The sequence below is a fragment of the Panthera pardus genome, unplaced genomic scaffold (assembly GCF_024362965.1).
Source record: "Panthera pardus isolate Hobbes unplaced genomic scaffold, ASM2436296v1 HiC_scaffold_16, whole genome shotgun sequence".
Taxonomy (NCBI): domain Eukaryota; kingdom Metazoa; phylum Chordata; class Mammalia; order Carnivora; family Felidae; genus Panthera; species Panthera pardus.
Genome location: NW_026526721.1, coordinates 75,976,264 through 76,105,273, shown reverse-complemented (window position 1 = coordinate 76,105,273; position 129,010 = coordinate 75,976,264). Strand labels below are relative to the sequence as shown.

Sequence of the window (129,010 nt, the reverse complement as noted above, 5' to 3'; positions counted from 1 at the left end):
TCAATCTTGGTATTACTAAGATTTGGGGTTAGAGAATTCCCTAATTGTGAGGGGGCTTTCCTGTGCTTGGTAGGATGTTTAGTTGCTTCCTTTGCCTCTACCCACATCTGTTGTCACCCTGGCTTCAGCCCTGGTTTATGGCCCATTTAATGCAACCCTCTCTCACCGATTTTTGAATACCAAAAAATGTCTCCAGACATTGCCAAATGTCTTTTGAAGGCAAAATCATTCCCAGTTAATACTCATTGCTTTTAGGCATGACTTAGTATGCCCCAGATCACCAGACCCTAAGAATATTACCCCTAAATTTTTGTGGGTTTTCTTTCCATTCTCTGACATATATGTCTTACCAGAGTATTGAGCACACTCATCACCTCTTGCTTATCAAACCAATCAGAATGATGCCATCTATAGAATTGACCACCGGGAAATTCTGCAGAATGTGAGAATGATCACCATGGTCAGGATACCTGAGAATTGAGGTACAGCCGAGGGCGATATTGCAAAAAAAAGTAGGACAGTAAACATAGCCATGAAAAGGCAAGCTGTATTTGATCCTCTCTGGTAAATGGATCACTAATTTTTAATAACACACCAAATGTCAGTGGCTGGTTAATGTGCTTCAATAAAGATAATGCATCTGCTATTGAGAGTCAATTCTCAGTGGGCATCCCACATTTTTGCATATTGTGTGAGCAGAGGCACTGATTTTCTTCATTCTAGACTACCTTTCAAGGTATGTTTCATACCAAATAGCTTTGGAGGAGGAGGACAGAAAAAGCATCTCCTTTCAGAACAAATGGTAGGTCCTAGTATAAGAAAAATAATATTTTCCATCAAGGTAAATAAAGGATAGTCTCACTTCCCACTATAAAAGATTCAAGATTACTAGGGTGCCTGGGTGGCTCAGTCGGTTAGGCGTCCAACTTCGGCTCAGGTCATGATCTCAGAGTTTGTGAGTTCGAGCCCCGCACTGGGCTCTGTGCTGGAAGCTTAGAGCCTGGAGCCTGCTTCAAATTCTATGTCTCCCTCTCTCTCTGCTCCTCCCCTGCTCATGCTGTCCTTCAAAAATAAGTAAAAACATTATAAATTTTTTTTTTTAAATAAAAGATTCAAGATCAGAAAGCTTGAGAGTCCTCTCTTGTAACACACCCCACTGAGTGTGAAAAAACCACCCGGCCCTCTGTGCACCACCCTATGTGAGTTAGGGCCTAAGGAACTGATGTTAAGTGCTGATGTTCTGCCTACTGCTATTTCTGTGAGTAATAAACTTCATTAGTCTCCAACTCAGGAATCTCATGTTTTCTGCGGCAGGCTAACTTATTAGCTTGCTAGTGGAGTAAAATCTCAGTTCTTGACATCCAGAAAAAAGTAGTGTTTGGAGTTATAATTTGGTTAAGGTTACAGTAGTCTCCATCATCCACTATGATCCAAGTGGGTTTTACAGAGGTCAGAGATAAATTGATGAGGAACATTCTGGTAACTAACTTTGCAGCTTAAGTCTTTGATGGTGGCTCCAATCCCTTCAATTACTTTTGAATGTTCTATTGCTTCTTATTTTCCATTTTGAGGTAGGGGGAGGGCAGTTGCAAACGCTTCCAGTTGGCACCTCCAGTTGGCTCTTATTCCAAAGGTCAGAGAATCAATGTAAGAGTTCTGTCACCTGTTAAGTGTATCCATCCTTAGTATACATTTGTTGACTCTGGAAATAACCATAGGGTTAGCCTATAGACCCAGTTGGTCAGCTGAGAGACAGACTTGTATCAGAACTGTACTTAAAATTAAATGTTTAAGTAAAGTTAAAAAAACAAAAAGCTGCACTTAACACCTGTCCTCTATAAAATCCCTCTCTCATTAGGGGTCTAATATGGCATTTCAGGCTTCCTACCAGTCAGTTCAAATTGCATATATGTCTTTTAAAAATCACCCGGGACAAAGTGCCTGGGTGGCTCAGTCAGGGAAGCATCTGACTCTTGATTTCCATTCAGGTCATGATCTCATGGTTTGTGAGATCGAGCTCTGCATTGGGCTCTGTGCTGACAGTGTGGAGCTTGCTTGGAATTCTCTCTCTCCCTCTCTCTGCTTCTCTCTCTCTCTCTCTCTCTCTCTAAAGATAAATAAATAAACATTAAAAAAAATCACCCATGACAAGTTGTCTTGTCAAATAGCTGCAAGTCCCTATGGAGAAGATTGGAGGACATTTACCATATATGGTTACAGGGTTCCAGACTCTCTTTCACTCGATAGGACCTAGCTCTGTGAGTAGACTTAGATATGGAAACTGAAAGAAGGACTGTAATTCTCCAATGTGGCACTGGATGTCAGACATCCCCCACCCACTTTATATCTCTCCATTATGTATACAAAACAACTGTCTATCTTTGTTAACCCTAGGAAAACCATAAACTATTAGTCATCACCATCCTTCTTTGATGGTCAAACTCCTCTTACCACCACTCCAGAATTTCTGCATATTTACTTTGCATTTGGCCATTCCAGAATCCCATTCTCTTCATGTGTATTTAATTAGACTAATTTCATAGCATCCTCTCCTACTGACAAAGGAAGTTACCACTGAGCTTTTCAAAGATGCCAATACCTTTCTCAACTGTGCATTTAATATTACCTTAGCAAAGGTAGCATTCTTTGGGCTTTACGTGGTAATTCTCAAGTGTTGTCATTCCAACATCTCCACTTCCCTGAGCTTTCTGAGAAATTCCTCAGTAATAAAGCATGGACATTTTGGCATCTTGACTTCATTTAACCTAGGCATTATCATTGGCAGGCTTCAAGAAACCACACCAGCAAACTCTCATGCTTTTACTTCCCTACTCAGGTTGTACTAAAGGCTGATTCTGGGTTTCATTCCTGGAGACCATGAGGAATGGTAAGGCATGAATTCTGAGGACACCAGTGGTCATATTACCCAGTCACTTTTTTGCATAGTTTATTACATGGTCTTTAGATAATGCTGTTTTCCTCTGGAAACAGAGGACTGTTTCTGCTAGCCCTGAGAGATCAGAGAATTTAGGAGGTTCAGAGTCCCAAATATCCTAATTTCTGGCCTCAGGGATCCCCATTTTTTACATTTGTCTTAAGAGACCTATCAAGTCTGCATTTACTTCTTTTTTGCAGCTCTTGCAACTTTATAATTAGAAATGCCTCTGTACCAATGAAGTGTAATAGCCACTTGACCTCTTAATGCCTTTTCTTATAACTACACTTCATTCCACTTAACCAAAGGTGAAAGCTTGAATAATTGTAATTCCATTGTAGGCCAGAAAGTTTTGCCACTCCACTTAACAATAGCAAGGGAATAAGTTGCTTTGGTTCCAGAACATGAGTTATCTAACCCCAAAATCTCATCTTGAGGATTGGCTTTTCTTTTATTGTTTGTTTGTTTGTTTGTTTAGAAAGAGAGAGGGAGAGAGAGAATCCCAAGCAGGTTCAATGCTGTCATCATAGAGCCTGATGCCGGGCCTGATCTCAGGAACGGTGAGATCATGACCTGAGCTGAAATCAAGTCTGATGCTCAACTGACTGAGCCACTGAGGTATCCCAGAGGATTGGCTTTTGAAGGCCACTTTTTCTATCCATTATGTTTGCCTGGGGCCATTAGGAAACAGAACTTTTGACAAAACTTACTATACAACACTTTTTCAGGAAGTGTGAGGGCATCAAGAGTAAAGAGAAAAGGAAAATGAAGCAGAAATAAGATAAAACAAATACAAGGTGTTTTCTTTGCATGTCACATTTTAATAGAAAGTGAAGGGTCATAGGTTACCTGTGTATTTAACATTAAAAACTGTCAGTATTCTAAAATGCTTATAAAATTTCATACAGAACTAATGTATGAGTTCCAGATCCTTCAGTTGTTGAGAAGACTGAACTATTTTTATAGAAAAATCAATTAAATGCATATACAGTATATATGTTTCTTCCTGTAGTCTCTATTCCATTGAATTATTTCCTTATGCCAATACTACATTGTCTTGATTACTGCAGTTTTATACTAAGAGTTTGAAAGTGTGAGTCCACAAATGTTGCTCAGTTTCAAAACTGTTTTCACTAGTGTAACCATTTTCATTTCTATATGAGATTTAGAAACACAGCTTGTCAATTTCTATGAAAAAAAAGTTGGGATTTCAGATAGAATTTCATGACATCTGTACATCAATTTTGAGAAAAATGGCCTCTTAATATATTAATTCTTCTAATCCATGAACACGGAACCATTCTCTACTATAGATCATCCTCCATTTCTATGAGCAATGGTTTCTGCTATTCAGACTGGAAGTCTCACATATAGTTGTTAAACTCATTTCTAAGAATTTTATATATCTTGATGCTATAGTAAATGGATTTTAAAAATTTGTATTCTCCAATTGTTGCTAATATATAGAAATGCAATAGATTTTTATGTATTGACCTTATACTCTGTACCTTTGCTAATTTTATAATTTCAAATAGTTGCTTTGAATATCTTAGGGTTTTCTATTTAGACAATCATATAACATATAAAATTACTTCTTTTCCAGCCTAAGTACACTTAGGCTTCTTATTGTCTTGTGGAATTTTCCTTCTTATTGCCTTGTGGAATATTGCACAGTAAGATGTTGAATAAAAGTAAAGAGAGCTCATATCCTATCATTGTTCCCAATCTTGGAAGGAAACAGTACAATATTTCACCAATCTGCGTGTTTTTTGTGATACATTTTATGATATTGAGGAATACTCCTTCAATTTCTGGTCTTCTGAGAGTTGTTTTTTTTTTATTATAAATCAATGCTGCATTTTGTCAAAACTCTTTTTGATATCTATTGAGATGATTAAGATGTTGAATCCATTGACTGTTGAATGCTAAGTTGATTTTGCATTCACAGTCTTAGGAATAACTTCAATTGGTGTTCATGTGTTATTCCTTTTGTATATTTCTGATTTTGATTTACTAATATCTTGTGTAGGATTTTTGCATCCATTTTCATAAGGGATGTTGGTCTATACTGTTCTTTTCATATCTCTGTCAGGTTTTGTATTTGGGGCTGCACTGTACACATAAATAAATTGGGTCATGTTCTTTCTTAATTTATCTGTGTCTTTCACATGTCAACTTTACAGCGATTTAATTTCATTTATCTACCCATTTGTACTTTTGTTGTCATGAATTTTACTTCTGCATACTTTCTAAACACTAACTTACAATTTTACTTTTTATTTTAAACAAATTATCTTTTAGGAAAATAAAGTGAAAAGATAAAAAGCTAGACATTTGAAAACTTATCCTTATATTTAGACTTTTCTGTCTTTAAGTCTGAAATTCCATTTGCTACCCTTTCCTTCAGCCTCTTGAACTTCCTTTCGTATTTCTCATAATTTAGGTTTGGTGGTTACAAATTTTCTGAGTGTTCATTTATTAGAAAATAACTTTGTTTTATTTTTATTTTTGCAGGACTATTTTGTTACATATTGAATACTGATTTGATTGATTATTCTCTCAAGTATTTCCTTCTCATTCTCCCTCTGCTGCATCTCTAAGTCCATGTATTATAAACAGAATGATATACCCAAAGTACCTGAGGATCTTCTTCTAAAAATCTATTTTTTGGGGCACCTGGGTGGCTCAGTCAGTTGAGCGTCTGACTTTGGCTTATCATGATCTCACAGTTCACGGTTCATGAGTTCAAGCCCCTTGTTGGGCTCTGTGCTGACAGCTCAGAGCCTAGAGCCTGCTTCGGATTCTGTGTCTCCCTCTCTCTCTGCCCCCTCTCCATCTTGTACTCTGTCTCTGTCTCTGTCTCTCTCTCTCTCAAAAATAAATATTTAAAAACATTTTTTTAAAATAAAAATCTATTTTCTGGGGGCAATTAAGCATCATTAAAATTAAGCTCAATTAAGCATCCGACTCTTGATATCAGCTCAGGTCATGGTCTCATGAACTGTGAGATGGAGCCCCGAATGGGTCTCTGCACTGACAGCATGGAGCTAGCTTGGAATTTTCTTTGTCCCTCTCTCTCTCTGCCCCTCCCCAGTTCGTGCTCTCTCTGGCTCTCAAAATAAATCCATAAACTTAAAAATAATCTATTTTCTGGGTTTTTTTTCCAGATTAAATCATTTCTATTGATCAGTCCTCAAGTTCAGAGTCTTTATTCTACCATCTTCATTCTATTAGTAAGCCTATCCAGTGTTTTCTTTTTCACTTCAGATATTATATATTTTACTTTTAGAATTTTGACTTATTTTCAGGTCTTACCTGCTAAATTTCTACATTTTTTCACTGATTTTTGTACAGTTTCTACTATCTCCTGAGATTCTTCAGCTATTCATCCTTATGACCATACATTTTGCTTTAAATCCTTGAAAACACTTATAATGATTGATACTAAGAGCTTCATTGTATCCTGGCCTATTCCAATATCTGGGCCATTTTGGTGTCTGTGACCACTGATGGCTTTTGTTCTTAATTATTCACCACATTTTCCTACTCTTTTTCAGGTCTAGTAACTTAAAAAATGTTTATTTTTTTAATGTTTATTTTTGAGAAACAGAGTGCAAGCGGGGAAGGAACAGAGAGAGAGGGAGACACAGAATCTGAAGCAGTCTCCAGGCTATGAGCTGTCAGCACAAAGCCTGACGTGGAGCTCGAACTCACCAACGGTGGGATCATGACCTGAGCCGAAGTCAGATGTTTAACTGACTGAGACACCCAGGTGCCCCTCAGGTCTAGTCATTTTTGGTAGATAATTTTTTTCTGGACACTTTTAAAGACACATTTTACATTTATTTATTTTTGAGAAATAGAGTGAGACAAAGCGTGAGCGGGAGAGGGGCAGAGAGAGAAGGAGACACAGAATCCGAAGCAGTCTCCAGGCTCTGACCTGTCAGCACAGAGCCCAACATGGGGCTCAAACCCACAAACCGTGAGATCGTGACCTGAGCCAAAGTCGGATGCTCAACCGACTGAGCCACCAAGGTACCCCTAAAGACATATTTTAAATCTAATTTGGTTAGATTGCTTTTTTTTTTTTTCTATCAATTGTTAACTTTTGCCCTGGCAGACAGTTATTTACTAGAAACTCTGTTTCCTTCTGTCAAGGGTTGGTTTCAGACTTTGTTAGATAAGCTAAAGAGTAGCCTTTCCAAGTAGGCTATCCTTTTAACTTATGGCCTCTTCAGTATCTTATCCGAACAGTAGAGGTGTTAATGAGGTCTCAAGCTAAGTGGGTCTTTAATCAGACATTTCCAGGATCTAGTGACCTCTTGACTTGCCATTCCATTCTCTATTCTATGAATGCTGCTCTCTGTTAGGTCTCATAGAGTTTCATCTTGCATATGTGCAGGCTTTGGCCAAGCGCTTGGGAACTCGTATGTGAAGCGACCTCTTCAGTACCCTCCCCCACACGTTTTAACTATGTCAGCAGCCCTGTGCTCAATTCCGTGCCTCCCCAGAGAGACTCTGCTTGGATTATACCTCCTTTATAAATGTTAGAAAATTGTACCAAAATACAGAGTTGGCTAGAGACTGGGAGCCTCACTTCATGTGTCTATCTTTCCTTAGGGATCATACTACCTACTGCCCAGTATTTGACAAGTTGCCACATAGGTTTTCTTTAGCTGTATAGTTGTTTATGGAAGGAGATGTGTTTAGAACTGTTCATTCTATCCTAACCAGAAATGCAAGCCTAAATAGGTTTTTAAATTTTGAGTTATGAAATACATATTTCTTATATAAAGAAAAAAAGGGGGCAAATAAGAATACAGTCACCAATGTACCATACCCAGATCCAAGGTCAAATTTTTCCATATTTGTCTCAGATATATGGCCTTTTCTCAAAGTATTGAATCTTCACAGATATAGTTGAAGCACACTCTTTTGGCTATCTTTGAATACATAATATACCACACTATAGCTTATTAGCTTTAACCAAGAAGATTCATTTTTTTTAATATCCTTTTTTTTTAATGTTTATTTTGAGGGAGAGAGGCAGAGAATGAGTGGGGATGGGCAGAGACAGAGAGAGCTGAGCTGTCAGCACAGAGCCCAACGCAGGGCTCAAACTCCTGAACTGTGAGATCATGACCTGAGCCGAAGTCAGATACTTAACTGACTGAGCCACCCAGCTGCCCCACATTTGTTTAATATTCTAAAAACTGGGCAAGATCAGTGAGGACGTGGTCCACATGCCTTTAACTCAAATGTCTCAACTGGGTTTTGAAGAAGATGCTTGGCTATCATCTTGGTGTTGGCTGTCAGTTGGGAGCTCCACTTGAGATGTTGGCTGAGAGTCTCTGTTCCCTTTCACATAGTAACTAGTGAGCTTCTCACAACATGGAGATATTAAGACAGTCAGATTTCTTACAAGTCTGCTGGCCTCTTTCAGAGAATAAAAGCAGAAGTTGCCTAGTCTATTTAGTGCCAGGGCTTACAAGTCTCAGAATGTTACTTCTGTTGCATTTTATTATTGATCAATGTCATGACAAATCCAGCCCAGATTCAATAGGAGGAGAATTAGACTCCACACTCTGATGGTGGATTACAATGTCATTTTGCAGGAAGGTGTATGTGGTAGGAAAGGATGTTGTGGTCAGTCTTGCAGATATAACATATGGCACATTTTCCTGACATCCCCTAGTTCTTTCCCTCAGGGGTAGTCACTGTAATTGATATGTATTCTTCTCATTCGTATTTTTATACTGTTTGTACAGCTCTCTGAAGCACTGAACGCCTTTCATACATCAAGCATTCTCCACATAGAGCCAAGCAAAATATTGAGGAATTTTCACAAATGTGTATAGGACAGGGATTCCCTAGATTTCTTTACCTAAGAATCTACTAAGGCCATCACATTGTCGACAGCTTGAGCTGGACAGATTCATTTTTTTTTTTTCCTTCTCGCAATTAGAATTTATGGTCCTGCCCTTCTGGTTACAGGTATCATAGGAAGAATCAAATGTAGAAAAAGTTTCCTAAATTTTGGGTCTCCTACAGGAAAACTGACAGTATGGGTCATCCTATTAAGGTAGATTCCAGTTCTTTCCAGGTTGCAGCTCTCCTTTTAATTAAGACTTTTTTCCATACGTAATCTTTGTTGTTGTTGTTGTTAACCTTTGGTTAAAAAAAAAATACCCAGTCAAAAAAAGTTATATTAGTGATTACTTTGTTAACCTTAAAAATAAAATAGCCAGTTATTTTATCAGCAAAATGGGTTTACTCAGGAATGCAGAGAATTACAACTTAGGACACGCAAGCTATGGTAAAGCCATAGGCAAATCCCACATACAAAAGAGGGACGTTGTTTTATGGAGAAGCAAGAAATTGGGAGGGGTTGTTTTAAATGAAAGCCTATTGCAGAAAAGCAAAAGAGTTTAGGGTTATGATGGTTTCTCATTGGCTGAGTTCCAAGGGTAGTTAATTTCTTGTGGGAAATGCAATGCACATCTTTCTCTGTCAGGCCTATAACTGATGATTCTTTCTTGTTGACTATGCTTCTGTTGGGGTCTGTAATTGACAATTCTTCCTATAATTGACATTTGAATGATGGGGCTCCCCTTTTTGTGTTCCCCCTTCTGACTTTCCCACTGCATTTTAGTGAGGTTTCTCTTTATTAATTTTCACAATTTGTAAATGCATTTACACAACTGTACTTGTGTTCATTAAAAAACTAGAAATATACTTTATAAGAGAGTTATAGTTTATGCAGTTTGTACTTAATTGATGATGTATATGAGTTTGTACTTCAGTATACTAAGCCCAGAGGTTAGGTACCTTTTACCACAGCCCATACTACTGAATTTTGCTTTCTTGCTGTTGGCTCATGCTTCTCCTTATGCTATGCATTCATCAGTACTTGGGGCAATATGCTTAATATCCCTGCATGTGAAAACTGTCAACATCCTACCCTAGTCCCTGCCAAGTCTTCTGGGTGAGATTCTGTTGCCCTGGCTCCATATAGACTCACTGTCATCATTGTTGCTTGCCTGCACTCTCATGGAAGTCATGGAGACATCTCCTAAATGACAGTCCATAGTTGTTTTTTTTTTCTTTTTTTTTCCATCTTAGAAATATATTTATCTTTAATAAATAAATTACCTTTTAAAAATAGGCTTCAGGACATGATAGTATAAGCTAAAGCTTCCTCTTGGCAAAGCAAGATTAGTTCTGGTTGTTTCTCTAACAAATTTTTAATTATGTCTACAATGTATTAAGGTCTAGGTTTTTTCTTAAAGTTCATTTCTGAAAAACACATTTTTTCTTAAAAATTTTACTTTTTAAAAGATATTGCTTGATCAGCATAGTCATGATCTGCATTAATAATTCTTTACCAATTGCTTTATCCAAAAATTTATTCAATACACATTTTATGAGCAGACACTGTGTGCCAACACTCTTCTATGTACGAAGGATACAGTAATGATTTATATAGACAAAGTTCCAATTCTCTTGGTAGATTGGACTGACAAAATAAACAAACATTTAAACATATAATATCTGCAGAAATTACTGACTTGGAGAGAGAAAAAGAAAAGAGTGGGCAACATATGGAATGGCAGGGATTAGATGACTATTTTAGATAAAGTCAGGGAAGTCTCTCTGAGAAAATGGCACTTGAGCAGATACCTGAATAAAAATGGAGGAGCACATCATGCAGTTATTTGTCAGGGGGTGGGGCAAGGGTAGGGGGCTTTCCAGGAAAAGAGATCAGTTAAGTGAAAAGGCCCGTGGGAGATAATGAAATAAGCAAAAAACAAAAACGAAAAGAAAAACAAAACAAAACAAAAAAACAACCCCCAAAACAAAACAGAACAAAAACATTTCAAGAAGGAAGGTACAATCATATCTATTAAACAGGAACAACTGGTTTATCGTGAAGGGCTGAAAACTGAATTGAGGATTTGGCAACATGAATGTCATTGTTAACGTGATAAAAAAAATTTTTTTTTTTTTGGAGTGACGGGCCTAAAAAGTATGGTTGGAATGGGTTCAAGAAAGTATGGGAAGCAGCAAGAGGAGATCATTGGAATAGATAAGTATTTCAAAGAGGTTTGTTGTGAACAGGTAAGGGAAAACAGTATATAATAGTTGGAATTTTAGGTCAAAGTGTATGGGGTTGTTTTGATAATGTCCATCTTTTGATAAATTCCATCTTTTAAAAAAATTGTTATTTATTTTGAGAGAGAGAGAGTATGTGTGAGCGAGGGAGGGGCAGAGAGAGAGAGAGAGAGAGAGAGAGAGAATCCCAAATAGGCTCTGCACTGTCAGCGCAGAGCCGGACATGGGGCTTGAACCCAGGAACCGTGAGATCACAACCTGAGCCAAAATCAAGAGTTGGACATATAACTGAGCCACCCAGGCACCCTTCCTTTAGCCTTCCTTTAACTTAGGATTCTTATTGACAATACAATTGGATAACTATATTCATTATTTATTTAACAAATATCTATTGAGTGCCTCTTATGTTCCAGGCACTATTCTAGGCATTAGGGAAAGTAGTGAATAAAACAGGTGAAAAATCCCTGCTCTCGTAAAGTTCATCAACTAGTGCCACTTGAGGTTGTCTTTTGAATGTTTTAGTTTTCTGACACGACCAAACTCTCCCCAGTCCAATCCACCTGTTCTGTTATTCCCAAGTCAATGCTCTTCACATAGAAAATGTATCATATAACTCTCCATTTACAACAATCTACTCAATTTGTGGTTTGATACTATCTTATAAGTAAATCCTTATTTCTCCTTTCGGCATTTGAGTTGCAATTCAGCCCTGAATTGCTTGTTTGAGATATTCTTAAAATTAGGGATTTGTACCTCCTCTGGGAAGCCTATCTTTTGGTTCTTTTTACTGCAAAATTGACATTTCAGGACATTAAAATACATCAACTAGCTACACAAACTCACTCTACATTCATTTCCTTTTAAATAGTTAAAAGATATTTAGACATTTCAGTCCTGTGTTGGAAGGTGCTGATCCTGTAACCCTGAGCTCTAACTGCTCAGGTTGGGGGTAGATACAGAATAAGGGTGGAGCTGGGGAAGGATAGCCTAACTCTTGGGGGATTTGCAAGGTCATCCGGTCCAGCACCTAAAAGGGGTTTCTGGTCCATTTCTTTGTTGAAAAATCAGGCAGCTGATTTCCTAAACAATAGGCACGACTTTGTATATATGTGTATGTTTTTCTCTATGGCAGAAATATGGATGTTTTCAAGGAAAACAAAGCAGTGACACTTTGGCATATCTTACCATATTATATGGAGTTTAGGCAGAAAACAGAAGCCCCACTCAAAATGGTTTAACTGAAAAGAATATAATGAAGGGACTATGACAGAGTTGTGGGTATGGTTAAGAGGACTAGTAATATGGGAAGCCTTTACAACCCTAGGCAGTTGAAGAAAATGGTATTATTAGAGACCCATGAGAGCTGGAGCCATGGAAAAGAGGCTTTGAGACAGGCATTGTAGACAGAAGGACAGGGTATGGCCAAAACTTTGGCCTAGTACAAGGGGGAGGGGTGTGTAATTCATATGCTGGTATTTTTCTCTTCCCTTCTTTTGATCTTCTGCCAGTGCTTCTCCCATTGGTCCAACTCAACAGGAAGCACAAGGCAAGGAGGTCCTGGTAGTGTATTCAAAAATGTCAGCTCCCAGGGCAGAGCATATCAAAGAAGTAGAGACAATGGATTTGGAGAGGGAAACCAAAAATATCTACTGTAAATATTTTCTATGACCACAAGAATTAAAAAAAAAAGTCAGTAGAAGGCAGGGAACTTAAAAATCACCATAAAAGTAACTTTCTAATATTATCTCCTTCCTATTCAAACATTTAACTTACTAAGTGTTCTTTCTGCCTAGTACCCGATCAGCAAATGTTTCCTGGAAAGGGTCCAATAATAGTAAATATTTTAGACTTTGAGACCTAAGGGGCAAAATTTAAAGTATTACATTGTATTTATGTAACCACTTAAAATATAATCATTTACGGATCTAAATTGCAGTCATTAAAATCCAGTGGGCTGGATTTCTCTTGTAAGCCATAGTTTCCCACTCTCTGGCCTGAAAAGTCTTCTAAATTTTTGCTAGCCTAAATCTGCCTATTTTTTAAATGTCAATTCCAAATAAAACCTCCATATGGCCTGTAATACTGGGACTCTTTGAGTTATGAATGACAGGAAGTCAATTTTTACAAGCTGAAGAGAGTAAAATTACTAGCTTAAATTTGAGAGGATGTTGGAGGTAGATCCCAGAATCCAGGAACTGCCTGAACCCCAGCTACTCCAGGGACCTGGTTTGCTATTGTAGTTATCAGAACAAGCCCGTTTTATCTCTCTTTTATCTTTGCTCAGTCTACAGTTTGGTTTCATTGTTTATTAGTGAGGGCAAGGCTTCCCCATAGGAAACGGAAAGCACCTGTGCCTCTTCAGGCAATAATCCCAGGCAAGTATTCTTGACCTGTATTGGTCACACACCCATCCTTAGAAGAACGTGTGTGGGTGGGTGGGGGGGGAAGGGTGGTGGTGGTAGAGAGGTTCTATGATTGCACAAGCTCAGGAGAGGAGCCCACTGCGGAGGAGGGTTTCCCAAAGGGAGGGAGAATTCTGTTGCCAGGAGATACAGATTTCTATTTTTGGGAGATAAAAATGTCACAATTATAGTACAATATGTGACATGCCATAAGAGAGATAATGTTTGAAACACACTTCATCACCCCCAGTACTTAACATCACATTTGGTAGACATTCATGCGTTTTTGATGAATGGATGACTCAGTTCCCCCAGCTGGTTGTGAACGCCCTCGCCTCTAAACTGGCCTAGATATCAGCTGTTGTCTAGTTCTGTAGGTTGTATTAGAGGTTTTCCGTCTCCGTATGTTATTTTTCGTCTAATCCGGAGGCAAAGCATGCCTGAGACAGAGCCAGGCAACAGGAAATCTCAGCCCAGGAACCAGAGCACAGAATGCTGTGTATGCCGGTGACAATACAGATTACGTTCTGGGTGACCCATGTGGCCTTTTTGGTGAGGCCTTCAGAAGGACACAAAGGCCCCACCGACAGACGCGACCCTCCGTGGGGAGGGAGGCAGGGCCCCGGGGGCGGGGGCACAGCGGGGGCCCCAGCCTCGGGGGCGTCACAAGGCACAAAGGAGACAGCAGGGAGGCGGCCGCGGGCGCCTATCTTCTCTCGCCAGCCACTAGCAGTTGCGGTTACAGACCTGCAGCTCCCCCTCCCCCACCCCCTCCCCACCCAGGCCCGCCCGCCTTTCTGTCTCCTCTCTCCCTCCGTACTGGACGGCCCGGGTCCATTTCCGGGCTCCGGATATTTGGTATTGATCGGGGCCGGGGGCGCGGGAGCAGGTGGCTGCGGCGGGGCAGCTGGGCCGCCAGCCTGGGGCGCCGCGACCGGTCTCCCGCCGCCTTTGTCGCCAGCCCTTCCGAGGCGGCCGCTCCTCCCCCAGGTCGGCGCGCGCTGCCGGCCGGACTTTGCGCCGCGTCGGGCGCTGCTGCTGCGCGCGGGGCCGCGCTCGGGGCCGGCGGCGGCGGCGGGGAAGCGGGCGGCGAGGGGCGGCCGGGACCCCGGCCCAACATGGCTGAAGTTGGCATCGACCAGTCCAAGCTGCCGGGAGTCAAGGAAGGTAGGGGCCGGGGTGCGAGTCGCGTGGGGCCCCTCCCCTCTCCCAGCCCCGCTCTCTCCGGGCGGGGACGTCGTCCTTTCGGTCCCCGCGGCCCTCGTCCCTCCTCCCACCGCGGTGCCCTGGCCCTGGTGTCCTGGTAGGGGACAGAATTGAGTTGAGGCTCTACTGTGGTACCTTGGGCAAGTCCTTACGTTCTGAGCCCTCTTTCTCCTCTGCGAGACGGGGGGGAAAGAGGATAGCACCACCCTCAGCAAGTGGTTGTGCAAATTGGTGAACGCTCAAGAGCTGGGTAAATCTGACTTATTTGTGTCCTTAAAAATCAAGGCCCAGCCTAGCTGGCGTGAAGGCTAGGAAGTGGGGAGGGGTTGACATTCAGTTCCTTGTGGAGCCTTTGTTTTGAAACTTGAGTCTTTCCCTCCTTCTGTCTCTCCACTTTTCCTAGTCCAGCGTCTGGCTGGCTGACTTTCCCACCTCCCTCAAGGTTTGAAAGTTTAGTCTTGGCACTGCCCTGCGCGGGCGGACGGATGGGAAGGTCCTATAAGCATTTTCTTACAAAAAGCAGGGGACGAGGAGGAATAGGGGACCAACTAGTGACCTTGATTTTTAAAGGCTCTTTATACTGATGCCCTGAAAAATTATGGCTGATTAGTACTGGACTGGTTTGGTTAGCAGTAGGTAGCCCTTTGACTTCCCTCCCCTGCTCTTGATCGGCTGCTCCAAGATCTAGCATTTTTTGTTGAAATTTTGGGTGCTGGATCACCTTAACCTTTAGTTATCTTTGGCTATTCTTTGGCCCTAGGAAGCATGGAAATCCCAGAGTGTTATCTGAGCTTGCAAAGGTTATCTTTGTTGTGAATGTCATCTCATCTGAGCATTGTGACTTGTGGTGTCTTGGGAATGTGGAATTGAAAATAAGAATTTTTGTTTTCTTGGAACTGCATGTTTCATTGACAACTTGATTTGACTCTGATGGTCTTGTGATTGTCCAGGCCCACCAAGTAAGCTTGACTGCTTTCTTTCCCGGAGAGTTCCAAACACAGAGAGATTCGCTGGTTTTATAAAGAATTTTTAATGAGGCCTAGCCTGTCCTATTGTTCCTGAAGGGTATTAGAGTTTAGGCTGGAGATTTTTCAACCTTTCAGTTTCCTGCAAAGCTTTGGTAAAGATTTAGGCATTCACATGTAAATGTAATCTTCACTGCACTGTCCTGACTGGTGCCTGAGTGATAGGAAAGGCAGAGCTATACTTTGAAAGTCCTAGTCTCTGAGATTGTCTGGTTGTCTTTAGTCTTTTGAGTATGAGTTTTGTGGGTGTGTATGTGTATATATGTCTGTGTGTTGGATGTTTCTAAAGAAAAAGTGACCCTGTGTAGTGTATAGTGCTTCCTTGGGGTGGGTGATGAGTAGAGTGAGCATTGGAGTTCAAACACAACTCCATGTAAAGTGTTAATCCTACTGTGCTGTGATTTTACCCAGCCCGTTGTATATGTTGATGACCTGGGACAAACTTGAAACTCACTTTCTGTATATGCATTTGTATGACTCTTAGGTCTTCTGGTTTCTAACCAAGACATGAATGATTTATTTTAATACATTCTTTCTCAGGGGGTTCAACAAACACTTTCCATCTAAAAATGCAAGATGTTTCCATTCCTACCCCCTGGAATTTTAACGCATTTGAATTGACTTTCATTTTGCATAGTGTGGTGTTTGGCAATCCAGTTTACATTTCATGGGAAAGTGGTAAAGAAATTTGGTGTGGCTCTTTGATTAAGTTAGAATTAAATATTGATTGATTTTGAAGGTGGTTAGAAATTGTTGAGAAGATCGTTGTCTTTGTAAGCATCTGACTTTTCTGGTTCCAAGATTCTCAAAGGAAATGATGTGTTAGGCTAGGAACGTCCTAAATAGTTCTGTACTTTTTGCTCTGGGAAGTATTCAAATATAATAAAGTATATCTCTCTCTAATGTAACTCTTCATTATGGCCTAATAACTCCTTAACAATGTCTTTGAACCCTAATTTAAAGAGAATAAAGCTGGTGCCCATGTTTTGGTAAAGCATACACATTGAGATTGTTCTTAGTACTGAAACTTCCAACTCAGTTTGAAAAGTAAATTTAGTGGTAAATTGTTTAATACTCTGGCATAGGTTTTTAACCTTTGTTTTGAAAAACCTGTCTCTTCCACTTTGTTTCTCATTCTAAATTCTGGTAGGTTTATATGCAATTACAATTTGGGTCATGGACTTGATTTCCAATGTTGTGGGTGCCTGTTGCTTCCCACTGCCTTTTCTTTTGGAGGGGTTCGGGAACCCTGTGACCTTTGTCCTGAACATCTCAACAGAGGTCATGGGTAACAGCTGACATCAGGGAATATTTTAATATTAAAATTTTTTCTTTTCTAGGTTAAAATCCAATGCTTGTTAAAGATATCCATCATTGGACAGACCTTTAAAAAAATAAAACAAACAAACAAACAAGACTACAGCAGTGTTTTTACCTTGGGAATCTCTTAAAATAGGGACAAAGGGACACATCTGAGTTCATATGTAGGGGAAAAGAATTAAGTCTAGCTAAATGTCAACACACATTATTTCTGGTTTAAAAGCATATTTGTAACATATGTACACTTTTTGTAATGGAAATACTGTTGCCAGTGTTTAGGAATAGTCCTTTATTTCTTCTGAAATATTTGAACTTCTACCCAACAATATTTGGAAATAATTCCCAGCCATTGTTTTTTAAATCAGATGTGTAACTCAAATACATCATGCAATTTGTGGATATTAGACATAGGTTTAGTCAGGTTCCAACAGTATTCTGTAGGTCTCTTAGTTTATATCACAGCTGGGAGTTTGTTTTTCTGAAAAGGAAAGTTGTTCATCAGTTGACAAACTTTGATTTTTGGTCAATTTTAGCTTCTTTGCTGAATTTTCTTTCTGAAACAACAGTCCAGACCCCTCACTTTCTTTTTGCTCTCTCCAGTTAGTTTCCCATACCACTACTTAATTGGAGTTGCTCATTTACCATCATAATCTTGTCCTTTCTCCTATCTAACAAACTTTTGACACATAAAGTGTTGGTTTAAGAGCTAATATTCAAAACCATTTCTAGTCCCTTTTAAACTTTTACCAACTCCTTTGTAATTTTATAGCCTTTAGAGTTTTCCCATTTTTAGCCATTTAGCACTATACACCAACTTCCCATCAATTCCCAGTGCCAACCTTCTTTTTTCTTCTCTTACAGCAGTAAGAAATGTATTATGTGTTATGTGTTTGTACTAGTCTTCAGATGGAAATGGAAAGTTGTACGATCTCCAAAGTTGGTTAACTGTGTGTGCGCGCACATCTGAAAATCAGTGCATCTAGCGAATTACTCCTTGAAGTAAGGTAGCTGCCTATTCTGAGAGAAAATCTTCTTTTGTGAAAGATAAAATTCGGTACATTTTCAGAAATATGTCTGGAAAGCACTGATTCATTTTAGGTCCAGGACATCCCAGTGGCATAATGAGGTGAATCAGAGAAATGGCACAAATCCAGAGTTTTAAGGGGAAAAACACAAAATTAGGTCTGGTGCAATAAGTTAGCCAAATTTTCTCCGGGATCTAAAGCATATCACATGCACACTAGGCAATAACGTGAAGGCAGTGTCTGTGAGATGTACAGCATATGGCTTCAGGGCAAACTGATTTTCTCTTTTCTTCAAAATGCTACAGCACATTTTTTTGTTACTGTTTTTTAATGAGACAATGGCTGGATCTCCTTGAGTTGGGAGGTTTGTGTGGTATTTATCTTTTTTTCCCTTTTTTGGCTTCCGGTCTTTGGCATAGCCAGCAAATATGCAGCACATATTTGCATATGTGAGCGAATGAGTGCATGTATTATTAAATACTCCCTGTTGGTTCAGGAGTCATATCTCTGGCGTAATAATTCTTTCATATTCCTTCCCATAGTATAAGCACTGAAAGGGCAGGGATCATGCCTTTTAACAACGAGGATCACAGATTACAATGCCAGAATTAAATTTTTTTTAATTTTTTTTTAACATTTATTCATTTTTGAGAGACAGACAGAGCATGAGTGGGGGAGGGGTAGAGAAAGAGGGACACACACAATCCAAAGCAGGCTCCAGGCTCTGAGCAGGCGGTCAGCACAGAGCCTGACGCGGGGCTCGAACCCACAGACCATGAGATCATGACCTGGGCCGAAGTCAGATGCTCAACTGACTGAGCCACCCAGGTGCTCCTCTTTTTTAAGTTTATTTATTTTGAGAGAGAGAGAGAGAGAGAGAGAGAGAGAGCGCGCGCGCAGCGCGCACACACACGCGCGCACACACACACACGGGTTAGGGGCAGAGAGAGGGGGAGACTGAGAATCCCCAGCAGCCTCTTTGCTGTCAGCACAGAGCCCAATGAGGGGCTTGAACTTACCAATTACGAGACCGTGACCTAAGGTGAAATCAGGAGTTGAACACTTACTCTACTGAGCCACCCAGGTACCCCTAATCTTTATTTTTGTAACGTTTATTTTTTCATAGGTGCATCTTAAAAATAGAATTCATCCCCAAAAGATATGTATAACCTAAAAAGAAAAAAAAAAGAAAAAAGGAATTCTGTGCACTTCTATCCTTGGAGATAATCATTATTAAGAATAAAATTTCAGTGAAAACACCTCTAACAAATGCTCTTTTGTGGGTTTGATTTTTATTTGAGTAATAGTTTTAATTTTTTCCTTACGTGCAAAGCAACATTTCACAATTTGTAAGCTGGAAAGAATCTTTGACACATATTTAAAAAAAATGTTTACTATGTACTACCTATTGTGCAAGGGTAGTTTCACAATAAAACATGCCCTGTAGTGATGCACGTGGTCTTCACTGTGGTGAACAAGCAGTTGTGTAGAGTTTACGGTGTTGTTGTAAAGAACCCTCTAAATGCATATTGCACCCAAAATGCCTCTCACATAAAGGGAAAAAAAGAATCTTCCAGTTAGTTGCTGTATGCAAAAATGCAATCCTTTCTTAAATGAATGATTTTTTTTAAATGGATATAGCTGTCATTTGTAAAATAAAGAGTTTTTTCATAAGCAGTTTTTAAGCACTAATTTTTTTTTTTTTTAAGTATCAGTTCTTAAAGGACAACTTCTTCCATGTGTGACACTGTAAAGTTAATTGATATTTAATCAAAGGATCTCAGAGTAGAAAGCATTAAAAACCACTGATCTAAGCCAGCCTTCTCATTTTCCAGATGAAAATCTGAGGGCCAGGACAGGGAAATGAATTGTACCCAAGTGCTGAGGTTAGGTAGGAATTGGCACACTGGGGACTAGAATTTGAAACATTTAAAACTGAACATTTTCTCCTTTCCCACCCTCTCCTTCCTCTCCCATTTTCTCCCTGACTTTCTCTTTGTTTTCCCCTCCCCATTGTCATCTTTTTCTTTTATTCTGTAGATACATAAGATTATTTTCTAATGTGTTCCTTAATACTGTCTTATATTTAAAACAGAATGAAAACAATGACAAAAATTTCAGAGATGTTTTGAAATTATTTTAGGGATAATGTTTGATGTGAATGTTAATGAGCTAACATAGGCTTTATTGTTTTAGTTAAAACTTTTTTTTTTGGTTTTATTTTTTATTTGTTAAATGAATTACTGAGGGAACTGTAGGAGGTCACAGTCCTGCCTCAATATTCTATCAAAAAATTGCATGTCTTCTCTGCTATCATCAGCCCAACAGGGCTATAACATTTAGAGGCTTGGACACTTTAAACTTATTAGGGAAATAAACTCAAAGAAAGCCACAGGCCACGTTGTTTCCACAGTCCTTGTCAGGGGTTCAGGAGTTTTTATTGAGATAAATGAATTTTCCTCTGTGACAAAAAGCTATGTGATATTCTGTTCATAAAGAAAGCATTTATAGATACCACAAAACCTTATTAACCTCTGTTTGAAATCCTAGTTTTCTAAGTACAGGAGCATATTTCTAAAATGAACCACTGTGACCTTTGGGGGGAAAAACAAACCTGTCACAGCTGTATTTGCAGTTTCAGAAGTAGCTAGTGGATGGTCAATTGAATTAATATTTTTAACTGATGACCGAGTTAAAGGTGTCCTGTGCTTCAAAATGTAAAATTAGGATACCCTAGATCTTGCATAAGACCTACAAAGGATAATTGGTTTTTATATTCAGGAGGACCTTGGGGGATTAGTTACACCATTTATTCCCAGATGTTTGAATTTAGAAACCAGTGCATAAGGGTTCCCAGATATTATGTTTAGAAGACACGATGGATGGGTGCCTGGGTGGCTCAGTCGGTTAAGTGTCTGACTCTTGATTTCTGCTCAGGTCATGAGCTCACGGTTTGTGAGTTTGAGCCCCTCATCAGGCTCTGCACTAACGGTGTGGAGCCTGCTTGGAATTCTCTCTCCCTCTCTGTCCCTCCCCTGCTTGCACTCTCTCTCTCTCTCTCAAAATAAATAAGTAAACTTAAGAATAAAAAGAAAAAGGACAAATGCACACACACAAAAACAACCATTTATTTTCCTATCATTTCATTTACAAAAAACCCCCACATACATTCATGTATGTATGTATACGTATGGTAGTTGGTAAACATACACTGATATAAAAACAGTGAAAAGTTTCTTATAAACCAGAACTAGGTGTAATCTGTTATTTATATATCAGTATTTTTTTCTTTTTAGTCAAATTCATTGAGGTATAATTTATATACAGTAAAAATTCATCCTTAATTTACAGTTCTGAGTTTTGACAAATATGGTCTTATAATTATTGGAACAATTAAGATCAGAACAGTTACATAACTCCCAAACTTCTCTACCCTTTTACCTGTCTCCCACTAGCCGTTGATTTATTTTCTGCCACTATAGTTTTGCCTTTTCAAAAATATTGTATAATTTAGATCATACAGTAAGTAGTCTTTTGAGTTTGGCTTCTTTCACTTGGCATAATATATCTGATACCGTATTGTATGTATTAGTAATTCTGTTTCTTTTTATTGCTGAGTTCCAGTGTTTGGCTGTACCACCGCATGCTTATCCATTGACTTGTTGAACATTTGAGTTGTTAACCACTTTTGGTGGTTATAAATAAAGACACCATAAATATTTGCATATAGGATTTCTTTGGGAAAGCACCTATGATGGGATTGTTGGGTCATATGGTGAGTGTATGTTTAGTTTTATAAGAAACTGCCAAACTATTCTTCGAAGTGGCTGTACCATTTTGCATTCCCACCAGCAGTGAATGTGAGCTCCAGTAACTCTGCACCTTTCCCCACAGTTTGTATTGTCAGGGTATTTTTTTTTTTTTTTTTTAACTTTTAGCTGTTTTAATAACTGTATAATACCACATGTGGTTTTTAGTTTGCATTTCTCTAATGGCTAATAATGTTAAGTCTCTTTAGTCTTATTTGCTATTCTTACATGTTTGTTGAAGTATATGTTCTAAGCTTTTGCCCCTTTAGAAAAAATCAGACCGTTTTATTGTAATTGAATTTTGAGAATTCTTTATATATTGTAGCTTCATGTCTTAATGTCAGATATTTTGCAAATGTCGATGGTTTTTAAACATTGGTGCAACATAAGATGTTCATGTAGGGAGTTTTACCATAAACACATTCCTGGTCCTCCTAGATATCAACTGAGTTTCTTGGAGACAGTTCCAGCAATCTGTAGTTCTTATACCCAGATTATATTATACTCTTGGGCTTACATAATGGACATTTGTAATATACTGAGAATTCTCTGGCCACCCTAGTGAAGGAATCCTCCCTGCTCCAACCTCTCACATTTTTGTATTGGCAGCACATTTCTCTGTCAGTGTTCAAGAATGAGCATCATCTTTTCCCCCTCTAGTAATTGAAATTTGTTCCTCTAAGGTAGGGATCTGCACACTGTGGCCCATGGGCCAATCCAGCCTACCCACCACTTGATTTCATACAATAGGTAAGCTGAGAATAGGTTTTATATTTTTTAATGATTGAAAAAAAAAAAAAGAGGAAGAAAGATTGGTGAAATATGAAAATGATATGAAGTTCATATTTCAGTTCCTATAGGTAAAGTTTTGTTGGAACAAAGCTGTATTCATTGTTTACATATTGTCTGTGGCTGCTTTCACACTTTAAAGGTGAGATGAGTAATCGTGGCAGAGACCATATTAACAGCAAAGCTTAAAATTTTTACTATCAGGTACTGTATAGGAAAAAATGGTGGTTTCTTTTGAACCGTTTTTGATGAAAATTTAAAAAACTTCCTTATTTAACCTTTTCTTGATACTTCAGTTATCACCATGAGCATCAATTATAACTTTACTATGTTGGTGCTGTTGGGGACTGTGGCTGATGGAACTCTTAGGATAGTGTATTTTATATTTGTAGTGACTTTTAAAAACTTAGACTTATATCCTGATTTTTTCTTTATTCTTTTAGGAAGAAAAAAATGTACACTCCATATATACTTCTGGGTATTTCAAAATTGATTGTATAGATAGAAGCCTTATGCAAAATAAGAGTATGTCATATGCCAGCTCTGAGGAAGGATCTGTGAGCTTTCATGAGTAGAGGGCATGAGTAAACAGATTGAACTTTTTTAAAAAGTTGGCTTATGATTTTTAGCTTTTTACTTATACTGGCTTTCTTCAAAATGTGTTAACTGACATCTGCATGAAGGAAGTGTTACTTTGTCTTCTTAGAAACTTGTATCAGAAGTACCTAGGTTGATTTACCACTAAGCTTTGAAGGCTTAATGTGTGATGAACATTTCTAGTCTCGATACTGCTTCTCAGTTACCAAATACTAGGGGAGTCTCCACTGGACTTTTTTGGCTTTCATTTTTCTAATGAGTCATAAAGGCTGAGTCACTTTCCATTAACTTTACTCCAGGACTTTTAACTGTATATAGTAAAAGTGTGAGTGGTTTATAAGGGTGTCTGCCTTTCCCTCCTCACTGCCTCCCCATCAATGACTTTTTTTTTTTTTTTTTAAACTGGGCTATATAGAGAAGTCCATGATTTACTTTATTACATTTGCCAGCATTTGAGTAGCACCTTTACATCAAATGCTTTAAAATGTTAGTTGGTTTTCTTTACGTCTTTACAATATAGAATGCTAGGATTGGCAAATACTGTCAAAAAGTCCTTATTGTCTACATGGGAGACCTGAAGTAGATAAAGAGAAGAAAGAGACTTGATTAAGGTCTTTGTTCCCCCCATCTGCACTTGTTGAGTTTGCTCTAACATTTGGGCCAACAGCTATTTGAAAAGAACTGTTCATTCTCGGTGTTTGTATTTACAGATCACTTTCTGGCGTTGCCTACAAAAGTTCCATTTTCCTATCTTTGATTGCTGGATTCTAACTTGACATGATTGCTTCTATTGTTTTCTCAGGTTTCCATGGTCCCACGTTATTATTTCAGATTGGGCTTTAGTGTACCCGCAGAGCATTTCTTCTTTTCTAAAATTTTTATAGTTACCTGATTAAAGCCTCACAGAGCTTATCTTCCAAGGTCATTTTAGCTATGTGTATGTTGGAGGGGAGAAACTAGAGGTTTAGAAAATGGTTAGGGAGCTATGGATAGATGCCAGTTTACCATGCTTTTACTGTGGACACCCCTGAAGTTCCGGAACATGGTTTCAGTGGTTTCTCGAGCTCCCCAAACTAGGATAATTACTAAACTTAAAGACAGGATAGCCAAATAATTTGTAGGCCTAACCCAGATACTTTGTGATTAAAAAGTGCAATTCTGTTAATTTTACGGAATAGATATATACTAGTGATCACATAACTAAAGGAGACATTGCTGAAATGCCCTGAGCAGTTGGATGTGATTACTGAGTGAGGTCTTTGTCACAAGACCTCTTCTGAGTATGTGAAGTTTTCATTGGCACTTAAAACCTAAAGGGTAACTGTCTGTCGTAGACTGTCTTACTCTTAATTTGTTTTCTGTTTTCTAATTGATTACTAAGTAAAACATGAAATCAGCTCTATAGATTATAGAATAGAAATCATGAGGGTGTCATTTAGCTGTTCATATTTGGGTTTATTGAAATTTTATTTTTATTTAGTTAGTTTTCTTTCTGTTCCCTCTTTATGGGTTCTGTCTGTATATTCCTCCCAAAATGTGGAACAGATATTGGAAAGATTTGTGCCAATTCAGAGGAGGTAAGAAATACAGACATTTGATTCCTTTTTACTTGGCAATATGTAATATACTTATCATTTTCTTCTTTCTTTTAAATGGAGTGGGCAAGGTGACATTTTTTACTGTATATACTTCTGCTATGCATCTTTTTAGTAGTTGAGCTCCTCCTAGAATTATTTTGTAGTATTTGATCTAGTTTACTGATACATTAAATAATTCATCCCAATTGAAATCAGACTTGTAGTATACAATTTAATTTAATCTTAATCAGACTGTCTTCTTTCTAAAGGAAAATACCTTGAACCTAGACTTGTAAGACCTGGTTTCACATCTCCTGTTTACCACCCATTAGGTGTAAGGACTCAGAGATAACATTGTGTCTCTAAGTTTTAGTTGCCTTACTTGTTTTTTGGAGAAAATATTTACTGGGTTTGTGATTACGGTTAACTGAAGAAATGGATATGAAAACATTCTGTGAAATGCAGTGGTATACATTCAAGCTCTTGATAATATTATTGTTCAAGTTGCCCTGTAATACTTTTACTTTTAACCTTCTTCCAGACCGTTGTTCCTGTGAGTCCTTATCCCTCTGCCTAGAGTTTCCTTCTACGCTATCCAAATATAGTGTGGTTTTTACACCCCCCACCCCCACCAGGCCTAGGTCAAGTACTCATTCTCTCTTGAGTCTACCCTACTTCATTTCTGTGATTTCTTCAACCCACTTTGAGCTACTTATTTCCTTAAGCAAAATGTTTCATTCTCTGTGTTAATTTACTCATTTTCTCTCAGGGAAAGACTGGTGGCTGACTGATCTCAGTATTTTGGGGGGATCCTTACACATAGGAGATACTCCAGAAAACTTGTCAGACTATCTGACAGCTTGTGCCCAGGGGGCAAACTGACCTAACTGGACTAATGACACTAGAGTAAGAGCTATGATTATTTGCATTCATTCACTGAGGTAGGAATAGAGGACTAGGAATAAGTCAGTTTTACTTTTTGTTGTATGATTTTTTCCCCCCATTTCTCAAATTTTTGTAGGTTGGTGTTAAGGTTAAATCAAGGCCTGAACATACAATAGTCTCCTTCGGAGGCAGTGATCTTACCTATTTATGAATTAATTTTAGTTATGTAAGACTATGCTAATGTGTGCACGTTTTCCAGGAATGTTATATAGTGTCATTTTGTCACTGTTACTAGAAGTGTTGGGTTCTGTTCAGAATTTTTATGTTTACTATTTTCTCTCTAGATTTATTTTGATATAAAGGGAGCAAGGGTCTTATGAAGCTTTACCTAAACAGAGCAAACATAGAATGTATTTTTAAAGTGCTTGATTATAAGGGGAGATAATTGTGAAGAATCTGAAAGTTTTGAGTTGGAGACTAAGATGGATGTACAGATTGCAAACTTGAAATGGTTTATGATCAAAAGAGGGTAGAAAAGCATGAGCAAGAGTCAACTCAAGAGTGTTCTGCTTTGGGCATGGATATACTCTATTGTACTTATTTTGGAATTGTTTTCTAACTTAGGGCACACTGTTTAGTCTCTTTCAGTTTCATATGGTACATAGGAGTTAACACTGCTTTAAAAATAGGCAGTGCTGCAAAAAATAAATTTATACCTGTAGGCAGCCGTTTTTTCAAATGTTTAAAAAATCGCCCAAATAATTTTGACTTCTTAAAAACCCACTGAGGCAAGTGAATCCTCTAGAATGGAAAGGATTTGGATAACTTGTTTTCCTGTTCACAGGTGCAGGCTGTCCCTGATTTTCTTTCAGTTCTCTGCAGGGGAATTGCATGTAGAAGGTCCTGAAGCTAGTTTCAGTAGCATTGCTGAGAGAAATCCAAGGCATTTAGGAACACATTCTAGTTGAACTTAAAACATTTGGTGATTTTTTAAAAAAAATTTTAATCTTGATTTATTTTTGAAAGAGAGAGAGAGAGAGAGAGCAAGTGGGGGAGCAACAGAGAGGGAAGGAGACACAGGATCCAAAGCAGGCCCCAGGCATTGAGCTGTTACACTGAGCCCAATGTGGGGCTCAAACTCACAATCTGTGAGTTCATGACCTGAGCCGAAGTTGGATGCTTAACTGACTGAGCCACCCAGGTGCCCCTGAAACATTTGGTGATCTTTAACAAGCCTTCAGAATATGGAGCATGCTCACTTTTCCAGGCTGTACTGTGGTCATCTGGCCTCACTTAAGCCTTTTAGTAAATGACACAGTTCACATTTGTATTCATTGGACAGTAAGTGACTGATAACATGGTCTCATTTTACCCTGATACTAAAGGCTCTGAGAGAACTGCTAGTTAAAACAGGAAAAGACTACTTTTTTTTTTATAAGGCACCAGATTGAATGGAAGGTTATTTTAAGATTTATTGGTGGTTGAAGCTACTATACAGATGAATAAAAGCAGATGTTTGCCATTTTGTATGGTAGAAATAGTTAAACAATCAGCAACGTTGAAGAAAGCAGTATTTGGTGCAGGAGAGAACACAACAGTCATCCTATAGGGTAGTCTTTTTTACAGGCTGTGATTTTCACATTTTAGATGATGTGTTGGTGTCCAAGATACAAATGTATATGAGTTACCCTGAATCAACTATATTTTATGCAACCCTATGTCTTAAGTTGGATGCATTCTTAGAGATAATTTGTACTGTTTCCTTACAGGTCAGGACATTGAGGTTCTGATTTGGAAAGTGACTTGTCAGAGGTCATTTGGTGAGTGGGTGACAGAACCAGAACTAAAATTCTGACAGGTATCTGGAATTAAGAACAGAGCTCTTTGTACTTTAATTTGCGTGTGCCTTATATGCTACAGTAAAGCCATATTTCTATAAATTGGGCAAGAAATATCCACATTTCTTATAGGAAAGATACCAAAATGGCATGTGGATTTGGCAGAAAGCTTTCACTAGAGCAACTCAAAGAATAGAAATTAGGAAAATCCGTCTAGTTTTAGGCATTCACTGTAATCTACGTGTGAAGGTGTTTATATTTTGACTGGCTATACTTCTATTCAGTGGTCTACCCTCCTATCATTCTTGATGTTGATTAAACTGTAATTACATGACTTTCTCATATAATTCTACTTTGCTTTCTAACTCTGGACATTCAGTTGAAAAGAAAAGTTTGAAGTGATGGAGCTTATTAAACATTTTAGACATACTGATTTTCCTTTAACTTAGGTCCACAATATGTATAGGAAACATATTCTCCCTCAGTTGGACATAAGAGGTTAGAAAGAGCTATAGAAATGTAGTAACTGTTAACAAAAAAGAAATGTAGTAACTGTTGATTACATTTTAATTCTTTGATAGAAGAGGAAGTAGTGTTTGCATATTCTGTTATGGATTCTATACTAGACAAGTGACTAGATCTGTGTTAATCAGTGACTTAGTTAGGGGACCTGACTAGAAGAAATACTTAGTAGAACATAACTAATTGTAATAATTCATTAATTCTGATGATGCCAATAATAATAGGTTCCACTTCTTGAATTTCCTTTTATTGAGTGACAGATGTATTCCTTGACCCTTCACTTATCTAATTTATTTCTCAAGAAATCCATTCTCATTTTACAGGGAGGAACCTGAAGCTCAGAGATTAAATAACTTGCCCAAAGTCTTGTAGCTGTTAAGCAAGCAATATTTGAATCCTGATATATATAGCTCCTGTTTGTTTGTTTGTTTGTTTTTTCTCTCTCTGAAACACTTTTTAAATAGTAGGACAAATCCAAAGCCGGATAATGTTGTCACTTCATATACCCTGTTTATTTTTGTAATTATTGAAGACATCTCAGCTTCCTCCTTATTTGCCTCCAAGCTTTGGTTTGTGCTTCTTTCGTCCTGCACCACTAGCTGAGTTTCCAGCTTTCTTTGGAATAGAGAACCATCCAAAGTTCACATCTAACTTAAATACCACTAAAGTGAATAGAAATTTTTCTCAAAAAAAAAAGAAAAAAATAGGGGCGTCTGGGTGGCTCAGTCAGTTAAGCACCAGGCTCAGCTCAGGTCATGATCTCATGGTTCGTGGGTTCCAGCCCCATATTGGGCTCTGTGCTGACAGGTCAGAGCCTGGAGCCTGCTTCGGATTCTGTGTCTCCCCCCCTGTCTCTGCTCCTCACTCACTCGTGCTCTGTCTCTGTCTCTGTCTCTCTCTCTCTCAAAAACAAATAAACATTAAAAAAAGATTAAAATAATAACAAAAATAAAACAAAAAAATAACCTGTATGATGAACTTCATAGAGAGCCAAAGTGGTTGACAGAGTCACTTCTTAAACTCCTTGCACAACTCCCTGCTGTCAACATAGGGGTTCTCCATGTGTGCTTTGAAATATAGGCTAACTTCTTCTAGTTTACTGGTGGATTGCTTCCTTCTTCTATGTAGACTGTATTTCTAGGAAATCTGATTTTAATGTAAGCTTACTTATATTATAATTAGGAAGATAAATCTCCTCAACTTCTGGGGAGGCATTCTCCTAGATTCTAAGAAAGTACCCATGATCTCAAGATATCTTATAGAAAAACACATTTCTAGTGGGTAAACATGACCAATTATTGAGCATATGGCAGCATATCAGAGTAGAATTCCAAAAATCTCAAGATTTACCCATTTGTTTTTTATTCATACTTTTAGATTTATATAATCCAAGATTACTGGAAATGTTGTAGACTTCTGGCAGATGGTTACCAGAGTGAAAGTGTGAGTAGTACAATTTGCTTTAAGGGAGCAAGATTCTAAGAGAATCTTTTTACCATGTCTACTTAATCCCATGACCACTACTTGAAATAAAGTTTTGGGGGGCAATTTTGAGTATTACTCTTGATTTCTTGAAATTGAAATGTGTTTACTAATCCTAATAGGAAAAAAATGCTAAAGTATCTACTTGCAGAAGAGAAGTTGAAAGTGGAAATATCTGACTCAAGGGTAAACAGAATGTGCAGTAGCTAGTACTTAAGGAAACTCTTCTTGTCATATGAAGCCAATAAACCAAAATGGTTTTCTTTCCTTGGTGTAAACTTGTACTTAAGCTGGGTTGGATGTGATCTTTTGGGTTTTAATGGGCATGACTGGGTTTATCCTACAGGGGTTTAAGGAGATGGGTGGCTTTTCTTTCTAGGCTAAGGCAAACAGAGAAACCAACACCATTTGAGGGCTGCCAAACCATCTGAGGGCTTGTTTAAGTGCCAGGAAAAGTGCCATTCAAATATTGGAACAAGAGAAGGTCGGAGTTTCTTTAGGGATACGTGCAATCAAAATAAAAGCAATAAATTCTTACAGTCTGGATATTCTTACTGGAAATTGGCTTTGAAAAAAAAAATCCTGTCTGCTACTGTTTATCTAAGGGTATTTAAGTATTTTGGGTATTTTGAGGACTGTTTGTGGTTATCAAGGGTCTTTTGTTTTCTACATAGAAAGTCTGACTATCTCCATCAAAATAATTTGTGAATATGTAATTTTTAAATATATACATTTCCTGCAGTACTCAAGTCCTTAACAGTGGTCGTTATCACTCTGTCATTTCAGGTGAGCAAACGTAAGTTATATTACTTTGTTCAGGATTATTCATCTAGTGAGTGTTAGAGCCAGGACTGTAATCAAAGTGAGAGTACTCTTGGTTACACCATACAGTATCCTTATGCAGTGAGTATTCACTGAGTACCAGTGTTCTGTGTAGTGTATTGGAGAAAACACTGTGTAAAGAGTTTCATCGTTTTCTAAGTGTGATTTTGCTAGTCTTTTTATGGTCAAATATGAAATTTTATAAATCCATTTAAAAAGTAAACTGAATCATTTTAAAGCAGGAGTTATTTCTTTTAAATCATTTTTATGATATCAAAAGTAATTATTTATTTAGCTGCTGTGTAAATTCATATATTCCTGAATTGTTCTGAAGTGGAGCACCCATGTAAAATGCAATTGTTCTTTAAGGAATTCACCAAAGATAGTAAACTTAGGAGAATCGTCTCCATTTTTGATCAGTTTTATTTTCAAGGTCATTTGAGATTCACAGGTACACATTGGCTAATCAGAATGCAGAGTTCTTCAGTAAGTGTTTGGTAAGTAAGTATTAGCGATCTGGTGGGTTTATTCAGTAGCAGGTATATTTCCCAGAATTTAATTGCTTTAACTGTATTTAAAATCAGTTCACTTGCCTTTCTAAGTGGAGCTTTGCTCCTTTGTTTCTGTGACTATATGTGCACAGTTGCTGTAGAGCAACTTTTGATTCTTTCACTCTGGTGAAGTTAGCAAAACTACCATCGCTTTAGGACTAAAGAAAAAGAAACAGGTGAAATACCATACAGCAATTTTGAAGATAAATCAGTGGTTAACACAAAACCAATAATATATTCAAAACCCTTTCTTGTCCATACTGGTAAAGTAAGTTACATCTGTTGGCCTAAAATACTATGTGTGTGTGCCTGTGTGTGCTCATACACACATACACAAATGATTGAAATGGCTTTAAATGCTACTGAGTAGTCTAGTTGTCTAAATTGTCAGTAACCTATCTATCACACTGTGATTATTGTTTAGAGCAGTGCTGTCCAATAGAACTTGTCTGATGGTGGAAATGTTCTATATTCCACACTGTCCAAAATGGTAGGCATCAACCCCATATGGCTATTTAGCCCTGAAAATGTGGCTTGTGAGACTGAGGAACTGAATTTTCAAAATTTAATTTTAGTTAATTTGAAGAAATTGCTACATGTGAGTAATGGCTACCATTTATATTGTGGGGAAAAACAAATTGTGACCCTGGTGGATGGAATAATAATGATGAATCAATAGAACATACAAATTTGGTCTAATTTAAGGCAATCTTTTCTAACATCTGTTCTAATATTGGATGTTGTAGATGTACATCATATGGGGTTTTGAAGGGTCTTACTCGTGGTCACTTGGTAGGACTGCAAGGACAGAAAGAACCCAAGTGCCAGTTTGTTGGGAACTCAGATGAAGTGACCTCTAGGTTGAGCTCATTTTGAGATTAAGGGATGCTTCTGGAGAAGAAAGAAGCTCAGTTTCAGGGATTTGCGTTGGTATCTAGATCTGCATTTTCTGAAAATAGATAAAGTCTGAGTTGTCACTTTTCTAGAGCAACTTTTTTTGTTATTGCCAACACAGAAAAGTTTGGCTTCAGAGTACCAATCCACAAAGTTGATGCCTGCAAACCCAGAAAACTTGTGAGATTGTGTTTGTGGGGTTTTTATCCTTTATGGTAACTTGAGTCAGATACTTCCTTATGGAAAGCTTTATGTGACAGTTCTACCAGGATGAGTCAATACTGTCCTGTTTCTGCCCTGCCACCTCCCCCCTCCCCCCACCCATGTTTTCACTATTCCTCTCACCCTCAATCTTTTGCTCTGTCAAATGGAAATTCCTGAGTCAGCCATTTTCACTTTTCCAATAAGTTACCCAGTTACTCTGTGGTCTCTGATAATGATGTAGATGGTTTGTGATATTAAAGTAGTACTTCTGATTTGGTGACTTACATTATCTCAGCATTTTCAGAACCCATTTGCCTGCAATCTAGTGTGTCTGTGGTTAGCTATAATATATCTACTTGCCAAACTAGTGGTTTGGGTTACCGGGCTTTTCATTTAACTTCGAATTTGGGGGATTAGAAAAAAAATAACTCAGGAACCTATTTTAATAAATTGCATCAGAGTGAAATGTTGGAATTATATTAATTGTTTTGTTTTTTAAAATGTCTCCTTACTGTGCTCAGTCTTGTGCTTTTGTTGAAGATGTGTGTGCGTGTAGGCACACGTTTAAAACTCATACTTGAACTATTGATGATGTCCATTATGTAACTTAGTGCTTCCTATTTAAGTTCCAGCGTGACAACAGTTTAGTTGCATATTTGCTGCTAGTAAAACATTTCTATCCAGTGACGAACTGGTGTTATTTCTTTTTTTAGGTCGTGAAAACTGAGCAACTTTTCATATTTCCCTGCTTGCTTTGGTTCTCAGGAAGATCATATACAAATTTGGGGACTTATATGGACTTTATTTTTGCTAGCATACTTTTTCCCTTAATAACAATAACAAAAAACTTTCATTCTCAAATGACTCAGGACACTAACTCCAAGATTCTGAAAATTCCTATCGGCACCTTAGCATACATTGCATTCTCTGCTTCAAAATGCCACATTCGTCTTATGCATCCTGCTGGGTTATTTAGCTTAACACGTATAACCTCATCTATATTGTCATTTTTCATAGCCTTGGGTCTCATCTTGGAAGTACCACTTCTTTGACTATGTGATCCTTGGCATTGTTATTCCAACTCTCCAAGCCATCATTTCTTTAGAAATTGAGTGATAATGTTTAATTGTGGTGTAAAGCGACCAACAGTTGACCACCTGCCTGAATGGACCACCTTTATAGATATTCTAGGATTCTTTCAGCTTCTATCCATTACTATACATATATTATAATATATCCAAAATTTGGGGGATGGAAGCAGAAACCCTTTACTGTCATTTTAGGTAATGTAGGTAGACATGCAGCTCCTTAGCCTTTTTCAGGTGTGCTGGAAGGTGAGGATGGCTCACACCTGCAAAAAATGCAACTTTTCACGGTATGTCATTTGTATTAATCACCATTTTTCTTAGGAGCCCTCATTTCCACATTTATTTGAAAATCATTATCTCAGGCACTGGGATAAATGTTGGAGAGAAAATGATCCATAATATTTTTCCTGCCTTTCAAGGATCTTGAATGTATGCTGGGGAAACAGATGGGTAAATTCATTATAATATGATTAATGCTACCGTACTATATTTACTATATGCTGTGAAATCACTGGGGGAAATATAGCATAGGTAAATCTGCTGGGTGTGTAAGAGTCCATTGTGATGGTTTTGGTTTTATTCTATAAGATTGGATTAGTAGAGAAATGACATTAGAATGAGGGTTTGAAGACTGATTATGATTTTTTTAGATAGTGGAGAGGTGCCTCAGGTAGATAGAACAGGTTTGTGCCCTGCCCCCAGTGTGTGTAATGGTGACTAAGCTTCCTTCAACTTGGAGGATGCTCCCATTCTCTGTGTCCCATACCCACACCAACCAACTAAAACATAAACAAAACCCAGTAACCATAAAAATCCCCAAATAGTTGAAACATTGGTTAATGATACTTGACTCAATCACTTGTACAAAGTGTGGATGAAAGTGTTTGTCTTTCAAAAAGGAATTGTAGAAGGCTGTGTGCATTTTTCAGGTAGTTTAGTAAGGGGCGGTGGTAATAATTCTACTAAAGATAAATATTCCAGAAACGTGGATCTGATTTAATGGTATTATGTGTTTCTTATCAGAAGGATCCTCTATCTTCCAGACAGATGGAATAACCATAGTATATGGGATAGAACAGGGGATTTGGAGACTTGATTAGGATAATAGCCCTGCCATTGAATACTTCGACTAGGAACAAAGTAAATGAGGATGGAAGGCCTGTTTATGTAACTAGTAAATGGAAGGCCATTTACTAGTGTTTTGTCAGCCCAAATTAGGTGCCACTCTCCTTCTTCTGTCATACTATACTTGGATTTTGTTAATTTCAACAGGATGGACATCTAGGACATTAAAAGTCAGAGAAGGAGCAAAAGTTTCAGTTACCCTTTATTCCCTAGTAAATTAATTGTTCAGACATTACTGAGATCTTATTCCCATCATTTCAATTTCCTGCCTGAATGGGAAGTTTCAGTTGTCAGAGTGGTCAGTGATTCAAAGCTATGTATGCTATTTTAGGACTCATAATTGGGGCAGATGGTTACGAGAGTGTCCATAGTCCATAACTGAGCATACCTAAGAAGCTCCCGAGCTGACGGTGGTAGTAATGGGGGGTGAGGGTTGGTTTTGGTGTTGTTATTAGTGATGGTGATATTGATATCCTCTTGGTCCCTATATACGTAAAATTTGTTGGGGATGAAAATGTCAAGGACTTGGCATTAGGATGATAGCTGTTCATAGTTTTTCCTGCATTCTGTTCTCTTTTACTCAGGCAGTTTTATTAGAGCTTTAAATAAAGAAAAGAGACCCTTCTTTAATAAATTAGGGAGACATTCCTTTTGAGGGGCAACAAACAAAGGCATAGGGGTTTACATACGTTATTTCTTTGTACAAATTGTCTTTAACATCTCTTGGACACATTATTCTGAAATTTATTAATACTCTCTTTGCAAATGGAGAAAATCTCATTGATACTGGATGGAGAGTAGGGGAGATGGGGCAAGCTGGTTAGATCCCAAAGGGAAATTTTCCTTGGAATTTTCCACCATTGTCACACACAGCTTAGGGGTTTTCTTGCACATCACCCAGGAAACACTGTGAAATGAAAAGAACTTTTTATTGCCCTTGTTTTTCAGAATTGAATACAGGCTGACTGTGATTGCCAGAGACTTATTCTTGGGAGACAGTGAGACAAAATAAACAGTATCCCCCATTTCATTGCTCTATTTTGGGCCCTGGAACCCACCTTCTGAGCACATGTGCCATCCTTACCTAAATTCTGTTGTATCCACAATTTCAAACAACCTAATGCATATTTGTTTTATTTTATTTACTATTTAATAATATCAACTCTTCTTACGTAGTGAAATATAGACTCATTACTTCTTCCAGGTTTGGTTTCCAATTCATTTGTTCATTTGTTGGGCAGTCTTGGTCAAGTCACTTTATTTCTCTGAGCCTTAGTTTTCTCATAAATAAAATGAGAATATTGGTAAAACCTTTACCTTCAGGTAATTAGGAGGAATGTATATGAAAGTGCATTGTAATCAATAAAGTGCTATATCAATGTCAACTGTGGCTGCCTGTCATTACCAAACTTTTCAACATAGAATATGTGTCTGGAACATCATCCTCATTCATAGAGGCTGTTTTCATGTGTACAGAACAAAGGAAAACAAGTATCATCCCTGTTCTCAAATCAATGAGTATGTATTCCATCTGTTGCTAATAGCATTCACACAAAAATAGAATAATTCACAAATTATACCAGGACATAAAAGGCAGTACAGACACAGCTGAAAGAAATAGTTGCTAGTGAATGTATTATTAATCCAGGCATTTTTATGTGGGTGGAAGCTTGTAAAGACTGAGTCATAGGAATTGTATTTTCAGAAAGTTTGGGGTGTGAGTACAAGAAGGACAGAAGGGGAATGACTTCTTCACTCTTCTGGTTTGTGAGAGTTAATTGCCTCCCCACCTAGAATGCCTGCTTCCTCTGTCCATAGAAATTTTAACCTTCTTTTGAAATTCATTCTGTATGTTAGCTACTTTAAGGTTTCTTGATATCTCTGAGTCACTGCTATTACTTACAACCACCTCCAGTTCATAGCAAGCACATTTCCTCCATTATTTATGCCTTCAAAGAGTTTGCTGTAGTTCTTTATAGCATTTATCAAATTATATTATGTTTATGTACCTTTCTGTCATCTCTACTTTCGTGATGGCTTGGGAATGACTTATTTATCGCAAGAGAGCTCAGCAAATGTTTGTTGAATGAATGCGTTTACTAGGTACATACTATGTCATTTGTGTACTTAGGGGGATCCACAAATGAATGAAAATCACCTTTTTCTTCAAGGAAAATGGATGGGGGGAGAATATGTGTGTGTGTGTGTGTACACATACACACACACATATATATATTTTTCAAATATATATCCTACTTCCTATTTCTGAAATTTGCTTGGTTTAATGTAAACTAAATCATTGTATACTTAATATGTATATATATGGATTAAAAAACACTAAAACTATTTCATTTAGTGGGAATGGAGAAGGTTTCTAGTTTTTATTTAAATGATATCTGAAAGTTTTACAAGTCTCTGTAATGCTGTTGTAACAACAGAACTTAATTCTATTTATAAAATTGTTTTCGTCTTTTGGCTATGGATCTTTCACTGTTTTTTGACTTTATTGGCCAGTGTTTCTTCATTTCTTTTTCAATTAATGAATATCTATTGAAGTCTCATTACATGCTACATCCAGTGCATATAGAATTGTGTGGAAGGTACAGAGATTAGTCCCACAGGGTCCCTGCCCTGAAGAGTTTGCAACTGGTCACGGAGACAGCTGTCTATTTGCGTTGAAGGATAAAATGTGTTTCTTTCTGTTGATGCTCTTCAAAAGCAAGGAGGTAGAGTTGCATGATTAGTTTTCAAAACAGACTTAGCTACCATGCCTTAATTTTGGGGAAAATGTTTGGGGTCAGAGGGAGGAGGCTTACAGGACCATTGAAGTTTTGGATGGGAATGGAGAGGAATGATGGAATGGCTCTAATGGCAAGATCAGCTTGAAATTTGAGTGAGTGAAAGTGAACATGGGAGGGAAGAAGTCTGAGAAGTGGGAGGGTAGGCATTCAGGGTCCAATGATACAGCTTAAGTGTGCCTGCAGGGAAAGGTGGTGAGATGAATTGATGCTGTTTATCCTCCTATACTGCTTATACTGTTTACTTCAAAGTAGAGTAGATTAGGGAAGGAGCAAAGATCCAGGCTCTGAATTTGGCCTGGCTGTGAAATGTTTTCTGTAATTCCCAGTCTGGTTACTGATTTACAAAGGTGGCTGGATGTGTGGTTGTTTTCCAGCTTGTGTTGAGTCATGATGCAGAGTGTACAGAGGCACATCTAGAAAGGAACTAGAGTGGATGCAGAAGAAACTGGAGTGAACACATAATACTTGGCATAAATGAGATCATGCATTTGGAAGTTCTCAGTAAACTCTGAAATGCTAACTTGGTGTATTGACAGTACAATTCTGTGTATGAGTGTGTGCACTTCCTTTAGTCATTGAAGATCTTCTAGATTCTCTTCTCGCTCAAACCCTAACCCATATGCGCTGTAAGAAGATTTAGGATCAAATAACAATGATACTTCATTCTTGCTGGTTAAATACTAAGAAGTCATTGAGAAGAGTCATTGTTATGGTAACCAGTAATTCATAAACTCCTTGCACCTGCTATGATACGGCAACTATGTCTTTATGTTTACGGTTTAGCAGCATATGCTATTGATGGAATTAAAGATGTGGATTTAAAAAGAAAAAGTTTGTGTTGTAGAATTTTAAAATGCAGTGTGTAAAAAATTACAAAAAACAAAAGAAATACAGAAAACCCAGGGTGCCTGGGTGGCTCAGTCAGTTGAGCGTCTGACTTTGGCTCAGGTCATGATCTCACAGCTCCTGATTTCGAGCCCTGCATCGGGCTCTGTGCTGACAGCTCAGAGCCTGGAGCCTGCTTCGGATTCTGTGTCTCCCTCTCTCTGCCCCTCTCCTGCTCATGCTCTGTCTCTTTCTGTCTCAAAAATAAATAAACATTAAAAAAATGTAAAAAAAAAAAAAGAAATACATAAACCCATGATCCTGACACCCAAATTTAATAGATGTTAATATTTGCCTTATTTGCTTTAGTCTTCTCTGTTTTGTTTGTAAATCAGTAGAACATCTGATATAGCAAAGGCACTCCTGCTCTTTGACTCTCTTTGTAGATGAGCACGATTCAATTCTAAATTCAGTTTGTGTCAGTGCTGTATATTAAAAACATATTTATATTACAGTGTATGCATCCATAAACATTATGTTTTAATGTTGCACTGACTAAAACAAAAATATAAAATTGTTGCAGTTCTTCACATGGTTATCCACATGGAAACCTGCAATAATTTTATAATCTTTTATTCAGTATGACCTTAAACATGTATAAAATATATTGTTTGGCATAACTTTCTGCCTTGGTAACATAAATTGAAGTGGCTTTTAAGGTTTTTTGACCATAATCTGCAGGATGTTGTATGTTTTACAGTGTGACCTAATACATATATACAGCTGTGTGTGTGTCTGTGTGTGTACACGTATGTGTGAGTTTTGTGTGAGTAAAACTGAAAAAGTTTCTCCATTCCATGGTTTCCTCGACTGTGTGTTTTACTCTGTTTTCTAGCCTATTCATTTCTAGACCTAATAAATTGATTTTATGACCTAATAATAGGTTGCCATCCATGATTTGAAAAATATTAATCTCAATAATTAATCTAATCTTATCTAAAATTAATACGGGACATTAGTATACAGACATAAGCCTTCGCAGTATAATAAAAGTGCTTCAAATAAGAAAGCAGCCTAATAAAATAGCATTCTTCTGCACAAGATTTGATTACATTAATTTTGTCTAATTCATTCTGAATATTTGTTTTCTGTGAACTAAATCCATACATGTCTTAGCCATTTGATCAATTAATATGAATTCACTAGGCATGTTAGGGAGTGCATGTTAGTCAGTATAGAATATCTCCTTTCAGTCTGTTGTGACCTCTTGGTTTGCCTGGAATCCCGGAGGGCTGTCATGGTGTCAGGAAAGGAAAGAGCTCTTGCTGGCTCAGATACTGACTTCTAACCTTGTCACCAACAAACTGTATATAGCCTTGATAACTCTTTTCTTCCGTCTGGCCCTCATTTTCCTCACCTATTAATCGAATGAGTTAATTAGCTCATCTTGAAAGCAGTTTCATTCTGTGAAACATAGGGTAGCTAGGACCTGGGCCACAAAGTTGTTAGAATTTGCTGAGAATATATCAGATGTAAAAGAACAGGACTTTCTCCTGGAATTACAAGTTTTGCAGTTGCAAGAAGTAAGCAGGCCATATGTTGTTTAAATGGTTCTTGGGCAGAAATGATTCCCCAATTGTAAAACCATTTCAGAGTAACCTTAATGTCTCTAAGATCTACCTACTTTTTTATTGTGTTATTTCTCAGGGACAGGGCTGGCTATGTCAATGTATATGTATGTGAGCATATATAAGTGCTAAGAATGGCAAAGGATTGTTTCTTTATTCCATTTCAGTTAAATGTCATCATAGGCAAATTCAAAGCTGCAGAAAGAAATCTATAAACTCTGTTAACTTTACAGGACAGTTTCATGAGTCCTACATGTTGTAGTAGTTTGTGGCTTTAGGGAATTTTCCTTTTTCATGTGAGTTACATGTTTGAAATAGAGTAAGAACATATCACCTAAATTACATGTCCTTCATACAAACAAAAGGCACATTTCATGATAAGAGTTCTTTATGAGTATTGTTTTGTGTATGTTTGTTTTAAGAAACAGGAGTTTAAATTGCAGTTTGGGGTGGACCTTGGAGACCATCTCTTCCCATTTGCTCCTAAAAAGATAGGCCAGTGAATGTTCTTGCCTGAATCTCCAAATCGAGGTTACAGTAGGGGCAGGTTCCTGTATCCTCTAAGCTTCCCATATCCTTTTGGTATGCAGATTCTTTTTAGGAAGCTCTACATTTACGGAGACCTAGGGGAGGTAGTTCTAACTCCTGTCTGAGGGTGTGGTCCCATTAAAGAAGTGATTATCCTGAAGTAGAAATCTGTTCCTACCCTAGGGACTAATAAAGGTGTGTTTTTCCTTAGGGGCAGCAGGATAGATGTAAGTCTCTGGGAGAGGATTCCCTCAACCCTAGATGGTTGAGGCAAAGGCTGGATTTCTTTTAATTCCTCTGACTATGCAAGAACTCAGCTTTCTCTTAGCTAACAGTATGCAGAAAGTTCTTGTCTCTTGTATTATGGCCACAATACTTGCCCTCTCTTTTTAGATGTGGATTAGAATTTCTGGACCTATGGGGCACCTGGGTGGCTCAGTTGTTTGAATGTCTGACTTTGGCTCAGGTCATGATCTTGTGGTTCGTGAGTTCGAGCCCCACATTGGGCTTGATGCCGTCAGCCTGTCAGCACAGAGCCTGCTTTGGATCCTCTGCCTCCCCTCCCCCGCTTGCACTCTCCCATAAATAAATAAATAAATAAATAAATAAAGAATTTCTGGACTCATGGGTTCTGATTCTGTGGTTAATATCCTTAGGCCAGAGACCAGAGCTAACCATTACTTTGTGATACCCTGTGCTTGGCACTGGGCAGGTACTGTGGATGTTTGTGAATGAAGACTTTGTATTAACTAGTCACTATTTTGCACTGCATGTTATAAAGCTGATAATCCTAAAATAGTAGAATTGATTTTTGAAGTAAACAAAATTCTTTTTTTTAACATATTAAAATACTACCATTGAACCTTCTTGTCTGCTTTTCCTCCTTCATCCTCTGCAGTGTGCCGAGATTTTGCTGTTTTAGAGGACCACACCCTGGCCCACAGCCTGCAAGAACAAGAGAGTGAGTAATGGCCCTCATTATGTTCCTTCTGTTTTCTTTTTTAGTAGTAGCTTGAGGCAGGTTTCTTTGGGTGAGGCAGGGAGAGAGAACAGAGTCACCAGGCCTACTTTCCATCAGTCCTGAGGGATTTATCTAGGCAAGTGCCACCTGGGTGGAAAATGAAGTTCTGGGTATTTTAAGGTGTGACAGCTGCCAGGGATTAGGAGATTTTGGGTATATGGGAGGAAAAGCGGGGCGTGAACCTTTCCCTTGCCTTAGTATTGTTAGGAGGGAGATACTATCTGGCATCTGTTCTTCCCCTAGAAGAGGGGTCTGAACATCTTTGCAGACATTGGAAGTATCTAGGTTGTGGCCTTTTCTCAATATTTATGTAGGTAATTATGGAAACTAAACCTAAGTTATGTGTGTTACACAGAAGTACGTATTTGCAAATATGTAATTTGGGAATCATTAATTCATGTGTCAATATAAAAAGTAAGTATTGAAAATGTTTATAAATAGAGTGACATCTTGTGGAGCAGAAGGAGCCCTGGCCTTGGTTTTAGAGTATTGGTGTGGAAATCCTGTCACTGCCGCTGTTTTGCCATGTGACCAGGGGCAAGTTACTTAACCTTTCTGATTCTCATTTTACTTAATGGAAAGAGAAGAGGAATAATTCCTTTGCTGCCTGTTATATAGCATTATTGAAAGCATAAAATGAAGTCATGGATGTGAAGCTCTTTTTAATGGAAAAACCCTTCTTAAGTTATCCTGAGGCATATTATTAACCAGACGAAACATTGCGATTCCTCTCTTCAATCTCTCCGTCCAGTTGAACATCATTTGGCCTCGAATATTCAGCGGAACCGTTTGGTCCAGCATGATCTCCAGGTGGCTAAGCAGCTTCAGGAGGAAGATCTGAAAGCTCAGGCTCAGCTCCAGAAGCGCTACAAAGACCTGTGAGGATTTGGGGGCGGGCGGGAGGCATGCTGGAACTGGTTTTCTCTGTGGAGCCAGCAACCAGGGCAGGGAAGAAGACTGTGTGTCTGTTCCACTCATGCCTGTCACTGTTAGATTACAAATCCTATAGTGGCTAGCCCACAGTTTTCTTTGGTCTGAAATTTTTGTTGTTGTTGGAATACTTCGTAGGTTTGGGGACAAGTGGATTCTGGTATGACTCTCAGCACGTTTAACTGTTGGACTTTGAGCATTTCGATCCACCTCTCTGAGTCTGTATTCCTTCCCTATAGCACGTGGAAAATAATCTCTGTTCCCTTTGCCTCATAGGTTGGTTGGGGGATCCAGTGAAATACTGGATATCAAAGAACTTTATGAGTTGTATTGGATTCCTTTACTCTTGCGTGGTTGATGTTTGCTGCCTTTATTTTCCTTGAACTTCTTTTGCTTTTCAGGGAGAGGCAGGATCTTCTGGAAAGCTCTGAAATACACACTCAGTTCTCTTTATAACTTCAGCATCTGACAGACATTCTTTCCTCAGTCTCCTCCTGTAATAGTTCGATAAATGGAAAGATCATATCCAAGGTCTCTTCCAGCACAATGACTTACTTTTTTCCACTGTTTTAAAAGCTCAGAGGGTGCATTTCTTATTTAAGAGTGACCCCTGTATCTAAATCTCTGTGTAATCCCCTATATCTAAATGGTGGATTTAACCACAAGGTATTGTTTTGAGGGGAAAGGGTAGAGGGAGAAGTAAAGGGCCCCCACAGTTTACTGTAGTTCATGTTCAAATAAACAGGAAAGCCTATCATTTTTTCTGTCTTTGAGGAAGGGTTTGCCTTTCTGGTTTATTATTTGTAGAGAGAACTTTAGTCATCCTTTTGTTCAGCTTCCTTATTTTGTAAATAAACACTCTTACTGACTCTTGCTATACCTGTCACCATGAAAGGCGCTGGAGACCACAGATAGGAATAAAATATAGCTGTTGCCTTTAAGAGCCTCAGAATAAAACTCTGAGGCTTTTGAAATCTACAGAGACTGGTGTAAGCCACAGAGAATTAAATAATACATTTAATGACAATGAAGAAAGGAGAGACTGGGAAAACCATTCTAACATAGGTGATGTATTTAATCTGAGCCTCGATGGTTAAATTAGAAGTTCATAGTGCTAGCTGGAGGAAACCATTCTAGCCAGAGGGAGTAATAGGGAAGGGAAGAGGTTAAATAACCTGGAATCTCATGGTAGCTACACGATGTTCAGTACTGCTGGAGTGTAGTGTGTGATTAAGGGCATGGGTTAGGGCATGAGGACAGAAAAGTAGTCAAAAACTGGACCAAAAGTTATGCTTTTAGGAATTTAGATTTTGTAGATGTTATATTATAAACAACAGAGAGCCATTGAAAGAGTTTTAGATTTTCATTTTGGGATCTACTCTGGGGGATGGGTAGATAAAGGATTGTAGGGGACAAGATTGAAGACAGCTTTGAAGTGGTCAAATTAAGAGATGACAAGGCTTGATTGGAGGGTAATGCTCATGGAATAAGGAGAGATTTGAGAGGTGTGGAGGTTTGGGGTCATAACCAGAGTTAAGATGAGAGCCAGAGGGGCACCTGGGTGGCTCATCCCTCCAGCTCTTGATTTCATTTCAGGTAGGTCATGATCTCACAGGTTTGTAAATTCGAGCCCCACGTCAGCCTCTGCACTGACAGTGTGGAGCCTGCTTGGGATTCTCTCTTTCCCCCGCTCTCTCTGTCCCTCCTCTGTTCTCTCTGTCTCTCTCAAAATAAATAAACAAAACAAAACACCCCCAAAAAACAAAACAAAAAGATAAGAGCCAGAGCTAGAGTATTCTAGAGTTCTAAATCATTGCCTTTTACATTATTCACAGTGCTTTGCTATCAAGGGCAGTTCTGAGGCTGGTGCAAAAGTTTAAGACCCTGAATTAGGGTAATGATAGTATAATGAGATTATTCAGAGATTATTGAGATAAAACTCTAAATATAAATGAGGATTCAGAAAGTAATGGATTATAGGTCTTAAATTAGAGGAGAGCCAGATATTCTATTTCTGCCTGGGACTTCAGGCTTTTGGAGGTACTCCTAGCTGAAATAAGTGGTTAGAAAGGAAGTTTTTCTGATTGTCACACGCTAGCAGTTTTGACAGTTGCACCTCACTGGCTGGATGAAATGCTGTGAATATTAATGAACTGGAAGCTCTTACTCACTCTGCATCCTGGGGCCCCCGTCCACTATCAGGCTTGCCCATTGTTGACTACCCCTTTCTCACGTGATTTTGCTTCCTCGGGATTTTGTGTAATTGTCTGAGTGAACTCGATCTTGTCCTTCATGGAAATATGATTGGAAGTGATTATCCTCAGCTTAAACCTCACTTTATTTTCTGTACTAGAGAGGACATCTGTGTCACTTGTAACCTTTAACATTTCATTTGGATTTGCCTTCTCTGCTGGGCTTCTTCTTTTTCCCATCTATTATTATCTTGCATGTAATTAATATTTGCTAACTCCTGTACAGATTTTACCTGAGTTTGAGAGATCCAACTAGAGAAGTCTTTGAAAACTAGGAACATAATTTTGTGTATGATTCTTAATTATTAGAAGTAAGTGAATGAAAAGAGGATATATAAATAAAAATTGTTTTGAGTAGATTTTGTTTCTTTTCAATTCTTTGGTTTGAGTGGTTAAGAGTTCTAAAATACTAGACCTATAAGATGAAGTCACTAAGTCCAAATACTTTTATAGCTGATAAATTGACAAGAGAGGGCATGGCTCACTGACTCTCAGTGGCAGGACCAGAAATCAGGTCTGCAGCTACCTTGTCCAGTGTTTTTCCTACTGATTCTAGGAGAGTCTTGCCATCCCTTACCTGTGCTCTCTCACTTCCTCTTCCTTCCTTTCTGTTTTGTATCGGCATAACACGTGCATACACGGCCGCATCTCTGTCCACCTGTACCTGCCTGTCTCCAAGCATGTTGGAAGTGACCGTTTCTGTATACAAATGAGAATAATTTCTGCCTCTCAGTTTTGTTGGAAGAGAGAGTATGGGCTTTAATTTCTTAATCACAGTTCAGATTATTGCCCTCCCCAACACTTTCCAGTTTACAAAATGCTGTTTGTTAAACATGGAATAGGCAACCAAGAATGAGATTCATTGAGAGTTTTAAGTTCACTTGGTAGAGAGAGAATGAGAGGGAGAATGAGAATGTTTGTTTAGCAAGAAAACTCCCTCTGTAAGTCACAACTGTAATTTCATTCCAACCTCTTCTTAAGTCGTAAACCCTAAGCATGTTTATGGTCATCCTTCCTAGCTAACAGTTGTGTGTAAAGTTTGGCTTTCCAGAGGTATCAGGTTCTGGAGTTTGAAGCTGCCTATTGACTTTTCTTGACCTGAATCTAGAAGACATGCACTTGTACCCATCTCTGAGAGATCCAGTTCTTCTTTTTTGTTTGCATTGCTGTTTTAGAGGTGATCTGTTTTGCCCACCAAAATCATCCTCTTGGTTCTTCTTCCAAAAAGGATTGTGAGCCTTGACTGCAAAGTGAAGATTTACTCATGTTTGTATCCTCAGTGTCTGAGCATGGTGTCTGTACTGTAGCAGGTGTTAAATTTAAGTCCCTGTTCAGTACATAAATGCCAAAACAAGGCAAACTATGGTAGCAGCAGTATTGCAGCATTCTTGTTTCTCAGGGATCTGAGTTTTAAGAAAACTGGCACCAGCCAGAGAGGTGTCTACTGGGAACTGAAGCTGCACGGTATTTTAAGTATTAGTGAAACTGAAAAATACATCTAATTTAAACGCTTATAAAAATCATTTTAAAGTCATACCATCACTTCTAGGAGACCAGAGTGACATCTAGTGATTTGTATATTTGTGGACATTAATCTGATAGTTTACGTTTCCTTTGCAAGATCTTGAGAAAGCATGCCTGTCTGTAGAGTGGCCCCAGTATGGTGAGGTGATAAGAAAATTTAGAAAAGGCCTGGGACTTTCCATTGTAGTGTCTGGGGATCAGATTCTGGTTCTGCCACTTGTGTTCTCTGTGCTCTTAGGGAAATGCTGTCACTACTCTGGACCCCAGCTTTTTTATCTGTAACGTGTGACAATATCCACCTCTTTGCATCATTATTGTGAGGATTAAGTGAGATAAAGATTAGCACGGGTTCATAGTATTCAGTAAATTGTATTTTTAAGAAAATTTATTTACTATTTATTCATACTACTTTCACCTTTGTTTTTTAGTGAACAACAAGACTGTGAAATTGCTCAGGAAATCCAGGAGAAGCTGGCTATTGAGGCCGAGAGACGACGCATTCAGGAGAAGAAAGATGAGGTACAACTAAGATAATGCCCCTCCACCCCAGCCTTGAGGAAGGGCTGCCTTCTGTATTCATGGACTCAATGCAGGGTTGCCGGATGGGCAGCAGAACTCTCCTCTTTGGTGGTGCACAGTCCAAGTGTTGCCCTCCATGGACCACTGTTTATTGCCCCTCGATAACCTAAGTGAACTCTTCTTAAAGATGATGCTAATTCAACGTAAGAGGTGAATTAGTTTCCTTGGGCTGCCTTAACAATTACCACAGACTTGATGTGGTTAAAACAGTAGAAATAGAGTCTCTCACAGTTCTGGAGGCCAGGAATCCAAAATCAAGGTTTTGGTGGGTCCTGCTGCCTATTAGGAAAGATGCTTCTTTGCCTCTCCCTATCTTCTGCTGGCTCCTGACAATCATTGGCATTTCTTAGAGTGTCACTGGATCACTTCAGTCTCTGCCTCTGTGGTCGGATGGCCTTCTTCCCGTGTCTTTGTGTCCTCTTGTTTTCTTAAAAGGAAACCAGTCATTGGATTGGGGACCCACCCTCATCTAGTATGATTTTCTCTTAACTAATTACATCTGTAAAGACCCTTTTTTTTTGAATAAGGTCATATTCTGAGGTTCTTAGTAGAAATTACTTTTTGGGGGACACTATTCAAACCATACAGGGTGTTTGTTTGTGGGTTATTCGTGCAGTCTTGAGAGAGGGTGTTTGTTTGTGGGCTATTCGTGCAGTCTTGAGAGAGGGAGAGCAGACCTGTGTGTGGTCTGAACACAAGTCAGGGCGTGTCAATCGTGAGAGGCCAGGGGCCACCAGTGCTCTCACTCTTTGCTGTTCATGGCTTGACTCTCCTGTGATGTGCTGCCTCAAGGAACTAATCAGTTTAATTCTGTATATATTTTTAAATTGTATTGTTTTTAAAGTTGAAAATGACTACAAGTAGCAGTAGTGTTTTTTGGTAAGGAGACTTGAATTTGCATTTAACTATTTCCTTTGTTTTATACTTTTAGCCTTTCTTACAAACAATTCCTTTTCAGCATGTACTGATTCTTTTCTTCTTTCAAACCAGCTGTGCTGTTCTTGGCCACAGACTGAAGAAAATGATTTAGAATTTTAATAGGAGGATGGCCATATGATTTATTGTATGTATACTCACATATTCTTCTAGGTTCAAGGGGGGACTATTAATAATTACATAAGCTGGGCCTGCCTTGGGTAAACCAGCACACGGAATCACCCTGTTAAATAGATGGGATGAGGACCATCAGTCAAGCAGCCTGCATATACTGCTGCTCCCACTGAGCCATCCTTGTCCCTCTAAGACTCCTTGTTCAGTGCCAGGTGAGCGGGAGACATCTGCTATGTGTGTATTTAGCTTTTCTTTAAGAAACAAACCATGATCATGTGATAATCAGAACTGCAAGTAAGCATTAGGATTTGCTTTTTATCCTTCCTGTTATCAACACAGGAACTCTTTCTTCCTGCAGGATGTGTTACTCTGTGTAGTCAAGACTTAGCTTTGGGGATGAAATTGGGAACTGAAAGAAGTGATTATATTTTCTGAACAGGAAAGCTTCTATTTTAAAAAATAACAGAGTAATGAAGTTGGCTTCTTATAAATGCTACTGGTGTCCTGTGATCCCCCCCCATTCAAGAAAAACAGGATAGAAAGAGAAACCAAAGCACTTTATTTAGGCGTGTAGAATCTAAACAGCAATCACAATAAATAGTCTCGTGGTAATACTGTATAAAGTGAGCAGTGTAGTGATTGACTCTGTTCTTCAGATGAAGAAATTAAGACTTGAGGAAGTCAGTGACTGGTCTCCAGCTATAATAAGATGACCAAGAAATATCTGTACAGTTCAGGTTCCCTGACTGACTGCTTCTGACACGGATGTCCTGTGATACAACAAAACATGGAGATTTTCGAGTTAGGCTGCTCTGAGTTTGAATATTAGCTCTTTAATGTCTAGCTGTGGCTTTCAGCATTTTACTTACCCAGGTAGAACCTTAGGTTCCGAAATGGAGAAGTCATGATAATTGCACATACAGTAGAGGGCTGTTGTGAGGTTTAATGCCTTTGGTGCATATTAACTTAGCTTCTTACATACTAAGTTAATTTCTTTTCTTTTTGCTTTCTTGCCTAGTGTTTCCCCACCATTCTGCCCCTTATAACAGCTCTGATTTCTATACAGAAAGAGATGTGTGCTAAATTAGAAAGGGGGAAAAATAAACAGGCTCAAGTGTATTCCAGTCTTGTGTGATCTGAGCCAAGAGTTTTCTTGCTTTTACACATCTCCCAGCTACCTTGCCCTCCTCTGTCGTTTGACCTACAGAAATGGTCCCATTCCCCAGTGCTGTCAGAGACTGAATGAGAAGTGCAGCTGTGGAGATTTAGTGAGACTAGCCTTAAAAGCTCCATTCAGACTCTTGACTTTTCAGCTGATGCTTTAGATCAGAATATGCCTACCGTGTAGAGGTGTTTTCTTATCTGAAGATAGGGCTCTCAGCTGACTGGTATGGTATTAATATTAAATGCACAAAATTTGCATTAGTAAAGTTTGTCATTGAAGAATGTATGATAATACATATTTGTTTATTTTAGTCCACGGTGCCTCACAGAGGACACTGAGATGAGATAATAGTGGGAATTTTTCTGGCCAACTTTTGAAAAAAACATCATTGCCTGTTACTCGTGAACTGACCTAATTCTTTTTTTTTTTTTTTTCCTCCCTTCTCTTCTCTCTCTCTGTGCTCTTCTATTTTCTTATGGAGTCTGCTTAGCTAGTATGTTCTTATTGGACAGCAGGGCTGTGGAAAATTCCTCTCTGGATTTTCACCCAGATCTCTTTAAGAGATTTTTGGGGTCAGTTCTTCTTTGGTTGTTTCTAACTCCCCAAACAACCAGATGTAGAATCCAAGGTCTCTTTCCTATTGGGACAGAGTATTTTTCCTGAACAACATTGTACATGAAGAGTAGAGTTACACAACTCTGTGTGGGTTAATTAGCATTTCTGACTTTGTTATGGTATAATTTTATTGTGCTTTTTAACAGAGCACATATGTAAGGAAAGTAGCATTTCCATTCAGGGAGACAGATATAGGAAAGTTAAACCAACAAAAAAAAAAGTTTACAGAAGGAGAGAGATAGTCTTACCAGCATTGTAGCTTTCCCCTTCCTCCTCTCCCCAGTCCTCTTCCCTCCCTTCCTCTTCCTCTTTCTCTTTCTCTTTTTTCTTTTATTCTTCTGTCCTCCCTCCTCCTTCCCTCCCTTCATTCCTTTCTTCCTTTTTAAAAAAAAACTTGTTTTACATAGTGTGACTATAGTAGTTGCATTTCTCTCTAAGCCTCTGTTGAAGAAAGGGTTGTAGCCTTTGGGAATACTGGACTGTGTGAGTTTGTAAGTAATTAAAATGGACTAATTCCATTGGAATCATTTTCTTTAGTCATAGCATAAACATTTGTCAGTGTTATTTAATAAGGCTAAGGAATGTGTGTTTAGTTGATTTAACTTATTTTTAAATGAAATTCTTAAGCATGTGTGTATGTGTATGTGTGTGAATATCTATAGGTATATGTGTGTCTCTGAACCTAGGTCCAAATATATGTGAATGTGCCAACTATTTTAGGGCAAACCTTTTTTTTTTTTTTTTTTTTTTTTTGCTTAAGTAAACATTAGCATCACCGTTTTATGAAAAGTCTGTGGCACTAATCCAATAGTTTGAAGCCATTTATAATATGAACTGTTCAGGGATAAACTTAGTAACCAGTTTACATTAAAAATTAATTTAGTGTGAAAGTGATTAGAATTTCATGTTCTAAAAAAGTATTTATATAAGTTGGTAATATTTAGAGCATAGCTCAAATAGCAGTACATTTTAGCTACTAAAAAAATTTCCTATGTTTTGGCACTTTAAAAATAAGATTATACATGTATGGCCAGAAAGGGGGAGGGAGTGGAAGGTGCCTGGTTGAGAAAATTCTTCTTTCTTCTTATCTTAGTTATATTGATGTTTTTTGCATCCATAGAACTGGTATATTGTTTTCTGGTCTTATACCCCTCTGGAGATGATACCTCTTGAGAGTTCCCTACTGAATTAGATGTTAATTACTGGTTGATAAAGAAGTGTAGCAATCTAATGGAATGTCTTTCCTTCTTTTTTTTTTCCTTTCTGATAGTCATTTGACAGTCACATTTTTAGATTTCCTTGATTTTGTGCTGAAGATTTCCTCATTTTGAAATTTCCTCATTTCCCACCGTTGAGGAATAGAAGTGGAAACTTTCAGGGAGAAGTAACCCTGATATAAAATCGTATAAACCAAAAAAGTAGCATAAGAAATTCAACACAATAGTTTAGTAATTTGTCATGTGCTTGGGGAAGATGTGCTAGGCTCCTTTGGGCCCCATTGCACCTGGTTTGTGATAATGCCTCTCTTAGAGCACTCCCCTTTCACAGGGTCTTAAATCGTGCTAATGGTTTTGCTTCTAAAACTTAATAGGTAAGGCTTTGAAGATATTGATCATATATCCTGTTTTTCTACAGAGGACTCTAGGAGAATGTTTGGTTCCTTGAAGGCAATCAGTAAATACATGTTTTTATTAAAATTACTTTTTTCTAGCATCTAGAGATCTTTAACTGTGTTCTGTCTTATGCTCATTGTTTCAAATTTTCAAGAGGTGGGTGAGCTTGAATGACAGAAAAGGGAAAGATGAAATATAATGGTGAATTTTCATTCAAATGAATGTAGTTACCAGAAGGTCTTTTAATTATGGAGGGTTTTTTTTTTGTTTTTGTTTTTGTTTTTTGTTTTTTTTTACACATTAACCCAAAGTAAGCCAACTTGATTAATATGATTAATTAAAAAATAATTGAAAATGACTTCAGAAGGGTTTATGAGTTCTTTTAGGTTTGTTTTCTCAAATTATGTTTTATGAAACAGTAATTCCAAATGCAAAGACTTGTACTAATTCATGTAAGCAGAAATAAGATTTGCCTCTTTTATACTCACATTGACATTTTTACTCTTTTATTGAGGCATTCATGATTTAATTGTATTTTAGTTATTTGCATATACCTTTGCCATCATAGGCTGGGGGGGCAGGGTCAGAATGTTATTCATCACTCAGTAACTGTAAAAACTTGCCTGGCAAAGAAGCAAGGGGGAGATAGGAGGGAGACCATTTTGTCTTTTTCAGTGGTGCTCTAATGCAAAGCTAAATCAGCCAAATAATTTTTTTCAAAGTTTCAAAATTAAATTGTATATACAATTTTAATGTTTTATAGATTACTGCACTCTTTTCCATCCAGGCTTAGTGAATCATCGTCTTGGAAAAAGGGCCCACAAATAAGAATTTTAAAAATTCTGTTGTTTAATCAGCTTTAGAAATACTAGGTTTGTATGTCCCAGATTGAGTTAGGTTTAAATTTCAATTAACCAAAAAGTCTTTCTTGTTCATCTGGATCATGTGCTACTCCACTGAGTATTTGAATAGCATGAGCTTAATGCCATGAAGTCTGGAAAGCTATGGATGGAGTCCATAAGAGATTAGCAGTGGAGTGTCAAACCATTGACTTTAGGGCCACTGGATGGAGTTTGTTGCATTGTAAAAGGTTTGTTTGTTCTCTGGTAATATTTGTTAGCATTCTCTCTTTATTTGCAGGACATAGCTCGCCTTTTGCAAGAAAAGGAGTTACAGGAAGAGAAAAAGCGAAAGAAACACTTTCCAGAGTCCTCTGGATCCAGTGCTTATGGAGATAATTACTACTATGAAAATGGAGGTAACAATGACTACATTATGACTTACTCTATCCTTAGACTCAACCATAGGACACTCCTTTAAATTTGTCTGTAAAGTGACCTCAGGGTCCATATGGATTTATGGCCAAGTTCTATGTGAATCTGAATTCGTCTGTTCCTTAGTTGGATGACCAGAGCCATTTTCATGGCTGTTAAAACAACTGGCATTTTGTAAGATTTGGCATGCATTCTTTCGTGCTGCAGCCACTTGGAATGCTGTACTACATTCTAAGCACATAAATTGGGGTGTGGAAAATGGGGTGAGGCTCTGGGCTTGATCTTTCTCAAGGAAGTCTGGGCACAGTGTCCGAGGCAGCAAAGTGCCATGAATAATGAAGATGGTACACAGCACATAAGTTGGGTAACAAAGCTCTTGTGTTTTAAACATAGGCCGCTGAGTATGTATGTTGATGACAAAATTAAAATTTAAGATTCCATGATCATTATTTGTCCTTGCTATTTTGCTTTCTTGCTGTTTGATTACTATAAAGAAAAAAATCCTGAGGGTGAAAAGTCCCTTCAGAATTTCTCTTCTCTAGTGCCTGCTTTTGCAGTGTGGTGCTGGTGCTTTGTGGTGGCGGTTGTGGTGCTGGTGATTCTTTCTCTTACTAGTGTGTTGGGAAATGAGCATTTGCAAGTATTGTCCCATCCTTTTTAAAGATCTGTCAAAGGAAAGACATTTCCTCTAATTCTAGCGTCCGTATTGATTGCAGTTCAGCTGGGAGACCACACTTAGGATAACAAGTAAGGAAAACCTAAAGCAGATTCTAGAAAGTAAAGACATTAAGGTCCATGTTACTGAAGTCTCTTGTGAACTAATTATCAATTACTTCTCTGTGATTTCATTGTAAAAGGTAAGTAGGTGTTTGTGTTTGATGAGTGGAATGAAAGGAATGCATATGCAGATGTTAGGATTATTACCGTTGAGGACAATCTTGCCCAGTCACATTGTTCTACATTTGTTACCAGTAGAGCTCGGCTCTGTGGCATAGGCAGGTTGATTCTCTCTCTATTGCTTGATGTGCTCTCCTTCCATAAGTAAAGTGCTCAGCTCTTTCTTGATAACCATTTTCATTATGCTTGTTTTTCTAATGAAATCATGTATCACATAATTAAAAAACAAACAAACAGTATTGCCTTATAGTTTTGTGCTGGAAACCAGAATGTGAAGAGTTTATTCTTCATATTCAGTTACAACCTTAGAAATGTGCTCCTGTGTTTTTTATTTATTTTTAATTCTGCTCTGGAATCATATTCACTGCAAATAAAAGTCACTATTTAAAATAAAACTATTAAGTCTAGAAAAGCATTAGGATGGCAAGTAATTAAGTATACTAAAGTATTAATTTTAGCCTCCCTCTGTTAAAACTTTACACTAATTTGAATTGGGACTCAAATCTGGTTGTTTTGATCAGAGTGCTCTCATCCTTGAGGGCAGGGGACTACCTATGTTAAGAATTCAGTAGTTTTTCAGGAACATTTACAAAAATCATGAAGTCTTCACCTCCTGAGCATATGTATGTGAATATTGGAATTCCTTTTCAGTTGTGTTGTTGAGAGTTTATATGTTGCTGAACATGTGTGATCCTCATTCACTTGCCTTTGAGTTAGACCTAGTTGAGTTCCACAGAAACCCCGTCATAATTTGGCTCATATGCTCAAAGTAATTCTTAGGTTCTTTGCAGTTGTCTTTTCCCAACACATAGGGATATTCTTTAATTGTACTTCTCTATCTTTATGTGTACTTTGATTTTTGCCATACTTATATAATAATTATAATAGATCATTATGGAAGTGGTCCTCTTTTCAGCTTTTATTTTGCTTCAGTATAAATCTTAAAAATGATCACTTAAACATTTTCTACAAATCTGAAATTATCTAAAACATCTGTCAGATTTATATCAACTAAAATGGCATGTCTTATTCATTTGTGAATCCATGTTTTTCTTTCAAAGCCACTGACCTGTATTACAGGCATATTAGTCTTTTTTAAGTCATGGTCTTTGGAGTCATAAGACCTTGGTTCAAGTTTCATTCCTTCCTTAGAGCATTTGTAATGTTGAGAAGTTATCTACTATAATCACATTAAGCCTTTCTCTCATCTGTAAGATGGAGAGTTTAAAAATACATCCTTCACATGGGTGTTGAGAAGATCAAATAATATAATTTTGGTGAGGACTTAAACTCCAAAGTACTGTTGTTCATACATGTATCAGTGTTATGTGTGTATGACAGTATCTTCCATTTCTAAACAAAAATCATCTTATCTTGAAAGACAAACATGGAAGCACACAAATAAAGTGTGTGTGTATACACATATACATATGTATGTGTATATATAAATGCATACGTGTTGGCTGTAAGGAACTTAATTATATTTGCCAAATAACTTGGTCACAAGAAAAATACAAGTCCCAGTCCCCACCCTAGTCTTTTTTCTTTCCCAGGTTTGAAGATAACACAAATGAAGTAGACAATAGATATTTTTTCCTATCAACTCTGTGAAAATATAGTGACAGCTCTGTTCTAACTCTTGAAACACATTCAACTAAAGTAAAACTGATTATCAGTTAACTTTTCAGAAAGGATTAAAACCACCACCAAAAGAACAATCATAGCCTCACATATCCATGTCAAAAACAGAACCCTTGTTTTTTGGGAGCTAGAAGGTAGACTTCATTCATGCAGCCCTTTGTGGGAACATTGGTATTAACACTGAACCATTGTTCCCTGGATATGGTTATCATTTAAGTAGCTAGTCAATTTATATTAATAATTGATAGCAGTAGTCAATTGATTCTCAGTTGTCAAGACACACTTAAAATGATAGTTTGCTAAAATTATAGATACTTTTTTACCATAGAGAGTAATTGTTCTGTTTCAGTTTTGCTTTTATGCAAAAAATAAATGTAATCAAAAGTTCTTCAGATGATTTTAGAAGACTGATTTTAATTTGGATATCATCTTTGAAGCAAATCTCCTTTTCTTCTGAAAAGTTCAAGAGGAAACAATTTGAAGGTTTTGAGAAGCGTTATGGCGTCAGTGATACATTTAGCACAAATTTCCCCTTTCTCAGTTCCTTTATTAGATTAACAATAAAAAAGCTAAGACAACAAAAACAAAATGAAAGAAAAACCCTAAAAACTAAGAAAATGTATAGTCCTTTATTTCCTCTACATCCCATCAAATTGGGGTAGCTGTTTCAGATGCAATTCAGCAAGTGAGTAATTTCAGCAGGGAACAAATCTTAGATAATTTAGTAGTTTTCTTGGAACTAGGGTTTCTTTTCTTCTTTTTTTTTTTTTTTCAGTTCATTTATTTTGAGAGAGAAAGTGCACAGAGTGGGGGAGAGAGAGAGAGAGAGAGCAAGCTCAAGGTGGGGGGGGGGGGGAGAGAGAGAGAGAGAGAGAGAGAGAGAGAGAGAGAGAGAGAGAATATCCCAAGCAGTCTCCACACTGTCAGTGCAGAGCTTAGTGCAGGGCTCGAACTCACAAACTGTGAGATTGTGACCTGAGCAGAAATCAAGAGTTTGGATGCTTTAATCAACTAAGCCACCCTCGTGCCGTGTGATTTATTTTTATTACAAAATGTACTAAGGGTCTTAGACAATGTTAAATATGCCCTGCAAAGTGCATAGTAATTCCCTTCCTTCATTTTCACAATAGGCTTGTGCCCGAGTGAGACTGGACAAAAGCACACCTCTATGTGCTGTTACTGAAATTTGTTACTGAAATCCCTGTGTTACATTAGGGATTTGTATATTTAGCACATATTGTCTTTTTATAGAAAGAATACAATATCATATTTTTTGAAGTGAATGTAGGGATGGAAGGGACTCCTTTTCCTGTATTCTATTATGGCATCCATTTTTAATATTTTCCTCTGTAAAATTTAAGTTAAGTTTGGGAGCAGAGTTACCCAAAGATAACAGGGTCATTTACTCACTTAAAATTCTCTACCCCATCCTCTTCCACATTGAACTGCATGGCTGGGAATACTTGTTTTGGCCACCTAAGGAGAGAGAGTAGGGGAATACTAAAAACTGGGTCATTTCTCAGACTCTAATGGAAACTAGCAACATTCTGATAGAGATTTATTATCATTTCCAATAAGAATATTTGAAAGCCTCTTCCTAGAAACCTTAATTATCACAAAGCTTGGTTGTTTTCTGTTTTATGAGACTCCCTCAATCCCTACTTTCCCCCCATAATACTTCCAAATTGGTTTTATAAATAGAATTTAACATTTAATGGCCATGGCTTTTGTTATTGGCAAATATTAAAGTACTGTATTAAGTCTCCATAATCATAATCAAGCTCTTCTTTCAGATTTAAGTTATTTCACATAATTTTAGTCTTTTAAATTTTTGACCGTGTACCCAGAATCCTTCATCTATGCCTGGACCAATCCAATAAATGCCCATCCCCTCTTTGCAGTTTGTTGAAAAACCAGTCTTCTCCATTTTAAAATATGGGCCCTGTCTTTCCTGTGTGGTGAGTTCATATGCTCATTAAGTTAACCTACATTTCTATTTTTCACATCCCTCCACTTCCACTCAGACCAGCCACAGTCAAGGAGGGCAAGGGAATTGGGTTCTGGAGTCTCAAGGTCTTGTAGACTCCAAAGTGATGGAAACACTGTGAAGCAAAGGAAAGAGAAACCCAAACATCCAATGGAGAACTTGGAAGAGCTAGAAGATTACTGTTCATCAGGGAAACTTCTGTCATCTTGTAGCTCGAGCAAAGTGAGGGGCAGTCCCCAAATTGACTCTGAGCAGCGTGAAAGGAAGCGGTCTGATCATGAGAGACTTCGGAGACCTCCACTTCCCAAGATCAGTGGTGAGGTGTTTTTGAGTACTGGATTTGATGACTGGGAGGCTAACAGTAGCCATCGAACTCAGAATTGGGAAAAAAAGTCCAGACACCAAGACCGACTTTCACCCAAGTCTTCACAGAAATCAGGGCTTCATTACAAGGAAGCTGTGTATGGGAGGGACCATGGGCAAGGTGAGCACAGAGAAAGGAAACACAGGCCCAGGACTCCTCCCTTCTCAGAGAGTGAGAAATGGCTCCAACTCCATGACACAGGTAATAAAGGACGGTCATGTTGAAAATCCTGGTATCATGTATATACATACAAGCAAATGTATTTAATAAGCATCTTCAGCAACGTATTCTTTCTCTGTAGTTTGTACTCATGGCTTTGAAATAAATCCTGGAGCCAAATATTATAAAAGGTATCTACTTAATACCAAGTGTATAAGAAGAAGAAACATATTTGTACATTTATACTACTACCTTCCAAGAAAATTCACCAATTCGTTACAAAGTTCTTCCAGCCCCAGATTGCAGTGGACGTGCCCATCCCAAGACACAGTTCTTCATTTGTCAAGACCATATACCAGAGAATCAGATACCAAATCATAGCTCCTGAATTTCTGGGTGTAAGTCAGATCTTGTGACGCTGTCTTCGTATTATTTGCCTAACTAGAAAATCAAGGCTGGAATTTCTAGCTTCTCTTGGTCTCATCTTTGCCATGTGTAAAGTGAGAGATCAGATAGGCATTCTCTAATAACAGCATATTTCAAATTGTGGGCCTTGGTCTATTTTTGTCAGAATCAGCTGAGCTGCTTCCTAAAGAAGCAGCTTTCTGGATCTCACACATATTATAATTTCTATAGTTTCTCCTGGCAGTTTGGACTCATTTTAGACCTGAGGTAATTTTTCTGCACTTAAAGTTTGAAGATCATTTCCTTAAGTTACCTTCTAGGCTCTAACCATCAACGACTCTAATGCTACAGTTGGTGTTCTGAAATGCCGGTATCCGGTAAGTTCTTGGCATTTGTTTAGGAATAAGGTGAATGTCCTGGCATGTCTGGAGTTTACCTCTGAAGTCCTTCATTGACCCAGTAATGGTTCTCTCTCTTCTTATCTGGAAACTGCTGTGTGGTGATGTTTTCCTTGTGGTTCTACCACTGTAAGTCATAATTAGATCATACTCCTCTCCCTGGTTCTATTGTACTCTTATTGAAGTTTTGCAGCGATGTAAGGGTTATTGGAGAGTACCAACGAGGCATCTCTACTTATTTTCTTCCTAACTGTTGCCCAGCCAACCTCTACTTTTGGGTCTGGAAACTGGTTAGGTTGCAGATTCAGGTTGATTTAGTTTGTTTCTCCTATTGTGTTATCTTTTCCTATCATGTTAGTCATTTAAGTTATTAAAAGACTTGGTCATAAAGAAAATGAAAATTCAGTTCAGCAACCATATTAAGTATCTACTGGAAATATTCTCGCCTCAGGCTTTATGTTTGGGGATATATGCTTGGATCTGAGCCTCAGAGGGTTTTAATAAGTCAAGCCAAAAAGATGGAGTGAAAGTAAACAGTCATAAATTAGGTATATTTTGAACAAAGAGCTCTGGAGGAGTAGAGGAGAACTGATATCATCTGTCTATAGTAAGTTATACTATATCCAGATGTAGAAAGACTTGGAGTCCTAATATGGGAGAGAGTTGCCCCCACCTCTGCATTTCTGATTCTGTGATTCTGATCTTTTAAGAGTGCTCTGAGGACCGGTTAATCTTTACGGCTTTTAGTTATTGTTGAGGTTTTCTTAAAAAGGCTTAGGAAGGGTAAAACTAATATGAAATGAAATACTAACTCACAACTCTATTACTGGAATTGCGGGTAAACTCGCCCAAGGACCCAACACAATGGCTTAAAAAAAAGGTGGCTAGGCAGGTACTCAAATGGCTACAACAGAGCTGCTGGTCTTGATATTCAACGTTAGAAATTCTATCTTCCTAGCTACTACAGGCATTTGATTTTGTGACCCCACGAATAGAAGGTTACATTAAAATGCAGTTACTAAATACTGGTGTCTATTCTTGTTTTTGTAAAAGCATAGTTCTTAAAGTTGTTGGCATAGGCCAAAATTTTATTAACTTATTAATTAAGAAACTAGCAGAGTGACAAAGAGCTAATGAGAGAATTTGAGGGCAGGCTTTTTTATAGTTAGTTGAAAAAGGAATGCAAAATACAATTGTTAAAATTAAATATAAGATTGGTTAACTTTCTAAAGGACAGTAAAACCGTAACATCTTTGAGGGTAACTTCTCTAATGGGCTATTAAATCATAACAGCATGTTAATTTTTCTACAGTTTAAAAGCAAACTTTTAACAGTTTTATTCTGTGAGAACTTAAAAGTAAGCTGTATTTGTGTTTGTTGGGGGAGGTCCTTGTGTCCTTAAACTGGAGAATGATGAACAGGAGACAAGGATTAGATTAAGAATTGAATGTGAAACTGTTAAGTATGGCTCACCTGATCTTTTGAAAGCTGGTTTTTGGATTGTTGAGGCTGCCATGATGAGAGCAGCCATTCCTTCAATTTCTTTCAACTAACTGCATTTGAAAAAAAATTTAAGGCATCTCTGTTTTCTATAATGAAATGTACAGCCTTACATTGTAGTATCTGAAGTTCCTTCTTACATACTCACATAAGCTCTTTTTACCTCTGGTACACAGCATACTACTATTTAGTGGGCAGTCCTGCCAGTCCAGAAATCTAGTATTTTATGATGGAGATTTTCTGCTTATGAGACATGTGAATTACAGTGATGTATCAGTAGTTCAAATAAACTCTTTACCCACTAGATATTTGGGACTTAGATATTATTTCAGATACTTATTAGTTAACCATTTATTCATTCATTCATTTATATTGAGATATAGTTAATGTATAACATTATATTAGTTGAAGGTATACAACGTAGTGATTCCATATTTGTGTATATTACAAAATGTTCACAATAAGTCTAGTTAACGTTCATCACCATGTATAGGCACAAGGTTTTTTTTTTTCTTATGATGAGAACTTTTAAGATGTACTCTCTTAGCATCTTTCAGATATGTAATACAATATTACTAACTGTAGTCATCAGGCTTATTTATTTTATAACTGGAAGTGTGTACCTTTTGATCCCTTTCACCCATTTTACTCACTCCTTACCCTCTGCCTCTGGCAACTCCCAGTCAGTTCTCTGTATCTGTGAGCACTTTTTTTTTTTTTTTAATGATTCTCTATATAATTGAGATCATATGGTATTTGTCTTTCTCTGACTCATTTCACTTAGCATAATGGCATCAAGGTCTGTCCATGTTGTTGCAGATGGCAAGATGTCCTTATTTTTTATGGCTGGATAATATTAATTGTATATACACCACAGTTTTCTCTATCCATTCATATGTTGAATGACACTTAGGTCGTTTCCATGTCTTAGCTTCTGTAAATAATGCTGCAGTGAACATGGGGATGCAGATATCTTCTTGAATTAGTGCTTTTTGCTTCTTTCAGATAAATAACCAAAAGTGGAATTGCTGGGTCACATGGTAGTCTTATTTTTTTTATTTTTTGAGGAACCTCCATACTATTTTCCATAGTGGCTGTTTCCAGTTTATGTTCTCGCTAACAGTGCATGAGGGTTCATTCCCTTTTCTCCACATCCTCACCAACAGTTATTATTTCTTGTCTTTTTGATAATAGTCATTCTAACAGGTGTGAAGTGATATTTTGTTGTGGTTTTGATTTGCATTTTTCTCATGATTAGTGATGTTGAACACCTTTTCAGGTACCCGTTAGCCATTTGTATGTCTTCTTTAGAAAAATGTGTATTCAGTTCCTCTGCCCATTTTTTTAAAGTTTATTTATTTTTGAGAGAGAGGGAGAGAATGAGAGAATGAGTGGCGGAGGGGCAGAGAGACGGGGGAAGGAGGATCCAAAGTGGGCTCTGTGCTGAGAGCAGTGAGCCCGACGCGGGTCTCGAACTCACAAACCATGAGATCATGACCTGAACCAAAGTCAGACGTTTAACTAACTGAGCCACCCAGGCACTCTGCCCATTTTTATTTTTTTTTACTTAAAAAAAATTTTTTTTTAGCATTTATTTGTTTTTTTAGAGGCAGAGAGAGACAGTATGAGCGGGAAAAGGACAGAGGGAGAGGGAGACACAGAATCCGAAGCAGGCTCCAGGCTCTGAACTGTCAGCACAGAGCCTGACGCGGGGCTCAAACTCACGAACAGTGAGATCATGACCTGAGCCAAAGTCAGACACTTAACCGACTGAGCCACCCAGGTGCCCCACTCTGCCCATTTTTAAATCAGATTGTATTTTGCTGTTGTGTTGTATGAGTTCTTTATGTATTTTGGGTAGTCACCTCATATCAGATTTGCAAATATTTTCTCCCATTCCGTAGGTTACTTTTTCATTTTGTTAATGGTTTCCTTTGCTGTGCAGAAGCATTTTAGTTTGATGTAGTCCCACTTGTTTATTTTTGCTTTTGTCACCTTTACTTTTATGTCACATCAAAAAAAAAAAAACATTTCTAAGAGCTTATGTTTTCTTCTGGGAGTTTTATGGTTTCAAGTCTTATGTTCAAGTCTGTAATCCATTTGAGTTAATTTTCATATATAGTATATGAAAATGGTTTAGTTTCTTTCTTTTGCATGTAGCTGTCTAGTTTTCCAATACCATTTCTGAAGAGACTATCTTTTCCCCACTATATATTCTTGGCTTCTTTGTCATAGATTAATTGAGCATATATACACAGATTTATTCCTGGGCTCTATTTTATTCCATTGATCTATGTGTTATTCTCTTAAAAATTTTTTTTAATGTTTTTGTTTATTTTTGAGACAGAGACAGAGCATGAGCAGGGGAGGGGCAGAGGGAGAGGGAGACACAGAATCTGAAGCAGGCTCCAGGCTCTGAGCTGTCAGCACAGAGCCCGACGTGGGGCTCGAACTCATGGACTGTGAGCTCATGACCTGAGCTGAAGTCGGACGCTTAACTGACCGAGCCACCCAGGTGCCCCTGTGTCATTCTCTTTTAAACTGACTGGAGGTGACAATCTTATCACTCTGTCAAATCAAATAAGTCTGTTTATTTGACTATTTCATTTGAATGTCCTCCAAATGTCTTTGATATATATTAAAATATTTTCTCAGTGAATTTGGTGCACAGGCGGAGGCATAAGAAGGGAAAAGGTTTAGTGTGTTCAAATCTGAACACATCCCACTCTGTTGTTTCTTTCACTGGTGGCAAAATGGAAGGAGTAAGGCATAAGTGTGATTTTCGCTGTCAGACTCAACAAGGCGTTGAGCATTTGTTGAAGTGTCCTTTTTCTGTAGGTAGGAGTATAGTATCACAACCTCTTTTCCACCAACTTTGTCCAATGTCAGCTTCCCTAATTTCATGTCTTTTCCCTGAAATACTGTTTTCTAGTTATGAACAAACTAATCATAACTTAGGGAGGTTTATATTTCATTTAAATATGATCCACTCTTATGAGTATCCCTCTGTTTCCTGACTGTCACAAACCACTCAGAAATCTGACTAAAGCTAGCCCTGCCCAGCCCAGCAATATAAGATTCAGTAGTTCTAGAGATGATGGGAAGTTGAAGTGGATTTGGTATTCTAGGTACACAGACGCTAAAGGCCTGAAGCTAAGAGAGCCAGGTTTAATAGTCTATGTTTGTGGGAAAGAGAGATGAGTCCATGGCTTTTGGATTTACCACAGAGCTAAGTTCAAAGCTCTACAAAGGCTTCACCAGATAATTTAAATTTCTTCATGTGCCCATAATTTAGTTGTATTCTTTTTCTTTTTTGTTTAAAGCAAGTGAATCAAGTGTATTGAAGTATTTTGATAAAAATTATTTTAATGTATGGTTATTTTGATGGACATAATACAGTAAACTAATAGCTTCAATGCCATTTTCTTTTTTTTTTTTTTTTTTAAATTTTTTTAACGTTCATTTATTTTTGAGACAGAGAGAGACAGAGCATGAACGGGGGAGGGTCAGAGAGAGGGAGACACAGAATCTGAAACAGGCTCCAGGCTCTGAGCTGTCAGCACAGAGCCCGACGCGGGGCTCGAACTCAGCTTCAATGCCATTTTCAAGTAAGAATCAACTGTTAAGATTTAAAACAATCAACCCGAACTACCAAAGGCCAGATCTCATTCAGGTTATTTAAATTAGTCCTTCAGGTTTGAGTCAAAGATTTGTATGTTTATTTAAAGCACCTCAAGTGGTTTTAATATATAAGTAGGGCTGAGACTGATGCAAAGAAATAGGTAATTAGGAGTAAATTTTCTTTTTACCTTCAATAATCCATTTACTGAAAGTCACTATTCCAGATGATCACTCTTGTTCGTGGCATTAAAAATATTACTTCTCAATATAATACATTCACATTGTTGAATAACTATAATTTATTTATTTATTTTTAATGTTTATTTATTTTTGAGAGAGAGACAGAGGATGAGCAGAGGAGGGGCAGAGAGAGACGGAGACGCAGAATCCTAAGCAGGCTCCAGTCTCTGAGCTGTCAGCACAGAGCCCAACACGGGGCTTGAACTCACGAGCCGTGAGATCATGACCTGAACTGAAGTCGGATGCTTAACTGACTGAGCCACCCAGGTGCCCCAATAATTATAATTTATAAAGGATACACAGAGGGGAATATCTGCAGTGTTGAAATAAACATCAGCAATTACCACTTGACTAAAAGTTATAAAAAGAATATATGCTGCTTATAAAACTTCAAAGTAGGGGAAAAATTCCCCACCCATACCCCATGTTACTTTTTTCTCAGAGGAGTAGACATCTAAGGTCATTATGTTCTCTGGTATTTCCCTTATGTTACATCTTCCCTAAAATTTAGCAACAGCATTGAGCTGATGGAAACTACAGGAAAGATCCAGAGCAGGTGGGTTTGTTCACCGTCAGAGCAGAAGCCACAGTAGGGCCACTGGTTGGCTAATAGGGACTGTCATGTAACTCTGAGGTGATGCTGTTTCTGAAGTAAAGTACGCAAGGCTGAGTTAAATAGAAGGAAGACTCTTACTTCCTCCAGTCTTGACAGCCTCTTTATAACTCTGACTCTGTAACCTTCTTGATTTTTTTTTTTAATTTTAGTATCTTAACCTTTTTTTTTTTTTTTTCACTTGCTATTTTGCAAAAGCCTCACTTACAGTTCACTGTATGATTTCCTGCTGTTGAAGAAAGTATGTGAAAGGGGAATTTTTCCTGGGCACTTTTGGGTGGGTAACTGTTTAAATGTGTGGATAATCTGCACTACGACTTCTGTGCCTCTGGGAAAAAATTATTTCTGGTGCACTCTACTGTGAATTCTGTAGTGGTGCCAATATTGTCAATATTAGATACAAAAAATAACTTCTTAAACTTTGCAACTTTTCAGAAAGCAAATGCAGTCGCCTTATTATATTGAGTTTTCTAGGAATGAAGCCAAGAGGAATGAAAGAGGCTGTCTCTACCCCGTCACGAGTGGCTCACAGGGATCAGGAGTGGTATGATGCTGAAATTGCCAGAAAACTGCAAGAAGAAGAAATTTTGGTGAGAAATTTTCATGCAAAAGTTTAGGTGATAATCACTAAGTTTTCTTGAATAAAATTGAAATTATGTGATAGGCATTGTGATCCTCTATGAGTTGAGTATGGGTGGAAAATCAAGCTAACGGGAATAGAGTGTCCAGTTTTACTTACTGAGTAAGCATTACCATCATAATTCCATATCCCTATCTGCTGTGGAACATGATAAAACAGTCCTGCTCTGGCTGGTGGCTGGTGAAAGTATACCGGTTAAACTTCAAGGATGTTACTTACAGCTGGTTTGAAATACTCGTGTGTTTCTATGTAAGATTTTTAAAAATGGACAACCCAGATTCTAATTAAATTACCCTTTTTTTTTTTTTTTTTTGTATTTTTTTGTACCATAGGCTACCCAGGTAGACATGAGAGCAGCTCAAGTAGCCCAGGATGAGGTGAGTTCTTATTAGTTAATAAGTTTTTGAACTAATACTCTTCAGAAGTAGCCCAGTAATTTTCTGCCCATAACTCTGCAATCAGTGGTACTGACTGGATTTTGTTTAGGAAATTGCTAGACTCCTCATGGCTGAAGAAAAGAAAGCTTACAAGAAAGCCAAGGAGAGGGAGAAATCATCTTTGGACAAAAGAAAGCATGACCCTGATTGGAAGGTAAGTTCTGTTTATTGTTTTTATCTTATCTTATTTATTAATTAATTATAAAGGGGACTCTGCTTTTAGGGTAAGTTCTACCAGTGTATTTGGCATACACAAATTACTTGTATTGCATATGCAAATCTGACTCGTAAATGTAATTTCATTACAAAAAATCATAATTCTTCAAAGTAATCATGAGAAAGTAACCGCTAAGATTGAAAAACTCATTCCATTCATTTTAATACCAATTAAGTTGCACATGCCAGTGGTCATGAGTAATCTAAGTTTTACATATTAGTAAAATAGGTAAATATTATTACCTTACAGGAGAATGTAGTATTTTCACATGCTTTCATGTTTCCCCAGTGGCCTTTTCTCTCTCTCTACTTTCTCTCTGTCCATCCGTGATCATGTACCCACTGTTTCTCTTTCCTCTGACATAACTAGATCCGTGGCAGGCTGACACATACCACCAGCAGCCATCTCATGTCAGAGTATAGGAACTGCCTAGCATGAGCTGGGACTGTTGTCTTCCACTCATTAATCAGGAACACTAGACAAAATGGTTACTGACCACAGTTTATTCTTCTATAGTCTAATTTTTGTACGAGGTGGGTGCAAGTTCAGTTTAACAGACTGCACTCATTAGTTACTGTGTGCACTGCACCACTGTGGACTTGCAGGGAAAGACAAAGATATATTTTCCTCATAATAATATATAACGTAGGAGGAAGACAAACTAGGCAGGTAACAAATACAGGGTTGAATTGGCTGAAGAAAGCATAGTAGAAGAACAGAGGAGTTGCTGGGGCCAAGAATTCCTATAGTAGAGGCTTTTCAGAGGGAGTTTGTACTGGGCCTGGGAGGTCTCAGCTAGGGTGTGTATCCACGCATAGTTGATGTTTAGCGCTGTTCTCTCTTTCTCTTCTCTCTCAAACAAATTCCTGCCTTGGATCTCTGGTTCGGTCTGAGTCTCAGCATTGATCAGGAGGAAAAAGAAGACATAGAAACCATGATAATCGTATTGCTCTGCTATTTCCTATTGCTCAGTTATTCAGTTGTCGGTCGAAAAACAAATGAAAGTATTTTTTCCATGTTAATTATTTATAGGTATCTCCTTCTTTCACCCTCCTAGTAATTCAGGATTTTTCCTGATGTATTTTATTTTAGAAGAAGGGCTCCCAAATGCTTCTGCTTATACAAATTTAAGCTACAAATAATTGCCCAGAAGTTACTCAGATTCTTTGTTAACCCAGCTATGAAGGAGTAGGTATTTTTGAGGATTGCACATCAGGCAAGTAAAAGGGGAAAGGTCGCATGTCTAGCAAGTGTTCTAGCAAATTAGAGTCTGATTTCTAGATTCTATAATTGGTTCTGGTAAAGTTCTTCTCTTAGAAAGGTTGGACTGAATGTTCCTTAGTGTCCTAGCTTGAAAATCACCATCCCCAAATCAGATTTTCAGAAATAGGTTTAAGGGCACAGACCAACATTCCACAGACTGGAAGTTCTGGTCAGCTGCTGTGCAGCTATTATGTTAATAATGGGTGTCCAGGTGTATTCCTGTGGGGGAGCATGTTCATGTGTGTGTCGCCCATTCATCTGGCTGCATTGACAGCTTCCAGCATACTTTTGTGACTGTAATTTTTTTTAAATCTCTGAGTGGCCATATGTAAAAATATTTCATGTTGTTCGACTGAATGTAAGTAACTTGAAATTACTAGAGTTTGGCATGATTTAGATATTTTCTAAACCTAATAATTTTACTTTTGTTTTCTATATGTGGGCTTTTCTTTTCTGTCATTTTTTTTCCTTCTTTTTCTGTCCATAGCCAAAAACAACTAAATCGGCACACTCAAAGTCAAAAGAAAGTGATGACCCTCACCGTTCTAAGAATGACAGGCCAGCAAGGTAAGATGACACTTGAAGAGGGGAGTGAGGAACTTGACTTTGGGGTGAGTAAGGAGTTGTGGATTGTCTGAGAAGAGTATTCTCTGGAGAGGAGATCCAGAAATCGGCAGCTGTGAGACGGTATCAAGTCTTGTGGGAGTATTCTCAAATTTTGTTTGCATTCTCTTTTTTTCTTTTCAATTTTATTTTTTATTTGTTAAAATTTACATCCAAATTAGTTAGTATATAGTGCAACAATGATTTCACGAGTAGATTCCTTAGTGCCCCTTACCCATTTAGCCCATCCCCCCCACAACCCCTCCAGTAACCCTCAGTTTGTTCTTAAATTGGGTTGAACAAGCCAAATCAGGAAAATGATCATTTTACTGGAAACTAGGGTTTATAAAGAATGATGTGTTTTTTGGTAGGACCAGTTCCTGTCTTTGGATTCACTGAACTGATACCCTCAGCTAAGAAGGGATGAGATTGATGTTTTTCCCAGTAAAATCCCAGGTTTTAAAGTTTTACTAAGTTTTATGGTCACATTGGTATGCGCATGATATTTACACATGCTTAAATTCATTTCTGCATGAATCTCAAAGCCTTGGCAAACACTTAGTTTGAGTCATGGCCGTCTATTCTGAATCCCACTAGATCAAGTAGCTGTGGCTGTGGTGTATGTACTTTCTGACTTCTCTCAAACAGCCTTGGGTTTCAGTTAATGGACCAATTGCTGTCTTTCTACCTAAGTGTAGACAACATTTAAGTCTCTGGGGAAGCAGAAAGCAACCTTTTTTTTTTTTTTTTTTTTTTAATTTTTTTTTTTTTTTTTTTGGTCCTTTATTGATTTTTGTTGCTTTTCAAAACAAAACAACATAATTGGACTAGGAAGAGAGAATATTATATACAAAAAGACAAAAGTAACACTGAGTCTGACACTTTGAAAACTCTGTAAAAACCTTGAATTTTCATCCTAATTATTAATATCTGTTTTAATTCTAAAACATAAATTTTATCACACTGAAAAACATATAATGTTGTTGCCACTCATTGCCCACACTTAAGCTGCTAGACTTGTTTTCTTAAAGTGAATATATTTAGTGTCTTTAAAAAGCCATAGTCTATTTTTAAACTCACGGGCTTTCAGAAAGTAAATATCCTTCGGAAAACTACATCAGGTTTGTAAAGCTCTTAGGGCAACACTAGTATATTCTGTCAGTTGTATAAACTTGGTTCTTCTTGTATCTTTTAGTTAAGCACATGCCAGAGGTTTCTTTATGGCATACTTTATAATTATGTACTTTTATTTTCATCCCTGCAATATCCAAGTTAAAAAAGGAGTAACTCATCTGTTCTCAGTAGGTTAATAGGTGTGGTTTATTATGCTTTCTTTAGTCAGCTGAATTAAAATCTTTAGGCTTACTCTGCAGTCTTCAAAACTTGTGGGCTCTTTAGAACACTAATAATTTTCATATCAGATATGATAGAACAATCTGTAATGGCTATTTAAAAAGATGTATTAAAGTTGAAAACAAGTTTTTGAAATATAATACGTACTTTTAAAAATATTTGGCATATTGAAAGAATGGATAATCAAATGATCCTGTATTAAAAATGGCTATTATAAATGAATGAAAGTGACCTATGACTGGTAGAACTGACTGGAGAGAAACATTTGTCTTTAAGTATCACTTACAGAAAGATTTTTTGTGTAGATACAGATATAGATACAGGTAACAAAAAAAAATTAGAATTTTATGAAATCTCTATTTTCATAGTTAGAAATTAAGCCTAGTATTATGGTTGCCTTATACAACTAATACTGGAATATATGCTTTCTGATTAGAGTCTATGGTTTCCTCTTTCACATTTTTTCCCCTTTTTCTTTCTCCTTCACATTTAATTATAGTAGATTTAGTTAGCTATTTGTACAGAAAGAGATGGTTTCAGGGATTGAAAAACATGGAGCTTCCTAGGTCTAGAAGTTTACTTCAGTGCAGTGATAATAGTAGTAGAGGGAAGACAAGTTATTGGGAGGAGCTTATAACATTCATGGTCAAGAATCAGTTTCTTTGTCCATTACTCTATCTAAGGAAATGGGAGTATCAGCTGGCAATCTGAATTAACTTCAACTCTTTGTAACTGGAAAAAGTTTCAACCAAGTTCTAAAATCTTTTAAGTATAGTATTTTATACTGATACTACTACCTGGTGTTTTATTTACATTTTTCTCTCAGAAAAGAGAAAACTTTATCTTAGAGTAAGCAGCAGTTACCAAGAAAGAACTGCTTCCTGTTCTCATGAAATTTATCATCTAAGCAATTATACAAATAACCATTATGTTGAATGCTTTGGATGAAAAGTGCATGGTATCATAAGGAAAGAAGGAAACAGCCTAGTCTGGTATCTAGGAGGGCTTCTTCAATGACTTCTGAGTAAATTCTAAAAGGTATTTTGCCTGTATTGCTAACTTAAACATGTATGTCATTTCATGAGAACAACAGGAAACAGGTACTCCCAATACATACAAAACTATAAAACAAACTGTTGGTTAACAGGATTTTTCTAATTTTGGATGTGAATACCCTTCACTTTAAAACAACTATCTCCAGTGCAGTGAATCTGTTTGATAGGCATCACTGAATGCCATAAGCCAAGATTTGTCCTTTGTATAATCAGAAACTAAGGAGAACAGCATGCAAAGAGAACTGAGGGCATTCTAGATTGACTTGTTTTACCCTAGTGGATGTGTGGGAGTTCTGTGCAGTGTTGCACATGTTGACATCCTTTTCCTTGATGAGGAATTGATCGTGAGGTAGTAATGTTTGTTTGTTTATTTTTAGGAGTCCCATTTGGCTTTTGTTTTTCTGGGTTTTGATCATTTGATATAAGAGTTTGCAAAAATGTAGAGATGAGGCTCTGCTCCCTGATTCCCAATCCCTTTTTCTTGGGTCTAAGTTACTTCTTTAACCACCTGTTTTTTGAAGTTGAGTTTCTTAATTCTAGTTCAGATTGTTTGTCTCAACTCTTCCTGCCAACTTATAACACTGCTTTTTAAGGTAAATGTTATGTCAGTCGATAACAAAAGAAAAACACTATTTAATATTTAATATTTGTTAAACACATAGTTCAAAGTGAAAAATAAGAAAAATGAAAAATACCATATCATTTATTATGCTTACATTAATTGTATGTGTATAATAAATGCATGAAAGTATTAAAATATAAGCCAAATACCATTTAAAAGTATAATATACAGACTATATATATATGTATATATATACATATGTATGTGTGTATATGTGTACATATATGTGCATCTGTGTATATGTATACGTGTATATATGTACATAAATGTATATATACACACATATATGTGCATATATATACACACATATGTATACATATATACATATGTGTGTATATATATGGATATATATATATATCCACACACACATGTACACACATATGCATATGTGTGTATAGTCTTGGATGCAGATACTACTGCTGATAAAAATACACATCTATGTAGCAGACCATAGCATAGTAAATAGCACAAATTTTGAAGTCCAGGTGAGTTTGAGTCCCAGCCCTGCCACTTAACAACGGTGTGTGCTTGGACAGATAACTTACTTCATCTCACCTAATTTAACTCTAAAATATGTGTATGACAGTTACCATGCAGCTTGTCCTGAAAGTTAATTGACATCATCTGAGTAGAACCCATACCACAGTCCTCAGTATATACTCAAGTTTGTATCCTGTGGTGACCTGTTGCAGACACTGAATACCCAAGGAGAGACCTATTGCTTAGGGACAGAGTGAGAAGTTTGAAATCACGTGTCTATATTCTTCTATGAAAGAGACTTTGTACCAAGGTTACCATAACTTTCTGAATTGCAGTATACTTATGCCTTCCAGCTACAAAAAGCATCGTACAACATGGTTAGATATTTGACACATTATGTTACCTATCTGGTTCCATGCTTTAACACAACATTTAAGTGTACCTTTGAGAAGCAACAACCAAAAAAAGGAGAGATTTTGTTCTTCATCTTCATCAATGTCAAACTAAACTATGTTTAGTTTTAGAATAATAAAAATTTTAGAGTAGGAGGGGCGCCTGGGTGGCTCAGTCGGTTAAGCGTCCGACTTCGGCTCAGGTCACGATCTCGCGGTCCGGGAGTTCGAGCCCCGCGTCGGGCTCTGTGCTGACTGCTCAGAGCCTGGAGCCTGTTTCAGATTCTGTGTCTCCCTCCCTCTCTGACCCTCCCCTGTTCATGCTCTGTCTCTCTCTGTCTCAAAAATAAATAAACGTTAAAAAAAAATTAAAAAGAAAATTTTAGAGTAGGAAAAATTTCCCTTTGTTTTTTTTTATATTTTGTCTTCTTTTGACATGAAAAATTGCCAATGTGTGACTGTCCTTTCCTTCTGTAAGCTCTGCTTTGCCCCCTAGTGGAATTAGGAACTTTGCTCTAAATTTTATATGCTGACCGTTGTCCTCTCCCTGCCCACTCCTACTTCGCTCTCCTCCCGCCTTACGTGACACCTGTCCTCCCTTTTTTTTTTCTTTCCTTAACTTTCTTTATTACTTCCCTTCTGCTCTTTCCTTTCGCCCTCTTTTTCTTCATAAAGCTTGCCAAAACAAAGTAAATTTCTCATTAACAGCAGCAGTCACACATCTCAATAATCTTTGCTTCCCTAGCCCTTAGCACAGTGCCCCACACATATTAGGTGTTCAGTAAATATTTGTTTTTATTGAGTTATGTGCATCAAAGGTTACAGTAAGCTAAAATAATTTACTCCCAAGGTTATGCAACAGGCCAGGAACTAAGATGAGAATTCTGCTACCCTGTGGCTTTGCATTTCTACCAAAAAAAAAAAAAAAAAAAAAAAAGTTTTTATCCTGCAGTTCATTGGGAGGTGGCTCTGTAGTCACCACGACTTAGACTGTCTCTTTAAATTCTGACTTCCCTTCAGGCCACCACCGCCTACCATGACAGAAGCTGAGGATTTGGATTACACTCATGTTACAAACCAGCATAATTCCACACGTCATTTCTCAAAATCAGAATCCTCTCATAAAGGTACGAAAAATAGATGTGGTCAAGGTTAGGATTTTTTTTTTTTATAATGCTCATGCTATGGTGGAAAAATCAAATTGTGTCTTATATGTCACTGGAGTGGTAAAATAAATTATCCTTCCTTTTTCGAAGCTCATTATAGTATTCTTCATTTGTTAAAAACAAAAAAGGTAAAACAGAAAACATAACACCTTAAAGTGAGTACAAGATTGTCAATGTATGTGCATTTTCCTCCAGAGAGAATTTATAGCTTTCATCATGTTGTTAAAGCGTGCCTGTAAACAAAACAAATGAGCAAGGGCAAAAGAAAAGAGAGCGAGAAACAGACAGACAAGCCAAGAAAACAGACTGGTAACTATAGAGAACGCACTGATGGTTACCAGAAGGGAGATGACGGGGTGGGTTAAATAGATGATGGCGATTAAGGAGTGCACTTGTGATGAGCCCTGGAGATGTAGGGAAATGTTGAATCACTGTATTGTATACCTGAAGCTAATATTACACTGTATGTTAACTAACTGGAATTAAAATAAAAACTTAAAAAAGAGAAATAAAATTTAAAAAATAAAGTACACACATATACATCACAGAAAACTTCTGTCACACAAAAGAAAATGGAGACAAAGGAAATGAAGAAAGAATATAAGGTCTAAGTTAGACCAAATCTTTATTTTATTTATTTTTTTTTGGACCAAATCTTTAATTTTTTAAAAAGTTTTGTATTTTGTAAACAGCTCTCCTTACCCCATCCCTTTCCACTCTGGCATCCAGAGTTGATAGTAACACAAAAGACATTATTTAAAAGATGGAATTGGGGGCGCCTGTGTGGCTCAGTCATTTAAGCATCTGACTCTTGGTTTTAGGTCAGGTCAGGTCACGATATCACGGTTTGTGAGATCAAGCTCAGTGTCAGGCTTTGCACTGACAGCGGGGAGCCTGCTTGGGATTCTCTCCCTCTTCCTCTCTCTCTGCCCCTCCGTGCTTGTACTTTCTCTCTCAAGATAAATAAATAAACACTTTTTTTAAAAAGATGGAATTGTTTGAACGTTATCAAAACAACCCTGTACACTACAATTTCTATCAGTTGTTGGCTTTTTTATCATCACTGGATTAACTGAAAGTAGCTCATGATTTTTTTTCTCAGTTTATATACATGCATTACTTCTTAGGGGATGCCTTCCTGTCTTTGACATACATTTGATACATAATTGAAAATAACACATTGATTCTGTATATATTTTATAATCAGGAACAAAGAAAACATGAACCATTTGAAATGCATAGAGATAAAGATAAATTATTTTGCCCGAGAAGGGAGAAAACAGAGTTTTAAAGGTTTTTTCTTAATGGTGTTTCTTCTCTTTTTCTTCTTTCCAAGGTTTCCATTATAAGCAGTAAAAACCTAGGAATCTGCCTTGAAAACGGACTCACTGTAGCAAATATTTCTGGATGATACAGAATGCATTCCACGCTCAATTTTTTCTTCCTTCCTCTGTTTGTATTCCTGGGATTTACCTTCAAGTGTTTTTCAGACCATAAATAATCTTAATTCATTCAGAATGTTTTGGTTATTCCTGGTCACTTGGGCAGTATAAGAAAATCTAGCTTCTGAATGTTGGCCACCTCTATGCTGCAAATGCTTCGTGGGATATAGTATCTAAAAGCTCTGTAAAATGCCATTTTTGTTAGGTATGGAGTACTGGTATCTAGAGACTAGGCTTTATTTAGCTAGCAATTAGAATTTTGTGGAGATAATGATCAGAGTAAAATACAATGTTTGGGTGTAATGCAGAATAAAAGAATATAACAAATAGCTTTTTTCGTGCATTAGTGTATGGTATATTGAAGAAAGAATCTTTTGGTTTTGTATTCTCCAGGGAAATATTAAAAATCAGAACCATAAAGTGTTAAAAAAAACAAACAAATCTGGAACAGTTGAAACATGTTATTTTGGCCACCAGGACTCTAGCGGTTTTCCATATCCTTCTAAGCCCTCTTGGGAGAATTGGCTCAGATGGCATTCCCAGACACTCTCTCTGCTGTTGCTTTCTATAGCAAGGCTTTCTGAGGCCTTGGGGTATTGGGCTATTTATTACTATTTATTGGCAAAAGTTTAATTCTATGAAATTTCAACTCAGGGCTGTGCAAAGTCCATTGAACATGAAAAAGTGAAAAACTTTTGTATCCCTTCTCTTGTTTTACATTGTACGTAGAGAGCCAAGGGCAGTGGCTGGAGTTGGGAAGATGTTCATTCATATGAGCGATGATGCCATCTTTCTCTCTGGACACAGATTGAAGTTTTCCTCCTGCTTAAAAAACAGCAGGTTTTGTTGGCAGCCACTCAAAAAATATTTTGTGTATCTGTTAATAATCAGATTAATTCGACATGAAGTTGAAGTAGATAAAATGGTTCTTTATTCAGGTATTTGGTTCGACGCATTTGTCAGTGATACATGGCATCAGATTCCATTGTACAGGACCTTTAATGCCCTCTTTGAGAAATCTAGTCTCTGTCTAGCTTCTAACCTTGTGGAAATACTTATTTTCCCATTCTAGTTAGTTCGCATAAATGGCAATCATGTGACATATATAAATAATTTCCTTTCAGCTTGACTTTGTGTTATTTTTCATTGTATGAATCTGACGTTTTGGCATTCAAGTATGGTGTTTGCTTAGGAAAGAGATACCTAGGTGACTAGAGGAAAGGCTGTTAATCCATTCTTTTCCCACTTGGAACTGCCTTTTTTGCCTTATCTTTCCAGATAGTCTTTCAAGTCAGGCAGAATTTAGGAAGCTGTTTAGGATAGTTTCTCAGAGTGGATTTGGGTCCTTCTGTTTTGAGAAAGATCTTTATTAGTTCATAAAGTTTTTGTAGAAACTTGGGTAAAAGAGCCAACTTTTAGGAAAATGATGATCTAGGAAGAAACAAACCCTAAGAGATGTAGTCATTTTCGAGAAATGGGGAAAGAGAAAAAAACAGGACTTTGAATGACCATGATGAAATTAATGAGGCAGAATCTTCATTGAAATAGGCAAGGGCAGACAAAATGGAGGACTGAGCCTTAGCCAAATTCTAGAGGGCGGTTTCAGTATCCAAAGCTGAGGCCTTGTTGGCTTAAAGTAATGCTGTATTTTTCTTTGTCTGCCCTGTGATTTTGCTTCATGTTTTAAAAAGTTTTCTCTGGTAACTTTAAAGAAAAAAACACAATGTATTTTTATTTGATAGTTAAACAAATTATTTTTATTTCATAAATGTTTATTTTTCTATCTCATACAATGACCAGTTTTACTTTAAAAATTCTGCATTTATCTTACCTCTTATGTACTTTATCCAATCATATTTATTATTGTAAAATGCTGTCTGGAGACATATTCATTCAAAAAATGTCAGGCCATTTAACCCCTGGATATTAGTGTTTTAGCTGTCTTAGTGAGTGGCCAGAGGTCATAGCTCCCTGTGACACCCAATTCAACATCTGTATTGAAAATGTGTTCCATTTTTTTCTAGGTTTTTAAAAATTAAGAATTTTAAAATATTTTAATTTTATTTTTTTTTGTAAAGCAAACAGTTTTAAAGAGTATCAGAGTAATTCCGTTCCTTTTATTGGTTTAATTCTCTTACTGTCATTCAAAGATGATAATTATTATTTTTAAGACTATAGAAGTTAACTAACAACTCTGTTTAAAGGAACTGCCAAACATTCCTCACTGTGTTCTCTGCTTTTCACGTTGTTATTTTTATAAAAATGTGGAAACATTTCTTTTGTTCCTCTTTCTACTGCTGGAAGACAGACAATTGAATTTTTAGGCCCACAGTGTATTATGCTCTAATGTTATGATGTAAACTAATGCTCTGGCCTTGGAAAATCTTTGTTTCTATACCTTTCTCTGGAGGCGCCATTAACACTAATACTGCTGAATGAGCACAGTATGGAGCCTTATCATAAGGCTACTGAATGTGTATACCTTCTGCCCCCCAACTAGCTTTTTGTAACTCATTGCCTAGAAGCAAGGTCAGATAAGGGTCAGATTAAATGTTCAGAGCTGAAAAAGTTTGTAGTGTGAAACCATTGTTAGACATGATTACTTTATGGGGGACTGGACAGTTGCTACATATGCTTTAAAAGAATATTGAGATTTTTAGAAAGAGACTTTGCATAACTTTGAGCTACTTTTTCTCAAGTGACTTTACAACAAGCAGCAAAAGACTAATGGACGACCAAAAAGACTTACAGGTTTTGATCATAGAGAAACATCTAAATTAGAAAAGAATGATATGGATAGATGTTTCCCAGGAGGAAAACCTTTTCAGATTTTCAGTGGCCACTTGGATGTAGATCAGCATATGCCAAGGTGTGTGACCTTGGGCCTTGTGGTCTACTGAACTCTAGAAAATTGTGAACCGGACCCATTTTCCCCTTTTCTTCTCTTCTGTGGTCTGCAGCTGAACTGGATGATGCATAAATTCATTGCTAACCTTGTCCACACTTTTCCATCCATGTCAGGACTTTTCAGTATAAAAATAATTAACTTTTAACGGAGAATTATTTTTCTTCAATACTGTCAAATATTCTCCAGTTTTTGTCTTGTGCCAAATTGTTCTTTGGGAACACCTGCTATATAATATGGTGCATTCAGTTTACCACATCAGTGGTTAACGTTTTAGGGCCTTGATTTTTAACGAGTGTTGCCTTGTATAAAAATCACTTTGGGGAATATCAAGATTATTCATTTATTCAGTGATGATTTTCTTGAAAGATAATTATGGTGACTGGCTGTAAGATCTTCCCTGTAAATAAAGGAATGAGACCCTTGTGTGATCAGCTTTCTGAGGGACTGAGAACAGAATAGAACTTGCTTGCACTGAAAGACTTTTTTTCCCTCTTGGGAAAACAGTATTTGTGTAGGGAATGTTAATGTGAAAGGGAACACGGTTCAGTTAGATTTCACTGGATATATTGTGCCATATTCTTAGAACACCGGCTTTTTAGAAACAATCATAAAATAACCAAAACCTGTTTTTTCAGCCAAAAGGAAAAAACAGATTTTCAAAGTACTTTGTCCTTTACTTACTGCTCATAGTCAGAGAAGCGACTAGATAAAGTGGTCCCTCCCATTTTCTCCTCCTATCTGGTGGTGCCATGCCTCTTAAAGCCATAGCTGCTTATCTTACCGTTGATAGAATCCTGTTTTTCTCCTTAGCTTATAACAGGTAATATGATCAGCAAGGAACAAACTGGAGACTGTCCTGATAATGCTGTATGGGGCAAGGTGTCATCCAAATTCCTCTTCAGAGAATCTCCTTTGTCCCTGATGACACTTAGGATTATGAAAGGGAAGAGTCCAGGCTGTTGTTGCTCCTGCCCTTTAATTGTGGTTAGAAATGCTGAAATTTAATTCCAGAGAAGTCAAAAAGGAAGGGGCAAACTGGCAGATTTCATGTCTTACAGAGTCACTTTTCTGATGAGACTTGCACTTTTTGCCAGCAATGTCTTGAGGAGCTGTATTGCCTTAAATTAGTTTGATTCTGACTGAGGTCAGTGTACTGTATTTCCTATATGTGAATGACTATCAACTCTCCACTGAGATATAAAATTCACAGGTGATCCCAAAACATCCTTGCTGTCAGAAACTTTGGACTTCCTCCCACTGAGCTATGGCTGATGTATACACTGATAGATCTATCACTTCATTGAGTTGCCTCTCAATCTGTGAATGAGCAGTGGCATGACCAAAAAGGCTGGTGGAAGGAGAGTGAGAATTTCTTGGCCAGATTCTTTAGGTTATCACTTCCTGAGTAACTGAGAGTTGACTGTCTTTTCTATAGTGACTACGTAGAAGATATTTCCAAAGGTTGTATTATGTAGTCAAGTCACTTATTATTGTTTTGTAAAAATTAAACCCAACACTCTTGTGTTTTTAATACCATTGACAAAAAAAGGGAGAAAACCAAAACAGAGACATTTAGTTGAAATGAGAGAACTGTTGATGTGAAGAGTGTTTCTATTTTATTACTTTTAGGAGAAAATTAACCAGGAAAACTTTTACTATGGTAAGGAAGACACCAGAGTGTTTTTATAAAGTTGTATTTGATGCCATAGACTAACAGAATCATGTAAGCAATCATGTTGATTTGTGGAAATTCCTAGTCCTAAAAACCATCTTCTTCCCTTATATATTTGTGAATACTGCCTAGGAACACATTCCTAATACATTTAATATGCTGTGGTGTGTTCTCAGCAAGCTAGAAAATATTTTTTCTTTTTGAATAACTTCTTAGCCTAGTGAGCCAGCACTGTGCTGGTTTCCACATTTCAGATAAGGACGGAATTAATTGTGCATCTTAGTTAGTGCTCCATTGTTCATTGTTGAGGTTCACATACAAAGAATAGAATTGAAAGACAGGGTTTTTGAGTGACATGTCCTTTACCAAAAAGCAAGGATTAAGAGCAGTAAAAAGACAGTTAAGAAATATACTATTACACATTGCATACTTAGGGTATGTTTTTGTTGCACTAAATTTCAGATCATAATTGGTAAAATAGTTTCTAGCTATTAAATTTAGTGAGAGGGTTTTTGATGTCAGAATTTTTTTTTTAATTTCTGATTGAATTAGTCCTTGAAATCACCATAGGCTATAACTTGAGCTCTTGCTATAAACCGAAAGCCAAATGCCCTTTTTTCAGAAATAACTATATTTTTCACCTGCCTCTTAAAGGCAGCCCACTATTTATTTCATGAAGTGTTATAAATAATGAGGAGATAGAGTGGGAAGATAGCATATAAAAATGGTGTTCCACAATGAGAATTCTCTGTAATGGGGTTTCCCTTAAAAAGAATACATCCCAGCACAATATTATATTTTGAAAAGGTGCTGAATTATAAAGTACAAGAGTATGCTCATATAAATCAAGTTGCTCAGGAAATTACAGGTGGTGCTGTCATTTGTCATATAATTTGGAAAAGTGCTTTCCCGAGGGAAATGCCCAATGTGCCATTGTCTGCACAATGCCCAGACAGTCTCAGAGTTTTTGGTAAGCCCTTTGGCATCTGGAATGTAGATATGTTTAAAAACTGAGTGAGATCTTAACCCAAGTGCTTACCAATTTGTAGCCATGCCCAGAAGGAAAGGCAGTTTTGAAATAGCTACTTCATGGAAATGAGCAGAACCCTAATGGAAAATAGTTGTCTGAGGACAGAAAGCAAAGAGGCCACCTCAAACCACATGCCTATTTAGAGATTAAATGAAACTGTGAGGGACACTCTGTGGATGCCTTAAAGGTGACTGGTGTTGAGTACTGGGTGGGTATGTACATACCCATCTGGACTAGGCTGATGGAAACAGTCTATTTCAGTTCACCTTCATACAGCACAAGTTGCTCCTGCTCATGACCTCATTGAGGACAATGAGACACATGGTGCTGGTGACTTTGAAGTGTCTTGGGAGGTTGAGGTGGTAATGTCATTCAGCACTCTCCAGTGCTCAGGCCTCCCTTAAATGCCAGTTGTACATCTACATTAATTCATCTATGCAAGCTTGTGTTTTTATGGTTTATTTTCAATACTTCTGTCCCATTTGATTCTTTAAATATCAGGTTTAACATTAATATTATGAATAATTTTTAAACCAAAGTATGTATATGTCTGTGTGCTTGTTTTCCTGGATGTTTGAGGCAAACACCAATCTTGTCCTCCTCTCTTAATAAAATCATCCATTTGTTAAGTCAATGGTCTCATGTTTTCTTTACTGCAGTCAAGGACTTGGGAAGTTTTGGGGTAAGGAGTATTACTTTTTTTTCTTTACGAAGTAACCCTAATATATCTTTGTTTAAGAATAGGGTCTTCCGTTATTCCAGTTCCATCCACTATAGCCATGAATAGCACTGATGATGATATCCAGTACATCAAAACTGTCAACAAATGCTCCCAAATCTCATACTGATACCTAGTACATTGAAGGCCTCCACAAATACTCCCACATCTAAATTTGGTTAGAGAAGTGGCTTTGTTCTGTGTGTGGTGGTTGGTGGCTTAGTTTGATGTCTCTGGGAGAAAAACAGGTAAGTGGGTGTTCACATAATAATCTGAATGCTGCAAGACTTCATGAATGCAACAGCTCTGTCTGCACTATACCTGGTATTCCATGGATTTTGAGAAAACAGATTTAGTAACAACTACCACTTAACATTTTATCTTTATAAGGTTTGTTTCTTCTTTGGTTTGATAGAGTAAACCATGCCATGGAATATACATGCCATGGAAACCGATGCTGCAGAAATTAGGAGGTAACTTAAAAATAAGATACTATTTTTCATGACTACTAAAGGATTTGTAAAGAGGTATCTAGCTTCCCTGAAATGCATTCCCTAGGCCTTAGTTTCTTCTTTGGCAAATACAGGAAATCTACATGCTCTCTGTAATATATCCATATGCATAAGGAACACCAGTCATGTGCAGGTGTTGTTAAAGAAAGTTGGTTGATATCAGCCTTCCTTTTCTGAAGAATTAATCAAAGTTGACAGTGAAAAAAGTTGACATATCTAGAGGCCAATTAAAAAAAATTAAATATGTGATTAAAGTAGCCCCCTTTAATTTGTGGTAGGAGGTACCCGGTATGATTGGGTGGATTTTGTGTTCTGTGGCTGAGTGAGTGTTAAGCCGTGGCCATGTAGTGTGGTAGGGTGCAGCACACTACAAAGCCCTTTAAAAGCAGCCAGGAGAACGTTCACCTCCTACACCTTGGAAATTGGGTGAAACCTTTAAGAAAGCTTTGGATTACTGCAAGTCACAAGGCAGGGGCAGGGGTTTGAAAACTTATTAGCTCCCCATTATATTTGGGTTATGTGCTTAAACAAAACCTCCAACATAGTGTACAATAAAGAAATCAACAGGAAAAAGAGACCTGTGTGCTAGTCCTGGCTTTGAACTTGCTTCAGGACCTTGGGTCACCACGTAGTCTCTGTAACTCTGTTCTTTTACATACACTAATAAGCACATTACAATGAGAGTTGGTGATCTCTAATTGCTCCTTTGGGTCTAGCATTCTGGAATTCCTGCTGTCAGTGGCTGCTAGGTTCCTTTAAGATGCCCCAGAAAACGAGTAGGCTCATAGGACTGGGGGCCTGGAAAGTCACAAAGACTTCTAGACACTCAGCTGAAAGGCCTTATTCCTGATCATGTGTTCTTTTTAAATTTTTTTGTTTATTTTTGACAAAATTTGTATTGTGAACAATGTGATGTTTTGATATGTATAACTTGTGAAATGATTACCACAATGAAACTAACACAGCTGTCATCTCCCACAGTTAGCTTTTGTATGTGTGTGTATGTGTGTGTGTGTGTGTGTGTGTGTGTGTGTGAGAGAGAGAGAGAGAGATAATGCTTGAGAACGCTCAGCAAATTGCAAATATACAGTATATTATTATTAATCATAGTCATCATGCTGTATATTAGATCCCCAAAACTTGCAATTGAAAGTTTATGTCCTTTTGCTGATCATGTGTTCTTGGTTGTACTCTCCTACTGCTAACCAAAATTTGTCTATCTCTATTTTTATTACTCCCAAGCTTCATGAGCCTCCTTTACCAAATAGTCTTTGGATGTTCTTGTGAGCTTTTGTACATCCCATTGTCATAACTTGCTTTTCATACTCTCAAAACACACTTTTGTTACCAATTCCTGAACTTAACTACACAGATTTGGTTTTGGTCATGTTAATCATGACATACCCTTAATTACACCTGCCACACTTAATTATCTGGTGTCATTACGGACCTAATCTGGGCCCTCATGAGCAGTGCAGTCACTGCCTGCCTGACCTCGGGAAGCCTCTTCAACTCACCTGCCAACCTCTGCCCTCATACCCTTCACCCGGCCTCGGGCTCTCACACAGAACTAGAGGCATGTGTTTGTATGTGAGTATGTGTGTCTGCAGGTATAGCTGACAGTAGCTCTAAACAGCGTATGTATAAATGACAATGAACTTCTCTGGCCTGGAGAGGTGAGTACCAAGTGGTGTATATAAATTTTTCCTTTTATGGATCATGCTTTGGCGTCATGTCTTTACAACTCTGTCTCATCCTCAAGATTTTCTGGTGTGTGTGTGTGTGTGTGTGTGTGTGTGTGTGTGTGTGTGTGTGTGTATGCATATGTATGTATATTTCTGTTTCATAGTTTTACGTTTTACATTAGAGTCCTTTACTCATTTTTGAGTTAGTTTTTTTAAATGTTTTATTTATATTTTGAGAGACAGTGCACAAGTGGGGAAAGGGCAGAGAGAGAAGGGGGCAGAGAATCCAAAGAGGGTTCTGTGTTGACAGGCTGACAGCAGCGAGCCTGATGAGGGGCTCGAACTCACGAGCCAGATCATGACCAGTGCTAGATTCGGATGCTCAACCAACTTGAGCCACCCAGGTGACCCTTCAGTTAGTTTTTACATAAAGGGTGAAGTTTAGGTCAAGGTTTATTACTTATTTTTGTGTAGATATCCAACTGCTCCAGCACCGTTTGCTGGAGGCCATCTATCCTCCATTGAGTTGCTTTTACAATTTTTTCAATAATCAGTTGAGTATATTTTGTGTATGTCTATTTTGGAGTTCTCTATTCTGTTCATTGATCTGTGCCCCTCCCTTTGCTAGTATTCCAAGTGTTGATAACTGTAGCTACACAGTAAGCCTTGAAATTGGGTAGACTGATTTTTTGCACCCTATTTTTCCAAATTCTTTTAGCTATTCTAGTTCTTTTTCCTTAGCATATAAATTTTAGAATAGTCTTGTTTATATCTATGAGAAATATTGCTGGGATTTTGAAAGGAATTGCATGAAACTTCTGGGGAGAAATGACATCTTTACTGTGTTGAGTCTTTCAAAAAAAGACTACAAGTATGTCTCTCCAGTTATTTAAATCTTTGATTTCTTTAACCAGCATTTCACCATATGTGCTGTGTGTATGTTTTGTTAGATTTACTCCAAAGTATTTATTTTTGTGCAATTATTGATATTTTTGTTTCTACATATTCCTTGCTAGTATATGGAAATACATTGATTTGTATAATCCTTTTCATATATTGATGAATTGCTAATATTTTTAAAGGAGTTTTGCATTTATTGTGAGGAATATTGATCTGTAACTACACTGTCTTTGATCGGATTTTATATTAGTGCATTCCTAAAAATACAGGTTTTTGTCTTTTCTGTTTTCTCAATAAGATTGTGTAGAATTGCTACTCTTTTTAGTAAAAGTTTTATAAAAAATTCTCCAGTAGAAAAAACCATGTGTGCCTGGATGTATCCTTTTTGAGAGGCAATTTTAAATTAAAAATTCAGTTCCATTAATAGTTACAGGCCTATTCAAATTATGCATTTCCGATTGAGTTGGTGTTTTTTAAGGAATTGGCCATTTTATCCAAGATACTGAAATTCATGTGTGTAGAATTTTTGTTGTATTCCCTTGTCTCATTGATGACTGCTGGGTTTGTAGCTCTATTTCATTCCTAAAAAAAAATATTCCTAAGTAAAACATTTAGTGATATAAATTCTATTTTGTTAAATTGCATTGTTTTAGCTCTGCCACAAATTATTATATGTTGTGTTTTCACTTTGTTTTGTTCAATGTATTTAAAAAAAATCTCCCTGGAGACTTGTTCCTTGATGCATGCATAATTTAGAAATGTTATGTCTGATTTTTTTCCATGTTTTTGGAGATTTTCCTTGTATATTTGTTTCATTTCTAGTTTGGTTCTCTTGTGGTTAGAGGACACACAGTGCGTGATTTCATTTCTGTTAAATTTGTTGAGGTTTGTTTTAGGTCCCTGGATATTTTCTGAGTATATGTTCCATGAAAAGAATGTGTATTTTGATTTTGAGTGGAGACTTCAATAAATGTTGATTAGATCCTGTTGGTTAATGGTGTTAAGTTCTACATCTAGACTGATTTTCTGTCTAGTTGTTTTACCATTTGTCAAAAGAGGGGTGTAATGTCTCCAACTATAATTGTAATTTGTCTGTTTTTCATTTCAGTTCTATTAATATTGTTGCTTCATGTGTTTTGCGGTCTTGTTTGATGCATACACATTTAGGATTGCTGTGTCTTCTTCATGGAGTGACCATTTTATCATTATATAATGCCCCTCTCTGTCTCTGGTAATTTTCTTTGCTTTGAAATATACTTTCTCTGATGTTGATATAGCCACTTGTGCCTCTTTGATAAATGTTTACACAATATGTCTTTTTTAGGTTTTTTAAATTTCAACCTACCTATTCCATTACATTTGAAGTGAATCTCCTGTAGAAAGTATGTAGTTGGATATTTTTAAATTCATTCTGCCGTATCTATCTTCTAATTGGTGTATTTAGGTCAATTAAGACAGAGGCTTGGTGGGGAGGGGGGGGCACTTTTTTTTTTTTTTTTTTTGCTGGTGTATAGAAACACAGTTGATTTTCATGTGTTGATCTGCAATTTTTCTGACTTCATTTTTAAACTCTAGTAGTTGTCTTGTGGATTCTCTGGGATTTTTGATACATAGGATCATGTCATAAGAAAACAAAGATAGTTTTACTTTGTTCCAACTTAGGTTCTTTTTATTTCTTTTCATGTCTAATTGCTCTGGCTAGAACTAATAGCACAATGTTGAATGACAGCAGTGAAAGTGGGAATTCTTGTTTTATTTTTATCTTAGGTGAAAAGCTTTTAGTCTTTTACAATTGAGTATATGTTTGCTATTGGATTTTTGTAAATACCTTTTATCCTGTCATGGAAATTCTTTTATATTCCTACAGTTTTTAGTGTTTATCATAAAAGGGCATTGGACTTTGTCAGATACCTTTTCTTTGTCAGTTGAGATGATTGTGTGCGGGTGTAGGTGGGTATCTGCTTATGTGTGTTTCCTTTATTAATGTAACATATAACACTGATTGATTTTCTTAAGTTGAACTATCCTTACATTCCTGGGATAAGTTCCATTTGGTTATGGTACAATCCTTATAACATGCTGCTGGGTTCTTTTTTCTTTTTTTCTTTTTTTTTTGGGGGGGGGGTTCTTTTTTCTAGCATTTTGTTGATTGATGACTTTTACATCTATATTCATAAGGAATATTGGTCTGTAATTTTATTTTCTTGTGATATCTTTATCTAGCTTTGGTATCAGAGTAAACTGGCTTCATATAAGGAGTTAGAAATTGTTACCTCCTCTTTTGTTTTTTGGAAAAGTTGAGAACAATTAGTGTTCATTCTTTAAATATTTGGTAGAATTTAATAGTGATGCCATCTGGTCCTGGGCTTTTCTTTTTTGGGAGTCTATTTACTGATTCAGTCTTTACTTATAGGTCTGTTGAGATGATCAATTTCTTCTTGATTAGGTAATTTGTGTGTTTCCAAGAATTTGTTCTTTTCATTTAGGCTACCTAATTTTTTCATGTAGTTCATGGTATTCTATAATGCTCCTTTTTATTTCTATAAGGTTGGTAGTGATGTTCACACTCATTTTAATGTTTTTATTTATTTTTGAGAGAGAGAGACAGAGTGTGAGCAAGGGAGGGACAGAGAGAGAGGGAGACACAGAATCCAAAACAGGCTTCAGGTTCTGAGCTATCAGCACAGAGCCTGATGTGGGGCTTGAACTGGTGAACCTCAAGATCATGACCTGGGCTGAAGTCAGATGCTCAACCGACTGAGCCACCTAGGCACCGCCCCCCCCACACTTTTATTTCTGATTTTAGTTATTTGCTTCTTTTCTTTATTTCTTTGCCAGTCTTTTGTCAATTTTGTTGATCTTTTCCAAAAACCAATTTTGGTTTTGTTGATTCTATTGTCTTTCTATTCTCTGGTTCATTTATCATCATTCTAATCTTTATTATTTTATTTTCTTCTTTCTAATAATTTTCAGTGTAGTGTCTTCTTTTTTTTCTAGCTCCATAAGATGTAAAGTTAGGTTATTGATTTGAGATCTTTTTAATAGTGCAAGTACAGTTAGAAATTTCCCTCTGAGTATCACCTTTGTTGCATATCATAAGTTTTGATATGTTGTGTTTTTTTCTTTTCTAAGTATATTCTAATTTCTTTTTTGATTTTTGTTTTTTGACCTATCGATTATTGGTTATCTAAAAATGTGTTTAGTTTTCACATATTTGTAAACATTTTCACTTCTCTTGATTTTCAGCTTTATTACATTGTGACCAGAGAAAATACTTTGTATGATTTCAATCTTTTAAAATTTATTTTGACTGTGATGGTCTAACATATAGTCTCTTGGAAAACATTCCATATATACTTGAGAAGAACATGTATTTGGTTGTTGTTGGATTGAGTACTCTATATGTTTGTTAGGTCTGATTGGTTTACAGCATTGTGCAAGTGTACTATTTCCTTATTGATCTCCCATCTAGGTGTTGTATTCATCATTAAAAGTGGTGAATTTAAGTTTCCCAACTACAATTGTACAACTGTTTCTCTTTCAATTCTCTTAATGTTTCTGTATTTATTCTGAGGCGCTGTTTGGTGCACGTGTTTATAACTGTAATGTTTTCTTGATGAAATTGACCCTCTTATATAATGTCCTTTTTGTCTCTTGTAACAGTTTTGACTTAAAGTATTTTTTTTCTGGTATTAGTGTAGTCACTCAGCTCACTTTTCACCATACTTTCACTTTTACCTATTTATGCCATTATATTTGCATTAAGTTTCCTGTAGATAGCATATAGTTTCTTTGTTTGTCTTATGAAAACTGGACATTTGAATTTTATAACATGATAGCCCTGGGTATCAAGTTCTTCCTTTTCCCCAGGGTTTTTGTTTTTATTCTTCATTTTGATTGGTGAAGGTTGCAGTAGTTAATTTGTCTAGTGACTTTTCCAAATTGTTTTTTTTTTTTGCAGAGATTGTATTCCTTTCATTTGTGATCTCTACAGTGTCTGTTTCTTAGCTTTTGTTTATCTTATATTTGATGTAGATTTTCTTGAACTCTAGAGGTAAGAAAAAAAGAAAAATCTCTTTTAAAAGTGTTTACAGATTGGCTCTGTCCTGAAGCTTTCCTTTCACACTTAGCTGGATTTTCACTGAGCCTAAGTTCCCTCTGAGTTCAAAACTTCAGGTCTTCTGAGGTCTTTTCTGAGCATTCATTTTGCTGTGGACATGAGTATGGCTTTCTAAATTCCCCCATAAATAAGGGTGACTGCTCCCATTTCACAAAGAAACTTTCTCCAGCGTTTCCTCCTAAGACTTAAGCTGTCTGTTGTATGTCTCAACTGTAAACTCTTACCTCGGGTGTCTGCAAACAGTCCATCTACTTTTTTAATATTTTCAAATAATACTCCCTGCCTTTCTGGCCTCAGTGAATTGTTAGGGAAAACAGAGATGAGCACTTTGAACCACTCCTTCAGCTAGCCCAGTCAGATTAGAACAGACATACCCAATAATTTGGAATAGAGTCTCCCATCTGGGAATGCAGGCTGCTGTCTTCAAGACTGTTGCCTTCAAGGATGCCAGAGTAGAACACTTTTCTCCTGTTTGTAAGTTAAATTTTCTTGAATCTATGTTCACTTGGTTACTATAAACCTTTGACTAATTTCCAGAGTTCTGGCAATGTTGCTTCTGAAAGTTTCTGCTTGTTTGTGAGATTTCTGTGGGGGTATGGGAGGTTGGAGCTGTCTACTTGGTTACCTTGCTGATGTCACTCTTGGCAAATTTCTTAAAAAACAAACTGAGTCATTTTATTGATTAATGTTCGCAAGTTTATCTCATTTTACTTTTCCTAAGTACTAGGGACTAGTGAACTATGCAGTACTAGTTAGCTGTCAAAAGGAATAAAGGAAATCTCAGCCATATATATATCTATAATATAGATAGATCTATCTATCTATATATAATACAGATATAATGTTTATTTATCTTTGAGAGAGAGACAAAGCACAAGCAACAGAGGGACAGAGAGAGAGGGAGATACAGAATCTGAAGCAGGCTCCAGGGCTCAAACCCACAAACTGCAAGATCATGACCTGAACTGAAGTTGGACACTTAACCGACTGAACCACCCAGGCACCCTCCAGGATATATTTTTATTTATTTAAAAAAATTTTTTAAATACAGTGCATTTTTTTTATTTGCCTTTTAAGAACTCAGCAAAGTCTCATGAACATATTTCTACATCATGAATACACTATGAATATTTTTCTAAATCATGAATATACTTCTCCAAGATCATTCATTTTATATTTTTTTTCAACATTTATTTATTTTTGAGAGACAGAAACAGAGCACAAACAGGGGAGGGACAGAAAGAGAAAGACACAGAATCTGAAGCAGGCTCCAGGTTCTGAGCAGTCAGCACAGAGCCCGAGGTGGGGCTTGAACCCATGAACTGTGAGATCATTAGCTGAGCAGAAGTCAGATGCTTAACTAACTGAGCCACCCAGGTGCCCCATATTTTTAAATGAGAAAAGCAGAGCAGAGAAAGTATTAAGGTTTTCTACCACTTATCTGGAAAAGGGGGTGGGGTGGGGGAAATGCTAATATGTATGCATTTTTATAACAACCATAAAAATGGAGTGGCAACATTTCTTGAAGTTAGCTCTAGAGAGGGAGGAGAAATACATGTGTTGGGGAGATGTAGAAGCTAGACATAATGGTATATACTTAATTTCGTAGATCTGATGTTAGATAACTTATTTTAAATAATTTTGAAACAAAATTTTGTAAATGGAAACTTTAAAAGTCAGAATAAAATGAAGCAATGGACTTAACTAACCATACCCAGTTGGTACATAATCACACAGAAGGGAACTATTTTCAATGATTTTATCTATATATGAATTTATCTTCCCCCCGCTTTTCCATACACACCTACATATTTTTAGAAGTATTTTCCACCATTTTTGTTGACTGAAGAGACCTAGAAACTATGGGCAAGAAGCAACATTTTTCATACTCAAATTGTGGTCTTTGAAATAATATTTCCTACCCAAAGAAAACAGACTTGCATAGAGATATGGTTATTTTTAGGTATGGTTTAAATTTACAATATAAACCTGGAACGTCTTTATATTACTAGATAGCAAAGAAGCTATCAAAGACTACCGGAGTTATGTCAACTGCTTCCAACCAACCAGAGATAGGAGGCTGTGCATCAATAAAAATAGTAATGGAAATGAATAGAAACACATCAAATATGTTTAAATCCACATCTTTATAAGCATCTTTATCCTCTTAAAGTAACCCTTACTGCTTACCTATGGCAGATGCTATGGGCCAACCCATGGTCTTTGAAAACTGGTGAATAAGGGGAATAATTGAGCATTTATCCTGCCTGTTATTTTAATAAGATCTATACCTTATTGGTGAATAAATGAATAGTGGATGAGAATACATTTCCCTTTACAGAACATTTTAACTGGTAGTCAAATAAAAAAATGATAGAATGAGATTTTGATCATTTTGCAACCCTCAAAGAATTAACAGATTTAGGTAATGATCACCAACATTTGGTACCATAAAAGGAGGAAGAATTTGATATATGCCTTTAAATGGAAGAAACAATACAACAAAATTACCAAGTTTCTGGATTTATCTACTAATCTGTAGGAAGCATAGGGCATTAAAGAACATTTTAAATATCAAATAAGGTTGAAATCTTCAAAAGCAGACTGTGAGAAACTTTATAAAACAAAAAAAATTCTTCAAAATGAAATATACTTGTGAGGAAACTGGACAGAGGGAGGGATATAAGACGCAAGTGACATTTTAACTAGTTGCAAATAGACTGAAAACACAATTCATAAGGTGATGGGGAGATATGAAGACTGGCTAGACATGAGATGATATTGAGTATTTGGTGTTGATCATCACCTGATGATGCTGGGATCAGGTTGTAAACAAAAAGAGTCCCTATGCTTCAGAGATAAACACTGATGAAATGATCTGATGTCAGGGAGTAGAAAGTGAATAAGATATAAGAAAGGAAAGATTAGCCATATATCAATAATTGGCAATGGGTAAATCAGGTTTATTACACTGTTCTCTCTACTCACATATGTTTGAAAATGTCCATAATAAAGGTTTTTTAAATGATTGGGAAATAAACCTTCAAACTAAAAGTATGGATAGTCACAGTCTAAAGTAAATATGTATGTGTGCTTTAGGCCAAAGAAAAATGATCTTGGATGAAAGGTCAGAAATACAAAAAAGAATGAATATAAATGAAAAGTATGGGGGCACTTGGGTGGCTTGGTCAGTTAAGTGTCCAACTTTGGCTCAGGTCATGATCTCACTGTTCATGGGTTCAAGCCCCACTTTGGGCTCTGTGCTGACATCTCAGAGCCTGGAGCCTGCTTCGGATTCTGTGTCTCCCTCTCTCTACCCCTCCCCCACTTGCACTCTGTCTCTATCTTTCTCTCAAAAATAAACATTTTTAGAAAATTAAAAAAAATATATTTGTTGGTAAATATAAATGAATAAATGAGCATTGTGCAAAACATGATAGGGGTTTAAGATGTAAATGCACAAAATGGTATATAAATTATAAAAATTTAAGTGGAACTAACAATGTTGTACAGCAGTATTCCTTAAACTTTTAACATATGAATCATCTTGTTAAATTGTAGATTTTGATCAAAAGGTCTGGCTTGGTGCTGGAGATTTGTCATGTTTAACAATCACCTAGGTGATTTTTATGCTGCTGGTCTAGAACCCATTAAGTAGCAAAGTTAAGTTTCTCCAGTATCTTGGAAGAGGTAAAAAGACTTTTATTAGACCTTGATATGTCGAATATGCTTGATGTAATCTTCATTATAAGAACAAAAAAAAGTAGCAAAATGTGAAACTGCCAAGATAATATGAGGGAAACAGAATAATAAAATATAATCAATGTGAAAGGAGCACAGACAAGGTAGAGCATGTACACACCAGTACATAGATGGTAAATTCAAACCTGGATATTTCAGTTGTTATATTAAATGTTTATAGGTTAAATGTTCCAATTAAATGACACCTTTTGTCATCAATAGACTGTCAGATTGATGAATCCCAATGATACCCTTTTTAAAAAAATTTTTTTAATGTTTATTTTTGAGAGAGACACAGTGAAAGTGAGCGGGGGAGGGGCAGAGAGAGAGGGAGACAGAACTTGAAGCAGGCTCCAGGCTCTGAGCTGTCAACACAGAGCCAGATGTGGGGCTTGAACTCACGAACCGTGAGATGACCTGACCTGAAGTCGGATGATCAACAAACCCAGGTGCCCCCTCAACGATACGCTTTTAAAGAGAAATACTTAAAACCTATGATACAGAAAGATTGAAAGTAGAAGGATGAGAAAAATGTTCCATGGAAATAGTGACCAAAAGAATAAAAATAAAGAAAAAATAAAGAAAAAAAGTGATAAAAATCAGGAAAGGCAAACTCTAATAAAAAACATTGCCAGAGAAAAAAGAGAAGCGCTTTGTAAATGTCAACACTTGATGTCACCAGGATGATTTAGACAAAGTAGACAAATGAACTTTTCTACCAGCCGAAGCTATCTAGGCTGGACTACCTCAGGGAGTGTTAGCAAGTTATCCACCACACGGGGCGCCAACCACTCGAAACCCACCTTCTCCAAACATTAGGCTCTTCTATAATTCTATGCATAGACACAAACAAAATCTTTCTAATACGAGAATTTTCTCAAAGTGGAGTTGGCTGCACTAGGAAATGGTGATTTCCCACCGAATTCAGCCTTGGCTAAGACTGTATCATATTGTTACTGACTAGCATAGTGCCTGACACATAATAGGAGTTGAATATAGACTTTTTTTTTTAATTAAAAAAAATTTTTTTTTTTTATTTTTGAGACAGAGAGAGGCAGCGCACTAGTGGGAGAGGGGCAGAGAGAGAGAGGGAGACACAGAATCGGAAGCAGGCTCCAGGCTCTGAGCTGACAGCACAGAGCCTGACGCGGGGCTCGAACCCACGGAGTGTGAGATCATGACCTGAGCCATAGTCGGATCCTCAACTGACTGAGCCACCCAGGCGCCCCGAATGTAGACATTTTTACATTGAATAAATTAATGGATGGCAAGAAAAGAGGGCTCCTAAAGCCTTCTCTAACCTTGACAACTTGGATCCCCATCTACTATGCAAAGTGTTTAAAAAACGATTAATGAAGACAGTTCAGGTAGTACAAACAAACCTGAACAATTCATGAAGCAGAGAGCCTTCTTTTGGAAAAGTACAAAATGGGGAGGAAGGCAGGGAGCTTTATAAGATTAAGAATAAAGAACGAGGAAACGAAAAATAGGAAATACCTGACTGGCTGGGGCCACATAGTCAACATTATTTGTGGTGAGAAAGAACAAGTAAATGAGTATAGCGTGTGTGCATAGTTGGCTCGGCGTTTGGGGATTGGCTGAGTGGATATACTGTGTTTCTGGTCAAGTGGAGCATGTACAGGGACGTGAAAGTCCTCTACCTCTTGGTTTGCTGATGTGGCACCCCAGGCAGGAGCAGCTCCATTTGGGGTCTAGAAAGTTATTTCAGCAAGTGTTTTACTCAAGATCTAATGAATGAGCTAATGTTAGGAAGGTTCTAGCATTAAGGATCAGAGAGGCCACCTGGAAACAGGTGGTGTGTTTTTGACTTACCAGTTGTTTATAGATTATGTTTGCAGAAATTAATACTTCAAATGAGTGCCACACAGCTCAGGTTCAGACGTGTGTGAAAGAAGTCTCAGATCTTTTTGCAGTTTTTGCTAAGGCAGCGAGTCGGGCCCTCTCTGAAGGGGAGTGAGGGTCACACAGCATGTGTGCTCCCCTCTTCCTTCACCCCATCACTGCCCTCCACTCAAATTGAATTCCCATTCAGAAGCCCACCTCCAACTCTCTCACTGCCCTGAGGCCCTCTTGGAGAGGCTTAAATCACACACTCTGGCGCTGACACACTCATCCACACCTGACCTGGGGAAAGAGGCATTTTTAACTCTGACCAAGTTTGGAAGTGTGGCTGCTTTCCTAATCACAGACTTCTTACTCTGCTTCCCTTGCCAGCCCGTGGCCAGCATCTAGGTAAGCTCTCAGTGGTGCCATTGACGCCTCTCGATAGGCTTGAAATGGGGCATCAGTACGTCCCACTGTCTCCCCTGTCTGAGGGAGAAGAGCTGGCTGGCGGTCCTCAGTACTTAACACACCAATAGGTCTCTCCAAAATTGATAGAAAACTCAGCAACCCGTTTTCCCATCTTTATTTTCCAAGTCTTTTTATGCCCTCAGTATATATGTGTGAGGATTTCATGAGTCACGAACCATTTTTTAGGGACCTACTTTGATGTTTATGCATGGTACTTTAACTTTGGAATGAAGCATCTATAGCATGTTGTAAAGTAGAAATGCAATGCAAACCAAATACATAATTTTAAAATTTCTAGTAACCATATATAAAAAGGTGAAAAATGAAGAGGTGAAATCAGTTTTTGTAAGATATTTTAACCCATTATATCCAAAATATTATCGTTTCAACATGTAATCAATATAATTTTTAATTAGATGTTTTAAATAATTTTTCCTGTAATAACTCTTGAACTATGGTATGTATTTTACACTTACAAGGCCTGTCATTTCAAACGACATATATTTCAAGTGCCCAGGAGTCACCTGTGGCTAATGGCTGCTGTTTTAGGCAACACAGAATTATTATACAGAGAACAAATGGAGTCAGCAAGAGTCCTACTTGTAACATGTTAACTAGCCCTTACACAATATTGGAAATGAAAGAAAACATAAACTGCATTGTGATAAATACGAAGTGTTTTTTAACGGTCACCAAACTGAATGGTTTCTTTGACTGTTGTACCCACTTTCGCCAGCAGAGGGCGCTCAGAGCTGGCAAGACAGCCTAGACTTTGCTGTACTCACAGACTTGGCACTCTTTCAACTAGACTGGCTGGATATAAAAACCAACACACTGTTTCAGTTAGGAAAAATCGTACTTTTACAAAATAACACTTTACCTATAAAGGTATTAGATTATAATTATAGAAACTTTTAAAAATTGATATGTACAATCCAAATCAGTTAATGCATCACCCGTAGACCCACTGAAACCCAATTACAAACCCTTTCACCACATTCTGTTCCAAGCCCTTCACTGTAAGTAGGATTTAATTCCATGTAATTGCAGTCATATGAAAGGGTTCAGGGATCTTTGAGCATGTTTAAAAGCTGATGGGAATGATAAATTAGAAGAGCTTGAAGAACATGGAGAGAACTTGACTACTGATAAAGTTCCTGAGGAAGACAGGAACCAGAGACATGGTCATACATGTGCTATTTGTGTAACAGGCGTACCTAGAGAAGGAGTTGGCCTTATAGATCACATCATAGAATAGCCTATTCTACATGACCTATTCATACATGGCCACGTATGACATGATGGCAGGAGGAAAGTGTGGACAGATAACCTAGATCTAGAGGTGTGAAGTGGATAGGGTTTCTGTAATCTCTTCCTTCCGTGTAGTAGAAGGGAACTGATTCTCTGTGCTGAGAATGAGGAAGCAAGGTTGGAAGCTTGAGCATGTGAAATAAGATGGAAGATCTAGTCTACAGCAGACAGTGGGATTTAGAAGCTTATGGAAAATGTGAGGGTCTGGAAAAATGCCTGAGACAGTATGGAGGGACTGACTAGGAATCACTGAGCAGTGTAGACTGAGCAGCAGCTGTGACTGAGTTCTACACGCTCATGATGGCGTCAGTCTTCATGGCCTCTTGGTTTGTGGCGGCTGCATCAGTGGCCCACATGTGGAAGCAGAAGACGGGGCTGGTTGGAGGTGTAGGTGCACATGTGCAGCAGTGTCAAAGGACTGGAAGGAAAGAAAGGGCTTGAGGTGGGGGCAGCCTGAGATCTTGGGATGAGCCTGGAGCAGGGAAGTGGGTCTGTGAGAAGAGGGAAGAGTGCTCCAAGATCCTATGAGGATCATAGAGTCGGGGTCAGAAAATGAAGGAGTGTAAAGGATGAACTGTTTTGGTCAGAAGGAGGATAGCTTAGGGGCACCTGGGTGGCTCAAATGGTTAAGCAAGTGACTCTTGATTTCTGCTCAGGTCATGATCTCGCAGTCTGGGTTTGAGCCCCTGACGGGCTCCACACTGACAGTGGGTAGCCTGCTTGAGATTCTCTCTCTTTCCCTCTCTCTCTGCCCCTTCCCCTTCTCTGTCTCTTAAAAATAAATTTTAAAAAAGGAGGATACCTTAGATATAGTAAAGGACATAAGCCCAAGGGGTAATTGATTGAAGTGGGCTACAGAGAAAGAGGACTGTAGTTTGGGGTCAAGGACATGGGAGCCTAGGTTGTCTAAAGTGTTATTTACATAGGTACTGAGTCCCAGAATGTGAAAGTAGGAGCTGTCATGGAGGCTTACTTTAATAGCAAAACAAACAAAACAAAAAAACAAAACAAAAAAATAGAGTTGAGAAGGACAACAATCTCATGATGCTGATCTCCAAGGTAATCCTTGGGTAACCAGGAATTTGTGTCAGTTTCTAGGCATGGGACTTGGCGATGAAGCAAAGGCTGCTGGAGCAAAATGCAAATACTTTTGAGAGAGTAAATTTGGACGTTTTCAGGCCATGCACTGTGAGGCTTAACAACAGCAGATGATGGTGGTTAGAAATAGGTTTTTGACTCTTCCTAGCTGTGTGGCTTGGTCAAAGTACGTATCAGCTCTGAAACTTAATTTCCCTATCTATAAAATGGGGATAATGATATAATCTACTTCAAAATTTTGTAGTGCCTTTTTCATAGAAAATACTCAATAAATGACAGTTACCATAATCAAACCTAAGAAAAACCAGGTGTGTTTGATAGAACCCAGAATGTACTCAAACTAGAAGGATGCTCTGAATTTATAATACATACCATGTATCAAGCTTCAATTGTGGGCAAAGAAACAGAGAAAGAAACCAGGGGATGGTCAGGATCACTTGGTAGGGTTATCAGGATCTTCAATTCCTAGCCAGAATCTATAGTATCATCTCCTTTCCTTTTGTCAGATATCTGGCCTAAGTCCTTCTCACTTACTGAAGACCCTTTACCCGGTTTCTCTTGAGTATTTCTCAGTATGCGCAAATCACCACTGTTCATGAAAAACAAAAACAAAAACAAAACAAACAAACAAAAAAAAAACCAGGGGCGCCTGGGTGGCTCAGTGGGTTAAGCATCCGACTTCAGCTCAGGTCATGATCTCGAGGTCCGTGGGTTCGAGCCCTGCATCGGGCTCTGTGCTGACAGCTCAGAGCCTGGAGCCTGTTTCAGATTCTGTGTCTCCCTCTTTCTCTGACCCTCCCCTGTTCATGCTCTCTCTCTGTCTCAAAAATAAATTAACGTTAAAAAAAAGTAAAAAAAAAACCACGAAAAACAAAAAATCAAAACAAAAAAGAACTGCTCTTTTCTTCCCTTTCCTCTTTTTTTTTCCTGTTTTTTTTTCTTTTGGCACCTTTAAGAGTTAAAAAGTTTTCCTTTATGTAGCATAACTCTGTTTTTCTTTGTTTCCAATCATTTGACTTTCTGATGCCCTCTGGCAATTCTATTTTCTCTTCTACCTGACAGCTCTTCAGACATTTAAAGACAGTGACTATCTCCCCTGATGTTCCACTCCTCTAAGACACCCCTAGTCTGACAGTGTCCTTTTACAACATGCCCCAGGGCCTTTGCACTTCTTATTGCCTCTTTGCCTATTTTCATCTGTCTCTGTCCCTACTGGTACCTCACCTCCAGGCATGGTCTGAATTCCACAAAACTGAGTAGGGCCATCGCCATACAAGGTTCGGATGTTTACTTCATGCAATTAGAACACACAGACCTTCTGTTAAGCTTTCCATCTGCTTTCTCGTGCACCACTCTTATGAACTTCCCCAGAAATGTGGATGAATTTTGCAACAAAGGGCAGGGCTTGCTCTTTTTCCAGGTTACATTCATTTTGTATGTTTGTCCATGGTCTACCTTTGATGATTTGGGGAGATCCTGACTCTGGAAAATTGGATCTATGTGCAGATTTGAAGAACACTGGCTAAGGCTTGGGTGACTGGCACCTGCTTCATTTAGGAACTTGGAAATTATGTTCACAGTTAAGGCCCCGGAGGCCTTACATCTCCCGGCTCACGTGGGAAGGCTGGAGGGAAGGGGCCACACAGCCTCTGGCAGCGTGCTTCCTCCTTGAAGATGAGTGGGAGACAGTGGGCTTGCAAACCAAACTGCAGTGTTTGTACTGACACTGGCCCATGACAACACTTTTTTCATCAGAAGCAAAAGTATATTCCTTTTTGAGGAGGATTTTTACTTTCCAAATTATACCTTTTCTACTGTGAATTTTAGTGTTCTTTGTTTACAAGATAGATGTGCTAGTAAGTGGATTTTTTTTTTTATTTGCTTACTTGGAAAATAAAACTTGGCAATCTGCTGATCTACCAAATTAGGGACCATTGTTCTGTAACTTCTATAGCTACATTACATAAATCTAATGAACAATACATATTTTACTTTTTAAGGAAGGAAAAGTTATCTTTGACCTTCTTAGGATCCCTTGCTGGGTCTGAAATGATAGATTTAGCGGGAGAAAAGCATACAAATTTTACAGAATTTTTACATGTACCTGGGAGCCCCCACAAAAGTATAAAGACCTTAAGAAATGACCAGAGCAGGGGCTTTTATACCTTTTAGACAAAGAAAGAATAGATCTGTGAAGAACTTATGAAGCAGAGGAGGCTGGGTTAGGAATAATAAATGGGGAAGAGGTAACTAGGAACATAAGGGTTAGTTTAACAAGGTTTGTTGGTAAAGATTTCTTGATCCCAAACTCCCATCATGCATAAGAGACTCCCCGTTCCTCCTGATGTAGGGACAGTACCTTTCAGAGGTCCCTGTCTCAGGGAAGAAAGGCAAGAGGGAGGTCAGAGAGAACTTCCCAATCCTGCCATTTTCTCAAACTCCTGCAGCTTAAGACATTCAATGTGCCAAGGTGCTACATTTGGGGGTAGTGTTTCCTGAACCCATCAACTTTCTTTGAACACTTAAGAAGCAGTCCATAAACTAGACTTGCTATTGTGAGGACAAGAGAGATTTGTCAACACTAACAATCTTAATGTTTGCAGCAATTCCATGATGACTATGAACTACCCACTCTGCAGAGGAGGAAGCCAGTAATTGGCAGGGGCAATGTGGCATAGTAGGCTTGGCTTCTAACCAGCACGTTTCCTGGCGATTGCTACTCTAGGTCTTAGATCGGGTTCTTGAAATAGGGCTAGGGTAGCTACATAGCTGTGAAATGGAAGCAGGCATCGACTAGAAAGTAAGTTAGTAAGTACAGTTTCTGTGTAGCCTTGGGCAAGTCAGTTCACCTCTCTGAGCCTCACTTGACTCATCTGTTAGACTATGTAGTGAAGCCCTGTTCTAGCTCTGAAAATTATATTTTAGCCATGTTGATGGAATATAACAGGAAAGTACAAAGGACTGATAAGAGGTGAGTCAAAAGCAATGAGGCTACTTCCTTCACATCTGCATGTGGCTTGAGGGGGTTCTCTTCTAATGGAAATATGTGTAGTTCTAGGGACAAACCCTTTTGCTATAGAATGGAATGGATTATAGGAAAGAAAAAAGCCAGAGAGTCAGGTAAATCAGACAGACCCTGAAATCGATTGCTGTGTTCGTGGTGTTGCTGGAGAAATGACCTGCCCATTAATCAAGTAGAACCATGAGGCATAAAGAAAGCCATCAGCCCACCAGGAAATGGGTTATTTTGGTAAATGCCAGATCTTCCCTACCTTTGTCTGCCCTCTTCCACTCTATTTTAATTGACATGTTCAATGCTTTTTGATCTACAGCAATTAAGAGGCAGCTTCTGCTGATGGAAGCTGGTCAGGACTTTGAATCTGACACGGGGACCAGAGGGAGAGCTTCATCTGCCAGGGAGCTGGGCTGTCAGGAGGTGCGGGGGCCTGCCCTTCCAAGGGGTGTTGGCCTTTGGCAGGACTAAGAGCTCTTGCTGAGAGAGAGGCAGTCCTGCTAGTGAGGTGAGAGCAGCGTGTGCCGAGTTAGCAGACTCAGAGGAACGAGCTGGCAAAAAGAATCACATCACATCCGTCAGAGAGAGTGATCAAAAGCAACAGGACTCAGGCAGCTAGCAAAAGGACCCCTGGAAACGCGGCTTCTCCAAAAGCACAGCTGACCCCAAAGACTGAGAGTGAACGGATGAGGCTCTGGAGAGTTAAATGCCCTGTCACCTCTCTCTCTCTCTCTCTCTCATTTTTAAACATTCATCTTTTTCAGCTTACCACTTACAGATTTTAAGATATAATCTTCTGTACAGTGTCTATATATATTGGATTTGGGACGTTCCAGTTGGATCCCATTTATTTCTTGGGGAACTCTGCCACTATGAATCTGAATGATTCTTCAAGCAAGAGATGGTGCAATGTTTCTTTGCCTCCCTTCATTTCAGAGCCAGATGTTGAAATGAAATGAAAAATTGCTTCATTCCAAATTCAAAGAATATATTTTTCTGAAAGTTGTGCCTGAGGCAGAAAAGTAGTGTATCCATTTCTGAGAAGGGATATTTTAATCTCCTGAATCATGACTCTTTGGCCACATTCTCTGTTTACTGTTTCATTCGGCCTGTGACTTCATAAAGAGAAAGGGTCACTTTCTCAGGAAGGTAATTTTGTTTTTCATTTTCTTTATAATCATATGGTAGCTATTTGGCATTGCACTCTCAGAAGGAAAACATTTAACATTTTTAAATAAATATGTTTACTGCAATTAAACCAACTCAAGCTTGTTCATTCTGAAGGTTGGATTTTTGTTAAATTTTTATTAAAAACATACCTTATGTCATAGAAAAACAGCTCTCTTTTCTGTTGCAGATGGCCACATTGTGGAAACTGAGGCCCACAACGATCACAGGATCTACCCCGGGTCACCTGGTTTGTTGATGGCAAACAGGTCTTAGACTCCTTGTCTTGACTCCAACCCTGTGTGTGTTCTTTCTAACTTGCAGTTCCAACCTCTGTTTTCAAGTAAAAACCTACAATACAGTGAGAAGTAATAGATAATTTCTATATTCTTCTTTAGAATGTGGTCTGAGAATGAGCAGAATGGATACCCTGGGCAGAATGTTAAAGATAAGAATCTTAGACATTATCCCAAACCCATGGAATCAGAATCTGCATTTTAAATTAGTTCCAGAAGATTCAGGTGCAAATTGAAATGTGTAGCATAGTAAATTTTCAGGCAAGACTTTAAAATTTAATTGATGGATATATTTTGTTAGGGTAAGCTCTTTAGCCTTCATGGGATTGTAAAATAATACATTGTGCGTATGTTTTTTTTTTTTTTTTTCAACTCAATAGGCTGTTGCTTATTCTTTAATTTATCTTGTTAGATGACAAAAGTTTAGCACTGTATGTGACTAAAGAAACAGTTATTTGAATCATGTACAAGACTAGGAATGATCTCTAACATTACACTAAATATTAAAGTAAAGCCTTTGGGGCTGACACTCAAGGCCTGCCTTAATTTGATGTATAGCACTAGGGGACTGTGGCAGTATAAAAAGACTTTTAGAAATGAAAGCGGAAGACGTGAGACTGAGCTATCATCTTTCACTAAGAAATAAGACTCAATTAAAACATTCTTTGCAAACATAAGTTGAAGGTGGGGAACGTTTCGTGTCCTCTTTCTTATACGTGAATTTTCATATTAGTGGTAAGAGGTCTGGCGTCACAAATTTAAACCATTCTATTCCTACAGTGGAGTATTGGAGCAGGGGCGACTTTGCATACTGGGCTTTGATCTATGTTATTTTCTCTCCTCCCCATCACCAGTCTCTGCCTTGTCCTCTCATCTTCCACTATTCTAAGAATTTATTAAAACAGCTTCTTCAAAACCATTTTCTGTAATGCCAGGGAAATGACTTTTAAAACAAACAAAACAAAATCTGAGAATCTTACCTCCTGCTTAAAACCCCCAATGTCTTTTTTTTTTTAAGCATTAGGTAAGAAATTCTTAATTGACTGACACCCTTTTTTTTTTTTAAAGAGAAATACTGATATTTATTTACTTATTTTAGAGAGACAGAGAGAAAGCGTGAGTGGGGCAGAGGAAGAAAGAGAAAGAATCTTAAGCAGGCTCCATGCTCAGCACAGAACCTTATACGGGGCTTGATCCCACAACCCTGGGATCATGACTTGAGCCGAAATCAAGAGTTGGATGTCCAGCCAACTAAGCCACCCAGGTGCCCCAATAAATACTGATTTTAGTTCAACATAAGGTAAACTCTAGGCAACTATTATCTTTCTGCCTAAAAATTAGCAAAACTCTTGAAACAAAGCAAACATTTCCCTTATACATATTACATGGCTCCAGTTACAAAAAAAAAAAAAGAAAAAATTATGAAAACGTTAGAATATAAAAATGGAAGTCTGAGATTTTTTTAAAGAAGTGTATGAAAATACCTCCCATAAGCCCTGTCAATATTGTTCCTTATTCTACAAAATAGCACCAGTAAGAACAGTAAAAGGTGTTAAAACCCATTATGACAGCATTTCTGAAATGCAGTTTACCAGACCTCCTCACTGCCCTTAAAAATGAATAGAAAAGGACTTTAAAATTTCTGGAGGGAGAATAAACCTACATTTGAATGTCCACTGTGATCTGACTCTTCCCCAATTCACCAATGCAATGTGTGATCCTTGAATGGGTCCTGGATAGAAAAAGAATATTCCTATAAAGGAAATTAATGGTATAATTAGAAAAATTTGAGAAAGTATACAGTCTGTATCAGGAGAGATAGCCCATCAATGTTAATTTCCTGATTTTAGTAACTGTACTGTCTTATGTAAAAACGCCCTTTGTTTTAGAAAGTTGCAGTCAATTTAGAGGTAAAGGGGGCACTGTATTGTCTGCAGCCTACTTTTAAATGGTTTAAAAAATAAAAGTATAATACACACACATAAACAGAGAATGGCTAAAAGAGAAACATACACAAACAGAGAGACATGCGCAGTAAAAAGTTAACATTTACAGAATTTAGGTGAAAGAATTTTAGGCTTTCTTTGTACTATTACTGCAACCATTCTGTGAGTCTAAATTTTCAAAATAAAAAATAAAAACAAGGGGCGCCTGGGTGGCTCAGTCGGTTAAACGTCTGACTTCGGCTCAGGTCATGATCTCACGGTCCGTGAGTTCGAGCCCCGCATCGGGCTCTGTGCTGACAGCTCAGAGCCTGGAGCCTGCTTCGGATTCTGTGTCTCCCTCTCTCTCTCTGACCCTCCCCTGTTCATGCTGTGTCTCTCTCTGTCTGAAAAATAAAAATAAACATTAAAAAAAATAATAAAAAATAATAAAAACAATAAATTTTGTCAGCTTGGCACATTGATCATCCTGCTGCCATTATATTTATGCTATACGATAGTAATCCATGAAATGTCTTCGTGACTCACTTTTGAACGAGATGAAGGCTCATCAAAAAACAGGCACACTGTGATTCAAGTTATATAAGCTATGTATACATGCATATTTTAGAATAAAAATAGCCTGGAACAATAAGCTTATAAATGTTAAGGATAGTTATTCCCTAGCAATGGGATTATAGGTAATTTTAATATATTTTCCTTTTGCTGGTCTATTTTTTCTTAATTTGTTCAAATGCATTATTTATTAAAATGAGAAAACAAAGATTATTATACTTGCAAATTCAAGTGGTTTTCCTTATACTTTGGTTTTCCTTAGTTGTTGACATGGGGAAAAAAGGGAAAAAAAAAAAAAACCTGTTCTTTTTTCAAACTGTGGCCAATAGTTCTCAACTACTTTAACACTTGAATTTTAACTGTAGCTGATAACAATGGACAAACTGAGTGGCATGGATAAATTATATATACAGTTGCCTTAAACCCATTGACGAAGGGTCTATAAAGTGCCAGAAAGAACAAGTGAGGCACAGGGAAACTCTAAACAAACAAAGGCCCTATATTCTGTCTTTATATAAGGGACATGAGTAGTTACATATTTGTTTAATGAATAATCAGTTCCCAAATAACTGAGCTTGCCCACAACAGGGCAGTCATTATGCATGAAATGGCAATTTGCTAACTTGGAGTTTTCATCTAAAAACAACAGAAAATATAGAACTGAAAGAGGCAAGGTGACTTTTTCTTTAGGCTTTACCTCTATCTCTTCCATCATCCACCTTAGGAGAAAGACCCTGTCTTTTTGAAAGATAACACTTTTTAATTCTTCTAGTTAAAAGCCACAAAAATATAAATTAGAAATACAGGAAAGAAAACAAAAGAGGGGGAAAATGTCTTGTAATTCCAGAGTAAAACATGAAAAGTTATCTACATTCTTCTCAAACCAAATATACACCTAAATGCACATATTTATTTCACTAAAATGTGATCATATTATTTTCTAACACATCCTTTAAAATTAAATTTTGTGAATATCTCTCCATGTAAATGTTCCATTTATATGATTTTGCCATAAGCAATTTAAGCTAGTTCATATTTATGTCATTTCAAGTTTTTTTTTTTTTTTTTCCCTCTCTCCTAATCAGAGACAACACTTTGATGACTATCCCTGTAGCTAAATCTCTGTGTACATTATTAAATATTTTCTTAGGACAAACTCCTGAAAATATAATTACTGTGCATTTTAAAAAGAATTTTGATAAATATTTCTTCCTTCTGAATGGGACAGTGCTGTACACTCCACTTTAGAGACACCTTTATCCTGCATAACTCTGGACATTATTTTGAATCTTGTTAACTTGATAGCTGAAAAATACTATCAGTTCTAAGTCACAATTCCTTACTAGAGACAGTAACCCTTTTTCCTATGCTTATTTCTGTTTATGCTGTAAACCAACTTACATTTTCTAATACTAAAATAGGAAAATGCCACAGATGAATGAGCTCTTGTTTTCTTTGTTGTCGTTGTTTGAGAGAGAGAGAGAGAGAGAGAGAGCACGCGCTTTCCTGAAATCGGGGGAGGGGTGGAGGGAGAGAGAGAATCTTAAGCAGGCTCCTCCATACCCAGCATGGAGCCCCAAGTGGGGTTCCTTACGGTTCTACCTCTCTCCACTATAAGATCATGATCTGAGCCAAAATCCAGAGTCAGATGCTTAACCTACTGAGCCACCCAGGTGCCCCATTCTTTTTCTTTTTTAAACAGGGAACCCATCTTCAAATAAAGTCTTAGAAGCAAAGGCTATATAAAATAGATACAGTGTGGGTATACAGGTTCCAGCAAGGCTGTCGGAGCAGTATGACAAGAAGCACCTAAAGATTTCTGAATGGGGGAGTAGAAATTTGCAGAAAGAGTAGAAAGGAAAAAGGACTGGAAGCAGGAAGACCAGGAAGAAGATATATAATCATGCAACTGAGGCAGGCTATCTATATTTATCATGGACTAGGAAAATTATAAGACAAACTGTTCACTGTTTTTCTCCTTCCCTCTTACTAATTTCTTTAGAAAAGTCTTAAACCTTGGAGAATGCTCCCAGATTTAATTCAGTCAGATACATAGGAAGAATCAGGAAAACCAGGATTACCACTTAATCATTGACTTCTGTAATGCTCGAGTTGCGGGGATATAAGACAACACCTAGTTCAGTGCTTTTCAAACTCCTATGTGCAAATGAATCACATAAAGGTCTGGTAAAAAATGCAGGTCTCCGGTGAGGACCTAGGTTCTGCACTTACAATACTCTCCCAAGGGATGCCCCTGATGCTGCTCGAGGGAGCACACTAAAAAGCAAAATCTGGCTCAACTTCTGTACTTATTAGAAACTTAGTGGTATGGGACCTTCTGTTCCACTTAGCAGCATGACCAAAAACCTCCGCCCACAGCATGCACGCAAGCATGCACTCACCCGCATGCGCCGGCAGGCATTCACGCATGCATGCTCACACACGCATGCGCACAGCTACCTGGAATACTGGATGCCATATAATAGATACTCTATTGAAAGCACAGCTGAGGTTTCTAGAGGACACCAATTATGGAGCAGGAAATCTCCAGGAAGACTAAGGAGAGAACTGGAAACGAGAATGTAAGAACATGAACTGCCATAGAACATGGAGAACTACGCATCTGATTTTCTGAGTGAGTTCCAGAGAGGGAAAATGATGTGCTCAAAATTATATTCTTGTAAACCCTGTGTTATCCAAAACAGACTGAAGACGGGTTTGACAAAAATGGAGGAAAACCTGCATACCAGATAGTAAAAGTTACTATAATGCTATTATTATTTTAAAAAGAAACAACGGGAACAAATATATCAGTAGATCAGCATAAAGAGTGGGAATAGAATTAAATGTGAATGTAAATGTATAAGTTCTTAGTATCTGAATAGACTAAGATTTTAGTTCAGGGAGAAAAGGCAAAGCATGGATTATATACTAAATGGTAATGGGGTAACTGACTTTGCTTTGAAAGAAATCAAGAAAGGTATACAGGATACAATGGTACATTGCAGTCTAAATGAAAAATAAAAACAAATACATTTGTAATAAATGTAAAATATAATTGTGAGAAGAAATTAAACTTGTTTTTGTATAAATTAGATATGAAAGTTAATATATAAAGTCTTCCAAAAAAGTAATAAGGAAAACACAACCCATAGAAAAAGTGTAAAAAATTTAAACATTGAACAATGTTTAAATAGGCAGATGGGGAACCTAATGGTGATCAGGAAAATGCAAATTAATACTGCAGTGTCCACTTTGCTTGACCAGTGGCATGAGTCTTAGGTTTGGCTTGGTAAACTCATGAGGGAAAGAATAGGCTTTACTAAGCACCAGGTTCATTTCACTTAATGACAGTTTAAATTAAAGACAAGCACAAATCTTGCACAACACCAACATAGTAGAGTCTTTTGACAATTAGGCACACCTTGTGAAGTCCCCAAGTCATTACATACTCAAGACATGTGGTAACAATGAACAAAGCTGAGCTATTGGAAGCATCAGCCTTGGATTCTCCACAGTTCCACATACCTTGCTATTTGTACCTCTGGTACAGCAGCATCTCATCAATATCATTTACTTAATACTTGGAAAATCAACTTGATGATAATGTCAGGTGCGTGGCCCAGTACAAAGTCCTCTGGCTGCTTATTATTTATCTTGGATCTGTTATAGCTATAATTTAAGTTGTTAGTTTCACAAGAAAGATTTAACTATATATATATATATATATATATATATATGACTACTGTATATATATTTATATAGCTATATATATTTATATAGTTACTATATATATATAGCTACTATATATATATTTATATAGCTACTTTATATATATATATATATATATATATATATATATATATATATATGGTAGTAGAGAGTTGAGTATATATATACCAGATGGTTCTGGAAAAACTGGAAGGGGAAAAACCTTAATTTTGCTTTATAAGCTCTTGTAATTTCCTTTATATTGTTATAGCAAACATGTATTACTTTTGAGTTTTATTTTAAAAAGTAGTTGGTTTCAGGAACTTTGTTAAAGAAATAACAGTATCAGTTAATGCTAAATCTGACCCAAAGGTAATGATCTGTGAAACTGACCACAGGATGGCTCAGCAGAGTCCCAAGTTATTAGAGGACATTTGGGTCTCACTTAATGAAGCCATTGGTACTATTATGGGTTTTCTGTGCCTTGCAGAATTATTTCTTCAATGGGTGTCCCACTTCCAGGAGAATGAGATTTCCCAGTAACTGTCATACTTCCCCAGCAACTAAAACCCCTAAACACTTGGATTAGCCTGAGATTTTTTTTTTAGTAGTAAAAACTTCTGAGTAAATACAGTCATAGCGTGTCTCTTCAACACCAAGTTGACATTCCCCAAGGATCTGGTCAAGTTCACCTGTCCAAACTTAGGATAAGTTTCAGGGATCTCAGAATTGAGGTCCTTCGGCTGTAGCCACAGCGTGATCTCTAATGGTAGATTTAATCCCAGTTCTTGATGACATCAGTCTCATCAGAGTTGACTGATGGTTCCTGATGCTCACTTTGAGACCTTCACAGTCAGCTCTGGTGGGTTTTCGACAGGCTGCATCTAGAACTTCCATGGGAATACTCACTAATGAGTGCTGGCTTTTGCTCTAAGTTGAGAGGATAAGTGACATCCCCAGCATGCTCTAGAAAATCTAGGAGAGTCCTTGAGCTCTTTATCTTGGATTCCAAAACTCCCAGTGGCCTTTAGGGCCATGTACTTACTGGGAGTTTGCTTCATGAGAAGGTCAGGAAAACATTTCTGGGGGTTACCAGGACATAGCTCAAGGGGCAGCCTGGGCATCTCCACTGAACCTGGAAGTACTTTATGTGCTAATATCCGCCCACAGAGGAACATACAATATTGTGGAATCATGGAGGGAATTCCTAGGATTCTTGGCTAACCTGGCTTCCACAGAAGGGTCTAGGGTAATCATTGGGTGTTCGTACACCTCCTGTGAGCTACAGAAACAGTTCTTGTTTCTCTCAGGGTTACACATTATCTGGAATTCCATAACTTTGGAGCTTTTCAGAGATGGTCTGAGAAGCTACCAAGTAGATATCCAGATTCTGGAGGCTTTGGGAATACTACAGCTAGGTTCTGTAGCCCCAAGTCCTTTAAGGGTTAGAGAGGGCAGTCTTAAGTTTAGAAATCTCTCAATGAAAGAGTGTTTATAATTGAGAAACTCACTGGAATCTTCTTAGAAGAGGAGAAGATCCCTTCTCTTGGGAGGCATCAAGCCAGGAGGTCCCCAGTCTAGAAAAAGTATCTGTGTTCCCTATCCCCACTGTGATAAGAAAAAAAAAAAAAAAAAAACTTAATCCCAACCCTGTAGGATCAGGGTGACCAGTTGAACTTGTATCATGAGGTTCTGAAAAGTTAGATTTGTAAAGCTAGACACTATCTAGATTAGATCTGTTCTGGAAGCAATTCGGAAGACCCATGGTGAAGTTCCAAGGTCCTCCAGATGCAGTGGGAAGAGAATAAGAAAATCCCCCATTTCCAGGGATGAGATTAGTCCTGGAATGTCTGCCATTCCATTACTGGCTCTCACTAGAGAACAGCTTTTGCTGCTGGGCATGGCTGTTTTTCTTTGGCAAATTATCACAGGGTTTGGCCCGTTTAAGAGGACAACCCTAATACTTGGAAGATCTATGGGTATTTAGGTAAATTATTTATGGCCTGAAATCTGGTACATTCACCTTTCCAAGGGGTAATGCAATATGGATGAGGACTGAGTTCTGCCTCAATGCATAAACCATGCTCAGCATTCTTACAGAATGGTCTTCTCCATGTGGAGTCTGTGGCAACCTCTGTGGTTTTTAAAATTTTAATGATCCAAGCATTGCTCAAGGTGAAGCAGGTGTCCATGGAATTTTATTTTAGTAGTAACTTCCTTGTGGAATGGTTGTTTGGTTCTATTCTCTTATTAGGGTTTGTCAAGGCTGATTTTTCAGCATGAGAGCACTGACTTATGATTATTTCACAGCAAGGAGGCAATAGTTTCATTTTGTTGGAAAATACACTTAGGAATTTGTTGGAAAATACTATGTCTACACAGTGGACAGCTGAATCTGTTTACAAGGTCAAATTTAGCCTTAAATTTAATTCTGCCATTAGCTCTGAGGTTCTGGAATTTCAGCATGCATTAGAATTACCCGGAGGCATTTGTAAAAGGCAGTTTTCTGGATGCCACCCATAGATTTTATGATCCAGTGGGGCCCAAGAATTTGCTTTTCTAACAGATTCTCAGGTGATGTTGACACTGTTCGTCCAGGGATCATATTTTGAAAACTACTGCTGTAGACTATGCTGAGGTTTTGGAAACTTTTGGAAACTCATTTACTGTAGTTATGTGCTAGAAGTTTATATAGCTTTCTAGCTTGTGGAGTGCCATCACACTTATCTTTTGTATTGTTATACACACACGAGTAATCTCAGGATGGTTCTAGTTCATGTTAGAAGTTTTCATTTTTTAGACTTTCCCTTTCAAAACAAAGACTGTAGCCCCAAAGGAATGCATGTAACTCAATAATTTGGTTTTATTTTCCTGTAGATACAGGACAAAATCTTGCTTGGCTGAAATAATTTATCCTCTGACATCTCTGGAACAGATCTGAAACAAAACAACTTATTTTCTTTTTCCTTTGAAAAGAATGGAATTTAAACCCTGAGTGTGCTCTCTGTGTTTGGGAATATTGAGGACCACATTTCCCAGCTTTGTGATATTTCTGACCACTTAGTCCTGATTCTTTGCTCAATATCTGTGTGATCAGGCCTAAGGCCCCACCTCCATGAGCATTCATGTTTTTCATTTGTTAAGTCAGAGTGATGCTTCTGTGTGTATCAGATTAGATACGAAATGTGAAAAGGATTCATACATTCTTCTGTAACTGAAATGGCATTATTGTATTTTCAGAAGACTGGAATGGGCAGGGGCAAAACTATTTTGCTAGGATAATCCTCCTCTAGAAACATCAATATAATGAACTACTAGTTATACTGGAACACTCACAGATGAGTAGGGACACCCTGTGAAGGTTCTTAATACCTGAGGGGCTACACGTGCCCCCCGCCCCTTTTCAGAGGTCTTGAGGATATGTTACTTCCGCTGGCAACACTCAGTGGGGTTTCAATGTGACTGTGCTGATTGGTATCCTTAGAGCAATTCTTTTAGGATTCACATATCAAAGGCTTAAAATGAGTGTAGCCATAAAATTATGTCTCAAGTATACCTTACTGGGTGTCCCATTAGTACTATTTATTTCCTTCTTTCTAAAAGACATTTAAGCACCATGCTGTTTTCCAGAACTAAAATATTTAACATTTAAAATAGCATTGCCTTTATCCTTAAGGTAACATTAAAATAATTGTGTTCAGTTTTCATTTAATTCTTCGCTAAATGAGAGTGTGAGTAGCTGAAAGAGACCAACATTTCTGGGAGACCTTTTGAGAGGAATCAGAAATTGGCTGCTAATGGAGAAAACCCCTGAACTCAGAAACTCATTGTATATTCTGTATCTTTTTGCAGAAAATATCTAAATTACTCATAAAACTTTAATGAACAAGGCAATTGTTGAAGCTGAAAAGCATCATAAACTAATGTTGAAACTCTCCAAGTGAAGATAAAATTATTCCTTAATGCCCCCTTCCTTTTTTTTTTTTTTTTTTTTTGGCCCAGTTTCTAGTGGAAAGCTCTTATAAAATTGCTGCCCTTTCACTTCCTCTATTCTGAGTGACTGACGTGTAGGGAATTTTGTTTTTCCCTGGGATAGCTTCAGAGAATATAGCTTTTTGCTCACTGGATTCGGCACGTATTTGTGTCTGTACTGTTTTCTTGCTGCAAAGGGCAAGGCACTGTCATTGGCTTTGACTCTTCTCATCATATCCATTCTGTGGTCATTGTAGGAGATGGCATTTACAGACTGGCATTCCATTGGCATCACTTTATAGCATCAGTCAGAATCCTGATGTGAAATGGAAACCACATTAGTCATTTAAAAATGGAATAGATTTGATTCGGGATATCATTACAGTCATTGAAGAGTTGAGAGAGCAAAAAGGGAGCCCTGGTGACCTAGAAACCCAGCTACAGCAAGAGCCTAGGATAAAGAGGAAACAGTAAAGATAAGGGCCCCAGTGTGGCTGGCTTGCGGAATGCAGAAAGAAACTGCAGACTTGACCAAGTGTTACTGCTACAACAGCTAATGGGGCCAGGTTTGGAGTTGAGACAGGAAGTTCTCTCTCCACCTGCCCCCACTTCCAGTACCACTCAGTGCTGCCTATTGGCAGACTTCTCAGTCAGCCAGCTGGCACTGGGGTTCTAGGAAGTATTGTTTGCATATTTTAAGCCCTAGCATCTCAGGGTATAGAATCAATTTGGAGTATGAGCAGATGGATAACTAATCAGTGTGGTCGCAATAAATTTTAATACAAAGGAAGTAATTTCTCAGTGTACTATCTCCCTATTGATGTACTACCATCACTTCAGGGCTCTGTAATTAAATATATCAAAAGCTTCATCAAATGGCATTTTCAATTACTAATTTTATTTTATTTTATATTTTTAAGTTTACTAAGAGACGGAGAGAGAGAGCGGGGGAAGGGCAGAGAGCAAGGGAGAGAATCCCAAGCAGGCTCCTTACTGTCAGTGCTAAAGCTGATTCAGGGCTCGAACTCACAAACTGTGAGATCATGACCTGAGCCAAAATTAAGAGTCAGATGCTTAACCAACTGAGCCACCCAGGTGCCCCTAAATTACTCATTTTAAACTCTATATATTTTTCATTCCTTAATTCATGAATTTCTGTCACTCTGTGTCTTTGGTAGGCACTTTTAAATTACCATAATATGACAAATAACACATATGCACATATAGGGTGATTAGGGATTTGGAATTTTTACCTTTTTAAAAACTTTTTTTTTAAAAAACATTTATTCATTTTTGAAAGTGAGAGAGAGCATGAACAGGGGAGGGGCAGAGAGAGAGGGAGACAGAGAATCCAAAGCAAGCTCCAGGCTCCGAGCTGTCAGCACAGAGCCCGATGCGGGGCTCGAACTCACGGACCGCGAGATCATGACCTGAGTTGAAGTCAGATGCTCAACCGACTGAGCCACCCAGGCGCCCCTTAAAAACTTTTTTAATGTTTATATATTTATTTAGAAAGAGAGAATGCAAGCAGGGGAGGGGCAGAGAGAGAAGGAAAGAGAGAATCCCAAACAGGCTGTCTGCTATCAGCACAGAGCTCGAGTTGGGGCTCAATCTCAAGAAACTTGAGATCATAGCCTAGGTCAAAATGCAGAGTCAGAGATTTAATTGACTGAGCCATCCAGGTGCCTTGGGATTTTTACCTTCTGTGCACATTTCAGAATTTAGTCAGTCCCTAGAGAAGGTGAAACTGTGTAGCATCTAATAATCTAGGATACAGTTACAAACATATTAAGGCAATTTAAAAAGAACCAAAATACATAAAAAATTATTTTCCTCTAAAGAAAAATTTGAGAACATAAAATAGAATTTTTAGAGAAGGACTTCAGACCTCATCTAATCAATGAACCTTAAGTTTCTAAAGTTATTTCTACACAATAGTCAATTCTTTCCTTAAAGATTCTAGTGCTAGACTAAGACACTAAGGAAAAAAGATAAAAAAAAATTTACTGTTGACACAAGTGACTTCACTGACTCAGTTTTCTTGAACTGCATGCATTGAAGATGTTTCAGTAATGAATGAATAAAAGACACTCTGAGAGAAACATTAACCTGTTCAAAGAGTTATAATTAAAACCCACACTAAATGAAAAGCAGATATGCTTTGAGGTATGCTCTAGCTATTCATTTAGGAGATTGTATTGAATTTCTTCAGTGGTAGAAATGGCCAAATCATGTATGACAGTGAGGCAGGAAGCATATAGTATCACAAGGACTTAAGTTTCTCCTCTGTAAAATAAAGATGGGAAAACAAATGATCTTTTGTAGCTTACACATTCTGGTGTTGCTCTTCTTACTAAAGATAACAAAAACTGCTTTCGGAAGGAGAAAATGGATTTGCTTTCTGCTTGGTGCCCTCTCATTTAGCACTTGGACTCTCCTGAACCCTTACGTACAATAATTCTTCTACTCAAGTAGCAGCATCTGCGTTCTCCCAAACATGTGCATTTGTGTGTGCATGTATGTGTGTCTTCACTCCTACCTTTCTCTTAACTGGAAATGCCCTCTCTTTTCCCTCCCCTCCTGTCAAACAAAATTCAACCTATCTTTCAAGACCCAGTGCAGATTCCATGAGTTCCGTAAACTCTTCCAAGATTCCTTTTGCTTTATTCAGTTGTGTCTTCCTACTCCTAGAATATTTTTCCCTTTTATTTTCTGTCTTTTACACAAATAGTTTCTTATTTAAAGGGATGTACTCATCTGATGATTCTATGGTGGACTGAATGGATGAAAGCCTTACATTCTTTTCCCCAGAAAATCATACATATTTACATACAAAGAATCTTATCTGGAATTTGCCAAGCAGAGTAAAAAGCTTTTTAAAAGTAGATTGTTTTAGGTATCTAGTGCACCATTTCTTTTCTTGAAAATGAAATACCTGGTCTTCCCTTCCTCCCTCCTTCCCTCCCTCCCTTTTATCCTTCCTTCGTTCGTTCCTTCCTTCCTTCCTTCCTTCCTTCCTTCCTGGCTTCCTCTTTCTCTTTCTCTTTCCTTCTTTCTTCCTTCATCTCTTCAACTTATTTATCCTTTAATAGTGGTTTCTACTTATATAAAGAACCAAAAGTTTGGGTTCTCTTCTTGGAATGGAAGCATATCTTGACAAGGTAAATACAATTAAAACCCTAAATTGGAATAGTTACTCTGAATGACTTTGTTGAAGGAAAAAAAAATACATTAGTGTCTTTCTAATACTGTGTCTTCAACAACTTTGCACAATTAAGTAGTGGCTAGAACACTGGACTTGGTGTCCAAAGTCATGGGATCAATTTTAGGATCTACCAGTTAGTTTGTATGTGAGCTTTCAAATTAATGTGATATCGCTTACCCGAATACAACTCTAAAAAAAAAAAAAAAAACAAAAACCAAAAAAACCCTATGTGACTGTGGAGATCATTGAAACATATAGGAGAGAACTTTATGAATTGTATATTGCATTAGTTAAGTCATAGACGTTGTTTTTATTATCATAAATAATATGAATCCTTAGCATGTAAAATTGTGTCTAATTATGAGCACCAAATTTCTCTTGGAGTATGAAACATTTCTGAGAAATAAAGAAGAACAACACTTAGTGACCTGAGTCAGGGAACTTAATCTAAAATATTTTTTGGATGACTATTTATAGGCTGTCTCATTTTTTATGTAAAGCGAGATCTGAAATTAATGTATGCATTGAATTGAAATGAGCAAATGAAGCTATAATGTAGTATGGCATGGTAGGGGTCAGTAGTCTTACTATAGACACATCAGTGTCATCTTCTTACCATCTCTTGGCCTAGCTTCTGTGTGTCAGATGTGGTGTCACCAGGTTAATGGGAGTAAAACTCCCTGATAGTGATGGAGTTGGATGTGAAAGGGGAGCCTTTGTTTTTCTGGGTGCTTTTTCTTGTGACCTGGTTGGTTAGTTCTCCTTATAATGGCTAAGCTGTGGCTGGCATTATCTCACTATAGGTTTCTACTTTATTAAGGGACCCTGATGGTTTAATGGCACATAAGTTGTATTCCCTTGGATTCTGCTTGACAGGAGTTTAATGGTAGAAGCAGATGAAGTATAAACTGCCCCTGTGGTACCCCTTACACTCACATAAAAAAGTCTCATCATGAGTGGGTACCACATAGAATCCTTATTCTTTTTATTTTTGTCTTACAGGTCTACGTGAGGCTTTAAAATTACAGAAAAGACCCTAGAGACTACAATATATTAAGTTAAACCTATTGTTCCCAATAAAGGAATGAGATATAATTTTAAATATATTAAATTTTAAAATTCTTATGACTTTTCCATTTACAAGCTGTATGATTTTATTCAAGATATTTTTTTCGCTGAGCCTCAATATTAATTCTAATGTCCTTTGCAGTCTCAAAGATGTATTTGGTTTTTTAAAATAATGTTTTAAAGAGACATATATGTAATATATTTATAAGAATATTGTTTAAAAAGGAATTGTAATCTCAAATATGTCAGTGGAATACCTTTTACTTACATAAGACTTTTTTAATTGCATGTTCCAATTACATGTGCCTAAAGACAATAATTGTCTTTAACATTCATGAAGCATTTTAGTAATTTTGTTAGTCAGTGCTTCCTAAAATAATATTTTGTATTTCTGCAGAATAAGAAACTTTTCTGCATATGTGTCTGTGTATGGGTACACATAAAGTTATGAACAAAGATGTTAATGTCTACAGTAGGAAAGACAAGTCTACAAATTCCTGATTTATTTTTTATTTATACATCTATCTATACATCTATGTGAAGTAAAGTATTTATACGGTTAGTTAGATCATATGTATTTATCATATGACTACCCAAAAAGGAGTATTAGCAAATAGTGCTTATATTAATTCATTCAACAATGATGGATATATAGCATGTGCCAGTCATTGAGGAAAACAGTGGAGATATGAGGAAGACAGGATCCATGCCCTTGAGGTACACTGAATCCACCCACCTAGAGAGTACACTGTTAAACACATCTGGTAAAGACAAACTTGCAGCCGAGATTGGTTCAGTGAGCTATGAGAATACACAATAGGAGAATTTCCCCAGTCCTTTAGGAGAGAATAAAGCTTCCTGGGTGATGCTCAAGCTGAGTCAGGAGAGAAGGATGTGCAAGGAGCAAATGTTTGAAAGAACATGGTTTTTTCCAGGGATTCATTCAGAGCATTTATTTCAATATGATTGAAATACCGGTATTTGGTATATAGATTTCAGCAGGACTAAAACGTAGGCTGCAAGGCAAATGTGGTAAAAGACAAGGCTATAAGAGATTGGCAGTGACAGACTGTGGAAGGCCATGCCCGGGATATGTTATTTTATTTTAAAGACTGTAGGAAGCCAATGAGCTGTTTTAAGCAATATTGGAGATGGGATATAGCTTGACCAGCTCTGCATTTTAGAAAGATCATCCTGGAAGTTGTGGTAGAAATAGTAAAGGTAAATAAAATGGGGGCAGGGAGAAGAGGTAGAAAGGTAATGTAATTGGCAAAGTCCTGAAGCATCCGGAACTGTGCAGGGGAATAGCATGTGACAGGACTGGGAGACCATTTGTGGAGAGACTTAACAGGACTTGGTGACCTTGGAAGGTGAATAGGGAAGAGGGAAGTATCAAGCATAATTCTTGTGTTTTGGATTAGGCAAGGGGTTGGTTCTATTGATTAAAAAAGAGAAAGGGTTTGGACAGATGATCAAAACTATGGAGTGACCCTGTGGGGCCTAACATGATCCTTGGATAAGTATATAGAGAAGTACCAAGGACATCTGGTGGGGCCAGGTACCTTGCAGAGACATAAAGCTCAGAGATCTGAGCTTCATCAACACAATGTCAACTAAAATCAAAAGAGTAGATGGGGTCACCCAGGAGGGTCAAATACTGTAAGAGGAAAAGAAAAAAGATGGAACTCTGAGAAACACTGTCTTCTAAGGGGTAGCTGAGAGAAATCAATCCTGGCAGGAGGTTGAGAAGTGGCCACAGATGTGGATGGAATAATAGACAAGAAAATTTCAATAAAACTTTTGTCCAGACTTCTACATACCTCAGAGAAATAAAGTAAGACCAAGGCTGAAATGTGTTCCTTTTATTAGGAATAGTGGGGTCACTGATCACCTCTGTGAGAAAAGTTTCCCTGGAGAGACAATGACAGGCTCATCTAGCCATGGGGTGAGGGCAGCATGGGAAGGAGAAAATGTCAGCCACTTATTAAGAAGTTGGTTATGGAGGAAATCAGGGTGATCAGAGCATGGCTATAAAACCCGAAAATTAGAACATTTATTTTTGAATAATAGGAGAGAGAGATTTATACTTATTTCTGTATATAAAATAGCAGAGAGAGCTGTTGAGGGTGCAGAACAGAAAGAAGATGTGAGGTTTCTAAGGAAGGAGAGTAAGATTTAAGGCACAGTTTGAAGGATTATATTTACACTTGATATAAGATAAACTTTCTGGCAAGGCTGAATAGAGATGATAAGAGCAAGTGGGGATCAACAATTTATAGATGGACAAGGATGGGCTAAAAGCAGAAAATTGAATCATGACCTATACCTTGAGAAGTAAGAGACATTTCTTTTTGTGAATTAAAAAAAATGATGAAACGTCAATATTTCTATGGATTTTCAAACTCTAGTTTATTTTCCCATGAATTGTGATGGTCTCCACAAAATAGAAATGGTATACTAAAGATATAAAATTATTTGTCCTATCAAACATTGTGTGGAACAAGATACTGATGCAAACATTCCAATGATTTTTTTAATTCCCGTGGATATTATTATGTTTGGTATTTTACTGTGGTGCGTGGTTTCATAGAAATTGAAAAAAGATCATATACAGTAAGTAGTTGAGAACAGTTTATACAGGAGGTGAAGATGATAGGGGAGTCAAAAGTCTATGTTAATGGAGTGAATGTGTGTCTGACAGGATTTTTGAGACACTGGCAGTTGAAGAGTGACTGGAGAGTCCATGGTCTCTTATAATGATGGGCCTCAAAAACATATTTTTAATGCTGTCTCCAAGACATCACATGTATAATGATTGAGTTTTCCAGAGCATAAATATGATTAATTTGTTAAATGTAAGCCTTTAATATAAATACACTTTGTAGCCATATTTTGACATTTCTTTATTCTGCAACTGAGAACCTCAAAAAAATAGAAATGGCCTTGACTTTATTTGCCCACTGAGATGTCCTAGTGCTTATGTAGTAAGAATGGCTCTTAGAGGTATAATTGTAGAAGCTTCCTCTCCAGGATCACATATTTGAATTTTTTAATTATCATTTTGGGAGCAAAGTAGAAGCAGAAGAAAAGGGAACATTTCTTGATGGAATTTATCCATTTATTTAATAACATATCAGTTGAGTTGTGAAATTATTTAACATAGTAAATCTGTATAATAGTCTAATAGAGGCATTATGCTAACTCAATGTTTAGACATCACTGCCTCTTCTACCTTTCTGGGTTAGCTTATTGTTTATTATCAGCTGAATAAGGAATAATTTTTATATGCAGAAAAACTCTACTCATAATTCTACTGTCTAGATGTCTTATGGAAACCCTACTGAGAGCTAGAAGCAGACAAAAATATTCATTCCAAACAACTTAAAATGGAAATATACAACTAGGGGCACTTGGGTGGCTAGTCAGTTAAGCATTTGACTCTTTGTTTTGGCTCAGGTCATGATCTTGAGGCTTTGTGGGTGTGAGCCCCGCATTGGGCTCTGCACTGGCAGTGTGGAACCTGCTTGGGATTCTCTCTCTCTCCCTCTCTCTGTCTGCCACTCCACAACTTGTGCTGTCTCTGTCTCTCTCAAAATGATTAATAGACTTAATAGAAAAAAAGAAATATACAACTTGTGTGAGGTGATATTTCACTGTGGTTTTGATTTGCATTTCTCTTACAATGAGTGATGTTGAACATCTTTGCATGTGCCTGTTGGCCATCCAGTGTCTTCTGTGGAAGTCTATTCAACATATTTTTAGTACTACTGTTGCCAGATAATTTTAATGAAATATTCTGGCACACTTGGTAGAAAATTATTCAGCCAATAGTAAGTAGCATGGTAAATTTGATCATTCCCACTGTACTTTAGATTTGAGTATTAGATTATGTGGTTCTTGGTTGTCTTATCCACCCCCTGTCTCTTTTTTTTGTGCTTCAATATAAATGAAAAGCATAGTAACAAATGTATGTACTCATTTCCTACTATCCTAAACATTCAATTTGTTTTGTTCTTTAGTCTTTACACTTCCCTCAACTCTTTATTTATTTATTTTTTCATTATGAACACTAAATCATTTTATTCAGTAATAGAAAAAGCAAGTTCTTTGTTGAGAAAAAATTTAGTTCATTAAGAAATTGTTTTTCCAAAATGTGAACATCATGTTCAATGTACTAATTCCCCTCTAAAGAAAATTTGAAGGGAGCTGTTTTCAATGTGGCAACAAGAAGGTTGGAGTATTTTGTCAAAATAAGGAGTTTACACAATTAGCCAAAGTTAAATCACTCCTGAAACATTACATTGAACTTTCAAAAGGCAATGGTTCTGAAGGTACCTGGAAGTTCTGGTGTGTGCATGCATTGCTCCAGAGAACAATTCACTTAGTTCCTGAGAGCAGCCTTGTTCTGCTGCAATTCAGAAGTTAAGTTCAGAATTGACCTTCTATTTATTCTTACCTCTGAAAGATTAAGAAACTCAGTGAAAGAAATTAATACAGATTCCAGGTAGGCAAGTCTTTTGATAAGACTTCTAAGTATTTCATATCTTCAAAGAGTTCCATAAGATAAAAACAGGATGAAACCAAATGAACAGCAATGCCTTAAAAGATGCGGGGTGAGAATGGGGGTTAAAACAGAATAAATTTGTCCTTACTGAGTAGTTGGTATACGGTGCTAATAATAACAATAATTTTAGTCAAATGCAAGGCATGACATTTCATTGAATGATGGTCTAAAAAGAACAATAAGACTGGGGTGCGTGGGTGGCTCGGTTGAGCATCCGACTTTGGCTTAGGTCATGATCTCACGGTTCGTGAGTTCGAGCCCCATGTTGGGCTCTGTGCTGACAGCTCAGGGCCTGGAACCTGCTTCAAATTCTGTGTCTTCCTCTCTCTCTCTCTCTGCTCCTCTCCAATTCGTTTTGTCTCTATCTAAAAAATAAATAAAAACATTAAAAAATTTTTAAAAAATCAATAGGACATTGTTGGACAATTGGAGAAGTTTGAATATGCACTAGATTTTAGATGGCATTATGGAAGTATTGTTCATTTTCTGAGATGCATTAATAGTGCCACAATTTTATAAGAGGACATCCTTATTCCTAAGAGAGCATGCTTAAGTATTCAGGTAACAGAAGAATGAAAACAAAAACAAAATCATAACAATGGGTATTCACCCGATTTAGTTGTATCCAGACACCATTGAGTGTAAGACCCACATCATTTAATAACCAACAGAGAAAAATACTGCCAATAAAAGTAATAAATGCCTTCGTACCACTTTGCATTTTATCTTATACTTACTTAGGGAGTTTTTAAAGTCTTTTGTGGCAGTTTATAAACTTGTATATCCTTTTGTATACATATCTAAAAAAATGAAAATGTAGATAGGATGATTGGTTAAGTTTTCCTGAAGCTTCTCCATATTTGGAGTCTGACTTATCTGGATCCTGTTTGGACCCACAGTCATCCACATCCGTGACATTTCTCACAGTATCAACCTCTGTACCATTAGAGTTGATGACACTGCATTTCAAGGTACTTCACCCTTTACTCTAGGACTTTGTTCAGAGCTGCACACACCTGTTTTGCAAGGGTTGAATACAGTGCTTTCGATGCTTGCACTTGGGAAGACAGTGAGACATCCCCAATGCTCCTGGTAGCAACATTATAAGGTCCTGCCAGTTTAGGACACACCTCAGATTTAGAAATGTTGACTGTGGAAAGACATGTATGTCTTTGACTAGATGAAACTTAATATCTCTAGTTCAGTTCAGACCCCTGGTAACACTAAACCTCATTTTTTAGGTTTTATTTTCATCCTTTATTATGCTTAGTGTATTTATTTGATTTTCAAACCCATAGCTTATTAAAAGGAACAACTTTAGAATTGAAAAGAATAAAATCTTTGTATATTGCTTCATAATTTTAAAACCGTGTTCCCATGCCCCAGATAATTTAATTTTCCAACATATCCAGATACTTGTTGGATACTTTTCTTGTTGGGTATTGTTGGATATGATATACTATTTGGATTGTTGGGTACTGTTGTTTGTCCCTATGCCCACTTTACAGATGAAGAAACTGTACAGATGAAGAAGAAGAAAACTTTACAGAGAAGTTTTGACATATTAAAAGGCTAGACCATGAACACTGGTAAATGCCCACATATGAACTCAAGTGCACTACCAACAAGGAGAGAAGAGGGGCAAGAGAAAGCCCTGCTAGCATTGCAGAGCAAGGGACACAGCCACACAGAGCAGCAGATAATATGCAGCTAAAAGAGACATTACGTGTGGCGGGAAACCATGTGAGGCCCCTTTGTAGTAGCAGTGGGTGTTCATGGTGTTGAGTTAACGCTTTGAGTTACCTAGTGTTTCTTAATCTTGCTAGGTCTTTTTCGTTTCTTTTTAAATTTTATTTTTAATGTTTATTTTTGAGAGAGAGAGAGAAAACGTATGCACAAGTGGGGGAGGGGCAAAGAGAGAGGGAGACACAGAATCTGAAACAGGCTCCAGGCTCTGGGCTGTCTGCACAAAGCTCTACACGGGGCTTGAACCCACGAACCATGAGATCATTACCTGTGCTAAAGTCGGACACTTAACCAACTGAGCCACCCAGGGGCCCCGCTAGGTCTTTTTCAAGAAGGAAGCAGTCCAGTTTAGAAAGTCCAGGTTCCTTAAAAGTTAATTAAAATATTATTTAGAAAATAAGTTTCTAGAAACTATAGATATTCAAGACATTAATAAATTATCATGTTATTTTATCATGTATCAAACAGTTGTGACTTTGACACTCTAAGCTAAGCCTTCACTATTACTTTCTGATTAGTAATGTAATATATATGCATCATAGATGATTTAGAACATCCAGGGTGGTATAAAGAAACAGTAAAAATCAAATAAAAATTAATTCCAAATACTTGGGATGCCAGGGTGGCTCAGTCGGTTAAGGTCCAACTTCGGCTCAGGGCATGATCTCGTGGTTTGTGAGCTTGAGCCCCAAGTTGGGCACTGTGCTGACAGCTCAGAGCCTGGTACCTGCTCTGGATTCTGTGTCTCCCTTTCTCTGCACCTCCCCCCTGCTCATGCTCTGTTTCTGTCTCTCTCTCTCTAAAAAAATAAATGAAAATTTAAAAAATTAAAAAAAAATCCAAACACTTAAATACAATCATTGTTAAAATTTGGCATATCCTTAAATTTTTTTCCTACACATTAAAAAATATAACTGATACATTAAAGATATTTAGTATCCTACATTTCTCTGTAGATATTACATAGTATTCATTTTATTTATTTATTTACTTATTTTTAAAAGATTTTATTTTTCAGTAATTGCTACACCCAGCATGGGGCTCGAACTCACAACCTGGACACCAAGAGTTGCATGCTTTCCTGACTGAGCCAGCCAGGTGTCCCATATAGTATTCATTTTAAATAATCATATTTAAATATTGATATTTACTTTATATTATTTATGTTAAGTATTCATTCATATTTAAATAATTTAAAAATAATCATTACATAGTATTCCATTTTAAATAATAATACCTGATATTCTTGGGGCACCTGTGCGGCTCCATTGGTTAAGCGACTGACTCTTGGTTTCTGCTCAGGTCATGATCTCACAGTTCATGTGTTTGAGCCCCGTGTCAGGCTCTGCGCTGTCAGCATGGAGCCTGCTTGGGATTCTATGCCCCCTCTCTCTGCCCCTCCCCCATTTGCTCTCTCTGTCTCACTCTCAAAAATAAATAAATAAACTTTAAAAAATTATTAAAAAATAAAACCTGACATTCTTTTCAACTGAATACATTTCAGGAAATAACAAAGTAATCATGTAAATAAATATGTGTGTTTGATATCCAGAAAGCAAGAGTATGGTCTGTTTTCCTATTGTCTCTTTTAAACCCAAATATATAGAAGTTTAAATGCACTAGGAGCAGGCTGGGTGAATAGTGCACCTGGAAATTAGTCATTCCTTTTGGAAGGCACAGGCCTGAGTGTTAGCACGGCTCAGGATTTGTGTCCTGTGGCCTGGTATCATGCACCTCCCCAGAGGACATTGTAATCATTAAACCAGCCTCTCTTTTGGTAGAATCTGACTTGTTTTTGTAAAACTCTGCTTGTCATGTGTTTCAAGCAGGGATGAAAGCTTTCTTTAGAGCCAGGGCTATTGTGATTCAGTACTTTGGGGATCCCTTCAAAATGTGGATCCACATGCTTCATCATTAGACTTTTAGATGTTTATCTTACATTTTGGAATTTTTGTTTTGTACATTTACCAAGCTATTTCAGTATACCTGGTTTCAACTTAGAATTTGGCATCTATGAGTCTGATGTTTGAGACCAAGGTGGGACAATTTACATTTAGTATTATTGTCTCTATAAAACTATCTTGAAAGCTTCTAAAATCTTTGGTGCACAATGACTTCATCTGAAATATATAAGGAGTAGAGCGCAAAGGGATGCACAAGACTTTTGTAAAGGGATTAAAATAATTAGGGGGCTGGGGGCACACCTTTGCTGCCTAATCTCTGCCTCCAGTCCTGTGTTTCTCAAAGTCATTGTCAGTCTCTCTGTTACTTTGTCCAACAGAAGAATATTTCCTGTAAATCATTATATAGTATTTCTGGCTTATAAATCTCCTTTGTATTTCCTCTAATCTATTTTGTAGACATGTCTATGCTTAGAAAATGTCAGGGGCCCTTAATATGCTTCCTGTGTTTGAGGAATTTCCCTCGACTTAATTGCATGTCACTGTTCTCAATTCAGGATACAGAAATTTGTCCTTGGAGCATTCCTCACAGCAGGGACATAGGCATGTGGTCTAGACTCTCCCAACCACAGACTGCCTACAAGACAGCAATGCAAGAAAGCACTTACCCCCATGGGAGTTGTTTTGAGGCAAGCCTAGTGGCCAAGGCTGTCTGGCCTTTGGAGGCGCAGTGTTTGAGGTTCTGACATCTGGTGTCCATGATAGCCGCGGTAGGTCTCTCCATGGGTAGTGATGGTGGGGTCTGCACAAGCAGTCCCTGGACTTGCTCTTGCTTGTACACATTTAACTCTGACTCCGTCTCGACCTCAGATATCTTTTGAGCCACCTAATGTGCAAAGCACATTCTTTTTTTTTTTTCTTCCTAAACAGAAGGAATTTTGTGGTTTGCAGTTCTAAATCCTGACCAACACACCCTATTCCCTTACCCCCTGTGCTGTGCCCTTTGTTACCCAGTGTAGCAGCTTTGTCTTACTCTTCTTGACCAGTTTTTCTCATCTTTATCCACCATAACAACATAATACCTGTTCCCAGTGTTTACAAGTACATCCACTCTGTAAATGGTTTTTGAGTCAAATTAAAAATTATGTTAAAGCAGCCCCAGGCAGCTCTGTAAGAATTGTTTACATTCCTCTTATGAGCGAAAGAGGTTTTCCCCTACACTCGTCATAAATATACTTTAAAAATTATTTCTTTTAAATTGATGACAAAAATCAATATCTCTGTATAATGTGAACACAGGTTTTCCTGAACAGGGCTGGTAGAGGAAAACTGAAGCAGAACGACTTATTGCTTTGCACACATACAAGGAAATCCTTATGATTTCCAGAACCCAAGTGAAAATGAAAAGTTGCAGTTTAGATTAAATCCTTCAATTTAACAGTCAGATTTTGTGGGTCCTTATCTAAGTCAACATGGCGTATTAGACATAAAGAGAACAAATTGGGATCCTTGTGTTCAATGCCTGTTCCCTTCCTTATCTCTGTGATTTTGGATAAATGATGACTTTTGGAACTTTGTCGTATTCATTTTCAAAATGAGATTGTTAACACACTGTCCACTTTAAAAGCTTGTTATAGGGGCAGGAGGATGAAGTTGTTAGCATTATGACATTGCTTTATAGCTTGTAAGAAAGGTTATAAGAATCATTATCCCTTATGTTTATTTTTTTCTCTCCAGAATATTATTCTTTTATCAGAAAACATCTAAGTGCTCCAGAGAATTTAGGATTAAAGTAGGGGACATATCATGTTGAATATCTGCTTCCTAGCATAATCTTTTAATTTTCATGGGGATTATGTTAGAATAAATAATACACCTGTACTTTGGAGAGCATTAAAACTAAGAAAATGTTTCTATATCCCATAATTAAATAATACAACTTCTTTGTTAGCATTTTTGAGATGCAAGAAATAGATACATACATGTAGCCTAAATAACCGCCAAAAACAGAATCTTATTTTTTTCCCTTTTCATAGAACTGTGAAGTTCAGTGGATGAATTTTCAGGCATAGCTGGATTTAGGTACTTAAACACTGTTTTTAGGAGTCTTTCAGATTCTAGTTTCTCTATCTTGGTTTGCATTTGGACTTCTTTGGTGTGACAGTAAAATTGACTACGGGAATCTCTAGACTTACATTCTTTCAGTTTAGCAGCCCCAAGAGAAAGGTGGGGCTTTTCTTTATAGTCCAGCAAAGTCCATATGCAGTCATTGGCTTAGGCTGTTAGGTGCCTATCAGGAATTGAAGCACTGTGGTGGGGGATAGGGTATTCTGCTTGGTCGTGTCTGGATCACATGCTCAATCCTATAGCTGGTGTACTCATCAATATTTGAACTTGAGAGACTGAGAATAGGTGGGAGGAGAGATTTTTTTTTTTAAGATAGTATCTATCTATTTATTTGTTTACTTAAATGTTATTTTTGAGAGAGAAAGAGCACAGGCAGGGAACAGGCAGAGAGAAAGGGAGACACAAAATTCAAAGCAGGCTCCAGGCTCCAGGCTGTTAATGCAGTGCACAACGCAGGGTTTGAACTCACGAACCTTGAGACCATGACCTGAACCGAAGTCAGGTGCTCAACCCACTGAGCCACTCAGGTGCCCAGAAGGAGAAATTCTTAGGTAGAGACTATGCAGAGAAAAATTATGCCCACTTCAACATTTTTAGAAGTAGCCAGGACCAATGTATTAAGAAATATTTGTAGAAAGTTCTTAAACCTGCCTCAGTGGAGTCTTGTTCTCTCTAGCTTTCATCTCTGATTTATTAATCAATAACGTAGACACCATTCTTATTATCTCTGGAACAGGTTGTTTTGCAGCGTTACCGAGGATGAGAATAAGGTTAGGGTGTCCACCCTATCAGTAAGGTGGACAGATGCGTAGAGAGTATTTCTAAGATGGCCTTTTGGGAAACAATACAAGCGATAAAGTGGTTTCAAGAGGAAAGTGCTGCAGAAAGTGGCCACTGGAGGCCTGCTTTTGTGATTTTTTAATAAAGGGCTCCCAGCACTTAGAGCCGTCATGCCTTCATTAAGGGTGATGTGGAGGCTGCTGCCAAGTAGGCCACACTTTCCAGGTGGCTCTAGGGTACCACAGATCAGAAAGGGCTCAGTTTTCAGTATGAGACTTCCTTCCCGTAATACATAGTAAAAGTCAAATGCAGAATTCCCTAATTTCAAAAGTGGTTGTGCAGAAGTGGTCAGAGAGCTGATTTAGAATTGGAACACTTGAGTTCTAACATCAGTGTTAGGACTGCCAGTGTTAGTTCTGCCAAGAACTTGGCATGTATCCTAGAGCACGTCCCTTTTCCTTCAAGTTTTTATTTAAATTCCAGTTAGTTAACATACAGAGTAATATTAGTTTCAGGTATAGAATTTAGTGATTCGTCATTTACATACAATGCCCAGTGCTTATCACAGAGACAAACCATAAAAAAAGACTCTTGGGGCACCTGGGTGGCTCAGTTGGTTAGGTGTCTGACTTTGGCTCAGGTCATGATCTCTTGGTTCATGGGTTGGAGCCTGATGGGGGGCCCTGTGCTGACAGCTCATAGCCCACACAGCCTGCTTCAGATTCTGTGTCTCCCTCTCTCTCTGCCCCTCCCTCGCTCACACTCTGTTTCTCTCTCTCAAAAATAAATAAACTTAAAACAAAAAAGACTCTCAACTATAGAGAATAAACCAAGGATTGCTGAAAGGGAGGTGTGCAGGGGATGGGCTAAATGGGTGATGGTATTAAGGAGGGCTCTTGTTGTGGTAAGTCCCTTTTCCTTGGGGACTTGACCTTTATTTCTTCTTCTATAAATTCAAGGATTTTAATATGGTGATAACAAAGGTCACTTTGTGCCCGGTAACTTTATCTGACTAGAAATTCTACATTTTGGTTATGTTTTAAATGTAATTTATTAATACAAAAATACATTTGCGTGGTTCAAAGCGCAAAATAGTGTCAAAGGAATAGTGTGAAATCTCATTATTACCCCTGCCCATATCTATCATGTTGTGTACTGATCTCCACTTTCATTGATTACTTTGATTTATTTCCATAGTTTACGGGAATTTAAGTAAATATATATTCATCCTCCCAATTTCTCACATAGAAGTTAGTGTAAACCTTTGTTTTTCACTGAATATATTGTGGGGCGCTTTTCATATCACTATATAGATCACTTCTTCATTCTTTATTTAACCTCTTGTATTCCATTATTTCTAGTACTTTGCTCTTAGAAATAATGATATGCAAGATAAATTCCAGAAGTAGAACTGCCAGGTCAAAGGGTAAAACTTTTGTAGTTTGTACTTTTCAGGACTGCCTTGTCTAGGGATCATACAAATTTATACTTAACCGGAATTTGGTAGGAGGGCCTGCTTCTTCATAGTATTGCTAACAGAGTATGTTGAAACACATTTAGATTTTGCTAATCTGATAGATCAAAAATGACATCTTGGTACAGTTTTCCATTTGAATTTTCTTACTAAAAATAAATGTTGAGCAGGGGTGCCTGGGTGGCTCAGTTGGTTGAGCATCCGACTTTGGCTTGGGTCATGGTCTCACACTTCAGTCTGTGAATTCGAGCCCTGCATTGGTCTCTGTGCTGACAGCTCAGAGCCTGGAGCCTGCCTCGGATTGTGTCTCCTCCTCTGCTCACACTCTGTCTCTCTCAAAAATAAATAAACAGAAAACAAAATTTAAAAAGTAAATGTTTAGCATAATGACTTCTGTCATGTTAGTGTGAGGAATCCTGTTGCCCTGTTTCCTAGTGAAACTAGAAATTATAAAAAGCAGTCATTTAAAGCTTTGGAAGTAGTCTTAAGGACAAGCAGCAAATGACAAATCTATTCAAGAAAATCTACAAAAATAGATAAGAACAGCTAGACTCTGTGGTATTTGAACTCCCTCTCTCTACCCTCCCAGCTTAGTGAGGTGGAGAATTTACTTCAGACTGCTGCAGCCAAGAACACAGGGCACCCTCTCCCCACTGCTCCCAGTAAGAGAACTTTCTTCCTAGAAGGAGCAGGACTTCATCAGTTCTCATTCTGCCTTGATACCAATTGCTGAAGCTAAATCCTGGGCAAGTACAGTTGAGAAGTAGGGATTCTCATTTTATGTTTGGTCCCCACTTGTCAAAAGGAGGCACTGTCCTGGGTGCATTGTGCTAATGTTAGAGCCCTTGATTGCCCTTGTCCTGGCTTGTGAGGCAGTGGTTATGTGCCAGAAGAGGCAAGCCAAGAGATTTCAGGCTGCTGGCTGCCCCCTTACTTACCCACCAGGGGCTCAGTTCCTATTGTGGGGTTTTCTTTCAGAGAGAAACTGCCTACCTCCAGCTCCAGATCCGGGACACAGAGATTATGCCAAGTAGGAGAAGCAGGTCATAAAACAGATAGTTCCTAGTCAATTCCCAATGGAACTGACTTCATTTGCAATAGAGCATGGAGAAGTTCTATGGGCAAGCCTAAGGGCACTCTCAAGAACAGTAGAGGGTATGGTGAAAGGCAACTGGGAGGAGATATGTGAATTTAATGAAGATACAACCTAGACTGGAGGCTGGGTACTTTGTAGGAGAGAAACAAGGAATAAGACAGAGGGGAGGAAAGCTCCTGGGGTCAAAACAAATAACAAGCACTAACCTCAGAAACTATTCCTTCAAAGGAATCACATTTTCATTGGATTAGTTTGCAAAGTAATTTATGCACCAGGACATTATTGAAAACAATAGAGCAACAGGTGGAGCAACAGGGCATTGATGGAGTATAAGAGCTGGGTATGGTGAGGGAGAGAAGAAGAGAGTCCTACTAATACCACTGTCTGCCAGGGTGACTGTGGGCATACGCAAAGCTGTGCCTCCCTGAGGAGCATCATCAGGGGCTCAGTGATGTGAGGGAGAGAGAGGGGGATAGGGAATAGACCTCAGCAAAATAACCCAGTCAGTTGCTTATCAAATAAGCCTCAGAAAAGAGGGACCAGTACTCAGAGTTGCTATAATATATATTTAAAATGTTCAATTTCTGATAAAAAACTGTGTAGCATGCAAAGAACAGAAGAGTTTCCAACCTGCTACCCTGGATTATTCAAATTCAATATCGGAACATCAAATCTTACCTAAGTTTCTGCCCTGATAGCCTGTTGTATGGATTTTAAACATGCCAGCCCCATGGGGCGCCTGGGTGGCTCAGTCGGTTAAGCGTCTGACTTCAGCTCAGGTCACGATATCGCGGTCCGTGAGTTCGAGCCCCGCATCGGGCTCTGGGCTGATGGCTCAGAGCCTGGAGCCTGTTTCAGATTCTGTGTCTCCCTCTC

General features: G+C 37.7%; 1 protein-coding gene across 2 annotated transcripts; it reads left to right on the top strand.

The window, feature by feature from the left end:
- Window positions 1-13,879: 13,879 nt before the first annotated feature.
- On the top strand, window positions 13,880-79,752 carry CCDC50 (coiled-coil domain containing 50). 2 transcript variants are annotated; one of them, XM_019463516.2, is made up of 12 exons: window positions 13,880-14,616; window positions 40,889-40,951; window positions 41,763-41,889; window positions 46,146-46,236; window positions 51,880-51,997; window positions 56,576-57,103; window positions 64,313-64,428; window positions 64,811-64,855; window positions 64,965-65,069; window positions 66,883-66,962; window positions 71,921-72,027; window positions 73,403-79,752. In XM_019463516.2, the coding sequence occupies exons 1-12, from the start codon at window positions 14,568-14,570 to the stop codon at window positions 73,420-73,422; spliced, it is 1,449 nt and encodes a 482-aa protein (XP_019319061.1). In that variant the 5' UTR covers window positions 13,880-14,567; the 3' UTR covers window positions 73,423-79,752. The 2 variants fall into 2 exon arrangements, with proteins under 2 accessions (XP_019319061.1, XP_019319062.1); XM_019463517.2 differs by lacking the exon at window positions 56,576-57,103.
- The last annotated feature ends 49,258 nt before the right edge of the window (window positions 79,753-129,010 follow it).

Bases quoted from the DNA above. Each gene is read 5' to 3' on its own strand.
- CCDC50 (XM_019463516.2), top strand. From the start codon at position 14,568: ATGGCTGAAGTTGGCATCGACCAGTCCAAGCTGCCGGGAGTCAAGGAA. The intron at 46,237-51,879 runs GTACAACTAAGA...CTTTATTTGCAG, and splicing joins TTCAGGAGAAGAAAGATGAG to GACATAGCTCGCCTTTTGCA. The intron at 64,429-64,810 runs GTGAGAAATTTT...TTTGTACCATAG, and splicing joins TGCAAGAAGAAGAAATTTTG to GCTACCCAGGTAGACATGAG.